The sequence below is a fragment of the Diadema setosum genome, chromosome 13 (genome assembly GCF_964275005.1).
Source record: "Diadema setosum chromosome 13, eeDiaSeto1, whole genome shotgun sequence".
Taxonomy (NCBI): Eukaryota; Metazoa; Echinodermata; class Echinoidea; order Diadematoida; family Diadematidae; genus Diadema; species Diadema setosum.
The window spans coordinates 5516792-5628192 of record NC_092697.1 but is presented as its reverse complement, the minus strand read 5'-3'; the positions used below and the strand labels follow the sequence as shown (position 1 = coordinate 5628192).

Here is a 111401-nt window from a genome sequence, read left to right as displayed (position 1 = left end):
CCGCTAAGTCTTCGCTTAACTAAACGTTCACAAAACGATATTATTATGTCCGCTACGTCATGGTCATCTATAAACGTCCACAAAACGTTTTTGTTAGGTCTGCTGCGTCTTCGTCTTTAATGAACGTTAAATAAACAGTTTTCATTAGGTCCTCTACGTCTTCGTCATTGGTTTCAATATCTTTAATATTGCATATTTATGAATATTCAAGCAAGAAAATCTAGAATTTGACAATTTGTAGAAATAGATAAATGACATTGAAATCTAAAGTATTTATCACTGTTTATGGTTGGTTCAAACTTTCTAACTATGTTAAAAGTTGTTTTTACGTAATTGTTCAGTTGTTCGCGATTTCAGATCGTGTTGTAAAGAGGTATATTTTCATACTTTAATAGGCCTAAGTAAGGTACATGTGTGTGATTTAATTTGAGTACCCATGTCTTCACGCTTTACAACATTGCCGGTATATAGAAGAATGTGATACAGATACGTCGGGTGGAAATAAAATGGAGCAGATATAGGTGGAATGACATTAGGAACAGGTTGGGATAGGATATAGGATTAGGGTTAGGGTGCATTAATCCCATATTGTGCCTGTATAATGTCATGACAATATTTTTATGCCCAACTGAAAATAAAAAGACGTTCATTAAAGGTTTTCTAGACGTTCTAGACGGATATGAAAGGTTGTCTAAACGTTCTGGAAAGGGTTATAAGGCCTTTTAAAAGAAATTATCAAAACGTTTTATGAACGTTCTGGACGGTTTTACAGGTTTTCTGGACTTCAGCAGAACATCGAGGAACGTTTTGGATATTCTTAGACGGTTTTTCTGACGTCTTTAACGTCCAAAAAGGGTTTCAGCAGGTCCTCAAAAATTCTGAAAGGTGTCTTTTTTAACGTAGAAAGTGATTTTAAACGTTTTAAATACGTCAAAAACCTTCCGCAAAAAGACGTCATGAAAACGTTTTAACAAAACGTCCACAGACGAACTTGAAATGTTTCAAGAATGTTCAGAAAACGCCGAATTGTTAGTTGCGTGAGCATTGTTCTGGTCATAATATTCCGCATTGCAATGTGGTGATTTTACCAAACAGCTCTCGGAAATTGCTTAAACGTGAAGACCAACTCCTTTCAGGATGGTCACAGGCATGGTTTTGTTGTGGTGATTTCCGGCAAGGCTTGGGGTTAGACTTAGTACTCCAACCACGAGACTGCAAATTCCCTTCAAGTCAATTAATCAAAACCAATCTACATGATCCAAGGAAATGCATACTCTGTCTTGAGTAATATCTTGCGTCTTGCACACTGCTTGAGCAGAATATTGAGTTTGCAAACTGCTCGAGAAACAAAATTTGGTTTTCACCCCGATCGGGTAGAAAAAATGGATTTACGCCCTGTTGAGAAATGAAATTGAATTTACGTCATGCTCAATAAAAGGTACTATTTGTGATTTGTGAAAGTAGTGAAATTGGATTTGCACCCTGCTCGAGATATGAAATAATGTTTGCAGCCCGATCGAGCGTTGAAACTTGGTTTACACGCAGTTCATATTGGGTAAGTAGCCTCCCTAAGAAGGGAAACATGAACCCTTACAGGTAATATCGATGTGATAGTTTTTCACCCGGAAGCTCTAGTCTTTATGTTCTTTGCAAACAAAAATAAGGTACGCACCATGATCAGGTATCAACTGTTAAAATTATCGAAGTAACGATGTGTAATGATAATTCTGCGTTAAAACAAGGATGTTTCGTCCCATAATCTCCCTGTTATAGTGAAAATCAGGTGAGTGTGTACAAACGATGGATAATCTTAAAATTCAGTAACATCTTTCTGCTATATGACCCATATCATAACTCGTTATAACCAGAGTAAGATTATAGAAATATTGATGATCATGAGACATTAAAAAAAACACATATAGTGTATGCCTGTTTAGGAACTCCTTAGATATCTTTTCAGGCAATGCAGTTGATACTACTCTAAAGGAAGTTAGTTCCATACATATTTTGTGTGTGAGTGTGTGTGTGTGTGTGTGTGTGTGTGTTGGTTTTGATATAATGCATAATGTACAATGTAATGATACGAGTACAAAGATAGAGAGCGTCCTTACCACCACATTTAGGCCTTTTTTGAACTCGTACAATGTTATTTTCTGTAATGTTATTTTCTGTATTACTCGAGTACTGCCTATGTAGTTAAAACAATTAACAAAATTTCTTAATGTACAAAGATGCATTTGTGATACACATGTTATTCACACACGTTGACAAGTGATCTACGTTTTACAAGCTCTGCTTATTTTTTGATTATTTTCCATTGCTTTCTTTTTGTTAAAATGTAGTTTTGAAAAGTATGAATTGTTTCTCCTTTAAATTACGTTCAGTTGTACATAAATCTTTCTAATGTGTAATTCTCTACTTGTTTGCTCGTATGGACTGTATAATGTTTCTCTATTTGTTCGATGAAAATAAAGTAATAGATTTGAATTGGATTGAAAAGAAAAAAAAAAAGAAAACCTGTACAGATTTCTCTCATGCCCCAGGATTGCTGCTAGAGCTCTCTAACTTCATTTTTTATTTTTTGGTGATTATTCGTCACAAGTTCGTATGATGTGTACAAAATCACATATCGAAATCTGATTTCATATGCTTAGTGGGATAGTGGGATTTGGTTGCATGTGTAAATAAAACTCGTTTCCACAAGATTAATAAATCGTTTCCTGCCCTTTCCTTCCTCAGTAAGTTAATCATTTGTTGTAAGTCAGTCGTTTGAATTGGTAAAGAATAGAAAAGCGAAACTATGACGAACTGCGTCCGCTTTTTCCTTCATTATACGCAAGTTTATGCTATATCGATCATTCAATTTGCACACACACACACACACACAATTATGACAAGCATACGTTCACTATATCCATAATGATGTGGTTGGCTTCAAAACCTTCTGGAAAGCAAAAAAAAAAAAAAAAAAAAAAAAAAAAACTAAACTGCTGCTGTTCAGTTTCCACCCGAAACACTTGGTATTACCGATCAGTAAAATATCTGCTAGGAGTATAATAGTCATGATAAGCCCATTTCAACCCAAAGGGTGTCTTCCCAAATTCGACTCTGAAATCGCTATATCTTTGTATCATCTCCTTTTTCCTCTCTTTTTCTTTCCTTCTGTCCATCTGCGTCATTGTGTCGATCGCTCCTCTTCTATTTCTTTTTTCTTGTGTGTGTGTGTGTGTGTCTACACATGTCATGGGCAGTTCGAAATTTCATGGAACGAGAAACGTTCTGTCCCTTTCCTTTCTCTTGTTTTTTTTTTTTCTTTTCTTTTCCGTAGGGTTTACTGAAATAATTGCTGTGAAATGAATTTAAAAAGGAAATAGAAAGGAGGCATGTTTTGAAATTTTCGGATAAAAGAAAAAACTAATTACATGACTTTTCGTTTATTTCATCTGGTGGGTTGTGAGGAATGATATGCAATAAAAATAAAGTAAAAACGGTAACATATTTTTAAGTGGAATCCAGTGGGGGTCGCAAACAATTCTCCATTACTTTGGTAATGTAAGAAATTGATTCACAGCATATCGCAAACGAGAACAACGAATATACAATTTAAAATGTTGGCTTGTCATTCACAGAAATGAAAACAAGTTATACAACCACACGTTGAATGTTGGGAATTATTGTTGAAATCAATTTAAGATGTTGGCTTGTCATTCACAGAAATGAAAACAAGTTATACAACCACACGTTGAATGTTGGGAATTATTGTTGAAATCAATTTAATGATATGAATCTTGGATATATCATGAATTAACACTTTACAAGTGATTAAAAGGTAATGTTATTGATAGAATCTTGTTAGAAATAATCATATAAACTTTAATTTTTGCAATCTTTGACTTACTTGGCATAGCCGCCGTATATCTGTTCTTTGAGAAACGTGAGTTCAACAGAATTATTGAAAGTCTTGAGCTGTTATTTGGTTTGGCAAAACCAAGTATCTCAAAAGAAACGTACACCTATTTGCCAAAACAGCATATGGGGCAAAGCTCATATTCCTGGTGAGGAGGTACGTGTTTTTTTTTTTTTTCTTCTTAATGGCGGCGACTTTGTCGGCAAACTTAAACTGTCTCAAGAGATATGATAAACATTACACTGTTGTTGTTGTTTTGTTTTCAAAACCACGATCGTAATCTTGGAGATACGTGGTTTTCCAAACACAATCACATGATAATCCAACCGACAGCGATTTTGAGGGTAAAACCACGTATCTGCAGAAAATTCGAAAAAAAAAAAGTTTGAAGAAAAAAAAAAGAAGTCAAGCAACAATTTGCAGCATAAATCTATGAATAGTGAATTGATTAAGAAATAGCATATAATGTCAAAAGAAAATAATCAGTTATCGAATATCTTCAATAAGAGACACTTGAGTTTTTATTTTGTTGGTTGGTTGTTTGGTTTGCCGAGTTAAACTTTCATTTTTACAAGGTATAGCCCTCAAGCACATGCTTTTGAGGAAAATCTAGACTAATAAAAATATAGAATGTCGAAACGTGACGCCGTTGACATTGGTCCAGAATATTTTATCGTTTAAACGGCAAAAAAAAAAAAAAAAAAAAAAAAGAGAGAGAGAGAGAGAGAAAAAAAAAAAACAACCTTTTTCCATCGCAAAGAGGGCGCCCTGAAGAACTGTGATTTATTAATGAGCTTCCAGATGAGTTGGGTAAGAAAAACACGTAGAAGCCTAATATTGTCCAGTGACCTCTTCTCGACTGAACGAAAGTATGTCACAAATAGAACAACCATTGCCCTAAAGGAGCACCACGAAAGACAGAAAATGCGTAGGAAAGGGAGAGAGAGAGAGAGAGAGAGAGAGGGGGGGGGGGGGAGAATGAAAAATAGAGACTCAATTAGCTGTCATATAACATTATATTGAATTTTGTCATCTCTCACGCTCTTCCACCTTTTTCATATATCCTGGTCCTTGCTCTTCTTACCCTTAATCCTAAGCTAAATACAACAGTGTACAGGAAACCAGCATCATAAGCAAACACTTGATGAATATAATGGCCTCAGAAACAAGGATCATAATTACATTACGCCAAATTTAAGGGATATTCCTGTCACCACTCAATGAGTGAAGAGAAACGAAATTAGGAAAACCTAGTGCCATGGTGAATCGTGTAAAAGCATGAAGAGTTTATGTGGATACGTCTCTTTCAATCTCCCTACCGATATTCGGTAAGTCAGAGCCTGTTTCCATTTATTTTGGGGCGTTAGGCAAATCAAAAAGAAATAAAAATATCTAAAATGGATACATAATATTATCATTTTCCATATTTACAACAAAAATATTTTATCATGACCATTCTTTTTATTGGGAGGGGGCATGTCTTGGATAACTGTTTGTATAATAGCGATATGGAGATCGGATAAAAAGTAAGAGACCCTCACCCCTCAAAAAAAGAAGAAGGATGGATTAATAAAATCGATTATTATGTTTGTTGGATCGTTGACAAGAGTAAACAAAACTCAAAGCAAATCATTTAATTTCATAGTCAATTTCTTGTCAGGTGATCACTGAGAGTACGGCTGTTGATTATCATCCCTTCCCTCGGAGAACAGGTGATTTGAATCTCATTCAAATTCAATTCAAATTCAAATTCAAACTTTATTTTCATTTTTTCTTTCCAACAGAATGTACAAGAAACAATATTATGAGTTTGACATGGGAGTAACAAAATATACATAACCAGACAGACTTAACAAAATGTACATGTCTACATGATCAGTACAAAAAAGATACATACATTGTATATACACTCTGCGAAAAAAAAAAAGTGGAGGTACCCACTCAAAAGACTAGGCTTGTATCATGTGGGTACCTCTGAGGGAAAGAGGGAAATAAGGGGGTGAAAAACTTACAACTACAAAGAGTGCGGGAAACTAGGAAACTGGGGAAGTCGGGAATAGAGAGGGAAAAAAAGCAAAAGTGTGAAAAGAGGAAACAAAAAAAAAACAGGGAAAAGAGGGAGAGAGAGAGAGAGAGGGAGAAAAATAAAAGACTAAATAATTTTGATGCAATCACCAAGGGCGAAAGCCCACAGAGACAATTAGCCAAGCGTCTTCGAAAGTGATACATTGTCGAGCTGCTTTCCAGCGGAAGAGATTGTAACTGTGGGGACGAGAGCACGTATAGAATACTAGCACGCAGTAAAGATTATCTATGCCTCAAGAGAACGCAGCCTCTAGACCGATTCAATTTCGATGACCTATTCACCTACCGTCGCTAGCGGCGCTATAACGGTCGCCATAACTGGGGGCCAACGGGGGCTTCCAGCGAGCTAGCTACCCAGCGAGTTGCACTTGCAGCTCAGCAGCCTAGCGTACCCATCGCACATAGTTAGCCGGGCCTGGCCGCTGCGCCGCGCGGCCGGCGACCGCCGCGCTAATATTGTGATTGTTTACTCACTGTGGGAAAAGTCATTCAGCGGCTTTTAATGCTTTTCTTTTGGACAAATTGAGTGATTCAGACATATTGATGTACAATGAAAGCTTCAAAGGAAGGATAAGGAAAACATATTGTGCAGTTGTTGGGTGCACAAATAACAGAAAAAATGGAAATGGAAGCTGCACGCAGTGTGTCACTGTGTGAAATTTAGACACCGCTGACGCATGATAAATTAAGGCAAGAATTAAAGACAATTAAGTGAAATACAACGGTATAAAAATGCACAGATTTCGAAACAAACCATGTCTACTAGATTCTCTATTAATTATTTTAATTAGGTTATCACTGCATATTCGTAAAATATGTTGTTCATCTTAGAAGACAAGTTTAGATCAAAGAATTTGATAATTCACTGATTTTTTTTTTCTTATCCTTTGTGTCCTACTTGCCAAAGTTAGAATACACTTCCTGGCTAGACTTTATTATTATGACAAACATTTTACAGCCTACACTACAGCTAAATAAATGTTTCAAGATGCGTTAAATTCTTATATTGTTTTCACTTCTTCAATGTTCAGCACTGAATTGACCATAGGCCTATTCAATTTTGGCCTGGAACTCTGAATTTGACTTTTTATAAAGTGATACTTATAGATATTAAACCATGGATGGTGACAAACATATCCGTTTCATAATCATACTAAGAAAGTATGATTTAAAAATCACTTTTGTAGATTATGATATTAAGCGTTAGCGTCATGTTATGCAAGGTTACTTAGACCTAAAACAGTAGAAGTTTTGGTTGTAGACATCAGGCGACGTAGTCGTTAGAAACGCCTAGATTTATATTCCGTTTGGCTTACTTAGTTAGGCTTGCCTGAAGTTATCGACAACCGAAAATGATATAGGATGTAGGGTTCTAGAAGTCAATAGGTCTAGATCTAGTCTGGACTCTTGCCTAAATTTCTAGACAAGATCTAACGTTAGACAGATTCTACCCTGCTGGCCCGACACTCCCGAGTAAAGGCAAAAGCCTGCCCTGAAAAGATTAAGTTAACTGATAGCTTGCAATTTATTGCGCCATATTTAGCTCACGGTTCTTATCCATATTGTATCTAATTATATCTATTAACTTGTCAACAGTCTAGGCTTACTAGCAAGACGTCTGCCTGCGCCTAGCAATAATTCTCCCCAGCGGTTTTTATTCTCTTACACAAATGTGAATATACGGGGCTTACATGCGAGTACCCAAGTCATCGCCTATGCTAATAGAGGCTACAAACACTCACGGATCGTCCCGATATTTACCTTGAAATTCAAGTTTTGGCTACAGCCGTATGTCATCTACCCATTTGCTCATGTAGTCGGTACAAGTTGTTTAATTTTATTTATATTTAATCAGCTAGCGAAAAAAAAAAAAATGTAGACTATAGTTGAGACAAAGCCAAACCCGTCGATCGCTGCCAGCGCCAGAGATAGCTAGCTGGCCGGCGCGGCTGGCGCCGGGTGGCAAAAGCACTGGCTGCCGCTGGCACCCTTGCCACGCACGCAGGGCGCCTGCCGACCCGGCCTGTTTGGCCCCCAGTTATGGCGTCGCCTTAAGAGGGCGCACTTCCATGAACAGTCGCTTGAATCGGTCTATAGTGAAAGAAGAGAAGACAATGTCGTGCTTACGAAATACATTACAAAATTAAATTCATTCGGTTACATTATAAGACTTCAAAAGAAACATTTTCAATCTCTTTTCAAAAGAATTCAATGAAGGTGCATTTTTTATATCCATGGGAAGGGAGTTCCAGAATTTAGGACCTACATAAATAAAAGTCTGCTGAGCTAGCAAGGTTCTTAACAGAGGTAAATGAAATTCATTTGACTGTCTCGTTGGATATCTATGGTATGTCTGGTTACGCATAAACATAAAGTTAAAAAATTGAAGGGAGGCAATTATTATTATAAGTATACATAAATTGCCCCATTTGTAATAAAAACAAATCTTTAATTTTCAGAATCTTATTACCAAAGAACATTCCATTCTCTTAGACAATCATTTTAGCTCGATTACCCCCCCCCAAAAAAAAAACCCACAAACAAACAAACAAACAAACAAACAAACAAACAAACCTTGTCTAAGGATTGTAACATAGACTCATTTAAATCAAAACATTATTACCTGGACTCCCTTAGTCTCAACTTTCCTTGTAAATAGCTGAAGAAGAAATACATTATATATATATATATACATATACATTTATATATATATATATATATATATATATATATATATATATATATATATATACAAATATATATATATATATATATATATATGTATATACATATATATATATATATATATAAACACTAAACAAAAAGTAAGTTCCCCCTAAAACAAATCTCTGTAATTTATGAATCAGGAACCTTTGAGGAAATCTGAATACATAACAATGTACCTGTATTTCTCGGCTACCTTTCACGTGAAATTCAGTGGATATCACTTGGTCACGCTTGAGTGAGCATGACTTAAAGTCAAAATGGTCACTTTTTGAAGTTCACAAGGCCAATTTTGCAACTTTGATTTGGTGATATCGAAACAAATTTCAATTTTCCAGGATAAAAAGGCATGCAACGTATAATTTATGTGCTTCTCATCGTACCATGTGACTTGTGCACAAAATTTCACGGTTGAGTGAACACGGGGTGAAAATTACCAAAATGGCCGATTTGACATGTTTCTCGTGGTAATTTCTGTGAATTGAGATTGAATTCGTATGTTGAACAGTTTTTACACACAATTCGCATAATTTCACGGTTGAATGAGCACATTAAAAACAAAGAAAATAACAATTTAAATTGTTCAGTAAGAATTGCGATAATTTTGCGCACTGAAATCACGTGTTTAATGCTTTTTGTATTGTGTTTAATGTCACTGTGCATACAGTAATCACCTGACATTTCAGTCACGCTTCAATGAGCATGTGGGGCTGGAAAACCCATTTTACCCTATATAATAAAAAAGTATTGTTTTTTATGTTTTAGTTGCAATGTTGGGAAATTACTCTGATTTCAATGAAAAAAATAACATTTCAATAAAAAATTACATGGTGACATGCTTCAGTGTGCACATAAGATGAGCAAAGTGTTCGGGTCAAAACCATTTTTCGTGGCTGAAATTCCCATAAGATTTACATTTGTTTTGTTAATGAAGACGTATTCAGCGGTGTTAGCGGATAGAGCCTAAAAAGTGAGTGATCGCATAATAGTCAACCAACATTTTAAGCAACTATCATTACCATCACAATCATCAACACCACATGAACAACAAAGGCCACTATTCTCACCACAATCAATATCTGTCTCCAGACTCTCAGTGCATATTTGCAGCACGGGAGGATATTGATGTTTGACAAAAGTGAAATTTGGTACCATGTCAATGACCAATTGCATTTATTTTCCCTTGAGTTAATGCATGACTTCATGACGTCACAAAGACATCAAGAATTTAATGCCAAAATCAGTAGTCAGTAGCGAGGACAAAGGCCCAGAGATTTAATTTGCATAATTTCTCATCTCTGCCCCAACAAGGGAATGTCATCAAACTAAACGCAGACCAATTTCCCAGGAATACTTCAATATTTAATCAAAGGTAGCCATGGATTATAAGGGGGGGGGGGGGGGGGGGGGTTTCCGGCCCCAGGTACCCTTTGACGTGTAAAATTTTGAAGGAATGCCAAGGATCACTGAGACATTATATCGGTCCTAAAACGCAATAATGAAATGTTTTTCAGTTGATTTTAAATGCAGAATATTAAAGCAACACTTGCTGGATGATTTCAATAAGATAAATCATTGTTTCATAATGTGGTCATTCAACCATAAAATAAACCACACTGCATGCATAAGCCATTGTTAGCTTTCAAAAACATAAATTCCTCATCTTCACATGAACTTACCATGGGGATTATGGCCAAAATGCCATTTTTTCATTATGTAGGGTACAAAAAGGGTTTCCAGCCTCACGTGCTTATTGAAGCGTGACTGAAATGTCAGGTGGTCACTTATTATTATGCGTGCGGTTATTAGCACAATATAAAAAAAGCGTCATACAGTTGATATTAGTGCGCAAGTTATCGCAATTCTTACTGCTTAATTTAAATTGTTATTTTTCTTTGCTTTTAATGGGCTCATTCAACCGTGAAATTACGTGAATTGTGTGTAAAAACTGTTCAACACACGAATTCAATCTCAATTGACAGAAATTACCACAAGAAACATGTCAAATCGGCCATTTTGGTAATTTTTCACCCCGTGTTCACTCAACCGTGAATTTTTGTGCACAAGTCACATTGTACGATAAGAAGCACATAAATTATACGTTGCATGCCTTTTTATCCTGGAAAATTGAAATTTGTTCCGATATCACCAAATCAAAGTTGCAAAATTGGGCTTGTGAACTTCAAAAAGTGACCATTTTGACTTTAAGTCATGCTTACTCAAGCGTGACCAAGTGATATCCACTGAATTTCACATGAAAGGTAGCCAAGAAATACAGCTACATAATCATGTATTCAGATTTCCTCCAAGGTTCCTGATTCATAAATTACAGAGGTTTGTTTTAGGGGGAACTTACTTTTTGTTTATATATATATATATATATATATATATATATATATATATATATATATATATACATTTATTTATTTATGCACCGCTTTCTTATTATGCCAGTCGATAATCGCACCGCATCTGTTGTGAAAGGCTTTGATGGTCTATATACACCTCACAAACACACCTCCAATGAGAAACGAACGCCACGTAAACAGAATCCATTCTCACAGCAATATTCGTATTTTATTGCTTAGTGATATACACTGATAGTATTATAATGTATAAGACATCTATAATAAGATTAACTTTTGCATATCATTTTTTTTTTGAATGATTCGGTCACTTATTGCAAGAGATGATTCAAATTTACACCAGAATGATTTCGCGGAAACAATTCGAAACCGTGTGTTCCTTGTGCATTGAAAAAAAAAATAGAACAAAGAACCACAATATACACACAGAACGATATACGCTGATAGTGCACTCTAAAAGGAAAACAAGATTTAACAAAGTACGATACAAAAACAAAACAGACCTATGATTATAGTCTTCTCCTTCTCCATGCAAATTTGGGTTGTGTGTGTGTGTGTGTGTGTGTGTGTGTGTGTGTGTGTGTGTGTGTGTGTGTGTGTTGTTGTTGTTGTTAGGGCACCTTAGCTGATTAATAAGGATTTTATGCACATGTCGTGCACACGACAGGCAATGTACAATTTTGCAAACATTGCTTTAAGAATGATACCAAGAAATAAATTAAAATGTTTCACTTTTATAAAAAGAGTACTTGCTTCTGCAGCAAAGTACTGTGCTCTGTAATAATGCGTAGATAGGATTTCACGCATGCAACGGGTACACATTTTGATATGAAATTTCCGTTACATCAGTATTGTTATACCTTCATTCACATACTGTATTTGACTTGTGACCCTTCTTCCCAAAACCTACAAAATGTCGCCAGAAAAAAAAAATGTTTGACCTAACGTCTATTCTGACAGATATTCTCAGAAAGCTTTGAAATGATATAACACATCAAATTGAATGTACTTAACCCAACAAATATGATTGACATATAAACATGTAGGAATGCTGCTTTCGAGAAAAGACGCTTTGAGGTAACTGTTTACTCAACTGCACTAACACAACCTTTATTACTGTGAAACAAAAAGGTTAAAAAGGAGATTCTCAACTTTAGAGCGACCAATATCTAAGGAGTTTCAGGCTTTAGATTTACTCTCATTAACAACATTATAGTCATGATTGTGTCAAAGCGACAAAACAATCGCTGACATTTCTTCAAGTTTCCTGCACGGAGTGTATAATCACTTTCACAAGTCTCAGGAGTGGGTAAACAAACTTGGGACAGAAAAACGTGTGTCTCCTGAACTTGCTACAACACTACTTTGAATACACACATGTCATAATATTTATGTTTTCAGAGTTAGAATTCATATAGAACAAAAACACGTAACTTTGCAAGAAAATATTCAAAACCCATGATCAGCTGAATTGACGGAAACGTTTTATTTTCAGTCCAGCTGTTTTTTATCAACACATGCAACGATTATCTCTGAGTTTTATGATGCAGGGATCCCCTTTGACAATAATATACTGAGAAATTGACTTTTCAATCTACAAAAGACTCTTATAACCATGATAACTACCACGACTACGATAGAAATCGAGAGAGAGTATGATTCCCGTAAGTGTATTGGGACAAAGTTCTGGAATTGCACAAATACCTCTAAAAAAAATTAATGTTAAAATATGCTTCGAACATGTCGGAAAGAACGGTTATGATATTCTTTGAAAGGTTTAGCCATTCCTGCCCCACTGTCGCGCTGACTCGCGCAGTAGGCATCACACAAAGTGGATGGAGAGGAAAAAAGAGGGCTCAGCGAAACTTGGGCTGCGAACCAACATCAAGTTGGCTGGCAGTTCAGAATTTAAACGATCAGAATTACACGCCATGAGATACATTGGAATTTAGGTTTCATAGCACGTCAAGCTTCAGATTACGATTACCATGTCGACGAAGATAACGCTATCTAATGACCTCTGGTTTTACTAATTAGTAACCGTAAATGGTTTACATCCTTAATGATAAGGAGATTAGTACTCAGAATAAAAGTAAAAATGTGATTTTTTTTTTCGACTTTAAAGTCGTATGCAGAAAATTGTATTCTAAAAATTGTCAGCACGTTGCGAAAACACTAAGTGATAGACATGACTATACGATACGGACACGATGGAAGCAAAATGATGGCAGCATACATTAAAAAAAAACGTAATTCAAAATATTGGAGAGTTGCATCATCCATTCGTAATCATACACAGGACAAATATTAGCCGTTATCGTGTTGCTCTAAAAGATGTAGACTGTTTTATTTTTAGATCTTTATTTGTGATATCACACCGTGCTTCCAATACAGTCGATTCATGATAATCTTACAAACGGAAAAGATCGGCATTATATTCGTTATTTTTGATAGCATAAAAAGCAACAAGTAGAATACAAAAGCCTAATTCTGTGGTTTGCCTCATAATGAGACTGTGGATCCACGCCAAATCAATAACAATAAACATGATACAGAGTTGACAAGCCACGTGCTCTCGCAGACAACGGGAAATATCGCCCTCTGTTGTTATAGCCAGTGTTTCAGCGATATTACTAGTAACGCACTAAGTCTTAGCATGGTCTTAGTTTGGGCACTGTTCACCTTGTGCCATACCTATAATCATCATTATGTTTTACATTAGAGGGGACAGTGGAAGTTAATGTCACTACGGTCAATACTTTTTCATGTAATTGATATGGATAAAAGTAATGAAATATTCGATCCCTACACAACAAATAGGAAAGCGCCAAATTCTTTCGCAAAACGTCAACATATTTGAACATTCTATTTAGCAGTCTTGGTGGACCAAGAAGGTTGGGATCCTCCAAGATTTTTGGTTAACAAACTCGTGAACTTTTCTTGATAATTAATGCATTCATTTATTTCATTTTTCCCCTTAATAATGAAAGATATCTGGTCTGTGTACAGCCTGACACGGCTGTTCCACTCTATCTGTCTGGACAAAACATATTTTCACCATTCCCTGTTCACGGATGTACTAAAACTTTCACCACTTCACAAAATATTAGAAAGGTGTTCTTATTCTGAGAGTAAAAAAATAGAAGAAAAAAAAAACGCGACTTTTACAGAGGTCCTGACTCTAATATAGGGTTAGTTTAGTTACTGGTTAGGCCAATATACAGTTCACTGACGACTTGCTGAAAGGTGCGACAAACAAGGTGAAGTTTCGTATAAAATGTAAAACTTCACAGGAGAGATTTGAAGGCAGTTTGGCAATGATAGAAGCAACGAGATCTCGCTGTATGCGCTGGTAACCAAAGTCTGTCTCAGACAATCTTTCTGCGTCCGGAACATTCACAGAATGTTCAACATCGAAAACATTCTCCGACAGATAATATAACCACACTCTGGTAATGACATAAAAAGAAGAGATAAAGTGAGCAGCGGATTTCATATGGCGGGCGTTCCACCTCCCCTCTCCAGTCGCTTTTCTTCCCTTCTCTTCTCGATAAGGCCGTTACGTAGGTATCATTTCGCAATGAGTTTTCGGTGTGACGGATCACAACGATCAGAAATGTTCCGTTCTGAAGTCAACTTTGTACTGCAGACATTTTTTACCGATGATCTTCCCCAGAGCTGGAGACCCGCAGAAAAATACCGTAATCTTGCCTCTCTGCTGCCGCTTCAGATTCTGGAAAACCTGTGCAATGTCGACAATAAACAAAAGAAATATATCATATTTACGATCACCTTGAGAATTGTCTCCAGATCTCCAAATCTGACTCAGTTTTGTTGAGTTTCTCTTCTTACAATAGAGCAATGGAATAATGAACAATGAAACAGCACTCTAGTATACCTCTAATACGAAGAACTTTCTGGAAATATCACAACAACCTATAATTAAGCTTTGGGAAATCTAAACGGTCCAGCAGACAGTTTAAAGTGAACACTACTGTAATCGTGTTCCTAATCTCGACTTTATTATATTTGAAGTTCAGCAGTTGCAAGGTATGATATCCTTACACTATAAAAAGGTACATAATTCAGATATTGCTAACACCGGCTATGTCGATAGTGAGAATAATTCTTAAAACAATGATAAGAATAATAGTAATGTAGATAGTAATGATGATAATACAATGTACTAAGAATGATTATTGTCGTCATTGATACTTTCCCCCCTCATTACTATTGTTAGTAGTACTATTATCATTATTACTAACATCATTTTTTACTGCCTATGTGATAGTTATAGCGAATACAGTCATGATAAGAATTTGGGTAATGATGTGGACAATTGTTGCAACAGTAGTAGTTACAACGACGAGAAAAAAAAAATCAGTGTAAATCGTGTAAATTCACTACCAGCATGTAGACATTCCGCTTTCCACACGGTATTATGCTAGCCTCTAGAAACCTTGTGAGAATATATTGATTCTAATTGCCAACTGCAATAGATTATGATACTAATTGGAGGAAAACTGCATGGGACAATTATAATTATATATATTTTATGAAAAATAAATATTCGGTCTAGACGAGGCAGCTGCTGACCTCATCCCAGTCGGGCCGACCCGCCTGCGTCCTTGTCATCAGGCCCGTGATCGTGTCGCGCTTGTTCTTCTTGTGGATGAGATCGAGGGCGACGTGCAGTCCGATGGCCTTCATGTCGCTGGGCGAGAGAGCCGACGTCATGTAGAGGTGGATGTCGAGGAAGCGGCCAGAGACGGGAATCTCCGCCTGCTCCAGCTCGATGGCATTCAGGAGACTGATGAACCACTCGAAGGACCGCTGCTGTCTGTTGATCCAGAAGAAATCCACCTGCGATTGGACGGGAAGGAGTTAGTTGTTAAAGCCCGGATCGTGTCACTGATGTAAAACGGCAACGTTACGTCCGAGAACGATTTGTCTTTCATGTAGAATATGAATTATAAGTGGCCATGATAAAAAAAAAATACCTACTTCTGAAAGTCACAAAAGTATTGAATCTTCAGTGAAATCAGTTTGCTTAGAATGTTTACTTCCGAATGTTGTGGAACAATGAGCAATTTCTGTGAGTAGCTTTAGAATATTATCTTGCCCCTTTTTTCAATTAATTCTTCTGAAAGTTTCACAGTTAGATCTTGCTATTTCACAGAAAAGTCACATTTACGACGACGCATAGTGGATGAACGATTGGTAGAAAGAAAAAAAAACACCCAAAATGACTGCAGAACAAATTTGTAGAATATTTTGTTTAAAGGATTGGAGTTTATAGACAATGTTATCATCTGCGAGTTCATTTTCTTTTCGACATGTATTGAAATTTACAATAGATACTTCATAAAATTTGCAAAAAGTTCCCTAATCTAAAATAGTTATTGCCTATTTTGAATGAAAGTGCGCGTGAGCACTAAAATCATCGTTGTGCGAGTGTTACACCGAAATCGATGATTAATCAGTTGGCAATCATAAGAGCATACATATCTAACTTGGGGTAGACAAGTGGTAGAATTCGGTTATTCTTCATATTCTTGTATAATGTGAAGATATCATTTTTTTTTCAGACAATATGAGCTTGTGTATTATCATCACCAAAGATTAATTTTGCATTTATACATTTATATAGGGTATTGATCATATTGATGTTAATATTAAGATGTAAAAAGGGATGTCCTTGATTTGCTATTTTGTGTATATTGAGCTGTTGTATTTCGTCATTTTGTTGCAGGGCCCCCTAGGATAATAGTGTGTAAACCACTGATGACGCTACCCTGAGTAAAGAAAACTGAATGAATGAATAAATAATGAGCAGTTACATCAACATCAAAAAAGTGATAACTGCGCCATACGGTACATAAGTCTTCCTGGTTAATACGAAAGACCTTTGACAGAATGGCCAGAGGATGAAGGTGATGACTAACTGTCTGTCATAATCATATCAATGAGGAGAAGCGATACATCATCACTGACAAAGAAAAAGAAAAGTCTTTAAACCTTCTGCATCTTGAGTATCGTAGACGCGTCTTCGACCCAGGCGTGGTGGCAATTTGGACAGTGTTTCTTGGCAGCCTTGTAGCGTGCGTGTATGCTCTGCAGGATGGAGGCGAACGGAGTGATGCCGATCCCTGCTCCGATGAGGACGGCGTGTTCAGCGCTCATGATGTGCTGCGCCGGCGCGCCGTACGGCCCGTCGAGAATGATCTGTGCCCAACAAGAAACATACATCCGCATGGAAATTGAATGCTACTAAGTTGGACAATGTCCTTTTACATCACATATATCAAATACAATCTTTAATAATGATATAGACCTACAATTGGCGGTGGCCCAGAGCCACTAAATATTGATCTTGGGCCACCAAATTTTCAGAAAAGTTCTCTTTTGGCATGTTTGGTAGACATATTTGGCAGCGGAGATTTAAAACGGCTTGTCATGTATGTTTCCTTTCAACTTTTCAATGTATTTCTTTGTATTTGTATGAATGACAGGCCTTTGGAAACTGTCACGAGAATCAAACACCTTGGGGTAATCTTTGAACAAACTCTTGACTGGTCTCCCCACATCGATGAAGTAGTCGTGAAAATTTCTCGTTCTATTGTATGTATACGAATAATCAAATCGTGTTTGACACGTAAAATCATGAATCAGTTGTATTTTTCTTTCATACTTCCACATATTGATTACTGTTGTGCTGTATGGGGGTCATTAACAAAGACAAATTTAAATAGATTGCAACGCTGTCAAAACAAGTATGCTCGTGTAGTACTGAATGGAGGTTATTACATGTCTGCGCAAGCTCTTACTCATACTCTCAAATGGCAGTCAGTTGAACAAAGAATTCAATATCATTACTGTGTCCTGGTGTACATATTATTACACAATTTCTTTGTCTTTTTCAAATCTTATTTCGGGCCACCAGAGAGAAACGCACATCTGTATATGGGTATATGTGTCACGACAGCAACTATAATTACCTTCATCTTAACTACCTCAACCAATCAATAGGCCTACAAAAGCGATTATTGTTTAAAGTTTATGAGTGTACCTCCATGCCTGTGTGTGGCGTACCACCGAGACACCTGGCGGCATCCAGAGAATGCAAGGTGTGTTTCCGACGCATCTTTTTTCGACTGTTCTGTCTCTTCGTACCGCCACCCTTATTCGCCTCGGCTTTACCACTCATGGCCTTGGAGAACAACTTCCTCGACAGTTTCGACTCCGTCCTCCTCGGCAGTGGAGCCGGAGAATCTTTAGCTGTGATTGCCGCGGCCGCTGCGTGGGGCTGCTTCGGGAAGCACGTGGTGGTGTCCACGACAGGGTCTCGCCCGTTCACAGACTGAACCGAAGGCAATGGTTGTGTCAGCGCGGAAACGTCCGTTGCGGGATTCAGTTTCTTTATGGGGCTTAGTGTGATAGTCTTTCCTTTGACTTCCCTTGCGGGCGTGGAACTCTCGTTCAGGGTTGCCACGCCGGATGTCGAGCACTCGTCCATGTCAATGTACCGAACTGGCGTACCCGATCGTTCGTTGGGGTCTTTTATCAGACCAGGCAGTGGCTGGTTGACTGAGTCTGTTCTCGAGCGCCAGTCACCGGCCGAACCGTCCAGCGAGGCATCATCCCTCACAGTGCTGCTGTTACAATCTAAGCCCATCACTACTGAGTCGTCGTCGGTCAGTTCGGCCTCGTACGCCGAGTTCGTCTCACCGCTGACGTGCCGCTTCCTCGCTGCCCTCTTAGACGGGGTCAGAGGTCCTATCCTCCGCAGCGGTGACCCTGAAATTGACCCCTTCAGTGACCCCATCAACGAACCCATTAGGGAGCCCTCTTCGGCGAGAACCTCCATAGGTTTGACTTGTGACTCCAGCGGAAAGTCTCCCTCTACGTCCGCCTCCAGTCGCTCGGCGTTCAATTTGATCTGAGCTTCTTCTCGCTCTTTGAAAACGTCATACAGTCTTTTGGTCCAGTGTCCGATCGATCGTATATGCAGTGACATGAACTCTGTTGATTAAGTGATTTAAACAAAAAGAAAGATAATATACATCTAGCTCTATGAGTTCATTCTCTGCTGTTGATGCGTGTATGTGTGTGCTTATGTAATGCTACTTCATACCAGTCGTTGTATGGAGCTGCTGACTTATATTGGAAAATAATCATTTTAATTACAACTCACTGGATTAAAGTTTGGACATGGGTGCTCCCTCCCCTGACTTGCGTCAACTACACGAACGTTCTGATTTCACTTTCGAATACTACGCGTTGAATCAATTGTTTTTGAGTTGCTGATTGCTTGATGATGTCTTCTTTTCTTGGGGGGGGGGGTGATATTTCCTGAGTACAAGTCGAAGACAACTTTGGAAGCAATGATGTCACAACCTCATTTAATTTGCTTTTATGATGTCGCGACATATTTATATTAATGTTTTGTAACACAACGTAAAACTTTGTAGTCTTTCCTTACTTCGATTTGACTTGAATATTGTTTATTTCAGTCAACCTGAGACTTGGTGTGGTATCTCACTTTATTGTAATAGGGCCTACCGACATATTTAGGTCTGTATGGGGCCCGTTGTGATGGGAGACGACTCACTTACCCTCCTGCTCTGGGGCGCTGCTGATGGTGAACGGATGCCACTCGTGGGATGCAATGGCTGGAATGTTAACATAGATGTACTCCCCGGCGTGGAATTTAAAGTTTGGAGGCCTCTGTATCACTAGGTGGACAACCTGCCAAATAAAACAAAACAATACTAAACAAACAGAACAAAAACGATACAAATTCAACTATACTATCTCTTTAAGTTGGAACCAGGATGGAGAAGAAGATAATGGAGGGGGTACACAACGAGAGTGAGAGACAACAGAAAGAGAGGGAGAGAGGGATAATAGAGAGAGAGAGTGTGTGTGTATGTGTGTGTGTGTTAGAGAGCGAGGGGGTAGATTTTGAGAGAAATTGGGAAGACAAGAAGCGTTAGATTTGAGTAAGTTTGTGCGTGTATGTCTTCAGGAGGCGTACTCACTCAATTATATGTTTGTGCAAGGGAAAACCGGCTTGCACAGCAATGTAGCCAACATAATTGTTACGCAAAGGACATACACTGTAACAGTATCAATCATTACAAATGTTTTATCCCATTCGTATCTCAGTGATTAATACTTATTCTACCACTCATTTTACGAGTTAAAAAGAAGATGATATGAAATTCCGGTACCAGAAAGTGGATGTGGCATTTTTTCTTTTTTGTTTGCTTGTTTACTTTATTCGATGTTTCGTTTTTTTAAATTTAAACATTTTTCACATTGCCCCTTCCAAAACAGCAACAAAAACGCTAACAGAACAGAATGCCTTTGTGTTTACTAACCACATTTAATTTTAGCGAGATCGCGATGACAAGACTGACAGTGTAATCAATTTACAATTTAGTTCATAAACGGCTGCCATTACATTGAAATTGCTTTGATTCTGAGCGTTGTCATTTGTGTCAATGTAACGGCTATGAATTGTCACGTGACTTTCTTTGGCATTTCTAGGCTCCATTTCCTGAAAAGATGATATGATATCAACTTTTTGCTGGAATGGCAATTGTCATGGAAACGACAAGAATCTAGCTTCATGATTAGTTGTTGCTATTGGAAGTTGCCATCCTGCAAGAGTTGCTATCCTATAGCATCTTGTATGAAATGGGACCCAGATGTACCATATCTTTTTGTATCAAATGTGTATTTTATTTGACATTACTTTATATCCAATGGGATTATAAAATTGTATAAAATGAATAAGTAAGCTAAATTCAATTATAACAACATTGTGTATACAATTCAGCTAATACGCCGATTATAGGCACCTAGTTGAAAACATCATAAGCGAAAGTGGCAAGGAAGCAGTTTTGAAAGCTTTAAGAATCTCCATTCCCATAACTGAAAATAATCTGTAAACTCCACTCAATCGGATTCAATGCAGAATGGATCTAACTTGTGTCAAAAGATGCACATCCACATTTCATCGACATTTTTTGGCTTTTCTTTTTCTGCTGCTACTTCAGCGTTTGAGGAATCAGAATGTATTCAATATAGCTACGATTAATCATTCAACCCTGGGAAGTCCATCTGTATACCTCCTATTACTTCTCACTTACTTATCAACTTCATTGGGTCGTCTATCAAAATAATAATAAAAGTGAATGGGTGGGTACAATCATGGGAAGCGTGTGTGTGTGTGTGTGTGTGGGGGGGGGGGGGCGGAGTGGAAGGGGAAAGGGGAAATGGAGTCTATCACGTTCGTACACATTATTGTGTACATCATGTCTCACATTTGCCGGGAGAATGAAGCCCTCCTGAATGTGGGTGATGCCGAACCTCGCCCGCCGGTACATCTGGAGTCGCAGGACCCTCTCGGCAATGTAGATCACGCCCGGCGCCACGAACCACTTCCAGAAGGTGGCAGAGTGGACGATGAGAAGCGCCCAGAAGAGTATGCATAACTGGTGTGTCCAGTAGAACACCTGTTGGTGGTATTTGTTTTAAAGGGAAGGTACAATTTCGGTCGAGATGGGACTTCAAGTTTCCAAACGTTTTTTTTTTTTTTTTTTGATGGTGATTTTTTTTTTTTAAAGATAATGAGATACCTCTTATGATATATGAAAGAGCATGATAATTCTAACATGTCAAAGAGGAATTCAAGTTTTGTTTGATGAAAATTAGTTTTGAAATGGCTTGGATATCCAAACCAAAGCGATCCCAATAAATAGTGGGACCGATCTTTTATTAGGATCGCTTTGTTTTACTTTGTTTTTGGATGTCTCGGCCATTTCAAGACCGATTTTCATAAGATAAATTTTGAATTCCTCTTAGAATTGTATGCTTATTAATAATTCATAATGTGATTTCTAAGTATTTCGCAAAACAGTTAACATTCTGACCTCAGCTAATACAATACCATCCCTTTATCCCCAAAACATAAATACTCCTTTGTGATTTCACACAATGCATATATTGCATTTTTTTCACACAATGCATATATTGAAAACCATTTCCCTTTCGTTATCTTAGCACCTATTGCAATGTATCGCTACTGTTAGTTTTTTTTTTCCTATTATTGTTGCCTTCTCTGTACAATTGTATGCATTGTTTTGTCACTTAAGAAAGTGAGATTTATGTTTGTATATTGTGGGAAAAACGAATAAATATGAACTTGAACTTGAACTTGAATTTCAGTGAATACAGTATTATTACTGAAATACATCAGTGAATGGATTTAACCACCATGCGTCTCGATCATACCATGTTTGATAAGGTTCATAACATTTGCTTAAAGGTACTGTTCGATTTTTCTCAAACTTCACTGATGTGAATAATAATTCTGCTAAATCTGAGTTCACATGTTACACATTTTGGACGAATAGCCTACCCTTTTAAAGGACAAGTCCACCATATATATGTGGATTGAGTAAATGCAGCAATATTGGTAGAACACATTATTGAAAGTTTGCATGGTTTGGGGAAAATCGGACGATCAGTTCAAAAGTTATGATTTTTTTAAAGTATCTGCACAGTTACTACTGGATGAGAAGACTACCACAGTGTATGATGTCACATGCGTACAACGATATAAGGAAAAAAGAGAACTTCACAAAATTTTACTTTTTGAAAAAAAGTGCGCATTTCCTCGACTCGTCACTGACGTATGTTAAGGGTAATATTATTCCCCTTGCCTCCTGAAAGAAGGAAGTCAAGTGTTCTTTTATTATGCGAGAAAGGTAAAAATATCTTGAATTTTCTTTATATTTTCTTTATATCATTGTACACATGTGACATCACAAGCTGTAGTAGTCTTCTCATCCAGCAGTGACTAAGCAGAAACTCCAAAAATTCATAACTTTTAAACGGATTGTCCGATTTTCCTCAAACTCTCGCTGATGTGTTCTATCAATATTGCTGCATTCACTCAACCCACATGTCTATGAAGGTGAACTTGTCCTTTAAGGCAGAATAAAATCAGAGATTTTATAATGCATTACCAACAGGATATTTAAACTGTAATACCGTTCTGTTAAATTACATGTACGGTGTCGAAAACACGTGGGGTGGTTGGAACAAGAGGCATGCTATAATATTAATTACTATCTCTTTTTATTTTTGAGCGACTAAAAACGCTGTCTAAGTATTCCCTACTGTTTTTACCAAAATGAAATTAAGCAACATAGGTAAGAGTCATGTACATTGAACGTGTGCGTTTCATAAGAGTTTCATGCCCCGACGTTGTATTTATGATGCAAATAAATTTGTTATCAAATTGTTCATTGTGCTCATGACTGCATAACGTGATCAGAACTATTGTGTTTGTTTGTGTATTTTTTTTTTTTGACAGAATTTCCATCACATACCTGACTGATGGTTTAGAGATAAGATTAGAGATAAGTTGATGATGCATGAACTTCCTTTTCAGGGAACTTGAGCAAATTTATTTAGGCAAATGCATTAGTCATAACAGCAACTGCGAAAATTAAATTTAGATTGAAATGCACGAAACACTTCTTTCCGCAAAATGCAAATGCTGACCGAGGATTACTGGGAAACATTGGTGGAAACCGCAATGATTTTTTTTTTTTTTTTTTTTTTTTTTTGGTTACACGCGAATTTCTGTGGTTTAAATGTTTCCTATTCATAGTGGTACGAAAATAATAATAATAAAAAAATACGCCCAAATGACATACAAGTTCACAAGACAAGCAAATAACGTGCGTGGGGCAGCGACAAACGAACTTCGCATTATGCCAGCGGGTGCATCTAGAGCGCTTCTAACAGTACAAGTTGAATGAAATAAATGACTTTATCTTTGGGCTATACAGTTGTTTTCCTCTCCATGATAAAAAGGCTCTCTTTGACAGTTCCACTTGCAGAATACTGACGCTTGCATTTAGTAGGAACTATACCCCATCCATCCGCCATTTTCAATGCAACTTGTGCGTGCACTTTTGTATAATGTGTATTTTTTTTTTTTTTTAGCAATGACAAGAATAGCTACATTTGGAGACGAATTCAGAGAAATTTTGATCTGTACCCCTTTTCTTTTCTAGATTAAGCTTGATGTGCACACGACACCTTATGAATGGTTATAATAAAAAGAAAAATGCATTTGCTTGATGATGATGCGCTAAATCTGTGAGTGCAGTTAAAGGGAAATTCCCTCTCCGTACTGACGGAGGTGCAAATGTACGCCAAATGCCATAACTATACGTAGGCCCTACTCCCTACAACGATGATGGATGGTAACAAATCGTTTGTTTGTCGGTTCGAAACATCGTCTACTATCTTACCCTGAGTGCTGCGCGCTGTGTACAAAACAAGCACAAGATGCACATAAATAAGAAGCACACACACAAGCACATCAAGCACAAGCACATTATACAACATACTGTTATGAATATGCATTTATGTAAAGTAAGTATAACCTTTCAGCCCACGTGAGGCAGAGTTTCTAGTTTGGTGGGGATTTGTTGGTGTCAGTGATGGTATGTGTGAGATGTTGAGTTGTTGCACAGTCTTTTCCTCTCCTCCGTAATAATGCACATGCACAAACCCGTTCTCACACACAGAGTTAAAACACAGCAGACAAACAAACAAACAAACTGTGTAGTGCAGCGCCTTCTATATACAACAGTAGAAACCATACCTTAAAGTAGCCGTTTCTTCTGATGCAGGGCATGGAACAGAGGGCCATGATGACTAGGATGACGATGAGTATGAAGCCGGTGATGCTCGACGTGCCCCCGACCCAGCCGACGCCTTTGACAGGGGTGAAGAGAAACTCCACCAGCGTCGTTCCGTTCGGGTGCTCTAACGAGATCAGGGCTGTCTCAGTACAGACACGTGACATTTGTTTCGTTTAGTTTGTTTTCATAATTATACTAAGTAATTAGAGACGATAAAGACTATAATAATCCTGATGCCGATTATGAAGATGATAATAACAATAATGTAGTAATGAGTTCGTTCCTTTTAATAAAATGCTTGGGGGGGAAAACGACTTTCTATTAAATCGTCACAGTTTGAACAAAATAGCTTAACAAGCAGAAAACACGATAGGCTAACAAGGAGAACATACTATCTGTGTGTTGTTTCTCGTTTGTTTGCTTGCTTGTCTACTTTAATATTTTGGTGTTATTATATGTTAACCATACGTATTGTTATAGTTCGATTTTGTCCAACTTTATTTTCAGGGTGGATTTTTCCTCAAGGGGAATCACTCTCTACGGACTTCGAATCAGTAAACAGCTTGAAGGAATTCAGAATAGAAACAGAATTTTCGTCTAAAGTTGGACCGTAATATACCACATAATCAAATTCTGATCCCTTTCGTATCTATTTATCTCCAAATTCAAGCATTAAAATAATCAGCGAAAAACAAATAACACTGAAAAAACAAAACTTACATAATACAGAGACAAAACATAAAAAGAAAACAAACATGTAGCCGTATCAACAAGAATACTGCTGTTCTTCCATGTGGTATAAGAAAATGTGCAAAATGTAATGCTTTATATAAACTCCTTAACTCAAATTAATATTTATTATGATAAGCAAACGATTTCTGCAACCAACTCCCCGAGGACTTGATGGCTATTCATGTGTATGAAGTCAGCTAGGTCTTACAGTGGATGTCCTCTCTCATAAAAGGGACTGTGCAATGTAAATGCAGGTTGACTTGTATTGGTTCATGATACCCTGCTCATCCATTACTCATGTGGCAAAAAGAAGATCTAAAAACATTCCACATATTATTTTAGAATAACGTTTTCCCCATTTTTATTCAGATTACTTAAAAAAAAAAAACACCACACCCTTCAAAACCAAGATTGTGTAATTGACTTCATCTGTCAATCACGTGTAGAGCACTGATAATGATTAACAATAGACTGGGCATAACGCGCTTGTTTCCCTGTATTGTCTTCTGTTATTCATTTAACTTACTTTAGCAGTGATTGACAGATGATGTCACTGTCAGAATCTTGGTTTGGCAGCTTTTGTTTTTTTTTTTCTCTTTGTGTGTGTACGTGCGTGAGTGTATTCAAGTAGTCTGAAGAAAAATTGTAGAAAAAAAAAACTATTATAAAACATATGGCCCGTATGCAGATCAGAGTGTTATGAATGGATACAAGTCAACATAATCTGCATTGCATGCTCTCTTTAACCTTTTAAGTTCCGCGTTTATTTTCTGTTCATCGCTATGTGTGTAAAATTTGCGCGCATTTGACTGATCGGCACAGAAAAGGTTGAGTACAACAAACACTGACAGAGGTAACAAACACACAAAAAAAGGGAGGTAAAGAGTGCATTTATGTACCGAAGTTGGTGGTGTGGGCAATGGTGTGAAAGACGGTGAATACGAGAATGAGAACGGCGACCATTTTGTGGATGTCGACGTGCTGGTCGAGAGGCAGCACCGACATCAGGAAACTGTTACGTAATATGGTGAGGAGCTTCCGGAGCATCAGGACCAGAACGAAGCAACAGTTGAAACTCAGGCATCGTCCTTTGTGAGAGGAAATTGATATCTCAATGTTAGGATATATCAATTATGACGAATGATGAATCTTTTGTTGAGAGCAGAAAATATGGTCTATTATTCTACTGCTCTGCCGGAGGTCCCTTTGTTCTACTTCTTTTTGCTGCGCGGGCTATCCTAAATGACTTAAGAGATCAATTGAATTGAATTGAATTGAACAGGTTTTATTAAAAATCATGTCTGGCAGCCAAAGGCTGAATTGCACATGTTTTACAATCATAGTCATAAAAACAGAGAGATTATTTCGGTGCTCAGTACAAACAATGATATAAAGACATGATAAGACCAAATACTACAGTGGTCACATGTGGCAAATCACAAGAAGTGATCAATCAATGAGGGTACCAGCCCAATCAATTCTAAAATTGCTTTTACAAAAACGAAGAGAAAAAAGGGAGAGATGGAAATATCCTGTCAACACGGTAACACTGCTCAATACTGAAAAAATAATATCATTGCAATTACAACTGAAAATTGAAACTATATCAGAGAGGGTACCAGCCCGATCAATACTCAGATTACTTTATCAAAAAGAAGGAAAAAAAAAATAACGAAAAAGAAGAAATGTGGGAAGAGGGGACAAAATTCACTGTCAACATAATATCATTACACAGCTAATCATTAAAAAAATACCTTTACTATTTCATCTACATAATATTCATTTTGATTTAAACAAAAAATAAAAATTACACACCTGCCAATTATTAAAAGTGAATATCAAATACATGAAGCATATCAATCTGCCTTACTAATTTGCTCAACAGAATAAATGAATAAAACGGAAATTAAGCTTACTATGTGGAATGATAAAATGTATTAGTAATGAAATTACATGCTATAAAACACTTCTGACTGTTCAAAGTATGCATGATTGAATTTGTGCATTTCTTTCTTTCTGAAATCCTTTCAGTTTCCCCAATATGTCTCGGAAAGACAATTAGAGTGTTGGCCATCATTACAAGAAAAAATGTAAAGCACTGTGTCAAAAATCTCACATATTCAGGATGTTCAGCAGTTGCAGAGAGGGGGGGGGGGGGGGAGGGTAAATTGAGATTATTTGTATCCTGGGTCGAGTGCATTTCAAAATTGAAATATTTCGTCGGAGGCACTCATAAACGAACAAATGAGCGTTATTACCATTACTGAAATAACGGATATCCATAAATAGATGAGTGGATAACCACTTTCGACATTAAAACGTCACCCAATAACAATAATGTCATTTCATTTCAGTAGAACATTTGTTTGCTAATTTTGCCTCCTCTTCAGTTCTCTGCAGACTAAAAGTGACGACAGTCATGTGTACAGAAACAGTGATTACGCCCCACGATTGCACCCAACGTATAACACAATGGCAAATGCGCGTGTGGTTTTGTCTGTGAATATGCGTCACAAAATCATTTCATTCAGTGCTATAATGTGTATGACAAAGGGTTGTTGTTGTGTTTGCTCTTCAATAACCGCAGTTATCAAATTGCCGACTTACGCTGTTAGAAAGCTACCTCGTTTGAACGAGAACTTCTTACAATCAAAATGTGATGCAACAATGGACGGTCTCACCTATTTTTCTTCTAGTTTCATTAAATGCGTCATTTGATACGCATTTATCATTGTTATTCTCAGAAAAATGGCTTAATGTAAATGACGGGATACGTCATATTATTCTATTGTGGCGAAACAAACTAGGACGAGAACCTACTCTTCATTGAAAACGTACTCCTTTAATTTTCCCCAACGTTCGCTTAATTTGATCCTAATTTACTTTGAGTGCATTGACTGATGTAAGGGTTCTAAGTTGTATGTAGAACGGGTACATCGGAAGCTAGGGTAAAACATGATATGACAGGATTAAGCCAAGAGCATTTTGAGTGTCGGAGCTTTAAAAAACTTCAAGGGCAGGTGTATTGTCGCTACCACATCATAGAGACTCGTCTTTGTGTTAAAGATTTTAAAAGCAAAATATTCTATAATACATACTAAAAATAATTCAATCTCTTAATTGATTCATATAATATATAAAGTAAAAAAACTTGATTCACTATTATAGTCCTGAAATTTGCAAGAGATCCTTAAAGGAAGCCTAGGGTATTACCATCCAAAAGTTTCGTGTGTTTTCAGGATCTGCGCCGAAATGAATAGTATACCTAGATTTAAAAGAAAGCTTACATCCAGCCTCCTTATGATTGAGGTGTAATGTGTAGTGGAGTTTCACTCTTATCAACCTCACGTATTCATTTCTTCTACCAGACCGGTAACATTTGTTCTTTATACTGTTTTTCCTGATTTATTTTATTCTTTCGAACGACAAAACGATAGTTTTTGGGCTGGTGCATTTTATATGATTTTTGATTTTTGATTTTTCATTTTATTCACTTTTTCCATTTCCAACTAAGAATTTTACACAATCATAGATACAACTTATTGTATTAACACAAAGTTGTTGTTTTTTTCAAATATTTACATGAGCTCGTGAATTGTTACATGATGTAAACACAAAGTCATAACTATAGAATTCATTTAACGTTATATCAGATGATAAGTACTTAAGTAGGCTGTTGGAATTTAGCGGAGATATCGGGTCTTGTGGCCTGTCTGAATACCCTACTCGCTTCATTAAGCAAGCAATGTGGCTACCTTGTATTCAGTGCGCGCGAACCGGACCCAGGCGAAATTTAACCGAACGCTCTAAAATCTGTATTGGCGCGTCCTGCTTGGACAGACCACATCCCGCACGCACATTCTGTCTTATGACGTAGGCACGTTTTCCGAAGATCTACGAAACTGTCCGAAATGCCCGAACAGGACACGAATCGGGAAAGCTTGTCAGGCCCATAAATCTCGAGATTCCCGGAAAAGGAGTAATAACGACCATAAAGATAACGGGTACAAAGACAACAACACATCACAAATCAATAAAAGCGAAGAAATGGAGAAGATGTTATAGACAAGCTCCCTACCTGTTCCCCTAGCCATAGCCAATGCAGCCGGGTGCTGACTTTCCGCGCTGTGGTAGCCGTCGTAGCAGCCCCACGCCCCTAGCGCCAGATTCACGAGAAAGTAGATGACGCTGAAGGTGATGAGCGAAAAGTGGTTGCGAACGGCGTGATAGCTACAGCAGGCGATCTTCATCGACTCCCGGCCCTTCTTTTTCGATGCGCGTGGGTTGAGCCATTCTGCAGCACTGTGCGCAGTGGTGAGAAGTGGGGAACAATACAGTTTAGATAACGACACTCTAGCACATGATTTTTCATACTGCAGTATGAGGGGGGATTTTGCATCTGTTACAAAGTTAGTCTTCTAAGAAAACAGTGAAAAATAATCAAAATCAGATAGAAATCAAGGGAGTCATGAAATTGTAAAGTTTCGTTACTTTCACAAATCACTTCTTGAACAGTCAATATGAAAATGAGTGAGTTGATGGTGTCATCACCTCACAACATGCCATTCAATCTGCCGTTATCATAATTTGTGCACAATATTTTGACATTCCTTTTTTTTTCGAATGCAATAATGCCCCAGTCTCAAATCTTATAAATAATATATCTAGCTCAGTATTTTTAGATTATTTAGCCGGGAATAACATTTTGGTTGACACTTTTCGACAGGAAAAAAAAATCATCATATATCTTTTATTCAGAATCAATCGAATATTGTGAAGTGATAATAACATCAGCATCTTACTCATTTTGCCTATTCATATCAACTGCTCGAGAACTGTTTTGCACAAATCAGCGACACTTCACGATTTCGTAACTTCTCTTATTTGTATCACATTTTGCTCAAATCTTCACTACTGTGCTTATGAAATTTTCCTCTTTCTTTCCTGACTAATCTTTGACAGGTCTAGAGGCACTTGTTAAACTGTGCGGATGCTCTGGCGAACATGACGGATATAATCTCTAACGAAGAACTAGAGATTGTAATTTGTCATTACTGACAAATTAAGGTGATCCGATTTTTTTTTTTTATCAATGATTGGAGTCCTGATCGCAATACGCATGACCATACAGGTTTCATCTGTGTTTAGAGACATTGGCCGTGTGATGTTTGAATTCTCATTTAGAAAAGGGAGTCATATCTGCCATCCTTGGTACTAAATTTTGTATACACTAGATAACGAAGATACAGCAACAAATACATATGACCTTTGACCCACCTTTACACTCCCAAGATGGCACCTGAGGAAAAGGTGGTTAATTTGTGAAATGATTCTTGCGATATCGGCTATAAGTGTGCAAAATATGGCAAAGATAGGACAGGTATTCACCAAGATACAAGATGAAACAGTTATGACCTTTGACCCTTATTTACATACCCAAGATGGCGTCTGATCAAGAAGTCGTTATTTTATGAAATAATGTAGGTGACATGAACTAAACATGGGCAAAATATGGTGGTGATAAAGCATGTTTTTCTTGAGTTTTTGCAAAGAAAGTTGCGCGAAGAAATATTTCAATACATCTTTGATGAGCTTTAATTTCAACCAAGTATTTTGACGTGATACCGACATCGTGTGAAAAAAACATAGGGTACTTATATGATAGCACAATGTCTCAGCTACAACATATTAAAATCTGGGAGAAATTCAACGTAGGATAAGTGAGATAGTGCTCGAAAAAGACAGTCATGAAAAGAAAAACTGCACTCCTATAGAGATAACTCGGAAATTGGTCAAATTTGACAAGGTTACCGTCAATCTATTTTTACGAGGTGAAGACTTCATCCAGCGAAATATATGACGGATTAAAACTGATAGAGCATTAAATAAGCTACAGCATACTGAAATCTGGGTGAAAATCGGCCAAGGATAAGTGAGATACGCTCGAGTAAACTTGAAATTTGATGACGTCATTTTGAAAATTTACTTTTTTTACTTTATTAAGAAATTTGATATCTTTTAATCATTTTGCCAGCATCGCCAACCCATGAAATAACATGTACAACCCATCAGCTTTCAGAATATGTCAAGAAAACGGGGGGTCACCGTCCATCCTGACGAGTAAAATCGGATTTAAAATTGGCATTTTTTTGGCATCGTTGCACTGTATATCGCCATTGACGCGCGCGCGGAATTTCAACTTTGACGGGCCCGTTGACGTCATATTGAGTCGGATCGACTTGAAACTTGGTAGAAATATTCCTTGACATTTTGGACATCTGATCCGTTTGAAAAAACTGAAAATTTCTATTGCATATGAGCTGTGTGTCCGAATATGTGCGCGCGCGTACGCGTCCGTCCAATTTTTTCAATTTTTCAAAAAATGCTCCAAATGGTCTGAAACGTGTGCAAAAAAAATTTTGAGCTCAATTTGAGCATACAAATATTTCAACGCGCGCGTACGCGCGCTTCCTAAGCGTAAATATGAATTTTGAGAATATGAGTGGAATGCGCTTGACTTGAAATATATGTGACGTAAATTTCATTGAGAAATTCCGTTCCATTAATGAGATATGAATGAGAATGTGTTTTCATATAATGACGTCATAGTGACGTCACGGTCGACTGATCACTTTGCTTTTAGTTTGATTGTCGTCTTTGGGACACGATACATATATGGTATAAGTTTGACATTGGTAGGCAATGCACTTTCTGAGCTAACCTCTGCACAACTTTTGAGGAGAAATAAAGAAAGAATCAGTACAGATACATAAGGTGATCCGAAGGATACTCGGATCACCTAATTAAACTTTGTTAAGTTGATATCAATACGGTCATTTCTTGATGTGTTAGGATTGTTTTTCACCCAATGATACAAGATTCCTCGCTGGTCTAGCAAGGGAAACCTGTACCATTCTGTATATATGATGTCACTTGATTTTGATAAGGTTAGAAATTGCACGACATGGAACTACCTAGAACTGCATTACATGAAAGAAGTTACTCGCACTACAATGGTTATGATTCCAAATTTCAAAGTTAAACTTTCGTTTTGTTTTGTTTTTGAATTTGAGTAAGACGAATGCTGGAATAATTCGATTACTCTGTCCAGCTGCTTATTCAATCCAGAAATTCTATCGAAAATCCAGCATGCAAGTCAACCATGTCCGAGTTTGAGCTCACTGTATTCTGATGGGATTATGCACTGTAAAATATCTAATGGATGAATAATTTAAAGATGTTACGGTTTCATTATGGCCATCTCGGATGGCTTACAAACTTTGCACACATCCTTGAGAGGTGGTGCTGGATAAACTCCTGACGAGTGATGGAAACGACAGAGAACGGAAGAACATAAGAACAAAACATAGAGAGAGAAAGAGAGAGAGAGAGAGAAAGACAGAAAACAAGAAATAGAGGGAGAGAGAGGGAGAGTGAGAAAGAAAGAGAAAGAGAGAGTCTGGATAAATGATAAGACAAAAATTCCTGCAACTCCCCAAAGCACACCGGAATTAAAATTTCGTTTTGCCATCGGAAAAAAAAAATAAAAGCTACATTACACAGTGATATGGAATGATCGATGTCCTTTAAAGTTGCAGTGGTCTTATATTTTCCAGGATAAAGGTTAAAAGATCACACCCCCATGTCGAGAAGGAGTTGCGAATTTCAAAATCCCACGTTATTGTCTTTTAAGCTATTCATTTCCGTAAATCAATGGGGACTTGGACATATGAAGAACATACCGGGCGGAACGGAAAACCAAACCAAAGAACAACCCTCTGAATCTACTCTGAATCAATATGCAGAGAAAAATTCAAGACAAACATTTTTCGCAGTAAATAATAAAGCTTAAGAAGTTTCTTATTTTTGCTTCACGCCTTGAAAACAATGATATTTTCTATTACAACTAAGGCAGTGTAAAGTCACATTATGCGTCATCATTTCACATTAATGCACGAGACTACGAAATAATGATTATTTATGCCAAACCTCGACAGTACCGCGGTCGCAAGATTAAGTTGTTATAGCATATGTTATTCTAGCCAATGGCAATACTTGGTCCTCTGGCATATTTTTCAACAATTTCTCAGTATAATTGACGGAGAATACCTCTGCTCTTCCGAAATGGAATGATTTAGTGGATGGCACGCTTTGTCACTTCCTCGACATTCTTACTGATAATCGAAAGTCAGTTCTCTTGAGCCTTTTAGATTAACTAGTTTGCATTCGAGATAAACATGACGATCAACTTAATCGTATAGATCGACGCAAAGATGTTTCAAATATCTTCATCGACTCACAAACATCCGGGTGGCAGACCACGAGAGTTCATGGTCTGCCGCCGGGTCTCGAACGATGACCTATACAGACATGTCAATTGCAAGTATGGTAATAGTTCTAACGCACAACGAGTGTTGTGTTACCTGTTGGCCAATTACCAGGGCGATGCCGCTGGTTACCTACCTCTTTTTGCATGATTTCCGAAGTTTTCGCGCCCACGCGTGATCCCAAATTTCCTTGCCATCGTCTTGGATGTTGCCTAGTGAACTACGGAACACAACGTACTATACTTTTGATTACAAATCCCTCCACCGTCACAGATTGGAGATTTTTTTTCTCTCTTCTTCTTTTCTAAAGGAGCGTTTGAGAGTTGTAGCAAAGTGTACATCACAATGCTACACTTTCTCTCTTGTTTGTTAGTGGTGGGGAGCCAAGGGGACAGGGTTACCATCACCAGGGACCTGCGTGACATTTGCATGTGGTTACCATGGTTACACCGCTTCTCCAAAGAAGACGTAGACGCGTCGTCGTGGCAGAGACTCGACAGCAGAATGAAAATCGAGAGTTAAGCAAAGTCCGGCATCTCCATAGAGGAAAATGATATCAACAGATACGATTTGGCTCCATTGCATCATACGACAGTGACGAAGCATGAATGGCACGATAGAACATCAATTCTCATAACAGAAAGCAATTTAAATCTGTCAGCCGCAAGCGAGTATTACTTTTTTTTAATTCAATTTCTTAGTATGCCAGGTAAAGGGCGATGAATTGGTGCGAGTTCACCTATCAACCACTTGACCTACACCTAAGAAATTGATCAAATTTTCACAACATTTTAGAGATGAGGAAGTACAGGCAAAAAATTTCCTTTTGGGGGTGGGGGGAATTAAATTGGCATGATCCTGAGATTGGCATCCTCAAATTGGCATCCTCAAATTGTTGAATGAATAAGCATTAATTTTTTATTACTCCACACTATTCTGTTTCTAATATTTCTCTTTTTTAATAAGCACAATATTTTGCGAATGTTGTTACAATAGTTTGTTAAGGGATATGCCCAAAGAATAGAATAAAAAAAAAATCAAGGAAAAGTTTTCACATATATTGTAGTAGGCTGATAGATGAAAATCCTATTCGATTAGGCAGTGGGCTGTCTCGTCTGCATCATTTGATGTGATACAAGAAATCATGTGCACGTACCATTCGTGATTCAGCCAACATAGCAACGCAGGACCCCCTGGATGATTCGGGGAGAAAATTTGGTTATATGCGCTATTAGTGACCCACCACCACATGCTGAGAGTACGCAAGACAATGTAGGGTAATCTTCTTACTTTGCAGATTCAAACTGAACAGACCACTACGAAACAAGCTTGATTCGTATAGCTCCTACTCAGTTCGATGAAACCATCACACCGTATACCAATGAACAATGTTGTGCTGTAATCATATCGTTCTCACTGGATAAGATATGTAATACTTTGTCCCTCGGATAAGACAAGGTCCCATTCGACACGACTTACTCATGTAAAAGATTCCCCTTTACTCATTAGTCGTAGAAAGCAGGGTGCTAACCCACTGAAGTGTTGGACCCAGCCTATACCCCCACAAGAATAAGAAGAAAAAGAAGAATCATCATTGTTCGTAGAGTGTAGTTAAAACACAGTTGTTACCCATTCGTTTACAACCCCGTCATTTCCTCACCATCACGACCATAGGATAATGTCCGTTACAACCCCGTCATTTCGCACCATATTGGATATAGTCCGTTACAACCCCGTTATTTCCCCACCATACAGGATATTTTCCGTTACAATCTCTTCATTTTTCCATCATACAGGTTTTTGTCCGTTACAACCACGTGATTTCCCCACCATCTGACCATATAGGATACTGTCGGTTACAACCCCGTCCGTTCGGTTTCATTTCACGAGACCGACACCCATGAGTCATACGGCCCAAGAGTTCGACACTGAAAAAGGTCCATTAGTCACACAGCCCACGAGTCTATACAACCCAGGAGTTCGACACTAGGCAAATAAGGCCCATGAGTCCGACACTAGGTAATCAAAGCCCACGAGTTCGACACTAGGCAAAAAAGGTCCACGAGTTCGACACTAAGCAAAAAAGGTCCATGGGTTCGACACAAGGTTCAAACGACCCACGAGATCGACATTACATCACGGGGTTTAATATGTCGGTCTCATGGGCCCTCTTTGCTTAGTGTCAAATATTCATGGACTGTATGAATCTTGGGCTGTATAGTTTGTCGGCTGCATGACTTACGGCTGTATGATTCGTGGGTGTCGCACTCGTGATGTGCACCCGTCATTTCCCCACCATATTGGATCTTGTCTGTTCATTATTGTTTGTTTAACCTTGCTCAATCGCCTCTCTCTCTCTCTCCCTCCCTTTCTCTCTCCTAGGCCCAAGTGTTTAACACGGCTGCCATTGTAGTACTATTTTTCCACTTAGACACAATTATTAAGAGGTCATCGCGAAGCAGCACTATGAAATGGTATCATTTTAATCATTTCATAAAATCCACTCGGTCAGGGGCGCTTTCCTCACGAGCTTGCTATGATCAATACATGTACACCGATCAAACCATCATCAGCTCGCTCATTTGAATATTCATAAGGACTGGTCAAGAAATGTTTTCGGAAAAATATGTGAAATTTTAAAATGTTATAACTTCCTTATTCCTCATCCGATTTTTGTCATTTTTGTATCATTCTGTAGAGAATATTTTGTTCTTTCTTTTGAAGTTGATTTATTTGGGGGATGGATTTCTTCTTTATGCACAATATTAAGAACAATATAACTACGGCATCCTCTGAGAAATGCATTTAAATATTCATTTTGAACTATGAAATCGGAAATAGGCATTCTCTCTGGCCGTTGTTTTGTTGCAGCTTTGAGATCAACCTGGCACGAGATGTTTTCAATGTTTAAAACATGTGGTTTTCTGCCAAATTATACCTCTTACCGGGTATCAATCTTAACTGGGTGGCTTTTAAATAGATGAACCTGGTATGTTTTTCTCCATGGTGTTGTGCGGATGACTAATTCAATAATTCAGTGATCCTGTTGAATAATAATGATATAGTAATGATAATAATAATAATAATGATAATAATAATAATAATAATAATAATAATAATAATAATAATAATAATAATAATAATAATAATAATAATCATAATCATAATAATCATAATAGAAATAATAACAATAATGATAATACTAATACTACTACTACTACTAATAATAATGATAATGATAAAACATAATGTAAATAAAATGAAATAAAATAAATGAAATACCATTTTTTTTTTCCTGTGTCAGGCAAGACTCGGGTTAATCTTCGTTCTTCCCGATTAATAGGAATATTCATTATAACGGAATAATGCTGAAACCTCGAATATGTGTAGGTAGAATGGTCTAATTGCTGTTATATATCGCTCTCCAATATCTACTTTGAATAGGGCCTACGTTAGTTGCTGTAAGGAGGAACAAGATTAAGCAAAACTTGAATATTATGGAGCTGCTTTGGATATCTTCCTCGTGGTAGGGAGCAGACGCAGACAGGTTGAGTGCATGCATTTCTATGATGCTTTCTGAGCATTTGCATATTTCGAAATATTCGGGGTTAATATTTAACGATTGACCAATACTCCAATTTACACGTGTAAGATTGGCCTTTGCCATTACTGCAAGTGTTCGAACGAAAAAGAGAAAAGACTAATCAGTTTGTACAGTATTCGCCAATTGCCATGCATTACAAGCCATTTCACAGTAAGCGATGGTCTGCAAAGACCTCTGAATCACAGACTTTTTGAAACACGGACTAATCTTTCGATTAATAGCAAAGCGGCAGAAAATATAAACAGGTAGAAAATGGCAATAATGTAAGTGCCGCTGCATGGGTAATGACGTTTACTATTTGGTTTAAAAATTGAATCCACTTTTGCATTCCGATATGCACCTAGATCAAACATGTAGGCCTACATAGTTTTCATGAAAACATCAAAATTTTCAAATACGTCAGATACAAGTTATTTTTTATAGAAATTCACAGTGACCTTTAAACGCACTTAATTGTTCCGATTGTAACAGTGAGCTGGCTTATAACAGAATTCGAATTAGCACTAAAGCGATTCACAGTTGCACAGACATGCAAAACACGCACAAAAACATGATGCATAATAATGATTCATGTTTTTTTGTGTTTTTTTTTTAAGCAAAAAGACAGGTGGAGGAAGGCAGAGCAGAAAGAAAGCGGCATGCAATTTGCAGGGGAAAAGAAAAACAAGAAGTCCGCAAAACATGGATATGATGAAAGAAAAACATTAAACCCATCCGCACAAACCCATGCTGCATTTTGAAATGGTCAAAGTAGAAAGTTGATACTTTTATTATCACCCCCATACTTTTATCAGATTATCGCCTAGTTCTCGGAAACAAGATTAAGCCGTGGTGTGGACGCGACGTGCAGGCAATCAAATGGCAATTCAGACACTAATCGACCTTGACTGGAATAGATTGTCATTTATTTGACAGAGCAAATATCATATCGAAAATGTTGACACTTCAGCTTTATGCATCTATGAGGCCAGTGAGCTCATCACCTTGTTGCTGGTAAGAATAGAATCAAAGGATGAGCCTGGTCTAGCCAAGGGGTACAGTGCGATATTCTCTGTGGACTAACTACCATCGAAGTAGAACATTAAAATTTTAAAGAAAGGCGTGACGAGCTTGTCCGTAGCAAAATAATGCGCCATTTTGTTAAGTCCTCTCCTTATGACATTTACGATATCATCTCAATATTTCGGGCCTGTAAATTCGCGGAATACCAATGAGTGCATCAAGTGAAAATTTCTTTATGATAAGGGACTAATAGAAAGTGGTGCTTGGTGGGCGCGTATATCTTCCAAATAAAATTCCATGATACGTACATTGGTGGTCATAGTACAGCTAATGACAAACTGCCTGTGTCAGGGCGCACACATTCCGACATAGTCAATTTGTCTCAATTTAGCTGATGCGTCATTTACAAGATTCCTGATTTAAAGCGTTTTTCTGTCGGATTGAAAGGGTTTATGCACCATTCAATTCACTCGCTAACAATTAGTACTGACAGGTGAACAGAATAATTCTCATTTATGTATATCCTTTGTATATTTTCATAAATTGCAGATACTTCATTTCGGTGCATTATGATAATTGGACAAACGAGCGGCAAGAAAATAAGTCTTTGATGACTTTATCCCTACTCTAAAAATGAAACTTCTGGATTATCATTGGAGATCCTCTTATTTGTTTAAAAAAAAATAGAAACACAGTCTATTAGGACATTGATGCTGTTTGTTAGAATGAATGACGCAAGCACATGATTTTGCTTTGGCATGCATTTTGCACTTTTTTATTGCATGAGGCACACAATGGAAAATTCAAAGCGTCTTTTGTTGCTGTTGTTAAATAGCAAAATCAATGACAGAAATGAACAACCTGTAAAATCATAGAAAAGAGCAATTAAGTGTTGGATGCAACTTGTCATTTTCATGTCGAATCATTACACTAAGTGACCACAAAGAAAAGATCAGTGAAACAATACTGTTGAGTTAGAGATACCAAGACGTTAGGGCTTTTAGGTATGTTTCAATAATAAAATCAGCAGCTGCACTCCCGTGATGTCACACCTTCATAATAATTACTATCTCCTTTTCCGAAGTAAATGTGGAAAACCATCATGTTGCTTTATTTCACTGTTTTTTGTTAAGTTTATACGTTCCGTAGCACTGTGCGGAGGGTATGCATTATAACTCCTAAACAAAGACCTAACTATCGGATAACAAATTAGAATGTACAGATTTCATCTCTTTCCAGAATAGGATTACCTTAGAAAAGAGATTGTATTTCTCTGTAAAATGCAATTGTCGCTCGTCACCACCGTATTCTGATAAAGTCACAGACAACAAAGGCTAAAAAAGTGCAAAATCAGGTGATATGGTTGGAGACAAAAGTAAATTTTGACCTTTATATATATAATATGTATATACATATGCATATTATATATATATATATGTATATTATATACATATATCCTGACTTTTAAGTCACACAATGTTTTGCAATTTGAAATGTCTCTGTTTCAAAGAGAGATATTATTACACATAAGTGTCATCAAATTGGATCATAGCTTTGTATCCGAAAGCAAAACCCCACTGCACGCTTGACTCTATTGAATTTCAAATTGGGCCTTCTTAATTCTGCGTTTTGGGTGGCAGATTTCCTTTCCAAATAGTCTGGGTGCCAAAGCGACTTTTTGGGCCTAACCTTGTTTTACCGTCCACCCAATGTTTTTTGACGGTTTTACCCTATTTCGGGGGTGCTGAATCCGAATCTGGATGATGCAACTCTTGCATCCTTGAGGGTTTTGAGATATTCAAGATGGCCGCCAAAATGGCCGCCCGAACTGGAAATTCCCACGTATTTTCTTCTAAATGGTGATAGATTGAAAACAATTGACGGTTTTACCCTATTTCGAGGGTGCTGAATCCAAATCTGGATGATGCAACTCTTGCATCCTTGAGGGTTTTGTAATATTCAAGATGGCCGCCAAAATGGCCGCCAAACCCGAAAAATTCCCACGTATTTCCTTCTAAATGGTGTGAAATTGAAAATAATTGATAATTCTATCCTATTTGGAAGGTGCTGAATCCGAATATGGATGATGCAACTCATGCATCCATGAAGTTTTTGAGATATTCAAGATGGCCGCCAAAATGGCCGCACCAATTAAAACCAGAAATTCCCATGTATTTCCTTCTAAATGGTGAGAAATGGAAAATAATTGATGGTTTTACCCTATTTCGAGGGTGCTGAATTCGAAACTGGATGATGCAACTCTTGCATCCATGAAGTTTTTGAGATATTCAAGATGGCCGCCAAAATGGCCGCCAATTAAAAACGGGAATTCCCACGTATTTCCTTCTAAATGGTGAGATATGGAAAACAATGGATGGTTTTGCCCTATTTCGAGGGTGCTGAATCCGAATCTGGATGATGCAACTCTTGCATCCATGAAGTTTTTGAGATATTCAAGATGGCAGCCAAAATGGCCTCCAAAACCGAAAATTCCCTCATATTTCCTTCTAAATGGTGAGAAATTGAAAACAATTGATGGTTTTGCCCTATTTCGAGGGTCTCAAAATCCTCAAGGAAGCAAGAGTTGCATCATCCAGATTCGGATTCAGCACCCTCGAAATAGGGTAAAACCATCAATTGTTTTCCATATCTCACCATTTAGAAGGAAATACGTGGGAAATTCCGGTTTTGATTGGCGGCCATTTTGGCGGCCATCTTGAATATCTCGTAAACTTCATGGATGCAAGAGTTGCATCATCCAGATTCGGATTCAGCACCCTCGAAATAGGGCAAAGCCATCAATTGTTTTCAATTTCTCACCATTTAGAAGGAAATACATGGGAATTTCCGGTTTTAATTGGCGCGGCCATTTTGGCAGCCATCTTGAATATCTAAAAAACTTCATGGATGCATGAGTTGCATCATCCATATTCGGATTCAGCACCTTCCAAACAGGATAGAATTATCAATTGTTTTCAATTTCACACCATTTAGAAGGAAATACGTGGGAATTTGCGGTTTTGGCGGCCATTTTGGCGGCCATCTTGAATATCTCAAAACCCTCAAGGATGCAAGAGTTGCATCATCCAGATTCGGATTCAGCACCCTCGAAATAGGGTAAAACCATGAATTGTTTTCAATATCTCACCATTTAGAAGGAAATACGTGGGAATTTCCAGTTCGGGCGGCCATTTTGGCGGCCATCTTGAATATCTCAAAATCCTCAAGGATGCAAGAGTTGCATCATCCAGATTCGGATTCAGCACCCCCGAAATAGGGTAAAACCATAAAAAAACATTGGGTGGACGGTAAAACAAGGTTCAGCCTCTGGCACCCAGACTAAAATTGCAATTCTCATATTTTTTTTTCCTGACTTCACGTCTCTTTCTGTCAGGGAGAGGGGTAGATAAAGAGTGACACGGTATAAGCCATTAGAAATCAGTCAATATAAAACTGTTACGTTATACCAAAATCAGAGCATCGACTTTATCCTCCTTTCGTGGTGACGGGCCACAATAGCTTTACTGAGAGACGGCGAATGGCAGTTCCTCTTTTATCTACCGGTAGTTCTTTGACCGCTTACAGCAACTCTGAGTTCATAGCGATATGATATTAAAGGGATCGTATAGTTTTGGTTGAGATCTAATTTCAAGTTTTCAAGTACCATGCCTTTAAGTACTACTGTTATTACCGACTCCATTACACGCAGACGCCGCGGTGACGAGAATAGACAGCGTTCCCAACTCCCTGAACATACAATAATATAGAACAAATTACATTAATAAAAAGACAAAATTGAGCTTAAGTTGATGTGATTCAGTTGAAATTAAAAGTGAAAAATAGACAAGTTGGTATGAACTACCTTATGGTGAGATTGGCAGTGATTCCTGGATATCGCTTCAGCTGGTCGGAGAGTTCCTCGAAGCTGACTTGGCCGTCGCCATCGACGTCGGCGTCGTCGAAGAGAATCTCCGTGAGCTCGGTTAGGGTCTCGTCGCTGAGAGTGAGGGCGCTCTCCGCCGTGCACGAGTGCAGTACCGTCTTGAGTTCATCGAACTCGATGAATCCACTGCCTGGTTATTGAAAAAAAGAAAAGAAAAGAAGAAAGAAACTAAACACAAACTAATAAACAAAGAATAATCAGAGCTGGAATTAAGACTACAGAACTTAGCACTTTTGTTCTTGAAATACCACTATATGTTCTGAACACATGGTTTCCAAACGCTAGTTATAAATAATCGTCATTAAGCAGGAGATTATTTGTTTATGACTCAACAGCTTCCCTCGGGTTGGTATTAGGTTAATGCAGGAATTACATACATCCAGTATCTTTTCACATTCATTCATTCATTCATTCATTCATTCATTCATTCATTCATTCATTCATTCATTCATTCATTCATTCATTCGTTTAATTTTCATGGTTTACAAGCGCCAGTTATAAATTGACAGTAGCCACAAGATTATTACTTGTTTAAGACTCAACAACTTCCCTCGGGTTGGTTATAGGTTAATTCTGGAACTATACATACAGTATATTTTCCAGTATACGCCTTTCCAAGGAGTGTTTTGGAGGATTATTCTAGTAAATACCAAGTACCAAGTACCAAGTACTGATCGGTTTATATCTATTTCGATATTTCTCCAGATCTATAGACTCAGAGATTATCTCTTGTTTTATACAGTGATAACAATCCCTTGCGTGCTCTCATATTTTCATTGAAAGTTCTACTGAAAGCATCACATTTGAATGTCTTGTAATAGGATTTGTGTGTGTGTTTGTGTGTGTTCCATCATAACGTGACAACGTGTTGTCCAGTGTGGTGTTAAAAATGATGGGGTGCATTTTTGCGTCTTCTAAAGAGCCTATAAGAGAGACACCTGACAGCGTTAAGTCGCGTTATCATTCGCGTATTATTTAATCCGTTTATAGTTATTGTCATACTGTGTTGTAACATGTATTAAGTGTATTCATCGAGACATCACCAAAGTCTAAGATCAGTCAACATCTGTATGAGATGTTCCTAGCGCCCCCCTACAAACATTTCCTTGCAGCTGCAAACATGCGTTGCGTTGTGATAGGTACAGCCAAATGAACAATTAAATAATTTCACGGACGGAGGGATTACACAAAGTGACTTGATGCTCGATAAAGCAGGCGAAGCTCCTTGAAAGTTGGTGAGTTTATTTTTCAAGATGTAGCACGGATTGTCTCAGAGATCTTCATACATGTCATTGTGAACTAGGTTAATTCTAGTTTTGAAACACACGCATGGGAGACACACAATGAACTACATGTATCTGCTCATCGAGAGTGCCTTTAGTGCCTTTTCTCTCTATTTTGTTGATGGGCAGATCTACAAGACAGTAGCAAAGCATTTCTTTTCCTGATGGTCAATTAAACTGAGATTACTTTAGATTTGTCAAAACATGACTCTAAATGTGTAAGGGCGAATTTGAATGTGGAAAGTCAACATTTACAGTTGATCACACAGCTCCACTTCAAAATCCGTTTCATTAAAACACATGAGTTTTGCATAATTATACGCAAAAATATGCAAACAGTCATAACCAATTATTCATACAATTACCACTTTTAGCTAACGTGGCGTGGTTACGCCATTACGTCATTGTACAACTGAAAGTAATGCGTCTATCAAAACACTTCACACTGTTAAACCCGAGTAAATCCTGAATTGATCCGTTCATTAATGGGTAAATGGATTTGGGAGGGATCGAGAGCGGATTACAGGTTGTATAGTTGGATCCATTTACAAGGCCCCTGGATTCTCACTGCACTCGACCCTTTAGCACAACACAAGGCCATGTTTAACGTAATGAGGTAAATTGCGTGACATTTTCCATTTTCCAATTAAAGCAGGAGCTTTAATGGCATAGCCGATTTCATCTCTTGTGTACAGAGAGCGATTTGGACGTTATTCACGAAGGTTACAATAATTGATTGATCTCTTCTTGTCCAACAGCTTTCCCCGTCTTTTTTCTTTGATATAGAACAATGAATGACAAAGATACCATATCATATTCAGTCATGTTTGCTGGCTGCTCGTGCGAACCTTTCCTATCTGATTGGCTGAGAGTAGGAAATAAGTGACTTATACGTACTTTTATCCTCCAAAGCTCAATGTCACTTCTTACACCGCTTTACATGATACCGTAGAACAGTTCTCCATGCCGCAATGTCTAAGCCTAAACGGCGCAACGCCATCGAGGAGTCGGTGCAAAATACCGTAAGTCCAAGTTTCGTTTGCATAACAGGTTCCATCTACTTTTACACAACTTGACGCATACATGCACATGTGTGTGTGTGTGTGTGTGTGTAGGAGTGGGCGAAAGAAAGGGCGGAATATCCGGTGACGTATCTTCTCCTGCATTTTTTTTTTTAATTTCTATGTCTAATGATAGACACAAGCAAAACATAGAGAAGAGAATGGCAGGTGATTTCATATGAATCCAAACAAAACCGTGACCACATCCTGCTAAGGTTTCATTTATGACATTATTCATCAGTCCGAGGGGCCACACAAGAAGGGAGACATATTATACGTATTGCATTATAAATTTTCGTCGCGATTATTCTGCGCAATCGACGGCACCGCATCAACTATTCGTAACCATCCACCACACTAATGTACATAGTCTCCCATAGATGAAGGATGTCATCGAATAAGTCTGCTCATCCGTGGAGACGAGAACACTCACTCGCATAAATGCCACTAAATGAACTGCGTCACCCACCTGACTCACAAATATACTTTTTAACTCAAGTCATTGGTGTGGAGATTCATGTGCTTCTTAGTCTTCTCGCTATTGATTGATTGATTGATTGATTGATTGATTGGTTGATTGATTGATTGATTGATTGATTGATTGATTAATGATTCATTCATTCATTCATTCATTCATTCATTCATTCATTCATTCATTTATTCATTCATTCATTCATTCATTCATTCATTCATTGGGCCGAATGCATAAAACAAGCAATTGCTTGTAAGCAATTGCTTCAAGCAAAAGCACAAGCTCGTCTAGCAAAAGGTCTAGGTCAAGCAATTACTTAAATCTATATGCATAAACTTTTGCTTATGCTATTACCTTTTGCTTGTCCCGCACAAACAATTGCTTGCGTTTTCAACAAAAGGGACTTCACGCCTGTGCGAACACAAGAACAAAGGCGAGTGTGACAGCATGTATTTGAAAGGGCACATTTCCTGACATAGCAGAAGAGCTATGAAATGCACATACAAACACATACACACACATCTATACACACACACGTATTATTGGCTGATTCCCATCACTGCGGCTTGTAGTAGCCCGGATCTGCCAGATCGCATGCGGAGAGAGGTCTCCTTGCTCTCCACCGAAGTCAGACATCCTGATTTTCATCACATTTTGCGTGCTAACCACTGGACATTCCCGGTGTTGAAATGAAAAAGTGTCTTACACTACTCAAGAGTAATTTCTTGTAGATTTATACCACTCCTTCACAAGTGTGGTCTTTCTTTCATGAATATGAAAATGATTAAAAAAGGGAACGTTCCGGTTAAGCAAAAACTCAAGCTCATTTTACAGAGCTTGGAAAATCGTAAGCAATTGCTAGCAAGAACTATAGCAAAATGTACGTTTTATGCATACGTTTTTAAGCAAATGCTTGGTCTCTAAGCAATTGCTTGAGGGCAGCAAGCAATTGCTTGTGCTTGCTAGCAAAAGCTTCTGGTCGCAAGCAATTGCTTGTGTTTATGCATACGGATTCGAGTAAAAGGCTAGCACAAGCAATTGCTAGCGTTTATGCATTCGGCCCAATCATTCATTCATTCATCTATTAATTTAGAAAGTGAGACAGAGAGAGAGAGAGAGAGAGAGAGAGAGAGAGAGAGAGAGAGAGAGAGAGAGAGAAAAATAAACCCTCACACCATCTACACCGATTTACTCTCTTGCAATTACAGAATGTTTTTATGAGGTTTATCAAATTTTCAAAATCCAATTACATTTAGTGCACGGGACGAAAGTCGAATTGGTTCCAAGTAATTAGAAATGAAATGAGTTAAGATATTACCCGATAATCTTGTGGTAAGATCGTTTGGTAATCATTTTCTTACAGATGTTTTCAGTATAGAGGCAAAGATGAGATGAAGGGAAAGGAAAGAAGAAGAAGATTGATTAAACGAGAGATGGATAAAGTATCGAGAACTTGATGATGAAGAAGAAGACGCGAATGAATCAGAATTTCCTCACACTTCTTTGCCGGTTATACCGCTTGAAGCGCAGTATAAGTTCTTTGCCCACCTTCAATAATTTAGTGTCAGGTGGTTGCAATCAAAAGGGTGCAAAGGGGTGCTTGTGGAGCTGTCGGCCAAAGGGGGAATATGTGAGCGTATAGACCACATATAATGTCCTGTAAGTGCAAGCACCTGCAGCTCTCTGGTCATGCTGGTGTTCCCAATACTTTCTTGGTATCACCATTAAAAAAGAATTGTCACTGCCTTTGATATCCCTGTTCCCAACCGCCCTGCAGTCACAAGGGTGGTTTAACTTATTGAAAGATGCTGAAAGCAACCTTAGTGTCGGTGACCTCATACTGCACAAACTGAATCACAGAACGCTTTTTAATCATTATTCTTGTCTTTTTTTTCTTCGCAGTACACGAATTCTGCTGGGCTTAAATTTCGCTGCAGAGGCGTTTAATACTAAAAGGATTAAAAATGAAAATAAAAGAACAAACCAGGGACATAACAAAAAATTGAATTTCTGCCCCTCCCCGGATATACTCGAATAAGAAAAACACAACTCCCAACAAAAAACAACAGCAACGAAAAAAAAAAACCCCACAACATACATTCGTGTTCGTAGGTAGAGACATACAAGAAGGTACAGATACGTAATGAGTGAAATTTTGCCTGGACAAAGAGTTTAATCTTTCCAGCGACGTCGAAGAGGTAACACTCATTAAGTATGACGTGTTCATGAAAAGGACGGTTCAAATCCAGTTTTATACGATATTGGTACCTATATAGTACATAACACTTAAAAACTTGAATTTGTTTCATTGGCTGCATGAGAAGTGAATCTTGAGTATAACCTTTTCGAAGATGTAAAATAGTTTGATCATTATTTTTCAATGGTCCTATTCTGTTTGTCGACAATATATTATGACGTCCGTACGTTTACAAGAGCCGCACTTGTGACCGTAATATTGTGTACACAATAATTGCTTCTGAAGAAGAGCCTAGGTTGTTTAGTGGAACACCATGGTGGTGTGGGATGTACAATAAAATTTGCAGATTACAAAAGCAGCAAGGCGCCCAGGCCTCCTCGAGTCGATGGGGGTTCTTCTGCCCGAGCGAGTGGCTACCGGTCGGCAGCTCAAGTGCGGATGAAGAGGGATTCGGGTAAAGAAGAGTGGTGTGTGGGAGATGCGCTTAAAGGAGCATTCCAGAAGATTTTCGCAATTTCATATCGTGGAGTACATACTGAGTAAATCAACAGCTCCATGTAAATATTATATATATACATATGTGGAATTTATTGTGGTCCTTGAGCAGAGAAATCAATTATCTGAAAATCCAAAACAAATTACACTGGACAAGAATGGTGACATAGGAGCCTCACATATTTCGGAAATGTAGCAGTGTATTTCCATTACAATATCACATGCATAACTAGTTCAGCTGTGTAGAATTTATGCCTGCTTTCTTCTTTTGTTCTGCTTCCTTGAGCACTACTCATGCAATCCTATAGCGAGGCTGCCATGTCATCATCCTTGTTCATCGTGATTTGTCACAAATTTAGAAAACATTCTTATTCCTTATCCCAATCACCGTGGATTCTGAAACTCTGTATTCAGTATAACCAATTTATATCCTAGTAGTTGTTCATAATAAATATGTAAAAGTTTGAAAATCATATGGAGGTCTCCTTTAATAGTACATGTTCTAGCCATACACGAAGCTTGACAACGAAAGGATACGGTATGTGGACCTCGTACTAACTTTCAAGCATCCGTGAAAAGTAGCAGTTTGAAGAGGGGCTGCCTGACCTTCACTAGACCAAATATTTGCTCTGCCGGGGATTGTTTGCAAAATACAATTTTCAAGGTTGCCTCACATTATCACATCGGGCTTCGATCCATACCAATTTTCTATTTCAGAGTGTGATCGCCAGTGTTTTCATGTCCCATAATGGCACAATGACTGATCACCGAAAGGGATAAACGATATAATCATAAAAGTGCCAATCATTAAAACAGAATATCACTGATGAGACTACTGATGAGGATAGGTTGCCAAGGAGACCAAAAGATGTGCTCTTTATACCCACCAATAACAGCATTCTTATCCTCTGCAAACAATCATGGCAGTAATGTGCAATTTGCTGTACAGCCATAATCTTCCCTCTCGACAGAGATAGCAGATGAGTGTTTAGATGAAAAGTGTTATCGTGCCGGACAAAATTTGTTCAGCTCTTGGCAACGTTGATGTTCTCCGCCTTACCATTTTTTTTTTTTTTTTTGAGACAGGGCGTGCAAGTGTTGCCCATATAAACAGTGTCTTTTACTGGAGAAAGAAAGATGTCTTGCTAAAGGGACTTTTTCCCTCCCACTCTATACTGGCCATTGCCTTGTTTCCTGCCTGCCTTTATTTAAGTAAAATGACCAAACAGGTACTAATCAAATAGCATATTTTATGGATGATCACAATATGATTGTGGACAGATGCAACTAGAAATGTCGCTACAGCGACTTGTTATACCCCCGCCAAACAACATTTCATAAGCTTTGGTCAAAAAACTGAGGAAGGAGTTAAATCCGCAAGATCTTTCCTTGATCTTCTGCCATTAATATGCCGTTACCATGGCAACGTACTTTCGGGTACTGTCGAAAAATGCGTCTTGCACATCTACAACCAAAGGCACACATCTGTACCAAATTTCATGGAAATTGGGCAAAAACTGAGAAAGTAGTTTGCAACACAAAATTTTCCATCATTTTGGCTCATAATATGTGAGCTGTTACCATGGCAACATACTTTTTGTCACTGTCAAGAAATGTGTCATGCTGACCTATATCCTAAGACAAACATTCAATATGAATTCCATGAGAATTGGAAGAACACTGATGAAGCAGTTTTGCCATGAAACATTTTGCCCTATATTTTACCAATAACATGCCGTTACCATGGCAACGCACTTTTTGCCACTGCGGAAATATGTGTCTTGCACATTAACATATTCAGATGAACATCTGTACCTAATTTCATAAAAATTGATCAAAAACTGTGGGAGGAGTTCGCGACGCAAGATTTGTACCCATTTTTGCCCATAATATGCCGTTACCATGGCAACGTACTTTTGGGTACTGTCAAAAAATACGTCTTGCACATCTACAACCCAAGGCACACATCTGTGCCAAGTTTTATGGGAATCGGTTGAAAACTGAGGAAGTAGTTCGCGACGCAAGATTTGCAACGGACCGACCGCCCGACCGCCCGACCGCCCGACCGACCGTCCGCTGATTCCTATATACCCCCTTCAAACTTCGTTTGGCGGGGGTATAAACATACGAACACACGTAAAAAGATATAATATAGGCAGACAGACAAATAGAGAGGGACAAACAGAGATAGAGATGGAGACAAAGTTGCGCTATATGAATGCAAATTATTATCACTATCAATATCATTATCAATATTATTATTATTATTGTTATTATTATTATTATTATTATTATTATTATTATTATTATTATTATTATTATTATTATTATTATTATTATTATTATTATTGTAACATTCCGGATGAATCATTATAATTAGTCGTATTCTGTTCTCTCATTTTTAATAAAGCCATATCATCAACCGCCAACATGCTTTTTCTCGCACTTACAATTCAAATTTCATTAAATGATATAGAAATCCCATTATCAAAGAAAGCACACACTCACTAACGCTCACAAGCACACATACTAAATAGATATCACTATGTTATACGATATGTAGACCTATGCATCAAGAGGTTAGTGTCCATCAATATCTATCTATATCAAGCATTTATATTTTGCTATTCTTTTCCATTTAATCATTCTGCTCTGCACATTAAGTACGTACCGTCTGCATCGTAAACTTGGAAAAGGAAATGAAGTTTATCCTGCGGTGATCCGTACACCAGCAGCCGCAAAGCACCTATCAGCTCCTTCAGACTAATGCTGCCCGATCTGTCGGTGTCGATCAGCTCGAAGAACCGCTCAGCGAAGAAGGACTGCCGGGAAATACAACCACAGATTTGTACATTACATCGACATGTCTTATGACAGTCAACCATATCATATTGTTACTCGATAACCAATCTCTCTTACACTCTATCTCGTCTTGCTGGTGCCACATTGCAAAAACTGATTAGCTCACTTCTATCAACTTCAGAGCGTGATGTTACTGTTTCTCTTTTTTTTTTTAAATCCCTTTCTTCCCTTTACTTTTTTTTTCTTCAGACACCGTGGCAGAGTTATTTTGAGTCCCAGTGGACGGAACTTCAGGTGTGCATTCATTGTTTATTGTTTGGTAATGGCATCTTGTATTGTAAGTGCTTGGTGTGTGTGTGTGTGTGTGTGTGTGTGTGTGTGTGCGTGTGTGTGAAGCAATATGCGTGTGATCTGCGAGTGGGCAAATAGTCTTTCAGATTGTTTCGAGTAGGGAAATTCGGAAATAAATGAATGAATGAATGAATGAATGAATGAATGAATGAATGAATGAACGAATGAATGAATGAATGAATGTATGTCTGAATGAATGAATGAATGAATGAATTACGGTACGATGAAGCCGGAATCGCACAATCAGTTTTACGCAGTTTGCCAGGGTTATAGTACCGTATGTCCCAAAAAAAATTACAACGGTACCCTCCACAATGATAGCTTTAAGAATAGTGAATCAATCTAAATACAATTTCAGGGTATGAAACTATAACTCATTGCCAACATCTTACAGAAAACCCTATTCGATATGCTTCAATGGTCAAGAGAAATGAGGAATTTTGTAGAGGATGTCAGGAATATCTTCCTTCCAAGTTCTGTCTGTTGTATTCACACACAAGATCATCGAAGTGCTAAACTTGAAAGAATCAGACTCATGACATGCTTTACAACAATCCACATTTCTCTGTGACCGCTTCACCAAATCGGATGGGATTTTCTGCAAAATAGAGCTCAGATATTATATTTTAAGACCCTAAAGTAGCATTTAGACAGTTTAATCATATTGGGTGTTATCAATGCGAAAATCTGATTTTTTTTTTTTTTTTTTTTGGGGGGGGGGGACATACTGCACAGTGCCTCATTGAATGGGCGTGACATAGACATTGGTATACTATAAATAAATACTATTTTGAGGGTTATGACATACTGTGACACCAGAAATATAGACAAGAACTTTCGCAAGAATTTAAATTCCCCGAATCTTGGCTCTTTAGCGAAGTTCGTGAATATTTAATGCACCCGAAGATTTCTGGTTTAACACTACTCCCCCCCCCCCCGCGCCCTTTTAACATGCCTGGCTTATAAGCTAGATCTGTCGTCATTTAATGAAATCATTGCTGAAGAAACGATAGAGGAACTAGGCCTTTAATGATTATATTATCATAATATCATAATATGACAAGAGATTATTTGATTCAAACAGACTAATTTGAAGAAAGAACAGACGAGAGAGAGATGGAGAGAGAGAGAGAGAGAGAGAGCTATATGCGTCGCGAAACATTCAAAATCACATCTTTTCAGGAAAAAAAGGTGAGTTTAGCTATTAAAGAATATTGTGTGATACAACACCATTAAAGAATTTAGTAACAGCAATAATATGAGTGAACACTGCCAGACCATCAAACTTGTTTTGCCTAAACACTCAACGTAATCTTTGGAAAAGTTGAATCCAGCTGTCATGATATTTAGAAATCATGATTATGCAATGCTAGGTCTGATAAATTCAACTTTTTCAATTTTCTAAACAATCGTTTGCAGTTCATGCATGATAAACGTTAGTCAGTACTGCCCCACCTCCCCCCTCGTTCTCACTGTTCAATTCGTGAGCAGCTTCTATTTATTCAAATTAATATTTCGCTAGAGAAAACACTGTAACTATCCATTCTTGCGGAATATCTGAGAGGTTGGCAGGTTCCGCGGATATATATCCTTTTTACCAAAGAAACAGCTTCTCACGAACAATAATAGATAATACAGACTGACAGATATGATAATAAATCATAAGACATAATCATTAAACTGTTAATTCATTAAAGCAAATTGAAGCAATTTGTGGTAACAGATATGATACGAATACCACGGCAGTCCCAATCACTAATTGCTTTCGTAAAAGTGGCAATCTACTTATTAACAAGTGGCTATATATCTTCATATAATCATGTCAATTGCTGTCCTGATCTCTTGACCCTTGAGAATGGATTGATGATGAGCAATGATATTGGAATAGTCTGTAATATACACATGGACTGATTAATACGTTTGAACGCTTCTACCTACCGGATATATACTAAATTAGCAGCACCAGCAACCAATCATTTAGGGCTCATGCACGAGAGCACTACCATAAATATTTTGACGAAAATGGCAAGGGTCAAGTGTCATAACAAACAATCAATCAATCGATGAATTAGTAAATGAATTATTTTCTACATCTAACAATCCACAGATTAATGAGGTAGAGATTAATAGATATAATCGATGGATGCATGTATAAGTAAATGAATATGTCAATTGATACTCAATTCAATAATAACCAATAAGAAATGAGATTCTAAAACAAACATGCCTTTATCTGTATATGAGTTGGGAAGCGCAAGGGATGTGAGGCACGATCCCGAGGTGTGTTTGTGGATGGTGGCTAGGCCTGCCTCACAATCCTAAGGACCCGGGTTCGATTCCCGAGTCTCATTGAGAAATGTTGTGTGTAATCATCCCGTCCCCTCTAGTAAGAGGAAAATAACTCTGTTTCTCGAATAGGACATAAAATGGAGGACCATTTTGTGTGTGAGAGTCACAACTCATGCACGTAAAAGATCCCACTTCATTTATTCATCGCAAAGAGCAGGTGAAGTGGTCCCGCCTTACATCCAACTGGACCCCATGGAAGACCACCTATTGCAGCTGAATATGGGCTATCCAGTCATCTTCTCAGATGGAAATAAAACAAACGAAACACACAAAACAAACAAAACAACGCTTGCAGTCAACTTTAATACATCTATAGGTAATACACCTCAGTAGTGCGCCATACACCGTCTGCTCACATTATTGTAACTCCCACCGCTCTTGTTGCGCAGTGTGCAGTCAGTAGCACTGGTGTCGCCACGCTATGGCAGAGTAGCTAATTCTGATCATTACTGCTAACTCTTGCTTCATATTTGGGAATGCATCTGGCGAGAGTAGGCCCTACAACTTCATCCATTTAATAGGAACATAATGGAAATTCATACCCGATCCTTTGCTCCAAAAAGATGAGCGGAGATCATTCTAAAATTGAAAGATTAAGGACACATCAGTCAGGCGATCATGTCATTTTAATGAGTTTTCCCAGCTTTTTAATTACTTTTGATCACGTTAGTAATTACTATACAGCCGTAATATTTCAAAATTCATGTGTAATGATTGACCTCAATTATTGTTGATTCCGAAACACTGTGGATCGTTTCGATAAAACCTTCACACACTGCTGTTATTTTCTAGTACAGAACTATTAATAGATACTCCAACTTCCACTCGATTTCCTTTGCATTTTACACTAACTACATACAAAATGTTTGAAACATAGCTTAAGATGATTGAGACTGTTGTCTCTCTGAATGGGTTTGTGGATTCATCAAACTTGTCATTCGTGTTTTTGTTGTTGTTGTTGTTGCTTTTTTTTCCGCCAAATCTCCTCTGGCGGATTATCTCCCGATCTGAAGTGGAACGGTGAAAATGTCACTCGTCTGTGGCAATGTTCATAGAGAGAACGTCATGTTCGTTCATTGATGGAGTTGTTCAGCGCAACTGTCGCTGTGTCGACAAGCTAGCGGCTTACATGGCTTAGCTGACAACAGCATCACCAGCCAAGCCAGCGCCTTAAAGGGAAACACTGGCGGTCGTAACCGTTTACTCTGTTATCTGAAATTACTATTATAGCTTTCAGTATCATTATACTATCAAATCTGGCCTCACGATATCCCGAGAATATTTACACGTTTTTGAGCCATCATGATGCTCTTGTGGCTGGTTCATTGACCTCTTCTTTGAATTTGATGACTATCATTACTGGCGAAGGAAGAAAACACTTAAACTGGATACAACTGAGAATAAGATAAATTTTGATCTAAAAATCCAGATGATTAGAGTGCAGAAGGCTGATAAAGATATGATACTATCCGATATATTCAGTGATATTTAATTTCTTTCTAAAGCCTTTCACGCAATACGATACGAGCAATAATGACAGAGATCCTTAGCGAAAGTGTTTGAAAATATATGCTGAAAGAGAAAAAAATTCTCAGGAGTATACGTAATGGCGGGAAGTTCAAGTGCATACGTGATGACAACGAAGTACAACTTATTTCCCTTTACAAAGTGTACACACTGCATACGACGATACCACAGTAATAAAACCTATAGCACGTTGCTTAAGGGAACCCGATAGATACTTGTGTAAGGCATTATGGCGATTTACAATCTCGTAAAGGATAGCGATAGACGTTATAATGTACAAGCTTTGATTTGAAATATATTTCCCAAAGACAGGACAAAGCTATGCACGGCGCACATTTTGATGTTGTTGTTTTATCATCAACTACAATCGTTATCTACATCATGATCGCAACGAGCAAACATATGACAAGGATCTACATAGTCATCTCATTATTTCATTGCAGTGTCTGCGCATATCGTAGAGACATTGCTACAATTTTAAAATGACACAATGACGTGTCTGTGCGGTGTATGTATGAATCAACACTTCACCTTACTGGGATAACTACTGGGATGTAACGCCGTAATCACCGGCGCGATGGTTGATAAACATTATGAAAACTCTTGTCTTAACACGGACTTCTGGCGGAATGACAACCTACTGCATCTACTGTCGCCTCGGAAAAGAACCCCGACAGCTTGAGAAGCTGCACTTAATGCCGGTTTATATCTCACTGTTTATAAATTTGATAATTGTTCAATGCCGAATATTTATAGAAGGCAGAGACGTCTTCTAGGTATAGGTCATCACGCCTCCTCCCTCTCCTCCTCCTCATCCGCCTCCTCATCCTCCCCTCCTCTTTTTTTTTTCTTCTTTCGCTTCCCTCCTTGTGTTTCGTCAGTTACTGACGAAACACAAGTAGGGGAGGATAACTTTCATGCTTCGTCCCTTATTCTTCATCTCCTACTCCTCCTTATTCCCGTTTTTCTCCTTCCTTTCATCTTTTCGTTTTCGTCGTCTTCTTCATTTTCGTCTTCTTCTTCTTCTTCGTCTTCTCCTACTCCTCCATCTTCTTCCTCTTTTTCTTCTCCTTATTCATGTCCTTCTCTTCCTCCCTTTCTTTTTCTTTCTTTTTCTACTTCTTCACCTCCTCTTTCTCCCCCTCCCTTCTTCTCCTCGTCTTTCCTCTCTTCTCCCGTTTCTATTTATATTTTCATGTCTTAATTCTTCATCTCCTCTAGCTCCATTTCCTCTCGATCCATCTACTATTTCTTTGTATTTCGTTGGCAACGGTGGTTGGAGTACATTATCTCCTGTTTGGTCTTTCACATCTTTCATTCGATGTACCAAAGACACACACTAATTGAAAACACTGAACATGCTGAAGACTACACGTGTTCATGAACACGTAACTTTATGTTTTCAGAATATTCCACCAAAGTGTTCAATACAACGTGATATTTTCATCTCCATCTGCTGCGCATTTTGTCTGATAAACCCACAAGTTTTGTTTGTTTGTTTATTTGTTTCATTTACATCTGAGAAGGTGGCTGGATAGCCCATATTCAGCTGCAATAGCTGGTCTTCCATAGACCAGCTATTGTAGCTGGTACCGGGTCCAGTTGGATGTTACCAGGTTAAACACCTCGCTCTTTGCGATGAATAAATGAAGCAGGATCTTTTACGTGCATGAGCTGTGACCCTCTTACACACGGGACCTCCATTTTATGTCCTATCGCGAGATTGACAACGTTCCCGCTCGAGAGAAAAGAAGAAGAAGACGACATGATCACCAGTGATCAATGTTAGAAGCATTCACCGTCAGGAGGCAATTATGGGATAGTCATGTAACTACAGTCAAGTGTGTCAGGTGAAGACAGAAGGTCATTACCGGGAAATCTCCTCTTTTCTTCCCGCCAAAACCATTTCCTAGCACACAATCCGGTCCAGCAGACGACCCTCCACTGAAATTGGAAAGAGTTTCGAGTATGTGGCTCCCTTACTAACGGAGTAGCAGAGTAACAGCAAGGTACTACATGGGGGAAAAGGGTGACATTAAGTTCTCGGTTTTAACTCTGCATTTGTCGCAGCGGACCAAAGAGCTAAGAGTATAGGGGTAATTTCCTCCTGCCAGAAAGGGAACAATATCTGTGCTAAAGGATAGGATGTTTGAGATTCATATTAAAGGTAAATTCACTGGGGGCAAGGCACTCCACATCGAGGGTCAAACCAAAAGGGATTCTGCCCTTTCTACTCCGACAGACGAACATTTCTCTCCCTCTCTCCCTCTCTCTCTTCCTGTTTCTTATTCTCTCTTTCTCTGCAGTATTCCTTGTGGGGATGAATGGCGGCCATTACTTCCAGACTTTGACATGTAAGACAATGAACGCTAAGACCGCTTCGCTTGATATTTAGAGCGGATAGCAGGCTTTGCCTTCGGCCGTTACTGTACCGAAAGTTACACGTTTGGAAAAGAGATGAAAGAAAGACGGATAAGAAAAAAAAAAAGAGAACGGAAGATTGTGGAAAGGGGGGGGGGGGAGAGAGAGAAGGGGAATGGAGAGGAGAAGAAGAGGGGAATTAACCAAGCTGTAAAATCGCCTGCACGTTCCGGAGCAGCTAGGCGCGACAGATCTACACGACCCAGTTCGCACCTGCCAAACAGGTTAGGCGCGATGAAGGCGGTTTGAAAACCTCCACATCTTCTTGTACATTGTCTCGTTGGGTATCACTGTGACAATTAAAAAGGAGGTAAGGAAGACAGAAAAAAGTACTTTGGCCTGCCGTAATCCTGTGTTGCATGACATGGTGGACAATTGTTTCTGAAGCCCCACAGTATACGCAGAAGTCAAGGCAATCACGCAGGATGAGCTGACGATAAGGAGTGTGAAATCTCCATGTCGCTCATGTATGCTGCCTTCACACACTCACACACACACACACACACACACACACACACACACGCACACACGCACACACGCACACACACACACACACACACACACACACACACACACACACGCACGCACACAAAGGCGCCAAAATGTGTGTGGAAGCGACACGCAAAGAAGGCTTGCGCGCCGCTTTCATTCCGTCGGAGTTGTTCACATTACCACACCTAACCATTGAGAAGACAACACATGTCCGCCATCATCAGACATCTTATTCTCCTCTTCTCCCCTGCGTCTTTAGTGATGAGGCCGGAATTGTTTTAAGTGCATGTTATGCAAAAGAATGTAAACACAGTAAATTGAGTAACATAGCCTTCGTACTGGCGAAATGCCTTATAGCGAGAGTCCACCTTTTCCAACAATATCTATTATCGTTAAGATCCCACGACCCCAAAGCATATTAAAATTTTGAAAGCTTGCCAGACTCCAAGAATCATAGCTCATCTCTATAGGAGGCTAAAATCATGTTAGACACGGACCGAGGTCGAACATTCTTTTTACCTTTTTGACGTTCAGAGCCCTCTTGAATTCTTCCAGGTCGATTTGGTTGTCGTCGCCGGCGATGACGTTGAACCGCTTCTCCAACTTCGCCAGCCATTTCTCGTCCTTCTCCTGCCTGAAATAACACGGAGTAAAAACGCGGGAGCCATTAAAGGAGGGGTCTTTAGTGCTGCTCGGATTGAGCAAGTGCTGTCACTTGAAGTTCTCTGCGGGCAGACAGAGACGGCCATCATAATGTCTAAGGACTGCTTCCACATCTACGTTCTCTCCAACAAATCGATTAAAATATTATACGGCGCCCTCCATCCCCATGAGCAAGATGAGTTACTCGAAATAAATTCAATAAACATACACACACATACACCAAGATGGAATGATTGTTGTTGTTGTTTGCTCGTTTCCCTCTATCTAAGTGATTGAATAAATACGAGGATGGGCGATAAAAAGGCTGTACAACCTTGACGGTCACGGTCATCGCGCCAGTTGACCGAATGTATCCATTTCCGGGTTCTAGAGGGGAAAAAAAAGAAGCACCGACGACAAGCATTGTTGCGTGTACTGCTTGTTTACCTAGCGAGAACAGCGCCCAGACGTTTAAATATGCCGGCAACCAAAAATAATCACCGAAACTCAAGAGATGCAGTGAGGTTCTGATATCCGTTTGAACTACATGTGACTACATTAATTGATACTTCATGATTTTTTTCTGTAATTCACAGAAAATAAATGAAAAAAAAACACAAAAAAGTGCACATTATTGAATTCCTAGAAAAACACATTCGTCTTACACATTTTTCATAAATTTGACTTAAAAAGGCGAAATTTTGGGTTATTTCAAACTAATAATTATACTCAATCAAGATTTTTTTCCCCTTTGCATTAATGAAATTATCGGAAGGGTATGTGATTGTATGTAAATGATGCATATAATGAATAACAGAAATATGCAAAGACGACTGTGACTACAAATAAGTTCTAATCAGAGTAGGCATCCTGAAGAATTTACATAAACAGACATGTAAGTTTGATTGTTTTCTATGACAACGATCACAATCATCAGGGGTCAATCACTCCCTCAATAAAACATTGTAGTGAGCAGTGGTGAGAGCAACTGTACATTGAGAGAGTGCATAATCTGCCATAATGCACGGTACAGTATAGTGGTATGATATATATTCCGCTGAAGATCGGAGACATGTGTTTGCTCCTATTAGGAAAAGAAAAACGTAACTCATCTTTGATTAAAAAACCCAAATACAAAACAAAATGAAATACTCAGAAACAAAGGTGCGCAGTCGATAAACTTGTAGTTGGAAAACGGCCTGGACTGACAGAATGATATGTATATTAATGCATTTATCCGTCACACCAAATCATTCCGATTATACCTAAACCATGTATGTGCTGTGTCGTTTATTTGCCAATGCTATGTATGCCAAGGTTCGCTTTGATATGGAACGAGGGCAGCAAAGTTAGCGGGAAAAGGTCAGCAATAGAAAGGTCACTTTCTCTATAGATAGTCAAATTAGCACACCCAACACATATGACTCTAAATCAGCATACCACTACACGTAAAACAGTAACTATGATCCCATGACCAGATATGGTTTTCTGAAATTTATGTGATAGTTTTATAATATATGTATGTATATAAGTATATATATATATATATATATATATATATATATATATATATATATATATATATATATATATATATCTACAAATATATATATATATATATATATATACAAATATATATGTATATATATATATATATATATATATATATATGTATATGTATATATATATACAGTATATATATATAATATGCACTTATTCATTCAAACATGTATCAGCAGGTGAGATTTTACAAGCCCATATGACCAATGTACTGAAATTGGTCATAGTTGCATTTGACATCACTCGAACACGCAAGGTATGTTATGACATTTCCCTCACAGAAACGAAACAGCAACGGCAACTGGGGAACAATAGACAGACAACAATTACTGTGAAAACAAGAAAAAAAAACCGAAATGAAAATAAACCAGAAGAAAAGAAAATAGATGAAAATATTAATGTTCATGCACATTCAAAACGATTGTATTATAATCTATAGCTAGTTGTTGCTGTTGAAATCGCTGTTGTTGTTGTTGTTGCTGTTTTGTTGTTGTTGTTGTTGTTTTTAACTCAATTTATCTCACAGGAATGCTGATATAGGGTACATCAGTTACTTATTTTGAAACAGAATTTTGGCCATACCTCTTAGCCCCCTTCATCCATACCTGCACATTTTGGCTCGCTCTTTTTTTTTCACGAAATGGACAATTTCCTTCCGAGATGAAACCATCAATGTAATGGCTTGCGTCCAATTCTCTTTGCCATTACTGAAATGAATGAATCCTGTACAAAAATATCTTGCATTGTGCCGGCGAACAAGAAGCGACGTACAGTTTAATTTCGTCGAAGATAATTCCATGGCAGACCACCGAAATTGTCATTAAAATTGACCGACCTCGTTTGTACTGGAACGGAATTGGAGGCCTCAAAACAGCGGTCTTCCTTTCTTTCTGAATCTGTAATTCTATTGGACAGGTTAAAATTGGCTCCTTGTTGTCAACATATCGGCAGAAAGGTGTATGTTTCTATAAATGAAGCTATTAGGACTGAAGTGACCCAAGCTATAAATGTGATATGAAATAAATTTGTAATGTGTAGTTCCATCGAGTTTCAATAAATAGCATTGGGAAAGCATATATGGAAGGATTTTATTGCGAAAATATTGTAGTGTTTAGTGTATTGTCATACAATACGTCAACACAGGCGATACGTCACAGTATTCTTTATGATATATGATATATGATATATATATATATATATATATATATATATATATATATATATATATATACATATATATACAAACTTTTAGATGTTTCTATAAACCAAAACCAAGTGAACATGTTTATATTGAGTTATATTGAGTATATAAAGTTTTAATTTCATATATGTTTATATATATATATATATATATATATATATATAAAGAGAGAGAGAGAGGGAGGCCTAGCGATTGCATGGGTGGCAAAGATTAAATGCTACCCATCACTACGAAAGATAAAGTCGCCAAGCGTAGATACCCTGACTTTGGCAATGATAACTTCTCTAGACTAGCTTTCCTGCGACGTTATTATTATATTTCAGCTCGTCTCACCTTACTTCCAACAACCTAAATATAGAAATGGTAAAACAGAGCGCTGGCCAGCAGATCATCAAAATTCTGAGAGATCTGCGTCGAAGTTTGATGCAGACATGCAGACATTATTTGCCATTTGGAGATGAAACAAAAACCCAGCTTTAGTGCTTCAAAATAGTTCGAAAATGTGAGTTAAGGATAGAAACAAGCAATGTTAAGTAATGTTAAATGTACAAAATGTGAACAATGGTTATAATAGAATTGTTTCTTTCACTTTTTGTTAGATTTTTTTTTTTTTAAGAACGAGAGCTAAAAAACTAATTCATTGGTTCTGGAACCATTTAAGTAGCTAAACTAAAGGGCACATTGTAAATAATATATAACTTAATTTAATATAATAACCCCAAAGAGGTCCATATTATGGACCTCTTTTGGGTTATTTGTATATCTTTTGGTTCATTGAAACTTAAAAGTGGTATTCGGTACTTATATGTGGTTGTGTCATAATCATTATTGCTGCGTTAGTGTGATAATAACAAGGATTAAAATCACTTACAGTATCAGTAAGACACAAGATCCCAATTTGATTTGATTACTTACATGTGTAAATCAAGCAAGAGTGACTTCATGTATTTTTTTCTTCATTTTCCACTATTTGTCGTTTTCAGTCCAAATCTGATCCCATGTGGTGGGTTTGATCAATGATAATTGTAGTTGAATTTTCTTAATTACGCAATTGTTTTACTACACATTTTCATGACATTGATTTTCTGTAGATTCCAGAAACATACCTTCTAAACGCAGACTAAATTCAAGTGAACTCATTTTGTAATCAAATGTTTATGTATAACATGAATTAAAGGATTACAGGATTGGCACACACAACTTCATAGCTTACTATGAGCAGCCTTAGCCCGGCAGCTAGATGGTGCTTCTCTCCACTATACGACGGCGCTCAAATTAAAATCACAGCCATCCAATTTAAAGAAAAAAAAAAACAGAAATACTTTCTTCCCTACATAAAGTGGAAGTAAAATAGACACAGAAAACAAATTTCATCATCAACTCTACAGTGAGGAATCACACATCAAAAAGAGGTGTTGCCGGAGAATTTTAAGTGATCGTACCTCTGCCTTTGAGAATTTTCCTTGGCTAGGAGATCCTCTTGTTCCTGCTCAGTGCCTATTGGTCTCATCTTTACGTGGTCATTTCCGGGTTGTGAATATCATAATTGTCACCAGCAGTAGAAAGGGAACATTTCGCAATCCATATTTAACGGCAATTATGTTTTAGAGGTACACGCTAGTTTACTTCACCTAACTGCTCCTGCTCTTTGTGTTTTATAAGCACGTCACATCCGTCAAAGAGAAAGAGAAGAACGTCACATCATCTTCTCTCTTTATAATCGACCGTGAACTTTGTTTTGTCTCGATGTGTTGTTCCTATTAGATACGAAACGCCGAACCTATACCCATCACAGTCTTTCTCGGATTTAGGCGTAGACAGGTCGTTGACACTTCACAGAATTAAGATTTATAAAAAACGCTGCTTCTTAACAATCATCAGATCATCACAACAAACATCGGATCTACTAGTATCATGCCAAAAGCGGTAAGGTTTCAAGACCAGACCTAAGAGGTCATGCGGGTTTCGGATGCGATCCCTTTCGCGTTAAACAATTTACATCATATCACCAGGTCCTCAGAGATCACTTTTTCTTTTCTGTTCACGGTCCAGCTGTCACAGAGCAAACACAGAAATCAATTTAGGTTTATGCACTCCTCCAGTCGCCACGCAAGAGGGGGGCACATGACCACTTAACCGCCCTTTCACTCTCCTCGGATTCACCTTACATAAACAGAGAAGGTGTTGAGAACAAAGCGGTCCTGATTGATAGTGGTGTTGAGAAAGCCCCCCGAGGCGGGGATGATATCACGGAGTGCGCGTGGATGCGGAGATGCGAGTTGTATTAAGTGACATCCACGCGGCCAAAGCTTCCGAGTTTATCTCAATGACGTATATTTAATCAACATCATTCGACTATGCGGCTGTACATATTTTAAGGAGAAAGCCCAGCGTGAGCGCGCGGACTTGTGCGGCCTCCATACCACTCCACAAATGGAAAGTTTCGGTTGGACGGCCGGGGGACGAGTTTAAGCAGGGAGGTGGGAAGAGACTGGTTTAAGCCTCTACTATCTACTATACCGTTGACCGTGGTGATGTTGTTCAAACTTGAAGGAGTGTTTAATATGGGGGGATGTAAATCGTGGATAGCTAAATGTCTTAAATGGTTTCGTGCGATTCAAAATCACGAAATGTGCTTACCGAAAAATACAGGTTATATGATCAGAAAGGAAATGGGCGGGACAGATGTACGGTTGACCAACGGTTTTAACAGGAGCGTTGATAATCTTACCCACGTCGATTATTGAATAAATTATGAATATGTATTGAATAAACATACACAAATGCACATCCACACATGCACACACACACACACACACACACACATTTATATATATATATTATGTTTACATATCTATGTATAAACATATATATTGATACACAAGTCATCAATAATATAAACATGACTGTATTCATTACGTGTGGGCATATAAACAAACGTGCTTCTTTCTATCTATATGTGAAACGTACACCGGTGAGATTCATAATTATTATGATCATCGTGAAAATATATAATATTTGACAATCACTTCTAGAAGTCTCCTTTTCATCTCTTTATATCCGCCATTTGCACTCTAACCAAACTTAAGATAGAGAGAGAAAAGAAGACCGCGTCCCCACCTGCGTTGCTACGATGCCTCAGCTAAACTCACAAAGGTAACCACACCTTTCGCTCCATCAGCAGTGACAAAAAGAGCTGGCGAACAGATGCATTTTGCGAACCTACACACACCCACTCCGGGGCTCCGTGTATGCGCCAAACCCGTGTTACATGTTTGCGCGACTAATTATTTATCAATCAAACTGGGGTATTACTGTTGTATCGTAGAGAAACTTAAGTAGATGTACTCTGATAGATTCAACAAAGGGAGAAAGCAGGGTAGATGGAGGAAAAGAGAAAGACGGATAGTAGACACCAAATGTAAGCCTTGGAAAATCCATTAAAGGGGGGTAGGGTTGACAGGTGTTAGGAAGTAGAACTACACGACTATAGCGCTCTGATTGAAAATGTACAGTATTTCATATTATATAACCTTTCTAGAGGGACTGAAGCTTTTGTCTAGAATAGGCACAACCAATGTTTTGAAAAAGTCAATACGGGTCTCTTTGCCCCCCCCCCCCCTCTCTGGATGACGTAGTTTGTAACAATGCAATTTTCACTTCTAAAAGGCAACCTGTACATTTTGATTGGAATGTAGGATTATGGACATCACCCGCCAACGACAATTTTTCTCTATTACATCACAGGCGGCATGCATTTTTACTCTACAAGATGCACTATCAAAGAAGCGGTCTTTATTAACAAGTCACAGCACAATGTGCATTGAACGCACAGTGGTCATCCGTAAGAAAACCGTCACTGATACATACTGATAGGATATCATGGCTGTTAACAGTAGCTGGCGAGCGGCGATACGATATCTATGGATATGATCTCAGAGCAGGCGAAAAACATCCTGTTCGGCGAAAAAACCGTCAGAAAAAAAAAATACAGCCGATATTACTAGTGAGGAAAAAAAAAGAAAGAAAATTGACTTTTGAAACGGTCTTCCTCAAATCTGTAATCCTGCACGTTCACGTTAACAGTAATGAATAGAGTAAACGCACTCAAACATAAGGGTGAATGCATCAAAACTTTTTCAGCAGTTTTTTTAAAAAAAAAAGTGTTATTTTGGTCTGCAATTTAGAGGGCGTCTCCTTAATAAGTATTCATAGTAATAAGGATACGATTTTAACAAAAAATGACAAGATTTTGGGCGCAGGTGAAATAAAGAATTAGAGTGTGATTCTATGATGAAGTTTAACGGAATAAATTAAATTAATTAATCAGGCTATTAAAATGGTAGGATTTTCAGCGAAATAAGACGTAACATCAGGTTTAGACAGTTGTACAGTCCAATTTTTTTCCCTCTCGGAATAAAACAAAACAATCAATTTTTTTCCCTCCATATTCAATTCAAACCATGTAGAGCATGGTGTCAAGTGCAAGTTGATTAATTGATGACGACATCACCTTAATTCATTTGCATAATATGTATACAAGGTATCATGAAAAAAAAAATGTAACTTTAAATGTGAACAATTTGCTCATTCTATGTCTGATTTCAGTGAAACTACTGTTCCTAATATTATTTGGTTTTCCGTGTGAAAGTCAATGTATTAGCAATTCCGCATGATATCAGAGGGAAAGTAACATATTTTCACAGCCGTTTGAGGTCGTGCGCAAATTTAGAAACCACTTAACACGACCTTGCGAACGGCTAGAGATTGATTACATTGCATTGCAGGTTTCAGAGCACCGTCGATATATCATATGCAGAGATGAGCTTTTACAACAATTAAAACAATTAGATTGTGATGTATGTGTTGGACCATTGTATCGCGTGATGGTAAAGTGGTAATTGCTGGAATGAAGCTAAATCCTATTAGGTTTCCATTGCTCCCATTCTAATGCATACTGAAAATTGGATTCAAGTGATATGACAAAATGATCCTCACGACGAATTCTTTTGAGTTAACTTTTCCACAGTGGTACAATAGGCGCCACAACGATTTAGACATAATATATCAGCTCCAAATAGTGAAAGCGCATAGCTATACCATGAAACAAAGCAGGCCACTTAATATTATTTCCCTACATGTAAATGTCTGAAACAAAGACATGCCAAACAAAGACCCATTAGAGTTTACAAAAGACAGGCAAATCACTTTGTGTTGAAATATACCTTCATCTCTTCTGAACGTCGACGCAATTGTCAATATTGTATAACGTGTATGCAGTGAGTGCACACACACGCGCAAATATAGACATACATACAAACATATATATATATATATATATATATATATATATATATATATATATATATATACAGCATAATGAGAATATGCATAACACTCTGTTCTTCGTCTCTTGTTTATTGAAAGGAGCATGATAATTATGGAGTAAAATCTTCATCGTATGAATACAGCGTATGTGTATAAACAAGTAAACATAGTTCAATTTTTAACGTAATAAGGTTGGGAACATCTTTAGAATGAATATAAATGAGAAAAATCATTTCAGTCATTCAAATAAGTTCATTGGCGAAACTAACATCCATAGCCTTAATTGTCGGAAGGGGGGATACGAATGTACGAAAGTGAGGCTTTGTTTCAATTATAATGTACTAGTATTCTATTCATATTTTGATTAAGGAAGTGGGGGGGGGGGGAGGTATTATACTTCATAGATAATTCATAAAGCCTTTACAAATGAAATTGGCCTTCTATCATCCATAGTGAAAATACCAGATGTTATTTGTTGTTGTTGTTGTTTTAATTTCATGGTACAGGTACCATATTTACAGCAAATAATGGCTACAAGGACGACTTGTAACTGACCTATGTAATTGTGTGGTATATCATTCTGCACCACATGAATAATTTTGTTTCCCTTTTTCCCCTTGTCAAGAATGATCTCTGCCAAGTGCGGACGAAATGTGGTTCGTGGGCAACAGATCAAAGCTTGAATTAATGGTCACGTATAATGACAAAGCAAACAAACAAATAACAAAAGTCGATCTCAATAGCTCATCGTGGCTCATATATCCATATATATATATATATATATGTATATATATATATATATATATATATATATATATATATATATATATATACGCTCATTCATTAATCATATATGGCACTCGATCAATCTCAATTAAGGACAGTTATTTTTAAAGTTGCTCTACAGACGCTTGTGACTTCACTTGATTTGACCACGCCGTTAATATCTCAACAATTTTCACTGGACGTGTCAGTAACTGTGCGCCTAGAACCCCAACATGCCTGGATCTATACAGTCTGATTAATCTACGGTAGATTACGGATTCATATACCTGACGTCCAGAGCTTTATAGTGGGATTGCGGCCCGAACTCCACGGGTAAGGTCAAGGTTCATTAACCGCGTGTTATCTAGATGGATACGCTTTCCTTGTTGTAATGAGATTCCGCTACACGATCACAACTGATCTGATGGTGAAATAATATAGACTGCTGGAAAGGATAGATTTTTCAACAGACTTCAGGAAAAAAAAATAAAAGAAGAAGTCAAGGCTGGCACTTTTGCTATTCACTTTCGCTACATGTTTTCAATTTGTTGCTATTATGTGCTTAAAGTGACAATTATGTGGAAAATTTTAATAGACCAAGAACACTTCAAGCCACCACGTAACAGATGTCCTGAGTCCCCATAGAAGGACTTGGCAATGCAGTGCACTCTCGCTGTAACGAACACGGTTACTAAACGAAATGCGTAGGTCCATGTTACAACGAAGTAAAAATTCAGGTCAAAAGATTATCATCCATAATACATTCACGTACTGTATTGTTCGGCGATAACGAAATTTCGATATAACGAAAGAAGATCACCTGTTCCGTGAACTTCCTTATAACTGGAGAGCACTGCAGTACACAAGTGTCTTGCCTATGAGGGCACAACCACTGCTACCAGCAGACTAGAACCACAGAGCCTACGATTGCCAGAGTCCGTGGTCTTATCAAGTCACATCTACAGTGACCTGCTCTCCATCGTAACACTCTAGGGAAGTATCTATTATTCGATTTTAAGCACAGACAGTCCATAAACAAGGGACAGCAAAGCTGTTGATCGGCTGTCAAGATTTCCGTTCCACTTGACTGAAAGTTTTTTTGGGGGGGTTATTTTAGGTCGTGATACTGAAATATGGATTCGTTTCAATATGCACTTTTTTAAATGTGTGGTTTTTTAATATTTCATTAGAACAACCGTACAGAATCACAGTATATACAAATGATTTGCGTAATTATAGTAATGTGATTTTTGTCACTTTAAATGTAGGCATAATATGCGCATTACTTAAATTTAAAGTCACTTACTTCAGTAACCCCCGAGTTATCGGTAGACAGTCAAGTTGAATTGTTTGCTTATTATGTTTTTAGTTTTAGCTTTCCTGCTGTGGTTTTTATAGTTTTCATGTCACTGCCATTAAAATCTATGTTAGATGTTAAACTGGAAAAGTTATAAGGTTATTGATTTGTTTGTTTTGTTGTTTTTTTTTAGATATGAGACGTAGCTTACTTTTTTTTTTGAAGGCCCCTCAAAATGTCATTGAAAGTCTGTGGTTTTTACCTTTATTACTGTGATTAGCTTAAAATATCAAATGAATGAGTGTGTTTAATTCCATTATACTATTTAAAGTCCGCACGCAAATTACTGCCGATCAGTTAATCTATGTTAGATGTTAAACTAGACAAGTTATAAAGGTTATAATAGGTATAGATATTTTAAAAGATATGAGACATAACTTATATATTCTTTTTTTCTTCTTATCTTCACGGCCCCCTTAAAATGTAATTTAAAGCTTGTGTTTAATACGGTATCGGCAGAAACAAGGGTCAGCTGAAGGAGTCAGTGCACAAAAGGGATTAGTATACTGTATTGGTTGAGGTGAGAATTCAGATTTAAACTTTCTGCGAGATACTTAGAAACCACTTTATGAAATGTTAAAATGCATACAATTCTAAGAGGAATTCAAAGTTTATCTTATGAATATCGGTTTTGAAATGGCTGAGATAGCCAAAAACAAAGCAAAACAAAGATACTCTAGTAAAACGTGGGTCCCACTTTTTATTACGATCGCGTTGTTTTGGATATCTCAGCCATTTCAAAACCATTTTTCATCAAATATACTTCGAATTCCTCTAATAATGATCAGCCATTTCATAAACATGTTTCACCAAATATACTTCGGATTCCTATAGTAATGATATGCTTTTCCATATTTCATAAGAGGTTTCTCATTATCTCAAAAAAATTGTCATCAAAAAGAGTAAAAGAAAGCTTAAACCCAAATCTCAACAGAAACTGTACCATCCCTTTTAAAATGTCAAAGATTATCATTCGGTCAAACACAAAGTACGTTAATGGTGTGGGTGGCCAGCGCAAACAACAACAACGACGACGACGACGACAACGACGACAACGACAACAACAGAAACGGAAAGTTTAAATGGAAGGAATGAGTGCATAGGTTCGGGAATGGAGTGAAGACATTTGATATTGAATTAGATGATAATAAAATTATGATAGTATTTACACTCCAGAGAGACGGCTTCATGCTTTTCTTCAGTACTTTATCTAAATTTGAGTTTCCGTAAAATATTGACAAACAGCACGACGTTAAGACAATACAGTATAATGCAGGGCACGTCGCATTCAGAACGAATGGATAGGAACGAGGCATTAGTGTCGCTTGAATTTAAGACGTCAGAACTGACCAAAGCATGATTCATTCTACACTTATCATTCCACCTGCTGCATACCACCATAGCACCTGTTTAATTCTTGTTGGTGGTGTATTGTTTTTTTGTTTTTTTTTTATTTCGGTCTCCTCCCGTCTCGCCTCCTCCCAACATCAGTGGGCAGCTTTACGATCTGCGACGCTATATTTCTATGAAGCTCCTCCTCCCATGTTGGACAACGTGAGCGCTACTGGGAACGATATTGTCTAGCACATGCGCAGTATTTTCTTCTCTTTTTTTTTTCTTTGCCTAAATAGGCGCGTCACAAATAAATTAACATCGTGGATCTAAAGCTGCCTAGCCCTACTGACAAAAAGGTGGCGCTTGATGTCTGACAGACAAATTCTATCACCATGTTGAACGTGACTTTAACTGGGAGAATACAGTGAGACGTACAAAATGGTGGACTATTCATTGGAATTGTAAATGAAATATTAGAAAGTAATGGAATTTAAAAGTTACGTACATGTAAGTTCTTCAACCGAATGGTGACATTCGGCGCAATCACAACCTCAAATTAGAAGGAGAGACGGTGATGTCACTACGACATGATTTTACTATCTTTCATTGACCTGCACTCACCAACATTACAAATATGTTTTTGATTGATGCGTTAATAACTCCATCTAAACTCCTTCTTCCCTACAAGTCAGGTTATTCACAAGACAATCTCACTGATTTGATTTTATTTATTTTCAATAATAATATTGTGAACATCTTATGATAATTCACTGCAAAGTTCACAACTTGATTGATTTTATGCCGAAAAGAGGAAAATTGAAGATGTATGCAAAAGTAAACGGAAGACTTTTGGATTGATATCATCACCTTCTCTGACTTGCATACAAGTTAGTTGCATCTTATATGACTTTCTTTTTTTTTTTGCAAAATTTGGTGGAAACTTTCAGATTCTGTAATCTTCCGAAACCTCTGTTATTCAAGTAATTTGATTTCACTCATATTCTACTAAAACCAACCTGAACGTTGCGTCAAACTGCACTGTAACTAAGTGTTTCCGAAATGAGACAACTGCTCACAGACTGAATATATCAGCATCCAGTGAGTTAATTAACCCTTTGTATGTTTTGAGTGTTAATTAGGTACAGAAAACCAAACAGCATTGTACACACCGTCCCATGGCAAAATGACGTGTCCTCTGAAGTTACAACGATGTCAGCTCACCGTTTGGTCTAGCAACTGACTAAGTTGGATGAAATCAGAAAGTCAAAAGTCTAAGCCCAAGTTATTACTGGTTTTTCTGTCATTGACAAACTTAAACCACAGAGCATTATGCGCATTAAACGGAGGACAATGTTGATAAGATATATGAGATAATTGAGGACCAAATCCATCTGAAATCCTTCATGACGTTCTATGCAATAACGCAGAAAAGCTGCCGATTTTGATGCACTGAACCTTGTGTGAGTATGCATGGATATTGTGCGTGTGTGTGTGTGTGTGTGTGCGTGTGTGTACGTGTGTGTGTGCGTGTGCGTGCGTGTGTGTGTGTGAATATGTGTTAAATGTGCGTAAGTGGAGGTGGCTACCTTGGTTATTATTGTTTAATGAAATTCTATCTCATTCTTGCGTCAGGACATCCACTTCATGGTCATTGTTTGACAAAACAACTTGATACTTTGTGTACAGTTATCTACGAAAAAAAAAGACAAATAAAAGGAAACCTCGAGAACTGATTTTAACGCAATATGCAGCGACAGGGTCATGTGAGGAAAGAATGCTGACAAAAGAGGTAATGCCACGGTCATATTTGTCATTGCTTAAATCTTACAATAGATGAGATACTAGTATATAAAGGAAGTTGAAACCAATGCTATTTATAGGCATCGGCAACAAAAAACACGTGGTATATGGTTAAGAAGTAGATTTTATCACATACTGGTTTTTTTTCTTAATTTCATAAAATAAATGATGATCAATTTTTACTTACGTTCTCGGATCATCAGGGTCGATGCTGTACGGCCGGCTTGGCGAGGAGTTCGTCATATCCTGCTGCATTGTTTCCCAAGCTTCTTTAACGTCCTGAGAAATAAAGGGAAAACAAAGACTTGCTGGTAATATACAATAATTATACACTGTACTTCTCTCAGACTGATATGAAATTATTTTGATGCACTCTCCATCCTACGGAATAAATGCAACACCTCATTTATGTCAATGTTTTTTGAAGAAAGAACATATTACAAGCCATCAAAGCAACAATTCAGTGGTGTTGTGTGTAATTCATTTCAAACATATTGGTATACTATCGTCTGTAATCGTTTGTAGTATATGCGTTTTTGTTTCATTTTCGATAAGGCAATATTCAAAATACAGCAGAAATACATCAACCATTGTTAATGCAAAACGGATGGTTGAACAATTAAACAATTACGTCTGACTAAAAAAAAAAAAAAATCTGACTCAAAAAAAAAATAAATCTACGTATGGTATGAGAGTTGATTATTATGTAGTTGATAAGATTAGCCCAATCTCAACCTGCAATTAACGACACATTCATTAAAAACGGATTCTGTTCACTATAAGCACGATAAAGATGTGATTAGTCATTTTCTCGAGGCACCGAGAACTCAACATGGAGATTCAAGGGTGCAAAACATCATTGATAAATTTGTGAACAATAAGATTTGGTTCCCATGTCAAGATTTTGCCCTTCAGGCACAACGTCTTGCTATAACTTGCATGGAGCGGAGCATAAAATTATTTGTACCAAGCAGGTTGGTAAAGAGAAAAAGGTTGAGTTCTATAACGTGATTTGTTCTAGTATTTGCATGTGCTTGAGTGTGTTTGATGGTTTTTGAGGTTGTATTCATTGGGTAACAGATGTTGAGAAAAATTGTACACGGCGTCTTTGAATCTAGGAATTCGTTGGCAAAACATCACAACTCATCCGCAGGTCCTTGGTATACCATGGGATATAAAAATATCATTTCATATACTTGGAGTAGGTCTATTAAGTCAGTTGTTCACTGAAAGAAATATGAAAGGTAATTTTGAATGGTATTGTTTTATTTTTTTTTTGTCCCGTTCAGCATCACAATCATTGTAATGACTGTCGTTTTATTTTCTTATTTGATTTTTGTAACAGAAAATTATTTTGAATGTGTGTGTGTGAGTGTGGCAATGATCAAGAAAACTGGCGTTAAATTGTTGGACCTTCAACAAAAAAAAAAAAACACTCGACATGCAAGAGCAACCAGCAAATCTAAGAGAATAGAAAGATAGGAAACGACAGAAAAGAGAGAGATAGAGAGGTCGTGCGAGAGATTGAAAAAAAAAAAGAAATGATAAACCGCGAATCATTTTTAAGCAGCCATGTTTCTGACGGGAAGTGTTCAGTAATTACAGCCTCTAGCTAAAACACACACAAGAAATGACAACACTACATAACCAGCCATATGAAAGAAATTTACCACTCCCGTGTACATAACAGGAAAACAGACTCGAAAATATACATCACCATTTCAGCGAAGTGAACGGGGAGTTGTGTCTCTGGTCTTCCAAGGAATGTCGAAGAAAAATGACTTCTTTCCGAAAACTATCCACGATAAATATGTCTCTGCTGAGTCTTCCCAAGTTCCTAGCCCGCCAACATCATTCTTGAGAAAACTTCCAAAACAATAAGCAGTACAAAATTTGTTAAATCTTAACCAAGCACTTGAAATCTTGGGGGAGTTCTCTACAAAATGGTGGGAAAGAAGGAGTCAGTTTTTCCCGCCGTTTATCCGAGAAATGAAAGCGCAGGCAAGATGTAGTTGTGATGATATCAAAATTGCGACAAAAGAAGAGCGAAAGTTGCTCGTGGTTTCCATGGTGTTTGTGTGGAAGCCCACGCCCAATTGGAGCGGGTGAAAGAAACTCCACGGCTGATGGCCCGCAGTTTGACAAATCGACTCCGACACGCCGCTCAGGGGAGGGTAATTGTCTTTATTGATATCTTTATCATAATACCAAGAGGGATCAAAGGGGTGGCTACCGGTACCAAGTGATAGCCGAACATCACATCCAACACCAAACGCACACACGCACACGCACACGCACACACACACACATACACACAAACACACCCACACCCACGTAGATAATTTGATTCATATTCTGTGTCAACGTGCCCAATGTGTGATCTCATTTATTCCACCCACCCCTCTCACTTCTTTTATTTCTCTTTTGGTCTCGTCCAATAATCTTACAGCAATTGATATCGTGGCCCACATAACATGCCCTTTTGGTACCTATCCTTGCCTGTATGACGTCTGTGACCGCTGAAATGGTGATCTCTACAACACAACACCGAGCACTTTATCAGAAATAGTCTGATCAACCGACACAATGACTTCTTATGAAAAATAAAACTGTAGTTTCAATAATCTACAATAGCATTCGTGACGGGTCAATTTTTCTTGTGGAAAAAAAAAATCTTAGCGATGACTATTATGAATAAGATAATCATAAAACGGTTGCAATATCAGTTGCAATAAAAACAACTCGACGGTAGAACTTCATGAATTTGAATAATTACGCAGCACCCGTTGCGACTACAAGGATTAGAACTAGCAATGACTGCCGTCGGGTGGGAGCTCGGTACAGGTCCAGAGGGTAAGACGCCTGTCCGGAGATCAGGAGGTCATAGGTTGCAAGAGTATGTATGCCCATGATTTTTGTCATGGCTACTACTAAAAAACTGATGAATTCAGTGTTTACTTCCGTCGATGTAGGACAATTTGTTAATCAGTTGTGATTATGAAACGTTTCAATATGCCGAGAGAATAAAGGGCGTCGGAACACCAATTCCAGGGTCAAAATCAATGTTACAATTTTAAAAGTTTCCCCGCGAAAAGTTTTTCTTTTCATTTTTTTTTAAGTGTGATAGAAGGGAGGACTCCGAGGACACGAGTTCGATTCCCCCCCCCCCCCCCGGGCGGGGGTGGGGGGGGGGGGGTTCGTCCTAGGACGAAATGGTTTTATCCACCATGTCCCTCTGAACCCAGGAAGGGCCTATATAAATGGGCACTTGGCAACGCTGAAGTAATGATAATGGCAGGGCTCTCTCTAGTAGAGCAGTGCCACCAAAAGAGGCTACCCTGGATGAATAAGACCTTATCATTATCATTATTAGTATTATCATTATAGAAAAATCATGCTTCGATGAAAAGCACTTTACTACCATCAGCTGCTGCTGCGCTGTTATTAGGAGTGGATGGCAAAAGTGTAATTGCATTTCAGAGTGAATGTCGCCCTCACCGAGAATCCGTGGGACATGTTGATCGGTAGCTCAGTTAGCAATTCAGGGTCGTTATAAATCAGCAAAGATATAAAATGATTGCAAGTCCACGAGAGCCATTGAAATATTTGTCTTCTTCATGGGAAATCACAACGCTATCGCAAACTGTATGTTTCTCGCTAAGTCAGCAGGGGGCAAGTTGCATGATAAATTACCTAGAACAATTATAATAATAACTCTTTCCGACTGGGTCCCCGATAACCTCCGAGCTAATCTTCACATGTCTCTCATCATTTTAATTGGCAGAGTCGTCAATCTTCGGCGTCTCCCCGGAGTCTCGTCCGACAATGCAATAAACATTTCTCTACCTTCCACTGAATGCGTGACACATTTCGCTTTTCATCCAAAATCTACCTCCTTGACAATTATGAAGAACAGCCCAGTTATATCGATCATAAGCAGGCACTCTATTCTGAGTGGTAACATGAATGTTGTTTACAGTTTACTCGATGAAAAACACACGAAGAGGCATGTTTGACTGTCTGACAAATCTAAAGTGAAGTGAACAAGGGAAAATAGTGTAGCGACTCTCTAATCATGCTGTCCAACACTCATACACCTGAGAAAGAGAGAGAAAAAAGGGCGACGTATACATGTAAGGGATGCGAACATCACACACATGCGCGCACAGACAGGCATACACAGACCATGTCAATGAGTCAATGAAAAGAGAAACCACATTCTGATTGATAAAGGTGGTTTTCAGGAGATGAATGATTTTATGAGATATTTCATTACTTTGCCGCTAGAGAGCATAAACAGAGATGTGGCATTCCAATGGTTAACAACAACAACAAAAACAACAACAACAACAACAACAACAACAACAACAACAACAACAACAACAACAACAACAGCAACAACAACATCAACACACTGCACATGTCTCTGAAAGAATCCAACCAGGTCAGAAAACGCTTCCGTTTGTTTCAGTAGTTTTACTGAAGACTTGACATCACGTTTGTTATCAAAATGTTCTGTTGGGTTTTTTTTTTGTTAAAAATTTTGATATCGCCTCATTTTTTTATCTATCAGAAGTTGCTCCTTTTGAAAAATGCTTAGAAACGTATTTATAACTTTTATATGGCTTTGACTTGGATTTGAAGTTAATGAAGTGGTTAATAAAGTGATAGGAACCAAGCCAGGCTTGATATTGTGTTTCAGCAAGAAGTCAATGATGGCCAGAACCATTGTGGTGCACGGATGAATTTCTATGTCTCCCTCCGGCCTCTCTATCTATCTGCATATCAATCTATATATATCTATACACTTGTATATCTATCTACCTGTCTATCTGTCTGTCTATGTATTTCTACCCATTTACATGTAGTTAATCAATTTCTATCTATCCATATCTATCTATCTATCTATCTATCTATCTATCTATCTATCTATCTATCTATCTACCTATCTGTCCATATCTATCTATCTATCTGTCTGTCTGTCTCTCTTTCTTTATATCTATCTATTCATAACGATCTATTATTTTCCATCTATCTGTCTGTCTATATATTCTTCTATCTATCTATCGATCTATCTATCTATCTATCTATCTATCTATCTATCTATCTATCTATCTATCTATCTATCTATCTATAAGTCAATGTCTGTGTCGGTCTATCAATGCCTTTTACTTCGGAATATCGCACCACGAAGGAAAGCATGGATAACTACGCTCTTTAATATTTTTTAGCCCTTCACACGCCTGCAGCCGTCATAGTTGATTTCAAATTTCCTTCACAAGAATACACATCTTTTCCCTCGGCATTGTTTTGAATAAAATCAGTAGAGGTTTAGGAGGAGATCAGATCGAGCGACATTCAGACAAACACGGGAAAAGCCACCACGGATTGAATGTCAGCAGGTCATTCAATGTGGCGTCTTTGAGATAACCGTCCTTGAAATAACCGTGTCTGTCACGTGTTACCGTGACGTCACATGCATCGAACAGAAATAGACGAAACCCAACAGACATTCACACACTTACATACACGCGCGCGCACACACACACACACACACACACACACACACACGACTTGTTTATTTTCATTAGAGATGTGTAAAAGTATGATGCGGTTTTGAGGAACTGAGGTTTTGAGTTAAGTTACTGTAGCTCCATTAAAATTGCAATCAAAGTTATTTTTCAGCACAGAGGAAAGGGAAGCAATTTACAGCAGCACCTTCATAATCACACTATATATGACGAAGGCGACGTTTGCATAAATTGATTTTTGTCTTATTTCATTTACATATCCCTGATGTATTCCTTTAAACAACATTATTACATTATTGCACTTTTCCTATAAAATGTTGTATTTTGTAATTGTATGATTTTTACTTCACGGACTCACAGAAGAACAGCCATTGGCTGAAGTGAGTGACCCGTGGTGAAATAAAATAAACTCAAACTCAAACTCACTTTATAGTCTAAATATTCAATTTGTCGGATTCCTGTTTGTTTCATTGCAACATTTATGCACTTCAGTTTTGTGCCAAACACTCACTCTTATCTACTAGGAGATATCGATGTCTGCAATTTGCGATGACTAGTATATAGCATATCGGTAAACACTGATGAAGGGTAGCACTTATTTTTTTTTTCCTTCCCGCCGTAGAACAATCACTCCCCACATCGCCTGCTGGTCATCGATACTGTGCGCATTTTGTAAGCGATCGCGCTGATCCGGAAACGGGATAGGGCGCAATTGAATGCAAGAGAGACGGACCATTATGAACTGCGAGTTACCCCCGAGACTATACATCCATGGAGATTCGTGTTACAGCGATAGGGTTAGGGCAAAGGACAAGTCGGACTGTGTATCACAGTTAGGGGGGAATTTGTTGCATGTGTGACGGCTCTCACATGCATTGCACTTCAATACAGCATGACGTAGCGGAAACGGATGCCCCCTACCCCACCCCCCCCCACCCACCCTCCATCCATCCGTCGAGGTTAATGATACGAGGTTGACTGTTATTACCCCTGGCGAATGTACTACGTAAGATGTCGATGACATTTAAGAGGAGTGGTCTGCATGGTCCAGAGAGGATCGACTTGTAACGTACGTAGGCGTAGACCAGCAGCGTCATTTTGAGCGGGAATGTAAACAAGAAGCTCTCAAATCACGTGACAAGTGTAGGAGTGTGATGTATTGTGATGTGATGTGATGTGATGTGACGTGATGTGATGCAATGTGATTTGTGATGTTGTGATGTCATGTCATGTAATGTGATGTGTGATGCCATGTGATGGATGTGCTATGATGTGATGTTGTGATGTGATGTGACGTGACGTGGTGTGAATCCGATGTGATCTGACTGGTGTGATGCGATGTGATTCGATGTGATGTGGTTTGACGTGGTGTGATGCGATGTGATGGTTGTACTGAGCTGTGAAGTGATGTGATGTGTTGTGTTGTGATGTGGTGTGATGTGATGTGATGTGATGTGATGTGATGTGATGTGATGTGATGTGACGTGACGTGACGTGACGTGATGTGGTGTGATGTGATGTGTTGTGCTGTGATGTGATGTGTTGTGATGTGATGTGATGTGATGTGGTGTGATGTGGTGTGATGTGATGTGATGTGATGTGATGTGATGTGATGTGACGTGACGTGACGTGACGTGATGTGGTGTGATGTGATGTGTTGTGCTGTGATGTGATGTGATGTGATGTGATGTGGTGTGATGTGGTGTGATGTGATGTGATGTGATGTGATGCGACGTGATGTGATGTCATGTGATGCCATGTCATGTCATGTCATGTAATATGATGTGGTGTGATGTCATGTGATGTGCTGTGCTGTGTTGTGCTGTGGTGTGATGTGATGTGATGTGATGTGATGTGATGTGGTGTGATGTCATGTGATGTGTTGTGCTGTGCTGTGATGTGATGTGATGCGACGTGATGTGATGTGATGTGGTGTGATTTCATGTGATGTGCTGTGCTGTGCTGTGCTGTGGTGTGGTGTGATGTCATGTGATGTGATGTGGTGTGATGTCATGTGATGTGCTGTGCTGTGCTGTGATGTCATGTGATGTCATGCCATGTCATGCCAGTTCATGTCATGTCATGTTGTGCTGTGATGCGATGCGATGTGACGGATGTGCCGTGATGCGATGTCGTGATGTGATCTGATGTGATGTGACGTGACGTTGTGTGATGTGATGTGATGTGATGTGATGTGGTGTGATGAGGCATGGTGTGATGCGATGTGATGTGATGTGATGTGACGTGGTGTGATGCGATGTGATGGATGTGCTGCGATATTTTGTGATATGATGTGACGTGTTCTAATGTGTTGTGATATAAAAATAGTTTGGTTTGGAGTAGTATCATGTGATTTGATATGACGTGACGTGACGTGACGTGACGTGACACGATGTGATGTGGTGTGATGTGATCTACTTAATGCAATGTTATGTATGTAGTGGTAACTAATGTAATGCTTTGTAGCGTTGTGTAATGTAATGCACTGTGATGTATTGTAATGTAGCGTAATGTAATTTCATGTTATGTTATGTTATGTAATGTAGTGTAATGCTATGTAATGTAATGTGATGTAATGTCATGTCATGTCATGTCATGACATGTAATGTAACGTAATGTTAATGGAATTCAATGTGATATAATGTAATGTAATGTAATGTAATGTAATGTAATGTAATGTAATGTAATGGTAATGTGATATGATGTGATATAATGTAGTGTAATGAAATGCAATGTCTCGTGCGTGACGTGACTTGACGACGATCAAACAAAAAGACGAGTTCAGAGCGATGCACCTAAAATGAGAAACAAGTCAGAATTGGAGCAAATGTCCACAAAGTCAGAAAACTCGAGAGAAGTGCGAATGCCTCAATTCTTGTCGACAGGGACTTATACAGAAAGAAAACTCACCGACCAAGCGATCGAGATCAAATTTGGAAAGATCTTCGGGTAGATAGAGGAAACAACCGCCGGATTTTGCTCTCTGACCCTAAGTTCGTCGTTTGCCGCCTGAACTGCCCGCGGCTAGCTCAGCGGGCGTTGTGGTACACAGTTCGATACACCGAGACTGAAATTTGATAGCTGAAAGACAAATACTTAGCTTCACTTTGAACAGGTTTAGACGAAGTTGAGGGGAATAAAGACGAAAAAAAAATAATTTGCTGTCAAATATTCGAGTCCAATCCGCCTTACATCGCTAAGAAATCCACCGCATTGGAAAACAAAAACATAAAACTGATCGTAATTATTGTATTTGGCATATCATTTCTCATTCAGCGAAGTTGAAAGAAAAAGAGAAAGAGAGAAGAAAACTCTGTCTTCACACACATCTTTAGGTGTAGCTGACATTCACTCGCTTTAATAAAAACGTACTTTGCTTTACTCATTGCAGGTTATCAAAGCATTCACTTTTTGCATGAAATTGAGACTACTATCGAGTAAAAATTTTTCTTCTAATTAAGCGACTATCGTGATTCATGACGTCAGAAAGTGAGTTAACTGTATACACTGTACTCTGTAAATGTCAATTTGGGAGTCGCGGAGTCGGGAAAGAGATTCCGCACCTGTTTGTTTTGTATTTTTTGTATTTCTTAATTCTTTTTACCGCTTGTCAAAAGTTTTACCCCAAAGTTTGAATGGATAAGATCGCACTATCACTGATCTACCGACAGTATAACGAATATGCAGTATATAAGAAAATAATCAATCCAAACTAAGACTCTCGAAAATTTCAGCTAGAATAATGAAAGGGAAGATTACTGTCAGTGATGTGTAATTAGAGCTCACGATTAACAATACTTTTACAATATTCATAGTGATTATTTTCATGAGCAGAAACATCTTATCTTGGCAAACCCACTGTATTTCCCGTATGGCATTTCCTTCTCCTTGCTACAAATTGTGATTATCTGGTGGTCTTCTTTACATCCCCTCATTTTCTGGTTTAATAAAACGAAGCACACGTCAAAAGCTTTGAGTAAGAAGAATTAGAAGAATTCATAAATCTTCATCTTTACTAAATGTTGTATATTCAACTTATTGTGTATTCTTAGTTTACATTTTGGATATGAAGACTCCTTCAGAATATATCATTTCTGAAAATCGTGGATGAAGCATGTGGCCGTTACTACACACAAGTTTATATTCATAAACTTCAGAATCACGGATAATTGTAGGAACCATCCTACCCCGAAACCCAACTCATACTCATCCTCCACCTCTTCGTTTCCTAGTATTGCAAGAGAAAACCCTACCTTTAAAAGTTATACAAGCGAAAGATTTCGTAAAGATATCCCGGTAAGACGAAACGATGCCAGAGGATGCTAGGTGAAGAAATCACGCTGTACTGCGCCGACGTGTTTGGATAGGGCGAGTGAGGTTGGGGATGACCTGTTTCTTAATGAGACGCTGAGTTTAGCCGTCAGCGGGCGTCCTCGTGGTATATTTTCTTCGAAAACTTACGATGTATGCGGCTGTCGCAGTTAGACAAACATTTCTACGTATTTTTCCATATACATGTATAGATAGATCTGTCTGGGCCTTTTGTTTTTCTCTCGCTCTCTGTCTGTCTGTCCGTATGTCAATATGAATTGTCAATAGCAAACGACCGAAAGAAAGAGGCTAACAACATAGCTGCAATGTTTGCTAGCTAGAGAGAGATACATCCTTATCATTAGGTAGAGACATGAAAAAAATGTAAGCCTGTGGGTAAGTAGAAAGATATTTGAGTGTTTAAATGAATAGATACCAGAATACATAAACAGATTGATAGGCATTCTAACAATAGATATATAGATAGATAGATAGATAGATAGATAGATAGATAGATAGATAGATAGATAGATAGATAAACAGATAAGATAGGTAGGTAGACAGATCTATAGATAGATACGTAGATAGATAGATAGATAGATAGATAGATAGATAGATAGATAGATAGATAGATAGATAGATGGTAGTAGATAAGTAAATAGATAGATAGACAGATAAAGAAAAATATATTAATATACAATTCCAAACTTACTGTTATCAAAATTGGTTGTAAAAATAAGGCAGATCTTTGATATCTGACATTAGTAGTTATGTCATATTTCCCAGATTGATGAATAAATCTCTCCTGACTTGCGCGTCCCACGAAGTGTCATAAATCAATTACCATGTGGCCTTAATATCCCGCTGTAACAAGAGCAAACCGAGAGTAAAAGGTACAGGTTCGCATTGCACCAGTCGCATCACGTTACCAGAGTTATGCAGCAGGCGTGAACACATCTAACACCTTCTACTCAGTCTCCACACTGCGGCAATGGACGTGAGAGAGTGTAATCTTACACACACACACACACACACACACACACACACACACATACACACCATCATGTCAATCTCTCGAGAAAGAAGACATTACACCTGTTTCAAGATATCTTGATCGCCTCTCTTCCACTTCGTGTCATCGACTGTAACTCGAGGAGAAGTGCGTGATTTATGACAGCTGCTATTCACTCAAGTGTCCCTCTTAAAAGTTGAGAAATAAATAGTTGACAGAAAAGACCTTAAAAACAAAAAAGCTCTTTTCTAGCTTTGACAGGGTTTACTGCGTGCACCATTTCAGGCACAGTTCAAGAACCCGCAAGAGAACGAAACAAAACGATAAAAATGCAGACACGCTTGAAGTGAGACTCAAGCTGTGTTGGTAGTGGTGGTGACGGATATACGCAAGTTAATCGAACCAAGACGGCCTGTTTATACACTGAAAAGCACTAGGAAGACAGATTATGTTGTCCTCTAAACTCCGCTCACAAAATGCATACACACCCACACACACACACACACATACACATACACGCACGATAGATCTTCGCTCCAAAAGAGTAATACATAAGCTCCGACCGCGAGATGGATCTCAAGGTCTTGTACAGACTTGACAAATATTTGATAATACCAATCTTCCATTTTCTTTTCAATCTTCTCCTTTTCTTTCACTTCATTTCCTTTTTCATTCCTTCTTTCTACATTCCTTTCTTTTTTCTTTCTTATTCCTTCCTATCTTTCTTAGTTTTTTCCTTCTTTTTATATTCTTGTTTCATATTCTTTTTTATTCTTCTTTTTCTTCCGCCCTTTTCCTTCTTCATTCTCCTCCTCCTCCTACTTCTACTACTACTGCCGCTAGTACAATACTACTATTACTACTACTACTACTACTACTACTACTACTACTACTACTACTACTACTACTACTACTACTACTACTACTACTAATACCATTACTGCCACTACTCAGGTAGACTGTGTAGAAAAAGTCGGAAGCTACATTAAAAAACCCCAATAAAAACAACAAAACCAACAACAAAACACGTTGAATTCTTTTGTCTTGGCACGAATAGATAGAGCTCAGCTGATGTACCGTCTATGCTAATGTTTTTTAAACTGAGGATAAAGATAATGTCTACCATGAGTCATTACGAAGACAATCCTGATTGGTTGCTCATATTTTCTAGAAATGATTGGTATTCATTGTTTGTTTTTTTCTGGAATGGAGAAAAAATATTGTGGTAATGAAAGCGTATAACTACACCCCTTTTCACCATCCCCACCTAAATTACACGGTACTGTCGTGGCATCACGCGTAAAGCTCTCAATGTCAAGGGCTTGGGCGTCATAAATCAACTCATCATGAAGCGCTCTTGACTCCTGGTTTAATAGCCGTCAGAAATCCCAACAGTGATAAAAAGGGGGATTATATCAGTAAACAACTGGCCTTGTACGTAATGACCTTCCTCTTATACCTTGTCCTTACCACTTGCATCTCCTCATTCACCCACATAAACACACCTACGCACACACGAACGCACCATCACACTCACTATAGTGCCTTTACGTTCACGCGTTGGGCTCGATATTGTCTATGAACCCGAGAAGACTGTGTAATCGGCCGAACTCGTCGGCTAAAGCAGGCGTTCACGCACTGCGGATGCAAGAATTCGTCATTCGTCTTCTTCCAGACCTCTCTTTCTTCCCTATGTTCTTTCCCTTTTTCCCTGTCTGTCTGTCTGTCTGTATGTATGTATGTCTCTCTCTCTTTCGAGCTCCTTCTCTCCATCTTTTTATTTGCTTTATATACCTCTATTTCTCTTTTTTAATACTATTTTTGTCTCTTTTCCCCACTCTCTGTATATGCCAAAAGAGGCTCTTATTTCGTCAAGCAGCTGACGGTGCTTCGAAGAAGAGGCGATCCGTCGATCATTCACCTCAAGATTCGACTGTCAACACGTGACTCCAGACTTCAGATTTCAGCGGCAGTCAAATACAATGAAATAGAGCGAAAACCGACACACGCACACACGTACGCACACAGAGAAGAAATCTGAAATTCCATCACCGTTACGATGGGTGACTGAGATGTTATACTCGGAAAGTTTTGCCAACAATTAAGGTATGTATGTTGATATGGATCTTTTCAGTGTCAACATTACCAAAGCTGAGAGACAAGGGGGAAAAATCAGAGTCCAATCGCAAACTGCAGTTTGCGACAAAATTCACTTTTTTTTTGGTTGTTGCTGTTTATAAAGCCAAAGAGGCAAAATACGCAGACGTTTCTCATTTTCACGTTAAATGACGAACACAACGAACCATTCTCTTCAACAATTACAACAGGCATACCTACATAAACATCTAAACTTATGAATATCTGAACAAGGTCAAGAGACATTTCTTCTTTTAACTGCAAATCACGATACTATGATAACGTTTCTTTCTCCTTTTGTACATTGGGTTTATTTGTTTGTGAAATTATTCGAAAATATCAACATTGCTCTAAGTGTTATAACAATACAAGTTTTGACAAATTTTCGTAGTTTTTTGACGTGTATAGGCCTAAATCGAAAACAGAAATGTTTTGGTGGTCTCCATTTCTTTTTCAGCACTTTCTCCTTCCTTATTCTTCTGCTTTATGTGGCATAAAACTATCTCAAGATGTGGTAAAGTGATTTCCCGTGTCCATATTCTCATCTAGTATCTCCAATTACATAAATCCGCAGCGATTTCAACTTCAATCCGACATGTCAAATACAATGATCGCAGTATATTTTGTTGTTGTTGTTGTCTGTCAAATATTAGTACATTATATTCCCAAGTTCCTCTTGCTCTCTTATTTTCCGGCAAAGGAGAAACGAATTCAATTCCAAATGGGATGGTTTTGGTCTTTACACATGACCTTCACTCAGCCGTGTAACATCCAGGAATCAGGACATATGTTTATGATAACTCTAATTCGATTTCCACCCTGCTTCTTATTCCCTGCCAACCCTCCATATCGTCGGCGGGTCTACGGTGTGATTTTTGCAAAGGTCCAATTTTACGCAACATTTGCACTATTCTATCTCTCTCTCTCTCTCTCTCTCTCTCTCTCTCTCTATATATATATATATATATATATATATATATACATTTTTACGCTGATATTACGATATCTATTCACGGATATGTCACAGTTTATTTAGTATTCATATGTATTGTATAATTTATTGTATAATTTATCTCATGTACTGTTCCCTTTGGAAATTAGAATTATTCAAAATGAAATTAAATGCTTCTGTAAAAAAAAAGCTGCTTCTAATGTCAGGGTCCAAGGAAACACATAGCAGAATCAACGGCTTTCTTATGAGCTCTGAAACTATAGTGAGTATTTTCCATGCAGTGTACAAACGACGGAATATTGGCAAAGGCTGCTAGATTTTTGTTTGTTTGTTTGTTTGTTTGTTTGTTTGTTTGTCCACAGAGCTGTTCAAATACAACGGATGAACACAATACATTGCAGGAAGAAAAACTTCCTCTAAATCAAGAAGAACAGGGTCAGGTTTGGGTATCATTCCTCAGAGTGCTATCAAGGGGAGTGAATAAGTCCCTCTCTCCCTCCCTCTCCCTCTCTCCGACAATCTCTCTTCCCCCCCCCCCCCCTCTCTCTCCCTCTATTACCCTCTCTCTTTATTTCTCTCTAATTTGTGGACAAACAGTACACGAAAGTCGGTGTGTCGCCGAATGATATCTAGAGGGTGTAGTCCCTGGATTCCAATCAACCGAGAATGGAGTGACGAACTTTCGATGAAAAGTGGATGGTGACTTTAGACACCGGTCAGAAATGGAAAGAGTCACACGCTACACATCCCATGATCCGCTCCAATTCACATGACCGAGATTAAAGTGCAGAAGAAACACCGCGAGAGATAGGTACCACGTAATATTAGTACCGCGATGCACAAATCGTTCTTTGTTTGTTTGTTTGTATGTATGTTTGTTTGTTTGTTTTTGGCTTTTAAAAGCCCATCCCAAGGTGGCACGTTCACAAAGATTATGTCCTTGATTTCACAGTTGGAGGATCCATGGCTCTGATTAGCCACCAGAATTACATTCTATAAGTATTACGTATACCTGTCAAGACTTTGCGGACAGTAATTAAAGGAAACCAAAACCCCAAGAGAAATGTGGATTGAGTGAAAGCAGCAACATTAGTAGAACACATCAGTAAAAGTTTGAGGAAAATCGGACAATCGGACAAACAAGTTATGAATGTCAAAGTTTTGGTGTTGGAACCACTGGATATTAGGTGACTACTTGCGTTTATGACATCATGCGCGGACAACAATATGAAGAAAATATACAGAAAATTCAACATGCTTTCACTTTTCTAGCGTAATGAAAGAGCACTTTACTAACCGCTTTCGGAAAGCAGGGCGAATAATTTTTACTATCCTTAACATATAGGTGATGAAATGTGTAATTTTCATGAAAAAAAATTTTTTTTTGTATGTGTGTGTGGAATTCTCTTTATATTTTCTGTATAAATTGTATTAGTATTATCATTTGTATAAAATATAAAAAACAATGATAATCATCATTATCATTATTATCAGAATTCGTTCAAGATCAGTTCCTATCTGCCTTTCATAATTCTAAAACATTGGGATGAACATATCTGCTAAGTTGGGAAAGAGTTGACCCTCACTATAAAAGTTTTGACGAAGTTTTATCTTTTTTTTTTTCCACGCGAAGAATGACACTGACACTGGAAATGTACAATGACAGAAGGAATAGCAGTCCTTGTCTGCAGGTTTGTGTGTGTGTGTGTGTGTGTGTGTGTGTGTGTGTGTGTGTGTGTTTGCGCGAGTGTGTCTGCATGTGAGTGGGTGTGTGTGTGGGGGAAGGGTGCCGGTATGTGTGTGTGTTTGTTGGGTTCCATGACATGACAATTGCTCCCATGAAATATCTGCCAAACACACAGTCTACCTGCAAATACTACCCTATAACCCTAATCCTTATCCTCACATCAAATTAGAGCTAAAACCCTATCACAAACCTAAAACTAATCCTAACACTTAGTCCTTGGAGAAAATAACACCGGAGCAACTGTCGCAGGAGCAAATGTCGATCGTGTCGCCGTTTGTTGGGAGTTTGCGACAAATAGGTGTATCTATATGCAGGTGCTCATGTTCTATAATATGAACATTTTGAAGTAAGGCATTGTACTTAACAAATGTGTTTAATTAGAATTCAGGTGACCATATATGTTTTCACGTTTCAATTCAATTCAATTCAATTTAATTCAATTCAATTGCACTTTATTGTCATCCATCACACAGGTACTAATACAGAACACAAAACCTATATTTCACAAATCATATTGTTCTAACAATTTGTAACCCGTATACAATGAGTAACAAAGTACGCTATACCAGGGAGGTGCTATACATAATGTCGGACTTATGAATTGAGTATCAAGGAAAAACAGTGCGAACTTTTACAGAACAACAGAAAAGAAAATATGACAGAAAGGAGAGATGGACTGGAAACTTTGACACGAACTTTAAAGGGATGGTACAGTATTGGTGGAGATGAGAATCGGGCTTTTAACTTTTTGCGAGATACCAAGAAAACACTTATGAAATAGTACAGAGGATACCATTCTATTAAGAGGAATTCAAAGTTTATTTGATGAAAATCGGGTTTGGAATGACTGAAACATCCAAAAACAAAGTAAAACAAAGCGATCGTAAAAAAGTGTGGTTCCCACACTTTTTTAGAATCGCTCTGTTTTGGATATCTCTGCCATTTCACAACCAATTTTCATTAAAAAAAAAAACAGCCGTTGAATTCCTCATGGAATTACATGCTCTTCCAAAGAGGTTTCTCATTATCTCCTAAAAAATGTTAGAGACCTGAAATTAGGTCTCAACCAAAACTATACGATTCCTTTAAATGCATGTGCAAACTGGAGGAGAATGAGACTAGTGCACTCTGATGATATCTTTCTGTGTAATTTCTACACGTCAAGAATGATATGTTTACTTTCAATGGCATTCATATAACAGCGCTGGGTAGGGTCATCGCTCCGTTGAAGGTCTGTTTTATGTAATTATAATCTTTGTTTGCATATCTTTTAATGACAGAAAACAATGCAAAACAATATAACCTTTAAGAAAAACTGTCTCTTTAATAATAGCCAGATTCAGTATCCTCTATCGTTCGTGTGGATTTTTAAAGATAATCTCTGCTCAAGGTGCAAGCAGATCTTTTCGATTATACAACAAGGAAACAGAAAAGGAAAAAGAAGGATTCGACAAATAACTTCTCCTTTACCTTGCAATTTAATTTTATTATTATTATTATTTATTTATTTATTTATTTATTTATTTATTTATTTTTTTTTGGGGGGGGCACTGTTGCCTTCGGATGCATTTGTTATGAAAACGGTAGAGTTCTCGTGACCCTGTCACACCTTTCCGGACAAGCTACGTGGGCTTGTCGCGAGCTAGTGGGATTTTCCAGCACGCAGGAGAATTTTCTGCGGGCGGATATTTTGAATGTCGGCGAGTTTCGCACTTGCGTCTTACCTGCTAGACGCATGCTACTTACTTGCTACTTGCGTGTATTCCGTGTGACCTGCGTGAAAGATTTGAAACCGGTCCATTGTCAGTTACGAGCGACACACGGAGATTGCGAAGTACCTTGGGAGGTGCCTGCGAGGTGCTGCCGCTAAGAGCCTCCTACTGGTGTTCTGCGTGTACCTCTGCGGGCAACCCCCCGCGACTCATCCGGAACAAATTTTGAGCATGCTCAAGGCCTTGTCACATGCACCGTATCTGGGGAAGCCTTGCGGGTTGACTTGCGGGGAAAAAATTCTGCAGTTGGCGTACACCTGGCAGTACCTAGCACGTACAGTGTACGTATCTTGCCCGAGTTACAACATGTACACGCAGTCAAGTTTTGAGCATGACCAAAGTTAGTTTGTTTGTTTTGTTTTGTTTTGTTTTTTTTTTCCGGTGAGTCGCGGGGATTGCCCGCAGAGGTCCACGCAGAACACCAATAGGAGGCACGTAGCTGCCGCAAGTCACAGGCGTTTGACCCGCTTGAAGTGCGTAGGTTGTCCATGGATCTATGCCTATGCGCGTGTCATCTGCGGGCATTCTGCGAGCATAACATGGTGTTTCCTGACAATAAACGGTGTCGATATTGCAATATCCGTGTAGGTGGTCAGTTCTACGGGCGTGCAGCGAGCTATACGAGCACATTGCGTGTATGCTGAGCTGGTCAGTTACTGCCTTCCTGCTAAACAAGTTTAGCGATATCTTAGAAGACGTTCATAAGAGCAATGGAAAAAAAAAATCCAGATGACATTGCCAACTATATTTAGAAAATAAAAAGGAGCATGCAGTAAAGTACGGTTGAAAGAGGACAACGAATCCACATACAATGGTTATAGCAAGTATGCAGAAAAACAAAACAACCGTTATATGAAATGAATGTCATGGAATTCAGGAAACTTTGGGTGCCAGTTTCACGCGCTACTGTGCATGGAGATGGAGAGATAACAGTAAAAGATCTTTATCTCTCCTCTCTCGTGTTATCTGCGTTGTGATCACAATCAAATTGAGCAAACAATGGAAAGAACAATAAGCACATCAAAACCATTCGACTATTAATAACAGACATCCATACAGTTGCATCATTATTGGGGTTTCGCTGGACGTGTTTGCGTGAGAAGGTAGCAATTAAACAAAGAGTCGAGATTCTTATCAAAACACTATTTCAAGGATTAGAGGGAAAAAAGATTGGTGACGTGTGAAAATGACTCAAGTATTTTGATTGATGAGTGGAGTCATGCAGACCAGAGGTAACTGTGAAAGTTTCAATCATGCTTGGGGAAAAAGAAGAACTAAAAGCTGTGCAATCACTGGTTTGAAGGCATAATTTACCATTTGCAGATGAAACAGAAACCCAGCAAAATGTGAGTTAGGGATAGAAACAACCACTGTAAAAATTTGATCCGTATAATCGATGTTAAGTATTGTTAAATACCCAAAATATGAACAATAGATATAATAGAAATGTTTCCAGACTAAACTGTCTACAGTTATGGTTTATTGAGAAAAGATAATGGCATCTCCTTATATTTAAGGCTTTATTGCAAAAATTCTATATGGTAGGATGTTTTTGTGATACAACAGACCTACACATATGCATCAAATGTGATATCTTGAACATTTTTAAAATCACTACTCCCAAAGGAAAACAGGACCTTTAACATTATTCTTGTAAAACAATTGGATAAAGTGATGATGGCTATCTTCTAAAAAAAGTTTCCGTTTTAATTAACACACGTACAAACTCTCTCTCTCTCACACACACACACACACATACACGTACATGCATATATTACATAATTATAATGTATAATACATGAATTATGATTGTGACAATGAAGATTATGTCGTACAACGCTATTATGGTAGTGGGATTTTTTTTTTTTTTTTTTTTTGACTCTGGGTCTTCCTGAGATTTGTTGTCTGTACAAATATGAATGGATAGAAATCTTGAGTATAACAAACCACGTTATCATTGTGGAATTATGAACACAATGAATTGAGTGTGATTACAGCATAAACTAACGACCTCAAGATGTACTTTGCAATCATGGGACATAACACAATGAAGGATAGCTATTGTATAATAAACATTTAATATCAAACTACAATTCCATCTATCGTGTCTATGTAATTTGTATATACAGACAGTAAAGTTGAAGAAGACCTAAGTTCGAAAGCTTCCACCACCGCATCGCGCGACATCTACTGTCTTTATTGTCATTGCTTGTCACAATTACATCATTCTTAACGACGCGGAAAAAAGGCGTTTGGCAAAAATATCAGCATCATACCATTAAACCCTGAAACATGAGACCACCAAAAACGTCATGGATTTTAAGCGAAGGGTAGATTCTGAAATAGCAGACTCTCAGCTTTGAATTAGCATATATAACTATAAAACACAAAAGACTCTCCTAAACATATATCGAAATAATTAAAATAAGCCTCCTCGAAAAGTGTTTAGTGAGAAAGGAGGCTTAGCCTATTCAAACACCCAATCTCACCCAGCGGTCCTTGATCTGCATGTGCAATGAATGAAAAAAACAACAACAACAACAACAAACAAGTTATGAAACTCCGTAGAGACCCCAATGAAGGGATTATTAGATTATCTCGAAATTTTCATTGATTATTAAGGACATTCTATTCACGACTATACCAACAACTGTACATACAGTATAGCATCATCCGCTCAAAAGGGATTTTAAGGCAATAAGACAATGATAGAAGGGACCTCTAATCACGTTATTCGAGAAAAAAAAAAATGTTCCAGAGAAACTGCGAAAAAACAAACAGTTTCCATTTCGCTTTGTATTCCCAAACTAACAGTGATGTAGAAGAAGGATTTCTCTTTCAGGATATATGGAAAAAACAACAACTATAGACTAACCAGATTGAGTAATTTCACCCATTTTTCCAGTCTTTTCGTAAAATCGAGCTGTGTTTGTGATGCACGGTAATATGAAGAAGGCGTAGGACGCCGAAAATTTGAGTCGATTTAATAAACTCATGCTCATGGCCAAAACTGCATTTTACAGTGTGTTTCTTCATTAAATATATATATATATATATATATATATATATATATATATATATATATATATATATATATATATATGATATGATATAATATAATATAATATAATATAATATGATATAATATATGTAATTTATGTGAGTTCCGTGCAACATTTCACCAGTATGATGTAAAGGACAACGAAGGAATAACAAATGGAATTTCCGTAAGGACCAGCGTAAGTCAAAGCCAAAGACGTGTTCTGGTTAGCATAACAAGTGAGTGTAACCAACAACACTACAGTTCTTCCCAAAGAAAGCGCAACATCCATAACTTGCAAATGTTCTCTCCTAATCTTGATCACATATTTTTCAGTCTGTTTGGGGTTGGTTTCATTCTATTTACTTTCAGGCGATTCGGAACCTGGAGTGCAGCTTCACGTGTGGAGTCGAATGATGACAGGAGTTGTTGATGAACAGAAGCACTGATACTTCACACAGAGAACCAATCATTGTGTCACTGACTGACAAAAAAGGCCAACGTTTCACCTCAAGCCCAGTTTTAGGAACGACAACATTCAAGAGCTGTCTGTTTATGCTTAATGAAAGTTTCACCACATTTCAGAAGTCAACCTCGACTCAGTTTATGATTGGTTCCTGGGCAAACCATTTTTTTTTCTCCTATAAATCAAGTGGCGGACGGGAGATGATGACTAAGTTAATGCTTTATTCTGTCAAGAAAAAAAGTTTGATATCAATCCACACTTCTACAATGTAATGGGAGGATACAGTGGGTGGAATTTCACCCGAGTACCATTAAGAAAAACTAAATCCAATACGCACTCTGCCGCTATGCTTCTTACATTTATATTCTTTGGAAAAAAAAGTATAACTGACTCTACATATAGCCTTCACACAGTTGTTACGAGATGGAAAACAATGCACATGTATACCGTCATTGTCACGATTGTGGTAGAGTTGAATTGTTTTTCTCATCAGTATCTTCTGATTGACATCGACAGTTGAAAAACAAACAAACGAGCAAACAAACCAGGCAATATTTTATGTCTATTGTCGCAATGCACATGCGCAGTAATAACATTATATTCCAAAATGTTTGCTTCCTCCCCGATCTTTGACAACAAAGTATAGAAAGATCGAATATGACACAATGAACGCTTGGCACAGTTTGTTCATGCACTCTACACAATTTGCGTCATCTCATCTAATTCCATTTCATCAGTAAATCTTCGTCTGTCTGTCTGTCTGTCTGTCTGTCTGTCTGTCTGTATTTCTCTCTCTCTCTCTCTCTCCCTCCCCCCCCCCTCTCTCTCTTTCTCTCTCAAAAGAAGACAAACAAACAACTGACGAGTTCAAACTCTGGTAAGTCAATAACAGGAAAAGACTCCGTCGAGCAGGTAGTCAGAGATTCACGTGCCCCTGTTCAGTATTGTTATCGCAAGCATGCCCCCGCAGGGCAAGAATCCATGCGAAATAAATAAACAAACAAACAAATAAAAAACGTCACGGAATGTCAAAGTACAACATAATTATTTGCAAGGCATACAGACCATTGAACGGAAGAGGCAACTATGTTAAGACTCAAAACTCTCCCAATGGTTTGTACCCAGGCAACATGTTATTACATTACCAAAAATATGATTGACCGCTTTTTTCCTAAAGGTCATCTTAGACTCCATTGGCGAACACATGCCTACGCCAAGAGGTATCACACACACCTCCTTACCTTAATGGGTAATACATAAATAAGCCAGTTCGAGTGTTCCACCTTGCGCATGAACAGAAAAGGCCATTTTTGGACCAACATGGCATGCTGGTTTTATATTCACTGACAAAAGCATCTGCAATGCAATGATTATTCACGTAATGCCTGTAAATGATGCTTGCCAGCACATTCACTTGACAGCAACCCTAGTATTTGGCAATATTGATAGAAAAGGCTTGTCAATAATACATTCAGTGCAAAACAATGAATATTATGCTCTCCCAAGTGTTAAGTGATGGACCATTCTGGTCATCTGATGGGCCTCATTTTATACAAAAGTTCCTATGATGGCAACTATTAGATGATTCTCATCTACAAAGAGTATCATACATATCAAATTCTTGGGTGTCATTGTAGATGACAATTTTTCCTGGAAATCACATGTTGATGTTTGCAACATAATTTCGCGTAATATAGGCATTATAAATAGATTGAAATTTCATATTCCACCAAAAATCATTATTATGTTATATTCGTCGTTAATATTGCCTCATCTTAATTATGGAGTTTTAGTTTGGGGCAACACGCATCAGAATTTATTGCAAAGAGTGTCCCTTTTGCAAAAGAAAGCTCTCCGCGTTATCTGTTATTCCCCTGCACGTTCTCATACAAATATGTTGTTTGCCTGTCTTTTTAGTGGGTCCCTCCATTTTTCGCACTTTAAGCAAGGTTATACATGAACTTCACTTCGATCACTTCTGTTTCTACAATGTATAATTACTATAAGGTCCTCAATTATTGTACAGTCTTTTCATTTCACAATGTTTTGTTTACCTAATATTCTCTGTTATCAAAAGAAGTGAAACATATATGTTTTGTTAAAAATGAAATAAACTTTGAATTGAATTGAACTGAATTAAAATTGAATTGAACTCTTGATGGGATGGCAATTGTCATGATAACAACACTGTATAATCCAGCTTCCTGATTGGTTGCTGCAATGAGAAGTTCCTGTTCTTGCGAGAGTTGTTATCCTAACATCTTTAATGAAAGGGGACGTAATACATCTTGTTTTAAACAAGATTGATGAATTTCATAAATTGTTACATCGAGTTAGGTCATTTATATGCCTGAGGCTTAGAAAACAAGTAAAGCACCTAACCACCTGAGACAAAGAAATGTCATTTCGGTATGTTCCAATGTGCACATGAGCCAACTCTGAATTGGCTTTCATTGAGAAAGAAAGATGAGAAAGACTCTTCTTGTTTTCACAGTCTGCATCTACCCTCACCCCCCCCCCCCAAAAAAAAAGAAGTTTATTGAAGATCTGAGTTCAGCTATAAAACTGCAGTCTTTTGAGGTGATGACGTCATCAGCTCCGTCAGTTTGAGGGTAGCTTGTAGACACAAATCCTTGTCGGTTGTAAAGGAGCCTGCGCCAGAAGTCTACATGCAATATTGGCCCTGTCCTATGTATTATGCACATTTTTTTTTTTTATGAAATTATGTCTACTCCCCCCCCCCCCCCCCCCAATTAGAGCCTTACTCTGTCACAGGCTCCACGTGTAAGAAATCCAGCGGATTTTGACAGGAATTGCTCTTATTTGGGTTTTAAAAAATTTATTGTGATTTTGGAAGGTTACATATTCGTTTCTTCGATTTTTCAAACTCTCCTAACGAGCGAATAGCCTTGTGCCAGCAGGTACTAGTAGTCGCCTTGCGGACCGGCTGCTTGCTGGTTGGACGCCACGGCCACTGCAGAGAACAGGTGTCTTCACCCGTGCGGCGGGAAACCGGCGCCACGTTTGCTGAGCTGCTAGTGTGTAACCGCTCTTGCTCGCGCATGCTCACGTATGGAGACGGCGCCAATAGTTAGAAGTGGCCCAGTGCAGCGCATGTAGCCTTCATATGGCACAGAAAATGGGTCATTTGGGATGAATTGTTCAAGCTTGTCGGAGACCGGAAGATGACATGGAGACAAAGAGGGGGAGGGAGGAAGGGGGGGGGGGGGGAGGGAAGGGGGGAGGGGGCTAGGGAGACGTGGAGAAAAAGATTTACTCAAGAATGGAAGGAGAAAATTTTCACTCCTTAAGAAGAAGGAAAACATAAAAAACAGGAGATGTAAGTGGAAAAGAAGACGGAGAAGAAAATAAAGACGACGAAAAGAACAAAATAAGAAGAAAAAAAGAAGAAGAAGAAGAAGAAGAAGAAGAAGAAGAAAAGGTTGAAGAAGAGAAAGAGGAGGAGGAGAAAGAGAAGGAGACACATCTATCCTCGAGCAGGCATTGTCCCCTGTCCAAAGTGTCGGGGCAAGAAGGGCGGCGTGTCACTCGGGAGCAGGCAATTTTAGATTGAAGTCCCGGCACTTAATCAGGGGGTGAGAATGGGGATTTGAGGAGGGCAAAACAGAAACTCTTCTCTCCCTCAAAGAGAGAGGGACCGATGGATTTAAATCCTGTACGCTTGAAAAAAAAGAAAAAAAGAAAGAGAGAATAAACGCAAAAACGCTGGGCAAAGGCTTATGAGGCGCAAAGCCACGATGAAGCTGTGCCATTCGTATATTATCGCTCTCTACATGCTGTGATTATCTTTATAAAACACACTGCATTATTTATTCATTCTTTCTATATTTTTGAAGTGAGGAGGTACATTTTGAGGAAACGGGCACGTTCCTACATATTTCCATAAAGCTTCATGGTATTCAAATTCTTTCAGTACAGCTGTAATAAACTCAGCACCCTTTTCCTCGCGTACTACTAGTCTAACAACGTTATAACCGTATGTGTTTTTTTTTTTTCCAAATCAGGAGCACTCTATCAAACGAAACGAAAGGTGGTCAAATGTACAAGAGGCGGATCCAGATGGGGCGCCCCCTTTTTTTTTTGTCAAAACAAAATAAATAAAAAGAAAAAAATGAGGGCACGTGCGCCCCTTTAATTTTGTAAAGGCGCCCCCTCCCTTTACGGAATTCCTGATTCCGCCCCTGTGTGATTAAAGTGTAATTGTTATTTTAAATATCACGCTAATAATTGGACAATCTGGCAGCTCACTTTTGTTTTTAGTTCTTAAATTACGGTGATATAGTGTCCATGTATGCCAATCAATTTCAAGTAAAAGCTATGTTTGAGGTTGAAAATTATATTCTGGCCGCGGTTAGCATCAAACACTGCCATGTGTAAGAAATCTGTCAGCGAGACACCGTATACATCATTGCACATTCTCGAAGAAGAAGAAGAAAGAGAGAGAAAGTTAAATCCAAATCCAAATAAAACACAAGAAAACAAAGTCATGATTTATTGAAAAAAAAAGTCTTCTTATCAAAAAAAAAAAAGAGAGATTATTCGCGGGAAGATGATAATTCATTAAATCATTTCCCCTTTTACAATGTCAACGGGTGAAAAGACACATTGAAAGCACACACACACACACACACACACACACAAACACACAGAAAACAATCAAAAGTAATCGTCTTGAATTAAAGTGATATCGTGCAAACCTTTTAAACTTAAAAAAAAAAAATAAACAATCTAACATTGTTTTGACTGAAGCATGCGTTTAGAACCAAATTGATGCGTGGAACTGGAAGCGGAATTCCCAGAAAATGTTCCGAAACGTAACTACCTTTGATTTTTTTTTTTCGTCTCGTCAAGGGACGCTGATTTCGTGGATAAAATTCCTAAATTTTAGACTCGGACATGCTAGACAGTTTCCACAGGCATGAATTCTGTGCTAGACAGTCTGAATGAAAGCATGGAGTTATATACATATCTGTCTGCTGTAGCTCCATAATAAAGGCAAGCCAACCGTGATAGTCAACATTGATCTTTATGACAAAGGAGTGTACGAAACTGGGTTTTGCGCGGCCCAGTTTATCATTGACCCTACCGGTAATCATCGTCATCCCAAGTTTCAAGAACTTTTTCACTGGTCTGACAAATCAATTAGATGTTAGCTTACCTGATTCTACATACAGAGTTGTCTTGGCGATCTCATGGGAATGACCGTAACGTCAGGACTTGTCAGGCAGCAAACAAACAAGTCAATTTCATTCGCCTGTCCCCACGCATCAAGATTCGAACGTCAGCTCGTCATGTGTCCGCTATGAGGGTTATCTCCAGAGCAAGTAGGCTATATCATATTATCTTTGTTCCGGAGAATGCCTGGAATGCTCAAAGTTTTGACGCTTTCACGCAAAAACGGGCGCGGAGCACATAAAATGCGCATGACCTGTGAAATTTGGTAAGTGTTACACGCGTTATGACATACCCGAGAGCACTATCCGAAATGACAGTAACGACAGGAAACAAAAGGGGCCGGTGTATTGACCTGCTCCGACGATTTATCTCAAGTTACTGGGATTGGGATCCCGGAGACCCAAGTCGTCACGTTGTGCCCCTGGTGTCTCATATCCCCCTTCGTCACTGTTCGTGGGATGATTTACAAAGGAGAAAGTTAATTGAACGCGGAGAATACGAGGACACTGTTTCTTCATCGTACCGTAATGTGTGCACGCCATGTGCTGATTTCCACCAACCAAAGAGGTATTATCACACACGAACACTTGAGAGGTGTCCTCTCGCTGTACTTATGCACGTAATTAAAGGGAGAAGTCAAAAATTGTGTTTGTTTGTTTATCGTATGGGGAGGAGATTAATACATTTTCGAACAAAAGCAGAAAGTCAAAGAATGCTTATGTTGCACAATATGCTTAATTGCGCGGACACAACGACATAGGTCACGATCATGTTCATAAACTAAAGCAACTATCATGTGTCTATGATATCAATGAACAATATATAACATTTACAATAATATATACAATGCATAATAACCAGAAATATATATATATATATATATATATATATATATATATATATTATTTTTTTTTTTTTTTTTTTGGTGTGCGCCTGGTCTAGGTAGCCCCACTCAAATTGGGCTCAGTAATATTTCCTTTTGCAAAGTGTTTTATGTTGATTGTTTGGTACCTAATATGTAATACTTTATTTTTGTTGTCATCAGGGTTCTCCTAGACAATTTTGGTGCATCCTTGGTGTTAGATTTGCTATATTTTCCTTATACTTTATTTCAATGTCATTCTGCTACCCTGTGCCACCATTTTGTACATGGGTAAAGGTACCCATTCTGTATATTTTGCTTCAGTGGAGACTGATCCCTGTGTAGACAGACTCTTGTATTCAGTGTGTACTGACTCTTGTTCTTGAGCAACCATCAATGGAGGAGATTACCAAGCAGCTTGTCATCCATTCTTTTGAGCGGACACAAATTCCTGTGTAGACAGACTCTTGTATTCAGTGTGTACTGACTCTTGTACTTGATCGAGCAACCATCAATGGAGGGGATCACCAAGCAGCTTTTCATCCATTCTTTTGAGCTGACACAAATTCCTATGTAGACAGATTCTTGTATTCAGTGTGTACTGACTCTTGTACTTGAGCTATCATCAATGGAGGGGTTTTGCAGGTGGCTTTTCATCTTTTGTGCAGTTCTGTCACCATTCATTTCATACGCAGAGGATCAGTTCATTCAGCCTCTGGACCTCTTTAAGTGCGTGAATACCACCAAACATGACTCGTGGAAGTACCATGGTCATCCAATTGCATACTACAGTAACCACCATGCATGTTTCCAGCTTTCTATCTTGTTGTGTGGGGACATACAGCTGAATCCTGGCCCGACTCAGCTAGACCATCACCAACGTGACAATGTAAGCCTACGTGTGCATCATGACTCTGATCCACCCCATCGTGTAAGATGATGTTCGCTCACTAAACGATTTTAACATAGGTACCGACCAATTTCTTCACCAAGATGTCTGGCAAAGGGTCTGTGAGCTCGGCATCAGACGACGTCGTCGTACACATCGTGGTCGCAGAGCTCACAAACCACATATTTCATCTCGTGTTTCAACAGATCGTCAGACAAGAACTACAGTAAGTGACAAATCCTCTGTAACTCGTATTGGTGTTTGGAATGCTCGCTCCCTGAGCAACAAGTCTGCGTACATATGTGATCTAGTAGTTGATGCCAAGCTCGATATTCTCGTTATAACTGAGACTTGGTTAACTGGTACACAAAGAGACAATCTGATAATAGCAGATCTGAAGGTCTCTCTTCCAAACTTTGATTTTGTACACCGCCCTCGAACGAATTCCAGAGGTGGCGGCATCTGCTTGCTTGTCCGTTCATCTGCACGTATTTCCATAAATGACACTTTCACATTCTCATCATTTGAACTCCTTGATGTCACAATCAACCTTTCTCACTCATCCGCTCTGAGAGTATATGGCATCTACAGACCACCTCCTTCTGCTAAGAACAATTTAACCAATAACTTATTTCTGTCAGAATTCCCTACACTTCTGGAATCAGTGGCAATCGATGACTATCGTTCCATTCTGCTTGGGGATTACAACATACATGTTGACGATTGCTCGGATAATTTGGCTGTATCTTTTCTAAGCACCATTAACTCTCTAGGATTTCAACAGCATGTTAAAGAGGCAACTCATAAAGCTGGACACACATTAGACCTAGTTCTAAGCAGAAAAGTTGACAACATTGTATCGAATGTTAATCTTGTCACATTTCTGCCCTCTGACCACTCCGCCATCATCACCACTCTCAACCTCAAAGGCCCAGTGAACCCCAAGAAGCAGACTACCTCCAGAAATCTACGGTCTATGGACCTCTGCTCCTTTAAAAATGACATTGCTGCATCACTTTTCCAGATCAGAGAGCCAGCGTGTCCCTCCGAGGCTGTCCTGATGCTCAACTCTCATGTAACAAGACTTCTTGATAAGTACGCTCCGCTCAAGACTTGATCTGTAACAGTGCGGCCAAATAATCCCTGGTACACGACAGCAGTGAAGGAGGCTAAGAAGCGTAGACGCCGTGCAGAGCGCCGCATGATCAAGTCTGGTCTTTGCATTGACAGAGAGCTGTATCGGCAAGAGTGTGAGTCCTACTACAGCCACCTTGCCGACGCCAAGTCAAGGCACCTAAGAGAGGAGATTGCTGCTGCAGACACCAAACAACTTTTCAACATCATCAAAAGACTCACAATTGCACATCCAGATTCTTCTCTTCCTGACCATACTTCAAATCCTGCACTTGCCAATCAGTTTGCTGAGTTTTTCGACAACAAGATTAGTACCATTGCATCTTCATTCCCGGTGTCTCCTGAAATCTCTCTCTCTAATTCCTCTCGCATAAATATAAACACTGAGTTTTGTATTTTCTGAGTTTGGTTTAGTCACTGAGTCACAAATGAAACGTCTCATCAATTCTCTTCCGTCCAAGTCTTGTTCTCTTGATCCTCTCCCCACATGGCTACTAAAAGAGTGTCTAGATGAATTTCTTCCTGCAATAACTCACATTCTGAATCTCTCGTTGTCATCAGGCATAGTTCCTTAGCACTTCAAAAGGTCGCTCATATTGCCCTTTCTAAAGAAACCCAGCTTAGACCGTAATGATTTGAATAATTTTCGCCCCATTGCTAATCTGTCTTTTCTTGGTAAAGTTCTTGAGAAAGTGGTTGCTCGCCAACTCAGAGATCATCTTGATGAACACCAGTTGTTTCCTAGTAATCAGTCTGCCTACAGACACTTCCACTCTACCGAAACCGCCTTATTGAAGGTACTCAATGACCTCCTCTTAGCAGTAGACAAAGGCCATGAAGTTGCTCTTCTGCTTTTAGATTATTCTGCTGCGTTTGATACTATCAATCATGAAATTCTCCTTAACAGATTGGAGACTAATTTTGGTCTTACGGGAACAGTCTTGAGATGGATTGCATCTTACTTACACGACAGCCACCAGATGGTTACTGTGAACGGTGCATTTTCTCAGTCGTTCCCTCTTGGACATGGTGTCCCCCAGGGGTCTGTGGTTGGTCCTTTACTATTTCTTCTATACACAGCCCCTCTGTCTTCAGTAATCAACTCTCATAACGATATTTTACATGTTATGTATGCCGACGATACTCAAATCTACATAATCATACAACCAAATACCCAAGTCGAAGCACTCTGCAAACTTAGTAGATGCGTTGATGATATCAAGCAATGGTCTCACGATAATTATTTGAAATTGAATTGTGTTAAATCGGAATTTTTATATGTTCATTCTCAGTTCAGACGGGGTAGCTCTCTAACAGAATTTTCCTTTGAAGATAGTACTATCCCCATCTCTCAGTCCGTCAGAGATCTCGGAGTTATTGTAGATAAGCATCTGAACTTTCAACAACATATTAAGAATTCATGTCGTTCTGCTGCTTGGGGTATTTGTAAAATTGGTAAAATACGTAAATTATTGGATCAGTCTTCCACAGAACGTCTCATTCACGCATTTGTTTCCTCTCATCTTGACTACTGCAATTCCCTTCTTGTTGGTCTCCCTGCTTCAAGTACTGCACCACTTCAAAGAATTCAAAATACAGCTGCTAGGCTTGTGACCCTTACAAAAAGATCTGACCACATTACTCCAGTTCTCCAATCCCTCCACTGGCTCCCCATCCATCAACGTATCACTTTTAAAATCCTCCTTATTGTTTACAAGATATGTAATAATCTTGCCCCATCTTATCTTAAAGATTTAATTTCCTTCCGCTCCTCCACTTCAACCCGTTCTCTTCGTTCTTCCTCCGCTCTCCAATTATCACGTGGTCCCCGCACCTGTACACGTTATGGTGATATTGCCTTTTCAGTTATTTCCCCACTTCTTTGGAATGAACTCCCTTTTTATATTCGTAACGCTGAAAATGTTGATAGGTTTAAGTCATTGTTGAAAACTCATCTGTTTACACAACCTTAATTTTGCTGTTGTTGTTGTTGCTGTCGTTATCATAATATGTACATAATGCTGTATTTTGTTTTTACGTTATATATATTATTTTTTCCCCGATTTGATGCGCTTAGAAACATCAGTATTAAGCGCTATATAAATGTTATTCATTATCATTATCATAATCATATATATATATATATATATATATATATATATATATACTATATACATATATGCGCAAGAAATGTACTTGAAAACTCTTAGGTCGCAGCATCACGTAGGGCTATAATGCGTCATACGGAAGAAAACAATAGGTGCTGCAGAGACATTGCTCTGTTCTGATCATTTTTTTTCTTTCTCAAGCTTTCGTCCTTATCAAGAATTCTGTGTAGTATGTTGAAAGAAGGATACAATCATGGAGGTGGGAAGAGAGCACTTCCCACCTCCCTGATACAATGAAATCTTTGAAAGCTTCCGTGGCGCTAGAACGTTGGGTGGTAGAAGGCTAATTAAAGTTTTGACGTAGCATTGGTGGAGATGAAGATTGAGCTTTTATTTTTTTATTTTTCGAGATAGTAAGAAACTACTAATGAAATGTTACAGAGCATACCATTCTAAGAGGACTTCAAAGTTTATTTGATGAAAATCGGTTCTGAAATGACTGAGATATGCAAACACAAATTAAAACAAAGCGACCCTAATAAAAGATGCATGGGTCCAACTTTTTTTTTAAAGCATTGTATTGTTTTAGATATCTCGGCCATTTCCAAACCAATTTTTGATTTGATTTGATTTGATTTATTGGTTTCTGTATCATCATTGTACATACACACATTCATGTACAAACATAAATACTGTAGTATTTTCTTGATTATTGCCTGTGTACAATGTACAGCAAAAGTACAACAAATAAACCTTGAATTCCTCTTGAAATTACACACTCTTTCAGGTTTCATAAGAGGTTTCTTATCATCTCATCAAAAAAGTTAGAAACCTGAAGCCAGGGGGGTGTTTCATCAACGCTTGTCAGCGCCGACCACTGTCGGCGCTGACCAATTTCAGCAAAATCCTTGGTTTTGATTGGCTGAGATGCTCTGGTCACTGACTGTTACTATGGTGATTCAATTTGTCAGCGCCGACAAACGTTGATGAAACACCCCCAGGTCTCAACCAAAACTATACCATCCCTTCATCGGTGCACCACGTATTCTTTCTTGGGTATGCATATCGCGCTGAAAAGGGTCTAGGGGCCTAACCCACTTTGAGTGGTAGGCCCTTTTCAGGGCCACATACATACCCAAGAAAGGGATGGATGAAGGGATGGACCTGGCTTCAGGTTTCTAACTTTTTTTGATGAGATAATGAGAAACCTCTAATGAAATATGAAAGAGCATAATAGTAACCACCAAACGAATTACGATTTATCTTACCGGAAACATAATTGTACACAAACATAATGCATACGAACATGCATAATCACTAATATTCACCTATGTGTATGTATGCATGTATGTATGTATGTATGTGTGTGTGTGTGTGTGTATGTGTGTGTATACGTATGTGTGTGTCTTTGTGTGTGTGTTTCTTGGGAAGTTCATAATCTCATCAGCTTTGAGCTACTACCATCAAAATCGAATTTGCTCGGTCGTATCGACTGTAGAATAAGTTGACATGAAGGGCGTTGTATATCTTCTGTCTTCCTTTAAACAAAAGCAGAAAGATTTGTGAAGGGAAGAAAACGCCAACTCAACAACCTGCTCAACTTGGCGGCATGATAAAATAATACATGTAACTGATTTTCACGGAATAACTTATGGATGACCGATTGGCAAACATGGCATGCCCAACATCAAAAGCAAATAAGAATCACCGATCAAAGTTTCAAAACAAATGTGTCATTATTTTTCGCTAATCCCTCTACACACATCAGGGGCGTCGGCAAACAAAAAGATGTAGGGCCTACGTCGGCCTTCAAGGGCGGAAACACGAATGAAACGATCCAAGACACACGCAATTGCCACAGTTAAATCGTGACACCTGCCCACATGGTTATGTTAAAGAATTTGAAGTCACAACTGCTTAACCGCAATTTCTAAACATTTTGAAGTAAGTCCATCATAAGCTTAAGCAAATTGAAACCTTTTCAACGATACCTCACCTGTTGCACAACACGCATTGTGGCGAGGAATATCCTGGAAATTAAGGTATAAAATGTCTCATGTTTTCTTATAATCCTCTTTGTCTTATTTTAAACTTCCCCTAATCTGATTACTCACGGGATCTGTGGCTGTACAAGCTAATGATTTTACGCAGCCCCCATCATATTTTTCGCATCATGACCACAGTTTAATTCGCATGCATCAGACCTTGTGTTTATACCAAATCAAACTTCTGTATATTCCAATGAAGTCTCATCTAAATTATGTTTTGTATAATTTTCGTATTCATATACTTTATTGCGAAATATGTGAGAAGTATGAAAATAAATTGAAAATGAAAAAAAAAAATGAAATGAAATTGCCACAGTTAAAGCGTGACACTTGCCCACATTGTTATTTTAAAGAATTTAATTGCATAACTGGTTAACCGCAATTTATAAACATTTGAAGTCCATCATAGGTTTAAGCAAATTGAAACCTTTCCAATGATTCCTCGCTTGTTACACAGCATGCAGTGTGGCGAGGAATATTCTAGAAAGATATAACACGAATGAAACGATCAAAGACACACGCAGTTGCCACAGTTAAAGCGTGACTCCTGCCCACATTGTTATTTTAAAGAATTTAATCGCATAACTAGTTAACCGCAATTTATAAACATTTTAAGTCCATCATAAGTTTAAGCAAATTGAAACCTTTCCAATGAGTCCTCGCTTGTTGCACAACACGCAGTGTGGCGAGGAATATTTCTAGAAAGATATAAAATGTTTCATGTTTTCTTATAACTGTCTTTGTTTTTTTAAAGAGATTTAATCCCACATATCTCAAAGTGAAAAGACTTTTGTTTACCCGTTTAGTGATCATACTCTTCATAAGGCCGTGTCACACCAGCCTTGCGTGCGACTTGCAAAGAACAATTTTGACTACCCGGAGGTCCCCGTAGATGATCCGCACATGACAGTACCAGGCGCGGTGGAGCACCCCAATTTGCATCTCATTATCGCCCCGTTCTATTTTAATTTCCAACGGGCATCCACGGCTGCCCGAAACTGTGTGCATGAAAAAGTCAAATCTTTACCTTCTCCTTGTGCCGCTATGCGTGCCGCTAGTAAACTCAAACTTCCCACACTATCTAAGTTTTTAAAAACCTTCCTTTTGATGAAAAAATTATGAAATTTGCTGCACTAGAGCTTGAGATATTAAAGCGTTTTGAAAATCACCTCTCGCAAAACATGCTCTCTGTTTTTTTTCCCGACTGGACTATGGCCGGGCTCCAATGTGTCCGAAATTGGCAACATAAGTTTATCAGGCCTCAATCCATATATGGTGAAAGTTTTCGCTTGGTTCCACCTGTACTTTTTGAGAAATCAACATGTTTCTACAGGGTTTGGAATAGAAAATTGTAGTAAGCGAAACAATTGAAAAGGGTCTCCTACTGGCGTTCTGCGTGGACCTCTACGGGCATTCCCGCGATTCACCCGGAAAAAAGTTTTGGTCATGCTCAAAACTTGGCTGCGGTTATAAATCGGACTTGCGTGAGCACCTCCGGGCAACTACGCGCTAGATACTGTCAGGTGCGGACCAACTGCGGAGAGCTCCTTGGAGTAAATTTGTTTCCCCGCAAGTCAAGCCGCAGAAGTTCCCCCGTACGGTATGACCAGGGAGGTGGAAAAGGCATGAATGAAAATTGCAAACATTCTTGTTCGCCCGCTGAAAATCTTCTACGTGCTGGAATCTACCTCCTCGTCACAAGCCCGCGTAGCTTGCCCGGAATGGTGTGACACGGCCTTCAGCTTGTAAAAGGGTTGGCAGATTCTTAAACAGCGCGTCATTATTTTGTCAGATATATTCATACCTTTTCAACAATTTTTGAAATATGTAACGGACCTGAAGCTTCTCAGTTCATCATGATCCAGATATTACAAGTAATCGAAATTATTTTTATTTCATACACGTATACGTAGAATAATAATTGCCATATACTTCGTAATAACTGATTAACTATCATTATTATTATTATTATTATTAGTATTATTATTATTACATATCACACACACACACACACACACACACAAATAAACAACATAGTCACAAACACACACACACACACACACACATACAGCCGAAATATTCATGGAAGCGCAAACGCACTCGCGAACATTACGAGCAAGGAAAAAACAAAACAAAACACCAGGCTCACGATCGTACTATGGTCAACGATGGTGCCATCACGCATGGTTTCGTCAATTTTGAATTACAGCACATTACCACTCATGCTATTATTTCATTGGACAATAATTTATACATAAGTCTTACACTTCGTCCTCAGAATGGTCGAGCACGCAAATTGTACGGACACGATGATACTTGTCCTGATCTCGTTATCTCAATCATAACTAAACAGCACAGAGTAATGATATATCACTACCTAACACGCCTACTAGTGTCACTGCTTTTTGTATTTGAGGTAATAGATATGTGTGTGTGTGTGTGTGTGTGTGTGTGCGCGTGTGTCTATGTGTCTATGTGTGAGTGTTTCTAAGGAAGTTCTCAATCTAAACTGCTTGAGTAACCATAAGAAGAAAATCACTATTGCTCCGTAGTTTCATCTCTAGCAGAAGTTGATTAATTGGATTCGATATCTTTAATCTGTCTTTTGTTCAAAAGAAAAAAAAAAGAGAAGATTTTTGTGAGTGGGAGATATCGCCATCACCTGAAATAGCTCGGCAACATCGATAGGTGATTGATTTTCCTGAAATCGCTTATGGATGTTAGAGTGGTAAACATGTCATGCTCAGCAGAAAAATAAATACCCATCGTTGGAGTCTTCAGATACAAAGCAATATTTATTTTCGCTAATCCCTCAGCATACATCAGAGGTGTGGATAAACAAACGATATCGGCCTTCAAGGACGAGAATACGGGTGAAACAATCCCAGACACAGGCAAATGCCGCAGTGACACAAATAATCGTGACGCTTGCAAGCATAATAAAAAATTGTTTGCTTAAGTGCTAACACGTTCTTCAATAGGAACATCGTGTGTTTGATGTATCAACGATTATCTTTTATCATGTAGTGGGTCTAAATTTGGCTTCACTATGAATAGAGCATTAACCCCGTAAGTACGAGATAGGGTAATTTTCAATAGAGTTGGTCCAGCTCGCATTCTCTCGTGGCATCCAAAGGTTCATATCGTATGAGAAAAATGAATGATAATGTCATGAACAAGTGCGCTTTCATGCGAAATTTTTAACGCCTGATTTCTGATTACCGTAGCTACAGCATAAATATGACGGTAGTCTGGTAGTCAAAAGTTGTTGTTATTTTTTTTTAACCAAAATCTGAAGCACTAGGAGTTGCAGACTAATATCAAAGCATTTTATAGTCAAGATATGTAAAGCAGTCTCAGTCACTGGTGATAATATCATTTGGCATATTAGTGCATTGTCACTTCGACAGCTGAAGGTAGAAACACTGACACGAACACACGCACACACAGAAAACAGACACAAATTCAAATTCAAATTCAATGGTTTTATTTTCACTTCTTTCAACAGAATGTACAAAAAATATAGATTCGACATGCGTTTCAAGGAATGATACATAGATAGCAAAGAATAACATTTGTCAATAATCATTACAAAATTAGGCAAATTAGGCAAATAATCACATACTCACACTCGTATACGTACACACATCCAGTACAAACAGACGCATGCACATACGCGCACATTAATACTAGTAAAAAGTAATACCAAATTCACTATTATACTATTACCAAGTTTGTACTGGTAATGCCATGATTCTACTGGACAATATTCGATAGTAGGGGGTTCGGGTAGCGACTACACGCCGAAATCGGTTGCATACACATGAATAAAAATTATGATAATACGCGCAGGATTGGCGTAAATTGTCCCGGCGTGTAGTTACGTATGAATGCGCAGGAAGCGCGTATTCATGTCGTGTAGGCCTATTTTGCGTTTATTGGGCGTAGTGTTGTGTAGTGACTACGCAACACTATGCCACTGTACGCTGTGAGAACGCAACTCTACGTAAGAGTACGCCGAGGGACGCAAAGTAAGTACGCGGGATGTACGCAAACAATTACACATGTTAATTTTTTTTTTTCCAGTACAGGGGGTTTCACACCGGGCTTTGCGTACAGTTGCGTATAGTTGCGTAGCGTCTACGCCGAAATTACCTGCGTACCCTTGAAAAATAATAATGATGCTACGCGTAGGACTGGCGTAGCCTCGGCGTAGTCCAGGCGTAGAGTTACGTATGTTTGCGTAGGAAGCACGTATCCGCGTAGCGTATTTTACATATAGCGGGCGTACAGTTGCGTACATATACGTAGATCGGGCGTACAAACCGCGTAGAGTTGCTTGCAGTTGCGTAAAGTTGCGTACCGCCGATTTAATGAATTAATGAAACTACTGAGCTACTTCAGCACATTTAGCCTTCTGCTTTTTAGTTCACTCTTGCCTGCTGTTCGAACACGTAGCAAAATATCATGGGGGAGGTTAAATCCTTTGCTACTATTTTCAATTCCTCAGCATTTTGGACGCCCTACAGATTGGCATCGCAGAATGCGAACGTTTTCAAGAACGGAAAAAGAGAAGAAAACGAGATGTTGCAACAATGAGAAGGAGAGTGTGGGTCAAACCTTGGATCCGGCGTTGACAATTACATCGGCAATATGAACAACTGATGAAAGAACTGCATGCCGAAGATTTTTCTTCATTAAAATGATCAATTTTATGCGGATGGCGCCACAAGTATTCAATTAACTCCTGACACTAATTGCACTGAGAATTACAAAACAAAATGCCAACTTCTGGAATATTGGGAACCTGAAACCTGCCGGAACTTTAAGGTTTCTGGCCACTGACAATAACTACAAGACCCTACAATATGTATCTTGATTTGCTTATATACATGTTGTCATCAAAAACCTGTAAAGACTTGAAATTTGTTTTATAACTTCAAAGGTTTCTTCTCGATTAAAAGGGATGGCTAGTAACTGATCAGTGGGAATCAGTGGGAATGCTGGGGGATGATTGTTCAAATCCTTGTGGGATTCATTCAAGAGCACATTATATATCTATTGTTGTGTGAAAAGTATTTGCTTCAGAATGGTCTCATATTCAAGTAACGTGCAGTTTAATATTTTCAGGTTAGCATGCCTGTACAGTGACGGGACGATCGTTAACGGGCCGTTAACAATCGTCCCGTGTTCAACCAGAGCCCTTTCAAGACAGCCATTAAGCCATCAAGCTGAACCTCCCTGCAGCAGACCCTCTGCCCCATGATGACCATGCAGCCACTTGACTACTTCCTTGTGGGAGGTCGTATGTGACGCTCTTGCGCTGAGGACTAGGCTGATGAAGCCTCTGTCACTTTGTGACATGACCCACCAGCAGCGAGTCTATAAGTATAGACTTTCACGAGCCAGACGGGTTGAAGAAAATGCGTTTAGGTCTACTAGTGCTGGCGAATTGTCTGCATCTTGATCACTAGAGGCATGTATAACAAGCAAGAGAATTCTTGTTCCTACCACACCTTTTGTTCTTCCTTTTCGGCATTTTACAATTATTAGGCCTACAGAAGAAATAGTTAAGTACAACTCTCGAAGAGCACAGGTAAGTAGGCTATACATTCACCAGCAATTCAGAGTCCAATGGGATCCCATGAATGATATCAAGCAGTTTTCCAGCATGGGTCAGGCATTTGAATGCCAAATCTGCACCTATAATAAAAGACTACGCAACTGTAAGCAACGCTACTCAAGTGTATGCCATGTCTACGCAAGTCTACGAAAATGTACGCCAGATCAACGGAAGTCTACGCAAATGTCTACGCAACAGTACGCAACACTACGCCATGTCATACGCGAGCACCAAAATTGCTCTGGTGTGAAAGGGGCCCGGTGGCGTACTCTTGCGTATAGATGGCGCACAGTTGCGTAGTGTTGCGTAGACTTGCGTAAAACCTGTTTAATTTTTTGCGTACATCTCGCGTACTTATGTTGCGTCCCTCGGCGTACTCTTACGTAGAGTTGCGTTCTTAAAGCGTGTAGTAAGTGGCGTAGTATTGCGTAGTCACTACGCAACACTACGTAACACTACGTAACCCTACGCAAAGCCCGGTGTGAAACCCCCTTACCCTCCACGGAGAGATCTAGTACGCAGGTTTTACGCAAGTCTACGCAACATTTCGCAACTATGCGCCATTTATACGCAACAGCACGCCACCAAACCACGTTCACACCAAAGCGTTTTGGGGGCTCGCGTATGACATGACGTATAGTGTTGCGAACTGTTACGTACACATTTGCGTAGACTTGCGTAGACCTGGCGTACTTTTGCGTAATGTTTCTTGC

General features: G+C 38.5%; 1 protein-coding gene across 1 annotated transcript; it reads right to left on the bottom strand.

Annotated features, from left to right (window-relative positions):
• Positions 1 to 14692: 14692 nt before the first annotated feature.
• LOC140237117 (NADPH oxidase 5-like) lies at positions 14693 to 72116 on the bottom strand. The gene is made up of 13 exons (XM_072317059.1): positions 72049 to 72116; positions 58393 to 58507; positions 50603 to 50753; positions 42343 to 42553; positions 29626 to 29849; positions 26447 to 26635; positions 24776 to 24954; positions 21414 to 21605; positions 19698 to 19830; positions 18152 to 19104; positions 17101 to 17307; positions 15679 to 15945; positions 14693 to 14824 (listed from the first exon to the last, which is right to left on the bottom strand). Exons 1-13 carry the CDS (start codon positions 72114 to 72116, stop codon positions 14693 to 14695), a joined length of 3021 nt encoding a protein of 1006 aa, XP_072173160.1.
• Between the last annotated feature and the right edge of the window lie 39285 nt (positions 72117 to 111401).

What these genes read in the sequence shown, in the direction of transcription:
- LOC140237117 (XM_072317059.1), bottom strand. Translation starts at nt 72,116, where the DNA reads ATGCAGCAGGATATGACGAACTCCTCGCCAAGCCGGCCGTACAGCATC. An exon ending in GGGCTCTGAACGTCAAAAAG is followed by an intron (nt 50,754 to 58,392) that starts GTAAAAAGAATG and finishes ATTTCCCGGCAG; the next exon opens with TCCTTCTTCGCTGAGCGGTT. An exon ending in TGCCCACACCACCAACTTCG is followed by an intron (nt 24,955 to 26,446) that starts GTACATAAATGC and finishes GTACTGAGACAG; the next exon opens with CCCTGATCTCGTTAGAGCAC.